Source organism: Aquarana catesbeiana, linkage group LG10 (assembly GCF_042186555.1).
Source record: "Aquarana catesbeiana isolate 2022-GZ linkage group LG10, ASM4218655v1, whole genome shotgun sequence".
Classification (NCBI taxonomy): domain Eukaryota; kingdom Metazoa; phylum Chordata; class Amphibia; order Anura; family Ranidae; genus Aquarana; species Aquarana catesbeiana.
Genome location: NC_133333.1, coordinates 18,396,308 through 18,540,486, shown reverse-complemented (window position 1 = coordinate 18,540,486; position 144,179 = coordinate 18,396,308). Strand labels below are relative to the sequence as shown.

Sequence of the window (144,179 nt, the reverse complement as noted above, 5' to 3'; positions counted from 1 at the left end):
TATGCCATGGGTGCGGAGCGGCCCGAGGAGAAGAAGATAGAAGACGCCGCGGAGGAGATGCTGGACGAGAAGACGAGAACGCCGGAGGAAGAACCAGAAGAACCAGAAGATGAAGGAAGATAGAAGAAAGAAGAAGCATTTAAATAAAGGAATTGTCAAAAACTGTCTCTTGTCATTTTTAACATTTTTGACAGTTTTTTAGTGAAATGGTAGGGGTAAGTACCCCCTTACCATTTCACACGGGGGGGGCGGGATCTGGGGGTCCCCTTGTTAAAGGGGGCTTCCAGATTCCGATAAGCCCCCCGCCTGCAGACCCCCGCAACCACTGGCCAGGGTTGTGGGGATGAGGTCCTTGTCCTCATCAACATGGGGACAAGGTGTTTTGTGGGGCTACCCCAAAGCACCCTCCCAATGTTGAGGGCATGTGGCCTGGTACGGTCCAGGGGGGGGAGGGGCCGCACTCTTGTCCCCCCCTCTTTTTCTGCGGCCTGCCAGGTTGCGTGCTCGGACAAGGGTCTGGTATGGATTTTTGGGGGGACCCCACACCGTTTTTTGTTTTTTTTTTGGCGCGGGGTTCCCCTTAAAATCCATACCAGACCTGAAGGGTCTGGTATGGAATTTAGGGGGACTCCCACGTCATTTTTTTTTTATTTTGATTCGGGGTTCCCCTTTGGGGAATTCCCATGCCGTTTTTATCAATGAACTTCTATGTGTATTGTCGGCAATGCAATAGCCGCGGGTAGTTTTAAATGGGTTTTTTCCTTCAAAATGTAATTTTGCTGTCAGACTGTTCTAAACACAGGAAACATGAGCCCCTTTACAGGCATACTATAGACACCCCCCAGGTACGAAATTTAAAGGGATATTACACTTTTATTGTTTGACTTTAAGCATTATTAAAATCACTGCTCCTGAAAAAAACGGCCGTTTTTAAAACTTTTTTTTGCATTGATCCATGTCCCCTGGGGCAGGACCCAGGTCCCCAAACACTTTTTATGACAATAACTTGCATATAAGCCTTTAAAATTAGCACTTTTGATTTCTCCCTTAGACTTTTAAAGGGTGTTCTGCGGCATTCGAATTTGCCGCGAACACCCCAAATTGTTCGCTATTCGGCGAACTTACGAACAGCCAATGTTCGAGTCGAACATGAGTTCGACTCGAACTCGAAGCTCATCCCTAGTCCTAAGTATTCAGACCCTTTGCTCAGTATTTAGTAGAAGCCCCCTTTTGATCTAATACAGCGATGAGTCTTTTTGGGAAAGATGCAACAAGTTTTTCACACCTGGATTTGGGGATCCTCTGCCAATTCCTCCTTGCAGATCCTCTCCAGTTCTGTCAGGTTGGATGGTAAACGTTGGTGGATAGCCATTTTTAGGTCTCTCCAGAGATGCTCAATTGGGATTAAGTCAGGGCTCTGGCTGGGCCATTCAAGAACAGTCACGGAGTTGTGGTGAAGCCACTCCTTCGTTATTTTAGCTGTGTGCTTAGGGTCATTGTCTTATTGGAAGGTAAACCTTCGGCCCAGTTTGAGGTCCTGAGCACTCTGATGAAGGTTTTTGTCCAGGAGATCCCTGTACTTTGTGCTGCATTCATCTTTCCCTCGATTGCAACCAGTTGTCCTGTCCCTGCAGCTGAAAAACCCCCCCACAGCATGATGCTGCCACCACCATGCTTCACTGTTGGGACTGTATTGGACAGGTGATGAGCAGTGCCTGGTTTTCTCCACACATACCGCTTAGAATTAAGGCCAAAAAGTTCTATCTTGGTCTCATCAGACCAAAGAATCTTATTTCTCACCATCTTGGAGTCCTTCAGGTGTTTTTTAGCAAACTCCATGCAAGCTTTCTTGTATCTTGCACTGAGGAGTGGCTTCCGTCGGGCCACTTTGCCATAAAGCCCCGACTGGTGTAGGGCTGCAGTGATGGTTGACTTTCTACAACTTTCTCCCATCCCCCGACTGCATCTCTGGAGCTCAGCCACAGTGATCTTTGGGTTCTTCTTTACCTCTCTCACCAAGGCTCTTCTCCCCCGATAGCTCAGTTTGGCCAAATGGCCAGCTCTAGGAAGGGTTCTGGTCGTCCCAAACATCTTCCATTTAAGGATTATGGAGGCCACTGTGCTCTTAGGAACCTTACCCTTAGGAACCTTAACCTTGGCCAGATCTGTGCCTTGCCACAATTCTGTCTCTGAGCTCTTCAGGCAGTTCCTTTGACCTCATGATTCTCATTTGCTCTGACATGCACTGTGAGCTGTAAGGTCTTATATAGACAGGTGTGTGGCTTTCCTAATCAAGTCCAATCAGTATAATCAAACACAGCTGGACTTAAATGTATAGAACCATCTCAAGGATGATCAGAAGAAATGGACAGCACCTGAGTTAAATATATGAGTGTCACAGCAAAGGGTCTGAATACTTAGGACCATGTGATATTTCAGGTTTTCTTTTGTAATAAATCTGCAAAAATGTCAACAATTATGTGTTTTTCTGTCAATATGGGGTGCTGTGTGTACATTAATGAGGAAAAAAATGAACTTAAATGATTTTAGCAAATGGCTGCAATATAACAAAGAGTGAAAAATTTAAGGGGGTTTGAATACTTTCCGTCCCCACTGTATATACAGACAGTCTAGTATATATATATATATATATATATATATATATATATATATATATATACATACTAGACTATATATATATATAATTATTATTATTATACAGGATTTATATAGCGCCAACAGTTTGTGCAGCGCTTTACAACATGAGGGCAGACAGAACACTTACAATACAAATCAATACAGGAGGGATCAGAGGGCCCTGCTCGTTAGAGCTTTCAATCCAGAATATAAACTCTGCAGCATCCAGTGTAGCTTATATCTACGGTGCTTTCCGTGGTGTATAGTTTCTACTACTTTTCTGGTGGTGTACACAGTACACAATACAGTGCAGCAGTAGTGCAGTTGCTACTACTTTTCTGCTGGTGTACACAGTACACAATACAGTGAAGCCGTTGTGCAGTTGCTACTATTTTTCTGGTGGTGTACACATTACACAATACAGTACAGCCGTAGTGCAGTTGCTACTACACTTCTGGTGGTGTACACAGTACACAATACAGTGCAGCCCTAGTGCAGTTGCTACTACTTTTCTGGTGGTGTACACATTACACAATACAGTGAAGCCGTTGTGCAGTTGCTACTACTTTTCTGGTGGTGTACACATTACACAATACAGTACAGCCGTAGTGCAGTTGCTACTACACTTCTGGTGGTGTACACAGTACATAATACAGTGCAGCCGTAGTGCAGTTGCTACTACTTTTTTGGTGATGTACACAGTACACAATACAGTGCAGCCGTAGTGCAGTTGCTACTACACTTCTGGTGGTGTACACATTACACAATACAGTGCAGCCGTACTGCAGTTGCTACTACTTTTCTGGTGGTGTACACAGTACACAATACAGTGCAACCGTAGTGCAGTTGCTACTACTTTTCTGGTGGTGTATACATTACACAAAACAGTGCAACCATAGTGCAGTTGCTACTACTTTTCTGGTGGTGTACACAGTACACAATACAGTACAGCAGTAGTGCAGTTGCTACTACTTTTCTGGTGGTGTGCACAGTACACAATACAGTGCAGCAGTAGTGCAGTTGCTACTACTTTTCTGCTGGTGTACACAGTACACAATACAGTGCAGCCATAGTGCAGTTGCTACTACTTTTCTGGTGGTGTACACATTACACAATACAGTGAAGCTATTGTGCAGTTGCTACTATTTTTCTGGTGGTGTACACATTACACAATACAGTACAGCCGTAGTGCAGTTGCTACTACACTTCTGGTGGTGTACACAGTACACAATACAGTGCAGCCCTAGTGAAGTTGCTACTACTTTTGTGGTGGTGTACACATTACACAATACAGTGAAGCCGTAGTGCAGTTGCTACTACACTTCTGGTGGTGTACACAGTACACAATACAGTGCAGCCATAGTGCAGTTGCTACTACTTTTCTGGTGGTGTACACAGTACACAATACAGTGCAGCCGTAGTGCAGTTGCTACTACACTTCTGGTGGTGTACACAGTACACAATACAGTGCAGCCATAGTGCAGTTGCTACTACTTTTCTGGTGGTGTACACATTACACAATACAGTACAGCCGTAGTGCAGTTGCTACTACACTTCTGGTGGTGTACGCAGTATACAATACAGTGCAGCCGTAGTGCAGTTGCTACTACTTTTCTGGTGGTGTACACAGTACACAATACAGTGCAGCAGTAGTGCAGTTGCTACTACTTTTCTGCTGGTGTACACAGTACACAATACAGTGCAGCCCTAGTGCAGTTGCTACTACTTTTCTGGTGGTGTACACATTACACAATACAGTGAAGCTATTGTGCAGTTGCTACTATTTTTCTGGTGGTGTACACATTACACAATACAGTGCAGCCCTAGTGCAGTTGCTACTACTTTTCTGGTGGTGTACACATTACACAATACAGTGAAGCCGTTGTGCAGTTGCTACTACTTTTTCTGGTGGTGTACACATTACACAATACAGTGCAGCCATAGTGCAGTTGCTACTACACTTCTGGTGGTGTACACAGTACACAATACAGTGCAGCCCTAGTGCAGTTGCTACTACTTTTCTGGTGGTGTACACATTACACAATACAGTGAAGCCGTTGTGCAGTTGCTACTACTTTTCTGGTGGTGTACACATTACACAATACAGTGCAGCCATAGTGCAGTTGCTACTACACTTCTGGTGGTGTACACATTACACAATACAGTGCAGCCTAAGTGCAGTTGCTACTACACTTTTGGTGGTGTACACAGTACACAATACAGTGCAGCTGTAGTGCAGTTGCTACTACACTTCTGGTGGTGTACACAGTACTGTTAGGTACCTGGTAGTTGAGCCCGACTGATGAAAGGAGACCTCTCTTAAGCACTGGTTCAGAAGCCACTGGAGTGGGGACAGCAGTCTACTGAGCACAGTGGGTAGGAGTGCCTGATGCGGTTTCTTGCGATGACCAGCGCAGGAGCTGATGAGACTTCCTTCAGGGAGGCTGTATAGCGGATGCGGGTAGGCAGAAGCGGATCCGTTAGCAGGCAGGAGAAGGATGTTGCAGCAGCAGAACCTGGAGCTGGAAGAGCAGGTGGTGAGCAGCGTCACAGGACACAAGCAAAGCAGAGTCAAACAGTCCGTATCAGCAGGAGATCAGGCAGGTATATGGCAGAAGGGATGATCACAGAATAGTCAGGCAGGCAGGTAATCGGCAACAGGTAACAGGATACAGCAAGGTCAGGCAGGCCGGGTCGGGTAGGAGATAGCAGGATAGTCAGACGGAGCCGGGTCAATTCACAATAGTAACAACAGACAGATTACAGAACTCAGGTGCAGAGCTGCAGACGAACAGCACCTGATAGAAGTAACTGACATCTATTTAAAGGGACTTTGGCGCCAAACAGCGCTAGCGCGAACGGGGGAACGGGCGCGCGCGGAAGCGCGCCAGCGCCCCCCCAGTGGGAAATTTGGCTGAATTGCTCTGGGAAAGCCTTTGTGTACCTGCGTGCACGTATGTTAGCCCGATGACCACCAACACGTCCCTGACATTGCCCCCTCCCAACGGGCAGCCTCCGGATGCCCAGATAACTCCTCTTCTCAGGATGAGCAGAGAAATAGGCCTGGATCAAATGTTCAGCGTGAATATTGTTATTGGGTTCCCATGAATTGTTCTCCGGACCATACCCCATTCCACTTGATCAAGAACTGTACCTGCCCCAATCTTTTTCTGTAATCGAGGATAGCCTCCACCTCATATTCCTCGTTTCCGTCCACCAAGACAGGTTCGAGGACCCTGGTGCCCCTATTAGGGAAGGGATCGGTTACAGCAGACTTCAATAATGACACATGGAACACAGGATGGATTTTAAGTGAGTCAGGTAAACACAGTTCGTAAGACACCTCATTAACCTTCTTTTTCACCGGAAAAGGTCCAATAAACTTAGGAGCAAGCTTCTTGGAAGGACAAGCTAGTTTAATATTATTGGTAGACAGTCATACCTTATCGCCAATCTGCAGGTCTAGATCTCCTCTTCTCTTTTGATCGAAGAACCTCTTACTGTCTGCTTGTGCCTTGGATATCGCTTCCTGTAGCATCCGGTTGTTGTGACTGAGAAACTGTACTGTGTCCTGGACCGCTGGAACTGGGGATTCTGGAAGAAAATCTGGTAAGAAAGACACATGAAAACCATAATTGGCAAAAAACGGGGACTGACCCGTGGCAGAGTGGCTAGCATTATTGTAAGCGAATTCCGCTAGAGGTAGCAGGGACACCCAGTCATCCTGTACAAATGAGGTAAAGCATCTAATGTACTGCTCTAGCGTTTGATTTGTCCGTTCAGTTTGCCCATTTGTTTGGGGGTGATACGCTGAAGACAGGGCCAATTCAATTTTCAGTATCTCACATAGGGCTTTCCAGAAGCGTGACGTAAACTGCACCCCCCTATCAGATACTATATTTGCAGTGACTCCATGCAGCCTGACGATCTCCTTGATGAATACACGGGCAGTCTCTACAGCAGAAGGTGTCCCCTTTAGGGGCAAAAAGTGGGCCATCTTGGACAGACGATCGACGACTACGAAGATCGCCGAACATCCTTCAGAGCATGGTAATTCGACAATAAAGTCCATTGCTATCATCCTCCGGGGCCTATCTGGTATGGGTAACGGCCTCAACAGTCCCCAAGCTCGATTCCTAGAGGTTTTATTTTGAATGCAAACAGGACAGGAGCTAACGTACTTGTTGCAGAATTCTTTCATGTTAGGCCACCAGAACGTGCGTTGCACGAGTTCAAGGGTCTTACGGACCCCAAAATGTCCTGCAAGTGGATGATCATGCAACAAGCTCAGCACTTTGACTCGGATGTCTTCTGGCACAAATATCTGACTTCCTTTCCATAATAACCCATCTCGAGGTACTACAGCAAGTCCTTGAAGGCTTGAAGGTTCTGGTGATGCTTGTCTGATCAAGGACAGGATGTCCGTCTGGAGAAGTAGGAAATTATTTGCTGGCAGGATGGTGTCAGGTACAGAAGGTTCCTTGGAATGGTCAAACATGCGCGACAGCGCGTCTGGTTTCACGTTCTTGGTTCCTGGCCGATAGGTAATATGAAAACAGAAACGTGTGAAAAATAAGGCCCACCAGGCTTGTCGAGGTTTCAGTCTTTTAGCAGATCTTAAATATTCGAGGTTCTTGTGATCCCTATATATATTAGAACCGGATGGACCGCACCCTCCAACAGATACCTCCATTCTTCTAGAGCTGCCTTAATGGCCAGTAACTCTCGATCACCCACATCATAATTTCGCTCAGCCGGCGAGAGTTTCCTGGAGAAAAAACCCACCGGGTGCATCAGATCCTTGTTCCCCTGTCGCTGAGAGATGACTGCGCCCACGGCCACTTCAGAAGCATCTACCTCCAGAATAAAAGGTAGGGATGGGTCAGGATGGCTGAGAATTGGAGCTGAGGTGAACCGTCTTTTTAATTCTTCAAAGGCCTCCTGAGCCTCAGAGCTCCAGTGAAAACGACAGTTCTGCTTGGTTAGCTTCGTAATAGGTGAAATGATGGCAGAGAAACCTTTAATAAATTTTCTGTAAAAATTTGCGAATCCGACAAAGCGCTGTACGCCCTTCTTGTCCAGAGGGGCTGGCCAATCTAGCACAGCGGACACTTTTTGAGGATCCATTTTAATGCCGGTAGGAGAGATCACTAGCCCCAAAAACTGAATGTCCCTTTGTTCAAATTCGCATTTTTCTGCTTTGGCATACAGTCCGTGTACACGAAGACGGCTCAAGACCTTGCGAACATGTTCTCGATGTTGGTTAAGGGAATTGGAGAAGATCAAAATATCATCCAAGTAAACTATCATAAAGATGTCCAGGAAATCTCTGAATATATCGTTGACCAGATGCTGGAATGTGGCAGGGGCATTGCATAGGCCGAAGGGCATGACCAAGTACTCGTAGTGTCCGAAACGGGTCCGGAAAGCCGTCTTCCATTCATCCCCGGCCCGAATGCGGACCAGGTTGTAGGCCCCTCTTAAATCCAACTTGGTGAAGATAACAGCAGACCTCAACTTCTGAAATAGTTCAGGTATCAGGGGCAACGGGTAGCGGTTTTTGACTGTGATCTTATTTAAGTCCCGATAGTCCACACATGGACGAAGAGTCTGGTCTTTTTTGGCAACAAAGAATATACCCGCTCCAGCTGGAGAGGTAGAAGGTCGAATAAAGCCCTTTTCGAGGTTTTCATTAATGTATAGCTTAAGAGCCTCTTGTTCCTTCTCAGATAATGGGAAGATGCGCCCGAAGGGAATCTCAGCCCCCGGAAGCAACTCTATTGGGCAATCATAGGGGCGATGGGGTGGCAGGGAGTCCGCTCCCTTCTTGCTGAAAACATCTGCAAATTCGTGATAAACTTCTGGTATGGCTTGGAGGTGATCTGGATCTTCATCCATGCAGAGTAAAGTGGCAGCTGGTTTGGAGGGTTCAGGTAAACAATATCTCTGACAGTAGGGAGATAGAAACTTGATTTCACCGGTAGACCAATTAACGTGGGGATTATGGGCCTGAAGCCAAGGCATGCCCAAAATGATCGGAAACAGAGGAGAGGAGATAACGTCCAGAATCAGGAACTCTTTATGCTGAGCTGAACAGGTGACAAGCAGTGGAAGGGTTTCCTGAGAGACTTGTCCTGATTTTATGTGGGACCCATCGGCCAGAAAAACGGAAAGTCTGTGTGTTTTGTCTTTCAGAGGAAGATTCTGTTGAGCAGCAAAGGCAGAGTCAATAAAGCAGCTGCAAGCCCCAGAATCAATGATGGCGTTGATCCGGATTGTTCTTCCCTGGAGCTGTAACGAGAGAGGGAGAGCAAGTTGGGTGGTATTGGCGGTTAATGCTGAAAGACTGGCCGGGGTAGAGGAAACACACTTACTGGTCTTGATCGGACAGTTGTTCACATAGTGGCCGGTCCCACCACAGTAGAGGCAGAGGTTCTACGTGCCCGCTCTTCTGGAGATAGGGTAGAACGCAGTAGTCCTAACTGCATTGGTTCCGAAACATCAGGTGTTGGAGTGGCCGGGTTGGAGCAGGTGGAAGGGGTAGAAGGTAGGTATCGGGAAGCAGGCATTGGAACCTTTGCAGTCATCCACATGGGGCGCGTTTGCTGGGAGGAGCGTTCAGATCGGCGTTCACGAAGGCGCCGATCGATCTGGATGGTTAAAGCAATAAATTCCTCAAGGGTATCCGGCATTCCTACCCGTGCGAGCTCATCCTTGAGGCTCTCTGACAACCCCATACGGAATTGATGGCGTAATGCCGCATTATTCCATTGTGTGTCCGCGCTCCAGCGTCGAAAGTCTGTGACATAGTCCTCGGCCGGTCTGCGGCCTTGCTGGAGCGCGAACAAAGCTGACTCAGCGGTGGCAGTACGCTGCGGGTCATCATACAATTGGGCCATAGCCTCAAAGAAAGAGATCAAGGACTGGGTCTGTGCTGAGTTATTTTCTAGCAGGCGGTGAGCCCAGGTTTGCGGCTCTCCTTGCAGGAGGGATATCACAAATCCTACTTTGGTAGCCTCCAAAGAGAAAGTCCGTGGCTGTAAGGCAAAATATAACTGACAGGCACTGCGGAAGGCCAGGAACTTCGTGCGGTCCCCAGAGAACCTCTCAGGGATGGGAACCCTTGGTTCGGGTGGAAGCATAACCACAGAGGGAGGTACAGTGGCTTGAGCTGGAGCTGCTGCTGGAGCAGGAGATGCGCCTCCTGGGCTACTGAGGTTCAGAACTTGACCTTCCAACCTGGTATAACTGTCTTGCAAGGTCTGTATGGCTTGCGTGAGTGCTGCTAAGTGCGTACAGATTTCCTTGATAGGAGAGGTTTCTCCTGCGGGCTCAGACATGGCTGTTCGTACTGTTAGGTACCTGGTAGTTGAGCCTGACTGATGAAAGGAGACCTCTCTTAAGCACTGGTTCAGAAGCCACCGGAGTGGGGACAGCAGTCTACTGAGCACAGTGGGTAGGAGTGCCTGATGCGGTTTCTTGCGATGACCAGCGCAGGAGCTGATGAGACTTCCTTCAGGGAGGCTGTATAGCGGATGCGGGTAGGCAGAAGCGGATCCATTAGCAGGCAGGAGAAGGATGTTGCAGCAGCAGAACCTGGAGCTGGAAGAGCAGGTGGTGAGCAGCGTCACAGGACACAAGCAAAGCAGAGTCAAACAGTCCGTATCAGCAGGAGATCAGGCAGGTATATGGCAGAAGGGATGATCACAGAATAGTCAGGCAGGTAATCGGCAACAGGTAACAGGATACAGCAAGGTCAGGCAGGCCGGGTCGGGTAGGAGATAGCAGGATAGTCAGACGGAGCCGGGTCAATTCACAATAGTAACAACAGACAGATTACAGAACTCAGGTGCAGAGCTGCAGACGAACAGCACCTGATAGAAGTAACTGACATCTATTTAAAGGGACTTTGGCGCCAAACAGCGCTAGCGCGAACGGGCACGCGTGTGCACGGGCGCGCGCGGAAGCGCGCCAGCGCCCCCCCAGTGGGAAATTTGGCTGAATTGCTCTGGGAAAGCCTCTCGTGCACCTGCGTGCACGTATGTTAGCCCGATGACCACCAACACGTCCCTGACAGTACACAATACAGTGCAGCCGTAGTGCAGTTGCTACTACTTTTCTGGTGGTGTACACAGTACACAGTACAGTGTAACCGTAGTGCAGTTGCTACTACTTTTCTGGTGGTGTACACATTACACAAAACAGTGCAACCATAGTGCAGTTGCTACTACTTTTCTGGTGGTGTACACAGTACACAATACAGTGCAACCATAGTGCAGTTGCTACTACTTTTCTGATGGTGTACACAGTACACAATACAGTGAAGCCGTAGCACAGTTGCTACTACTTTTCTGGTGGTGTACACAGTACACAATATGGTGCAGCCGTAGCGCAGTTGCTACTACTTTTCTGTTGGTGTACACAGTACACAATACAGTGCAACCATAGTGCAGTTGCTACTACTTTTCTGGTGGTGTACACAGTACACAATACAGTGCAGTGTGGTGTTGCAAAACAAAATATACATCATGTCTGGAAGGCCACCAAGGAGAGGCAGATGCTCACAGGCCACTAAAAGAGGGCAAGCAGGCTGTGTCTACAGTCAACAAAGCTGGTCGTGGACATGGCGCATCCTCTGCAGGTGGCCATAGGGCACGCTTGTCCTTTTTTCTGCTGCTGGCTGTGTTATTGAGCAGAACATGCAGAAGATTTGGTGGAGTGGATAACAAAGCCGTCCTCATCCTCCTCATCCTCTGTGACCCAGGCTCAGAGTAGTTTGCCTTCCAATGCAGCTGCCAAAGCGGCCTATTCCACCGGCTCCTTGTCCACAGTCACTCCTTCTGTAGCCCTACCATCATGCATGAAGGAGTCCCCCGAACTATTTGACCACAGTGTTGGGTACACGCTGCTGGAGGATGTGCAGCAATTAGAAGGCTCTGATGTTGGTTCCCAGGTTGAGGAAGGGAGTAACGTGAGCCTAGAGAGAGGGGGTGCCCAAGAAGGACAAGAAACTGGCAGTCATGTTCCCCCAGCTGCAGCATACTGCCAAGTTTGCTCCAGTGATGAGGAGGAAGGGGATGATGAGGTCACTGACTCTACTTGGGTGCCTGATAGAAGAAAGTAGGTGGAGGCACAACTCCAACGAGGCAGGATGAACGCTGGGGGGAAGCTTAAGGGCAGCCACTCTACTGCATCACACTGCAGAGCTCCGCAGGTGCAGGGTGCTGCTGACTCCCCGCTTATTTTGAAAAGTTCCTTGGTGTGGGCCTTTTTTGACACGTGTGCAGCAGATCACACAGTTGCTGTTTGCAACCTATGTCTGAAGCAGATCAAATTTGGCCAGAACAGCAGCCACTTCAGCACCACATGCTTGACCAGACATATGACGACCTCCCATGCAGTCCGATGGCAACAGCACTTGAAAGACCCACATCAAAAGAAAAAGGCAGACTTCTCTTTGCTCCTCATCTGGGATCTCCAACCCCACTATACCTCCAGTCCTCTCAAAAACCTGCACTGAGAGGAATGAAGGTATAGCAATAGGTGTTCCAAGTACTTGCAGACAATCTGCTATCAGTACACCTCCATCTGATTGTAGCAGGCAAATTTCCCTACCGCAGTTGCTAAACCGGTAAAAGAAATTCGGTCCCAGCCATCCACATGCTTAGCATCTGAATGCTAGCTTGGCCAAATTGCTAGCATTCCAACTGCTGCCTTTTCAGCTGGTAGACTCTGCCCCCTTTTGTGAATTTGTGGAATGTGCTGTACCTCAGTGGCAGGTTCCAAAAGCCATTTCTTTTCATGGAAGGCCATTCCAGCTCTCTACCGGCATGTGGAAGGCAATGTTTTGGCCTTGTTGGACAAGGCGGTCAGCAGTAAGGTGCATATTACCGCTGACTCATGGTCTAGCAGGCATGGGCAGGGATGTTACCTTTCCTCCATGATGCACTGGATAACTCTGCTGGCAGCTGGGAAGGATGCAGGACAGGGTTCAGTATTGTTGGAGCTTGTTCTGCCACCACGCCTCCAAAATGCTAGTGGTGATTCTGCCACAGCTCTCTCCTCCACCCCTCCTCTTCTTCTTCTTCTATGGCCTCTTCTGCAGATTTGTCCTCTGAACCAGCGGTGCTCCATAAGCGTTCAAGGGGCTACGCAAGCAATTAGGCAAAAAGATGCCATGCAGTGCTTGAGTTGGTCTGCTTAAGGCACAGGAGCCACACTGGGGCAGAGATTTTGTCAGCTCTGCAGGGGCAGGCTCAGAGGTAGTTGACGCCACACCAGCTTCAGCCAAGAATGGTTGTATGCAACAATGGCACCAACCTTCTCTCTGCCCTCCGACAGAGAAACTTGACCCGTGTCCCATGTTTGGCACACGTCTTGAATTTGGTGGTGCAGCGGTTCTTGAGCAGGTACCCAGGCTTACAGAATCTCCTGAGGCAGGCCAGAAAAGTCTGTGGTCATTTCTGCCAGTCATACAATGCCAGTGCTCGGCTGGCTGACATTCAAAGAGAATGCAACCTGCCCACCAACCGCCTCATTTGGTACATGCCCACCAGGTGGAACGCAATGTTGGCATTGTGCCATCAGTACCTGTGTGAGTATGGCACCAGGACAGGGTCAGGGGAGCTTTGATTTTTTTCTCCACGCCAGTGGCTACTGATCAAGGATGCATGCACTGTCCTGACACCATTTGAGGAGGCCACGAGGATGGTGAGCAGCGACAATGCATGCATCAGTGATACTGTCCCTCTTATCTTCCTGTTGGAGCACACGCTTCATGGAATAATGGACAGGGCACTTGAGGCAGAAAAGCAGGAGGAAGAGGAGGACTTCCTTACCTCTCAAGGCCCCCTTTATCCAGATAGCATTCCTGCGGGCCCGCCAAACACACAGGAAGAAGAGGAGGAGGAGAAGGAGGATTGTGTCAGCATGGACGTGGAGGATAACACTCAGCAGCAGTCTTCAAGGGATGGTTTTCAGTCCCCAGAAACCCAAGGAGTTGTACGTGGCTAGGAGGAGGTTGTTACGGATCATGTGATCCTTAGTGACCCAGAGGACTCAGAATCGAATGCCTCTGCAAACTTACGCTGCATGGCCTCCCTGATTCTGCAAAGCCTGCGAAAGGATCCTAGGATTCGTGGTATCATTACTGGCTGGCAACCCTTCTTGATCCACATTACAAGGGTAAGGTTGCAGAACTCATCCTGCCTTCACAGAGGGAGCAGAGGATGAAACATCTTCAGGAGGCCTTGAAGAAAGGTTTGTGCAATGTGTTTCCAGACCCTGGGAGGTTACAATTTCCTGGTGCTGGAAATGTGTTGCTCAGGCTTCGTTCAGTCAGAGGAGGAGCCGTGGAGAAGGTGGCTGATCGATGCCTTTAGACAATTTTTCAGTCCTCAGCGCCAAGGTCTGATCGGTTCAAGCAACCATCGCCAGCGTCTGCATTACATGGTGCAGGAATATCTACGGGAAACAGCAGACTTGGAGACCTTTCCAACAGACCATCCACTGGGTTACTGGGTCTTGATGATGGACCACTGGCCAGAACTTGCTCAATATGCAATTGAGCTACTGGCCTTTCCTGCATTCAGCATTCTTTCTGAATGCATATTCAGTGCTGCTGGGAGGTTTATAACAGATCATAGAGTGTGCCTGTCCACAGACTCTGTTGACAGGTTTACATTAATAAAAATGAATCAGTCTTGGATCAGCAGCTATCAAGCACCTGATGCAGGGCCGGATCCAGGGGGGGGCAACGGGGCAATTGCCCCCTTTCGAGAATGCGGGTGAGTGAGAGAGCCAGCGGGTAGATCCACGGGTGAGAGAGCCTGCAGGTGGCATCACAGGTGAGAGAGAGGCGGGTGGCTCCACGGATGAGAGAGCCACCGGGCGGCTCCGTAGGTGAGAGAGGCGGAGGGCGGCTCCGCAGGAGAGAGACAGCGGGCGGGCCCGGTGGCTCCGTTGGTGAGCGGGAAGGTGAAAGAGCGGATGAGCAGCTGTGTGGCTCGATGTGCTTGCGGGCTTCTGGCCAATCAGGGAGACGGTGGGCGGGGGAGCAGAGAGATGACATCATCTCTCACAGCCTGGCGCCCGCCCTGCATCCCTGCAGTTTCCCCCTCACCGTGCAGGCAGCCGCGGCAGCACAGAGATCACATCATCTCTCTGCTGCCTGACTGGTAATCTGCTGCCTGACTCTGGGACACAAGAGACCACCTTAGCAGGAAAGTGTCACAGCAAGTGACTGTCAATCCGCAACGTGTGGCAGGTGACGTGGCAAGTGACAATCCGCATTTGGTGGCAGGCGACGTGGCAAGTGACAATCTGCATCTGGTGACAGGCGACATGGCAAGTGATGTGGCAAGTGACATACTGCATCTGGTGACAGGTGACGTGGCAAGTGACAATCTGCATCTGGTGACAGGCGACGTGGCAAGTGACAATCCGCAACGTGTGGCAGGCGACATGGCAGGTGACAATCTGCATCTGGTGACAGGTGACATGGCAAGTGACGTGGCAAGTGACAATCCGCATTTGATGGCAGGCGACGTGGCAAGTGACAATCTGCATCTGGTGACAGGCGACATGGCAAGTGATGTGGCAAGTGACAATCTGCATCTGGTGACAGGTGACGTGGCAAGTGACAATCTGCATCTGGTGACAGGCGACGTGGCAAGTGACAATCCGCAACGTGTGGCAGGCGACATGGCAGGTGATAATCTGCATCTGGTGACAGGTGACGACGCAAGTGACATGGCAAGTGACAATCCACATTTGGTGGCAGGCAATGTGGCAAGTGACATGGCAAGTGACAATCTGCATCTGGTGACAGGTGACGTGGCAAGTGACACACTCAGGGCTCCCACTGATTCTGGATTATGGTGAGTTAAACTATTTAATTTTTTATAACAATGTAATAATAGTAATAATGCGCTTCAATCATCTTGACACCATAACAACCATGGTGCCGTGATGATTGAAGCCCCAACACCAGCCATTTCCCCGATAGATGTACCCCAAAAAAATATATTTTCTGCCAGTGCCCCTCCCGAGACTAGACTCTGGATCCGCCCCTGACCTGATGCTGATGTAACTGATTGATTTTTTCTATGGATGTGGGATCCCTTGAAGACTGCCTATGCTAAGTGACTATCCTATTCCTCCCCAATCTTGATGATGCTAGCTTCCAACAATATTTTTGGTTTAGGACACCACCACTGTCTAAGGCCCAATTTTTCTGTCCCTGTTTAACAGGGACATGTAATTACAATTTTTAATCTAATATTTCACAGCAGGACCCGTTCCTGCGCCCAACAAGAGTATCTATGAGGGGTTAAAGTGTTGTGGCACCACCACCAAAGGACCAATTTTTCCGCCCCTGTTTAACAGGGGCATGGAATTACAATTTTTGATCTAATATTTCACAGCAAGGCCCATTCCTGCGCCCAACAAGAGTATCTGTGAGGGGTTACAGTGTTGTGGCACCGGCACCACCACCACCACCAAAGGCCCAATTTTTCTGCCCCTGTTTAGCAGGGGCATGTAATTGCAATTTTTGATCTAATATTTCACAGCAAGGCCCATTCCTGCGCCCAACAAGAGTATCTGTGAGGGTTTACAGTGTTGTGGCACCACCACCAAAGGCCCAATTTTTCTGCCCCTGTTTAACAGGGGAATGTAATTATAATTTTTGATCTAATATTTCACAGCAGGGCCCATTCCTGCGCCCAACAAGAGTATCTGTGAGGGATTACAGTGTTGTGGCACCACCACCACCAAAGGCCCAACTTTTCTGCCTCTGTTTAACAGGGGCATGTAATTACAATTTTTGATCTAATATTTCACAGCAGGGTCTGTTCCTGCGCCCAACAAGAGTATCTGTGAGGGGTTACAGTGTTGTGGCACCACCACCACCACCAAAGGCCCAATTTTTCTGCCCCTGTTTAACAGGGGCATGTAATTACAATTTTCAATATAGTATTTCACAGCAGGGCATGTTCCTGCGCTCACCAAGAGTAACTGTGAGGGCTTACAGTGTTCTGGTACCACCAACACCTAAGGCCCAATTTTCTGTAAAGTATATAGGGCAGGCCGTATAGTATATATACTTCTGTTCAGAGTATATAGTGCCCGAGGGCCCCCACACCATTTTTTTAAATTTGGGTGCGGGGTTCCCCTTAATATCCACAACAGACCAAAAGGGCCTGGTAATGGGCTGGGGGGGACCCATGCCGTTTTTCTCAATGATTTTCATGTATATTGCCGGGACCCAACAATACATTACAGCCGCAAACACTTTTAAATGACTTTTTTTCCTTTAGAAAGGTCATTTTGCTGTGGTATTGTTGTAAACACGGGAAAACTGTGCCACTTTACAGGCATACTATAGACACCCCCAGGCACGATATTTAAAGGAATATTTCATTTTTATTGTTTCACTTTAAGCATTATTAAAATCACTGCTCCCGAAAAAACTTCAGTTTTTAAAACTTTTTTTTGCATTGATACATGTCCCCTGGGGCAGGACCCGGTCCCCAAACACTTTTTATGGCAATAACTTGCATATAAGCCTTTAAAATTAGCACTTTTGATTTTTCACGTTCGTGTCCCATAGACTTTAACGGTGTTCGCATGTTCTAACTAACTTTTTGCATGTTCGGATGTTCTGCTGCGAACCGAAACGGGGGGGGGGGGGGTTCGGCTCATCCCTATTTACAATCTTTTTAAAGAATAACATGGCACCGTTGGTCGCTCTATGTAGTTCATTGAGCTTCCTGTCAGAATGTAACTGCCTGTCCATAGTGGAGGTACAGGCAGACAGCTACACAGCCAGTCTGCAGGACCGTGGCATTACACCCACCGTCTACTGATTTTGGGTACAATGCTTTACAGGTCCCTAACAAAAATAAATAATAAATGCATATTTTTTTTACCTGCAAAAAAATGTGCATTTGTTTTTTTGTTAAAAGTGAACCTTTGATAAAACTATAGCATCCACCACATTTCAGGACTAGTAGCTGGAATTTATTACATATTTGTTCTTGGATTTAGATACAATAAATAATACAAATTAAATAAATAATACAATAAATACAATTAAAGGAAGGTTGAAATACCATTGGTTGTGAGGCCACATGGCATACCTTATATATACTTTAAGAAGACTTCAGTAATATTACAGGTTGATAAATCAGGGTCTATTAGAGTTGCCACCTCATCCCTTTAAACCCGAACACCTTTGAATTACACAGGTTCTGAGGCTAATTAAATGCAGATAAGGCACCAAGTGAGTTTAATTACCACCTTAATCAGCCACAGAACCTGTGTAATTAATATGTGTTCGGGTTTAAAGAGATGAGGTGACAACCATAGGGTCTATGCCTTTAAAGCATTATTTAAAAAAATTAAGCATGTGCCTTTTTTTTTTTTTTTTTTTACTCAAAAAAAACATTCTCATTCATACCAAATAGAACTCAAAGTTCTTGTCTTCTAACTTGTTTTGCTGCATATTTTCAAATTATGGTAATCTATGACATTGATTGAAAGGATGACATTTTAGTTTCCTCATACCATTGGTAATATTCGCGCCCTCCAGGTTTCACATATAATGGAGGGCCTGAAGAAATGTTTGTGCAATGCGTTTCCATACCCTGGGAGGTTACAATTTCCTGGTGCTGAACAACATGTTGCTGAGGCTTCGTTCAGTCAGAGGAAGAGCGGTGGAGAAGGTGGCCGGCTCCTTTAGACAATTTTTCAGTCCTCAGCGCCAAGGTCTGATCGGTTCAAGCAACCATCGCCAGTGTCTGCATTACATGGTGCAGGAATATCTACGGGAAACAGCAGACTTGGAGACCTTTCCAACAGACCATCCACTGGGTTACTGGGTCTTGAGGATGGACCACTGGCCAGAACTTGCTCAATATGCAATTGAGCTACTGGCCTTTCCTGCATTCAGCATTCTTTCTGAATGCATATTCAGTGCTGCTGGGAGGTTTATAACAGATCATAGAGTGTGCCTGTCCACAGACTCTGTTGACAGGTTTACATTAATAAAAATGAATCAGTCTTGGATCAGCAGCTATCAAGCACCTGATGCAGGGGCGGATCCAGGGGGGGGGCAACGGGGCAATTGCCCCCTCCGAGAAGGCGGGTGAGTGAGAGAGCCAGCGGGTTGATCCGCGGGTGAGAGAGCCTGCAGGCGGCACCACAGGTGAGAGAGAGGCGGGTGGCTCCGCGGATGAGAGAGCCACTGGGCGGCTCCGTAGGTGAGAGAGGCGGAGGGCGGCTCCGCAGGAGAGAGACAGCGGGCGGGCCCGGTGACTCCGTTGGTGAGCGGGAAGGTGAAAGAGCGGATGAGCAGCTGTGTGGCTCGATGTGCTTGCGGGCTTCTGGCCAATCAGGGAGACGGTGGGCGGGGGAGCAGAGAGATGACATCATCTCTCACCGCCTGGCGCCCGCCCTGCATCCCTGCAGTTTCCCCCTCACCGTGCAGGCAGCCGCGGCAGCACAGAGATCACATCATCTCTCTGCTGCCTGACTGGTAATCTGTTGCCTGACTCTGGGACACAAGAGACCACCCACCTTAGCAGGAAAGTGTCACAGCAAGTGACTGTCAATCCGCAACGTGTGGCAGGTGACGTGGCAAGTGACAATCCGCATTTGGTGGCAGGCGACATGGCAAGTGACAATCTGCATCTGGTGACAGGCGACATGGCAAGTGATGTGGCAAGTGACAATCTGCATCTGGTGACAGGTGACGTGGCAAGTGACAATCTGCATCTGGTGACAGGCGACGTGGCAAGTGACAATCCGCAACGTGTGGCAGGCGACATGGCAGGTGACAATCTGCATCTGGTGACAGGTGACGTGGCAAGTGACGTGGCAAGTGACAATCCGCATTTGATGGCAGGCGACGTGGCAAGTGACAATCTGCATCTGGTGACAGGCGACATGGCAAGTGATGTGGCAAGTGACAATCTGCATCTGGTGACAGGTGATGTGGCAAGTGACAATCTGCATCTGGTGACAGGCGACGTGGCAAGTGACAATCCGCAACGTGTGGCAGGCGACATGGCAGGTGATAATCTGCATCTGGTGACAGGTGACGACGCAAGTGACATGGCAAGTGACAATCCACATTTGGTGGCAGGCGATGTGGCAAGTGACATGGCAAGTGACAATCTGCATCTGGTGACAGGTGACGTGGCAAGTGACACACTCAGGGCTCCCACTGATTCTGCATTATGGTGAGTTAAACTATTTAATTTTTTATAACAATGTAATAATAGTAATAATGCGCTTCAATCATCTTGACACCATAACAACCATGGTGCCGTGATGATTGAAGCCCCAACACCAGCCATTTCCCCGATAGATGTACCCCAAAAAAATATATTTTCTGCCAGTGCCCCTCCCGAGACTAGACTCTGGATCTGCCCCTGACCTGATGCTGATGTAACTGATTGATTTTTTTCTATGGATGTGGGATCCCTTGAAGACTGCCTATGCTAAGTGACTATCCTATTCCTCCCCAATCTTGATGATGCTAGCTTCCAACAATATTTTTGGTTTAGGGCACCACCACTGCCTAAGGCCCAATTTTTCTGTCCCTGTTTAACAGGGACATGTAATTACAATTTTTGATCTAATATTTCACAGCAGGACCCGTTCCTGCGCCCAACAAGAGTATCTATGAGGGGTTAAAGTGTTGTGGCACCACCACCAAAGGACCAATTTTTCTGCCCCTGTTTAACAGGGGCATGGAATTACAATTTTTGATCTAATATTTCACAGCAAGGCCCATTCCTGCGCCCAACAAGAGTATCTGTGAGGGGTTACAGTGTTGTGGCACCGGCACCACCACCACCACCAAAGGCCCAATTTTTCTGCCCCTGTTTAGCAGGGGCATGTAATTGCAATTTTTGATCTAATATTTCACAGCAAGGCCCATTCCTGCGCCCAACAAGAGTATCTGTGAGGGTTTACAGTGTTGTGGCACCACCACCAAAGGCCCAATTTTTCTGCCTCTGTTTAACAGGGGCATGTAATTACAATTTTCAATATAGTATTTCACAGCAGGGCACGTTCCTGCGCTCACCAAGAGTAACTGTGAGGGCTTACAGTGTTCTGGTACCACCAACACCTAAGGCCCAATTTTCTGTAAAGTATATAGGGCAGTGTAACAAGGGGTTAAATTCTGTGTTACATTTATTCATAGATTCATTTATATATTTACCCTTTTAGATATGTGGTCAGTAAATGCAATGATTAAAACACACAAAACAAAGAATGTAAATAAAAAGATTTACTTAGCTTTGATTAAAGATGTATTACAGATGTTACAATACAGGATAAACTCAGCATTCAATCCAGGGAACCCCTCAACTTCTGAATTTTCAGATAGTTCTGGAGGCCGACAGTCTGTTCAAGATCCAGGACCTCTTACGTCCCTTAACGAGGTTCGCTGCCCTGCTCCATTGTCTCACCTTATAAAGGGTAAATATAAGGCGCGAAAAGCCGGTTTTGTCTGGTACTAACAAAGCCTAACCCGAGACAATGTGACCCTCTGTGAATGACCATCTGTTAGCTCAGAAACATACATTTTACATATATAGAAATATATATATATATATATATATATATATATATATAAGTAATCACCTTAAAACTATTACTAAGTTTCTTGTAATTCAATAACTAAAGTTACACCCATACTACAGGCAGGCCGTATAGTATATATACTTCTGTTCAGAGTATATAGTGCCCGAGGGCCCCCACACCATTTTTTTTAATTTGGGTGCGGGGTTCCCCTTAATATCCACAACAGACCCAAAGGGCCTGGTAATGGGCTGGGGGGGACCCATGCCGTTTTTCTCAATGATTTTCATGTATATTGCCGGGACCCAACAATACATTACATCCGCAAACACTTTTAAATGACTTTTTTTTCCTTTAGAAATGTCATTTTGCTGTGGTATTGTTGTAAACACGGGAAAACTGTGCCACTTTACAGGCATACTATAGACACCCCCAGGCACGATATTTAAAGGAATATTTCATTTTTATTGTTTCACTTTAAGCATTATTAAAATCACTGCTCCCGAAAAAACTTCCGTTTTTAAAACTTTTTTTGCATTGATACATGTCCCCTGGGGCAGGACCCGGTCCCCAAACACTTTTTATGGCAATAACTTGCATATAAGCCTTTAAAATTAGCACTTTTGTTTTTTCACGTTCGTGTCCCATAGACTTTAACGGTGTTCGCATGTTCTAACTAACTTTTTGCATGTTCGGATGTTCTGCTGCGAACCGAAACGGGGGGGGGGGGGGGGGGGTTCGGCTCATCCCTATTTACAATCTTTTTAAAGAATAACATGGCACCGTTGGTCGCTCTATGTAGTTCATTGAGCTTCCTGTCAGAATGTAACTGCCTGTCCATAGTGGAGGTACAGGCAGACAGCTACACAGCCAGTCTGCAGGACCTTGGCATTACACCCACCGTCTACTGATTTTGGGTGCAATGCTTTACAGGTCCCTAACAAAAATAAATAATAAATGCATATTTTTTTTACCTGCAAAAAAATGTGCATTTGTTTTTTTTGTTAAAAGTGAACCTTTGAGAAAACTATAGCATCCACCACATTTCAGGACTAGTAGCTGGAATTTATTACATATTTGTTCTTGGATTTAGATACAATAAATAATACAAATTAAATAAATAATACAATAAATACAATTAAAGGAAGGTTGAAATACCATTGGTTGTGAGGCCACATGGCATACCTTATATAGACTTTAAGAAGACTTCAGTAATATTACAGGTTGATAAATGAGGGTCTATTAGAGTTGCCACCTCATCCCTTTAAACCCGAACACCTTTGAATTACACAGGTTCTGAGGCTATTTAAATGCAGATAAGGCACCAAGTGAGTTTAATTACCACCAATCAGCCACAGAACCTGTGTAATTAATATGTGTTCGGGTTTAAAGAGATGAGGTGACAACCATAGGGTCTATGCCTCTAAAGCATTATTTAAAAAATTAAGCATGTGCCTTTTTTTTTTTTTCTTTTGTTACTCAAAAAAAACATTCTCATTCATACCAAATAGAACTCAAAGTTCTTGTCTTCTAACTTGTTTTGCTGCATATTTTCAAATTATGGTAATCTATGACATTGATTGAAAGGATGACATTTTAGTTTCCTCATACCATTGGTAATATTCGCGCCCTCCAGGTTTCACATATAATGGAGGGCCTGAAGAAATGTTTGTGCAATGCGTTTCCAGACCCTGGGAGGTTACAATTTCCTGGTGCTGAACAACATGTTGCTAAGGCTTCGTTCAGTCAGAGGAAGAGCGGTGGAGAAGGTGGCCGGCTCCTTTAGACAATTTTTCAGTCCTCAGGGCCAAGGTCTGATCGGTTCAAGCAACCAGCGTCTGCATTACATGGTGCAGGAATATCTAGAGGCAAGAGCAGACTTGGAGACCTTTCCACTGGGTTACTGGGTCTTGAGGATGGCCCACTGGCCAGAACTTGCTCAATATGCAATTGAGCTACTGGCCTGTCCTGAATCCAGCGTTCTTTCTGAGCGCACATTCAGTGCTGCTGGAGGGTTTGTAACGGATCATAGAGTGCGCCTGTCACAGACTCTTTTGATAGGCTTGCATTCATAAAAATGAATCAGTCTTGGATCAGCAGCTATCAAGCACCTGATGCTGATGTAACCGATTGATTTTTCTATGGATGTGGGATCCCTTGAAGACTGCCTATGCTAAGTGACTATCCTATTCCTCCGCAATCTTGATGATGCTAGATTCCAACAATATTTTTGGTTTAGGGCACCACCACCACTGCCTAAGGTTAAATTTTTCTGTCCCTGTTTAACAGGGGCATGTAATTACAATTTTTGATCTAATATTTAACAGCAGGGCCCATTCCTGCGCCCACCAAGAGTAACTGTGAGGGCTTACAGTGCTGTGGCACCACCACCACCAAAGGCCCAATTTTTCTGCCTCTGTTTAACAGGGGCATGTAATTACAATTTTTGATATAGTATTTCACAGCAGGGCACGTTCCTGCGCTCACCAAGAGTAACTGTGAGGGCTTACGGTGTTCTGGTACCACCAACAGCTAAGGCCTATTTTTCTGCAGAGTATATAGGGCAGGCCGTATAGTATATATACTTCTGTTCAGAGTATATAGTGCCCGAGGCCCCCCCCACACCATTTTTTTAAATTTGGGTGCGGGGTGCCCCTTAATATCCATAACAGACCCAAAGGGCCTGGTAATGGGCTGGGGGGGGACCCATGCCATTTGTCTCAATGATTTTCATGTATATTGCCGGGACCCGACAATACATTACAGCCACAAGCAGTTTTCAATGACTTTTTTTCCTTTAGAAATGTCATTTTGCTGTGGTATTGTTCTAAACACGGGAAAACTGCGCCGCTTTACAGGCATACTATAGACACCCCCAGGCACGATATTTAAAGGAATATTTCATTTTTATTGTTTTACTTTAAGCATTATTAAAATCACTGCTCCCGAAAAAACGTCCGTTTTTAAAACTTTTTTTGCATTGATACATGTCCCCTGGGGCAGGACCCAGGTCCCCAAACACTTTTTTATGGCAATAACTTGCATATAAGCCTTTAAAATTAGCACTTTTGTTTTTTCACATTCGTATCCCATAGACTTTAACGGTGTTCGCGTGTTCTAACTAACTTTTTGCATGTTCGTATGTTCTGCTGCTTACCGAACTGGGGGGGTGTTCGGCTAATCCCTATTTACAATCTTTTTAAAGAATAACATGGCACCGTTGGTCGCTCTATGTAGTTCATTGAGCTTCCTGTCAAAATGTAACTGCCTGTCCATAGTGGAGGTACAGGCAGACAGCTACACAGCCAGTCTGCAGGACCTTGGCATTACACCCACCGTCTACTGATTTTGGGTACAATGCTTTACAGGTCCCTAACAAAAATAAATAATAAATGCATATTTTTTTACCTGCAAAAAATGTGCATTTATTTTTTTTGTAAAAGTGAACCTTTAAAAAAACTATAGCATCCACCACATTTCAGGACTAGTAGCTGGAATTTATTACATATTTGTTCTTGGATTTAGATACAATAAATAATACAAATTAAATAAATAATGCAATAAATACAATTAAAGGAAGGTTAAAATACCATTGGTTGTTAGGCCACATGGCATACCTTATGTATACTTTAAGAAGACCTTGGTAATATTACAGGTTGATAAATCAGAGTCTATTAGAATTTCCACCTCATCCCTTTAAACCCGAACACCTTTGCATTACACAGGTTCTGAGGCTAATTAAATGCAGATAAGGCACCAAGTGAGTTTAATTACCACCTTAATCAGCCACAGAACCTGTGTAATTAATATGTGTTCGGGTTTAAAGAGATGAGGTGACAACCATAGGGTCTATGCCTCTAAAGCATTATTAAAAAAATTAAGCATGTCCCTTTTTTTTTTGTTACTCAAAAAAAAATTCTCATTCATACCAAATAGAACTCAAAGTTCTTGTCTTCTAACTTGTTTTGCTGCATATTTTCAAATTATGGTAATCTACGACATTGATTGAAAGGAAGACATTTTAGTTTCCTCATACCATTGGTAATATTCGCGCCCTCCAGGTTTCACATAAAATGGAGGGCCTGAAGAAAGGTTTGTGCAATGCATTTCCATACCCTGGGAGGTTACAATTTCTTGGTGCTGAACAACGTGTTGCTGAGGCTTCGTTCAGTCAGAGGAAGAGCGGTGGAGAAGGTGGCCGGCTCCTTAAGAGCCGGTTCACACGGGGGCGACTTGTCAGGCGACCTAGCCGCCTGACAAGTCGCCTCCCGTTCTGTACAATGGAACCGTTCTAATCGGAGCGACGCAAGTCGCTCCGACTTAGAAGAAAGGTTCCTGTACTACTTTGGGGGCGACTTGCATAGACTTCTATACAGAAGTCATTTTGCAAGTCGCCGTGGCAGTCGTGTGCAGGTCGCCTCGGTGAGGCGACCTGCAAGTCGTGCTGCTTCTAGTGTGAACCGAGCCTTAGACAATTTTTCAGTCCTCAGCGCCAAGGTCTGATCGGTTCAAGCAACCATCGCCAGCATCCGCATTACATGGTGCAGGAATATCTAGAGGCAAGAGCAGACCTTTCCAACAGACCATCCACTGGGTTACTGGGTCTTGAGGATGGACCACTGGCCAGAACTTGCTCAATATGCAATTGAGCTACTGGCCTGTCATGAATCCAGCGTTCTTTCTGAACACACATTCAGTGCTGCTGGAGGGTTTGTAACGGATCATAGAGTGCGCCTATCACAGACTCCGTTGATAGGCTCACATTCATAAAAATGAAGCAGTCTTGGATCAGCAGCTATCAAGAACCTGATGCTGATGTAACTGATTGATTTTTCTATGGATGTGGGATCCCTTGAAGACTGCCTATGCTAAGTGACTATTCTATTCCTCCGCAATCTTGATGATGCTAGCTGCCAACAATATTTTTGGTTTAGGGCACCACCACCAATGCCTGAGGTTCAATTTTTCTGTCCTTGTTTAACTGGGGGATGTAATTACAATTTTTGATTTAATATTTCACAGCAGGGCCCGTTCCTGCACCCAACTAGAGTATCTGTGAGGGGTTACAGTGTTGTGGCACCACTACCACCGCCAAAGGCCCAATTTTTCTGCCTCTGTTTAACAGGGGCATGCAATTACAATTTTTGTTCTAATATTTCACAGCAGGGCCTGTTCCTGTGCCCACCAAGAGTAACTGTGAGGGCTTACATTGTTGTGGCACCACCAGCAAAGGCCCAATTTTTCTGCCTCTGTTTAACAGGGGCATGTAATTATAATTTTTGATGTAATATTTCACAGCAGGGCCCGTTTCTGTGCCCAACAAGAGTATCTGTGAGGGCTTACAGTGTTGTGGCACCACCACCACCAAAGGCCCAACTTTTCTGTCTCTGTTTAACAGGGGCATGTGATGACAATTTTGGATCTAATATTTCACAGCAGGGCCTGTTCCTGCGCCCAACAAGAGTATCTGTGAGGGGTTACAGTGTTGTGGCACCACCACCACCACCAAAGGCCCAATTTTTCTGCCCCTGTTTAACAGGGGCATGTAATTACAATTTTTGATATAGTATTTCACAGCAGGGCACGTTCCTGCGCTCACAAAGAGTAACTGTGAGGGCTTACAGTGTTCTGGTACCACCAACTACTAAGGCCCAATTTTCTGCAGAGTATATAGGGCAGGCCGTATAGTATATGTATATAAAAAGAAAAAAAGCCCAAAGGCTAATGCTGCGCTTAGAAAATAAAACAAAAACAGAATAACCAACAATGATAAATCAAAGCTGCCAGCACCTAAGAGTCTAGTATCAAGCTCTAAAGTTACAATATAAAACAAAGAAGGTGCAGCGCTAAACTTGTGTAGAAAAATCAGGACTGAGAAAACTAAGGCAGAGTCCCATAAGCTAATCAGCATGTGATGACTGATAAAAAATCAATATGAAAAATAGTCAAGTGAACAATAACATGAAAACTAAGGCAGAGTCCCATAAACAAATCAACATGTGAAAAATGATGAAAAAACCATATAAGGCATAATATAAAACATATAGGAAAAAAGCATATAAATTTCAAAAGAAAAAGTCCCATAAAAGTGTTAGTCCATGAATTAACAAATAAGAACACCCATCTGTGAGAATGCAGGAAGCCAGAAAAGGAATGAATCGTCCGTGTGATTATGCACCCTAGGTGAGTAATAGATTCTGCTTACCAGATTGCAATGACTGCTATTACGGCAGTCTCGCCCAGCTCAGGGAAATCGGTCTCCCAAAAACCAAAAGCACAGTACCGGAACAGCAGCTTAGCGGTGGATGATTCTCAGAAATATAAAACAGAAGGCTCCAAGTGATTATAAGTCTTTTAATGAGTGGAATACTCCTTTGGGAGCCTTATGTTCTGTTACTCTAGCTGACTAAAGAGCAAAACCAGTAATTTGTCAAAACTTGTTATTGACATACATACTGAAGAACTTGTCCTCATGTGCACACAGAACCCAGAACTTTCCTCTATCTTCCCTATTGGCGATGATGGGATGGATCCAGTACCTACGCCTTATCCTCTTCCACTTCTTCCATTAACACTGTTACAGAAGTGATGACAACTGCATATTCTGCTCCGTGCAGAATATGCAGTTGTCATCACTTCTGTAGCAGTGTTAATGGTTAATGTTTTTTTCATCATTTTTCACATGTTGATTTGTTTATGGGACTCTGTCTTAGTTTTCATGTTATTGTTCACTTGACTATGTTTCATATTGATTTTTTATCAGTCATCACATGCTGATTAGCTTAAGGGACTCTGCCTTAGTTTTCTCAGTCCTGATTTTTCTACAAAAGTTTAGCGCTGCACCTTCTTTGTTTTATATCGTATAGTATATATACTTCTGTTCAGAGTATATAGTGCCCGAGGGCCCCCCACACTATTGTTTTTCATTTGGGTGCGGGGTTTCCCTAATATCCATAACAGACCCAAAGGGCCTGGTAATGGGGGGGGGGACACCCATGCCGTTTTTCACAATGATTTTCATGTATATTGCCGGGACCCGACAATACATTACAGCCGCAAGCACTTTTACATGACTTTTTTCCTTTAGAAATTTCATTTTGCTGTGGAATTGTTCTAAACACGGGAAAACTGCGCCACTTTACAGGCATACTATAGACACCCCCCAGGCACGATATTTAAAGGAATATTTCATTTTTATTGTTTCACTGTAAGCATAAATAAAATCAATGCCCCCGAAAAAACAACAGTTTTTAAAACTTTTTTTTGCATTGATACATGTCCCCTGGGGCAGGACCCGGGTCCCCAAACACTTTTTATGGCAATAACTTGCATATAAGCCTTTAAAATTAGCACTTTTGTTTTTTCACGTTCATGTCCCATAGACTTTAACGGTGTTCGCGTGTTCAAACTAACTTTTTGCATGTTCTGCTGCGAACCGGGGGTGTTCGGCTCATCTCTATTTACAATCTTTTTAAAGAATAACACGGCACTGTTGGTCGCTCTATGTAGTTCATTGAGCTTCCTGTCAGAATGTAACTGCCTGTCCATAGTGGAGGTACAGGCAGACAGCTACACAGCCAGTCTGCAGGACCGTGGCATTACACCCACCGTCTACTGATTTTGGGTGCAATGCTTTACAGGTCCCTAACAAAAATAAATAATAAATGCATATTTTTTTACCTGCAAAAAATGTGCATTTTTTTTTTTGTAAAAGTGAACTTATCCTTTAAGAAAACTATAGCATCCACCACATTTCAGGACTAGTAGCTGGAATCTATTACATATTTGTTCTTGGATTTAGTTACAGTAAATAATACAAATTAAATAAATAATACAATAAGTACAATTAAAGGAAGGTTAAAATACCATTGGCTGTGAGGCCACATGGCATACCTTATGTATACTTTGAGAAGACTTTGGTAATATTACAGGTTGGTAAATCAGGGTCTATTAGAGCTGCCACCCTTTAAACCCGAACACCTTTGAATTACACAGGTTCTGAGGCTAATTAATCAACCACAGAATCTGTGTAATTAATATGTGTTCGGGTTTAAAGAGATGAGGTGGCAACCATAGGGTCTATGCCTCTAAAGCATTATTAAAAAAATAAAACATGTGCCTTTTTTTTTTTTTGTTGCTCAAAAAAACATTCTCATTCATACCAAATAGAACTCAAAGTTCTTGTCTTCTAACTTGTTTTGCTGCATATTTTCAAAATACGGTAATCTATGAAATTGAGTGAAAGGATGAAATTTTAGTTTCCTCATACCATTAGTAATATTCACGCCCTCCAGGTTTCACATAAAATAGGCTCAGCGTTGACCCCCAGCAGTAGTGACAGAGGTGACACCAGGACAGCACACGTTGGGTGGAGGATGGACGGTCTGCTGAGTTTTCTCTGCCTGTTTTGTGTCCTCATAACACCAGGTATGTCTGATCCCAGCAGGGGATAGATTTTGAACTACATTTATGCTATCTCTGTGGATTGAGAAGGTCCACTTCCCGTCATAGTCGATGAGATAGTTAGACATGTGCATTCGTTTTTCGTCCGAATGCATTTTCGTTATCGTTTTAACAAACGATAACGAACGTGCAGAATCCGAAAAACGAAAGATCCGACAAATGCTTTATTTTCATTTTCGTTGCGACAACAGTTCGATATAGATAGGAAATTCGACATGATGCTGACAATAGTGATCTGTGTCCATCGAACCTGTGGTCGAATGTGCCTAACCTTAGCTCTATTAGTCCAAGATTGTTCTACATAGAGAGAAAAGATTTGACATAGAGAGAAAATATATTCGACATTATAGAGACAATAGCAAAAAAGGCCGAATGTGCCTAATCTAACTCTATTAGTCCAAGGAAAGATTCGACATGAAGATTCGACGAAGCAGACGCCGCGAGCGGACATTTATGGTCAGATGCTGCGCCCATAGGCTATAGAAGAATTCTAATGTTGGTTGACTAGTAATAATAATTAATAAATATAATTATTACTAGTGTCATACAACATTAGAATTCTAATGTTGGTTGACTAGTAATAATAATTAATAAATATAATTATTACTAGTGTCATACAACATTAGAATTCTACTATAGCTTGTAGGCAGAACATTCGACCGGAAATGTACGATTGCGGCGTCGTACAGTTTAGCTGTTCCGTGGAATCTTCTTAGAACATTCGACAGACACCATAAGCCTTCAATGACAGATTCAACCTTAAAATGCATTTTTTAACGAAACAAAATAAATAAAAGCGAATTTCGGGAGTAACTAAATACATTTATTTAAAACGAAATTCCGAAACAAAATATTTCAGTGTGCACATGTCTAATAGTTAGGTGTGTTGCTGGTTGGATCACCAGGCAATATATTGCATCTTTATTCTTGGGTTTAGTGGTTGGCACTTCTGTCTTGCAGCCCTGGGGTTATGGGGTTGAATCCTAGCCAGGATTACATGGAGTTTACATGTTCTCCCTTTGCTTGCATACTCCATAGACATGCTGGTAGGCCAATTGCCTCCTGTGTAAATTATCCCTAGTATGTGAGCGAGAGAAACCTTAGATTGTAAGATATTTGAGGGCATGGACTGGTGAATGTACAATATTTAAAATGCTGTGTGAATTAATGGCGCCATTTAAATACCTGTAATAAATACAATTTTACAATAAATGGAAGCTAGTGCTAATGCAAGGGGTTCTGTCTGTCAATCAATATTCACTCTTATATTCTAATATATTTTTCAGGTCATTCTCTTTCATGCATCAAATGTGTGGGACTATATTCCTGCACGGGATCTTCTGAGACATGTATGCCTAATTACAGTTGCGGCATGGCCTATTTATTGACCACTATGGGTAAGCCTTGCAAAGTATTTCTGGAGTACAATCAATTTTTATTTTCATTATTTAATGAGGACAGAGGAATGCAACCAAAGCAAATAATTCTAAGTAGAGCGAGTGAAAGTTATTTTCTCTGATGGGTTTGTGAGGTTTCCCTGATCCTTGAAGTCTGTATTGTCTTGGCCAAGATTGTCTTGTTGTGGTTATAGGTTCTTTAGTATTCATAGTCTTGTATATATGATTCTTAAGGCTGTATTGTCTCCACCATGTTTGTCTTGTGGTGGATTCAGGGCTTCTAATATGTCTACTCTAATACTTTATGTGTGATATTTCAAGGCTGTATTGTCTTGGCCATGTTTGTTTTATGGTGTCTTAAAGCATAGTTCCACCCAAAAGTGGAACCTCTGCTTATCTTCTTCCTCTCCCCCTCCGGTGCCACAATTGGCACCTTTCAAGGGGAAGGGGGGGGAATGGGTACACTTCCTGGAGACAGCGCCATGGCGCCATCCCTCGGAGGTTCGGTCCCCTCCTCCTTCCTCCGCCGCCTGTCCAGTTAGAAAGCGTAACACGCTTTGCGCATGCGCAGTATGGAACAGGCTGTAAAGCTGAAAGGCTTCACTATCAGTTTCCCTTATGATGAATGACGGCACCGGCACCCGACAGCCGATCCGAAAATCGGCTGTTGTGCCGACATTACGGGCTCCCTGGACAGGTAAGTGCCCATATATTAAAAATCAGCAGCTACAGAACACCTCTTTAAGTTCTCTAGTATGTCTAGTCCACTGTGTAAAAAAATGATCATGTCTTAAAGGGTCAGTCCACCCAAAACAGATTTTAGTTTTTGCTTGATGCTTGAGAATTCCACCCGCTAACAAGATAGGGGCACACAATGGGTCAGTTGTGTTGTCAATAAAGTCCGGCATTGGGGCTTGGTGCTCTTAAGATAATCATGTCCCCCAAGCAGAAGACCCTGAGCTTGTGTTCTTGGTGTGAAGGCTTAGCAGAATAATCAGAAATTGCAGCATCCATGTTTATGTCATGACAGGTTTCTGTTATAGAGCCCCTGTTACTGACCTAAAATGTTGCAGGTAAAAACACATAAAAATAAGGTATTTTGAATGATTACTTAGTGTTTTTCCTTTCCATTAATTATTTTTTGATCACTTGCCATATGCCTCAGAACTTCATAGAGAATGTAACCACTCCAGGAAGAGTCAGTTCCCCAGCACAGCCCCCTCTCTCTTTGCACATCATAGCCATTCCTCTTCTGGGAGTGTCTAATTATTATCTTTGCTGGCCTAGCTCCTTTGCCCCTCCCCCTCACCTTTATGTAGCTATAGCCTATAGTATCACTTGAGTAGCTGCTCTCAGTCTGTTGGGGTTGCTGAGAGCACATGCAAGATGATGGCACCCAACAGCAGTCTCAGGCCTTGTGGATATCTAAGCAATGGAGGCTTTTACAGGTAAATAACAGAAGATTTTAAAACATTTTTTTTCTTTTTTTGTGTGTTTTGCCTTTTTATTCTTACATTTTTATGTTCAATTTCATATTATTTTCATTTATACTTTATTTTTTATTTCATTTAATCTATTCTATCTTATTTTATTTATCTTATTTTTGTTTTACTGGCATTAATTGCAATATTTTTTTTATATTTTTTATTTCTTTTCTTTTTTGTTTTCTCTCCTTTTCCTTTCTTATTCTTTCATTGTTTCCTCTTTTTTCTCGTTTTTTATTTTTGGAATCCAGTTATTCCTTCATTGCAGCCAGCCTCTGGCCACTCTACCAGTGGCGGCTGGTGATTTTTATTTATTGGGGGGGCAGCAAACAACCACTTCTCCAGTCAGCCAGTGGCAAACAACCCACCCCCCCGGTTGGCCGACAGCCCCCCTCCTTCCCACCACCCGCTGTCGGTCGGGTCACCCGCACAACCACAATACCCCCGCACGCGGTCTCGCAGTTGGTTCCGTCGTCCAGGCACTTAGCTTATCTAGGTGTGACAGGCGACCAGCGGCGGCTCCTCCTCCTCTGCATCACGGTGGCTTACGCCGTGCATCTCCTCCCTCCTCCTCCTGGGCGGCCAAAAGGATCGCCTGTCCTTCAGCCAATCGGGTGAAGGGTCTCAGGACCCACTTCTTGATTGGCTGGGAGGAGGATCCGTGTGACAATAGCGAATATTCATTTGCTATTATCACACAACTGGGTGGGCTCAAAACGCAGTGCTCTGTGCCCCAAGCCCACCCTTTTTTAAAGCCTATTAGAGCCTCTGGCTCTAATCACGTGCTTAAAAAAAAACCACCCCACTCTCCCATTGGAATCCATTCATCCGGGGGCCCTGCATGTAGATTTGGGGGGCAGGATGCATGGATAGGAAGGGCAGTGCCCTGCACCCCTAGTAGACGGGCCGCCACTGATCTCTACCTTATTAACTCCCATGTCAGTATATCATGTGTATATCATTGGGCCCCATTTACAGAAACTGATGTACTGTCCAATACAATTTACATTTTTGTTCATTATATCTTTTATAAAATGCTGAACAAATTTAAGCTTATTTGCATACTGACATGGTTTCTCCATAGATGTACACATAAACCAACTTCGGCTGTCTCCTGATGAAGTGGGCGATGTCCCATGAAATGCATAGAGATTACCGCTTCTGCAAATGAACAATGATTTACTAACCACATTGGCATTTAGAATGCACTTTGGTGAAACAGTGTTTTTATTTCTACACAAAAATGTGGATATGTGTATGTTTTTTATGTAAATTGAAATCATTTTTATATATTTTTTAATTTGTTGTACCATTTTACTTAGCACCACTCCTAAAAGTCCCATGGGCATATTGTCTTTTTGTATGTACTGGTATATTGGGGACTGAGTGCTGCTAAGGTCTGAGCACGGGGGGGGGGGGGCTGTTTTTGTTTCTAGATTAATAAATTGCAGCTATATAATGCTACTGTGATAATTATTGTGCAGGGGGAACCATCACTACAGGCTATCAAAGGTCATGTGTGTCGAATAGCAAGTGTAATAAAGTGGGCAGCATCAGCTTTACCGGCGGCACAAAAAAGATGGGGATTTCATGCTGCGACACCGATAACTGCACCCCACCTCTACCCCAATGTAAGTTCCTTTATTTTATTATTAATATTTTTATTTTCTCATACACAAAATATTAACATATTCACAATATTAATACTTTTATGGTCACATATTTACCAGTGTTAATTTCGTTGACTAAAACATTTTAGTCGACTAAATGAATACTATTTTAGCCAACTAAAATACGACTAAAACTAAAACAATTGAGATGACTAAAATAAGACTAAAATGGCATTTTAGTCAAAAGACTAGAATGGGACTAAAACTAAAATGCTATTTTAGTCAAAAGACTAATGCCGTGTACACACGAGCTGAATTTCCGTCAGAAAAATCTTGGATCAAAGAAAAAAGGGAATATTTGGGACTTTAAAACGAAACGCAACGGGGAATATTGCGCCTCCATCCCTGGTTGCTTTTGCAAAAAAGAGGGGGGGAGGGGGGGACTTCGGATAAGGTGTGTGGGGTAAAGAAAGACAAAACCATATACATATCTAAAAAATTTTATTCTCTATTAGACTAAAGATAGGGCATGGATCAAGCCATATAAACGCACAATAGCACATTGGCATATAAAATACAAAGTATCAACATACATATTCAGGACAGTCACCAACATGACACAGAAAGTAAATAATATACATCACAGTCCCCCAAATGGAGTAGGCATAACATATCAGGGTGGTAGAGCAATATAAACCATCCAGAATCATGAATATGAAATGGATGCTTAAAAATAAGCTCTACGACGTTTAGTGGACTTCCATCCACTCATCAGGAGCAAGTGCATCCATATACTAAAAAGGGATAAAAAAAAAATCACCATTATAGTTTGATATAACCACAGACTGGAGGGGTAGAGGGATTAAAGATGATGATGAACAAATAAGCGGCCATAACTGAAAGTACTCACATGCGAGCTGATACTAGGCCATGCGATACCACCTGCCGGGGGTCAGCCAGATAATTATGTCCAGCACGGGAGCTGAGGAAAGGACCCAAGCATGGACCAGGAGAACACACGCAGTCCCCGAAAAAAGTGTGTATGGAAAAATCTTGATGTAACTGTGGATGGGATTCCTGTATTGTATACAATAAAGTAAGTGGTTTGTTACCATATTGGTATAAATAAAAAGAAATATGTCATATAGAGTAGACCCATCACCACAGTATAGAAGTATATTGTGGAGCATATCAACAAGGTGAAGAGAATGAAAAAAAATAGGGTATAAGTGAAGTTGAAAAAAATCGCGCTTAGGACAAGTATATAGGCCAAGTGTTTACAGGTTGCTGCCTCCCTTAAACAGAGACACTCCCCAGGTCACTGAAGAGGAACTGCAGTGTGAGCCCCTGGTCCAGGGAGAGACAGCACAGCAGCAGCCGGACCTACTTATCATGTGTCAGCCAAGCTGAAATAGCACACGCCTGCGTGAAGGGACGCCCACTGGGCATCGCACGCATGGAGTGGAAAGTGTGGCGCCAATGCACGGTGATATCGCCCGCCCAATCCCCCATCCCCATAATGTGTGGGAAGGAGGGGAGAGGGAAGGCATGCAGCGTGCATCGCAGCTCCCGTGCAAACAAAACACCGGCCAACCTGTCGGCTGCAGAACACACTGAACCAATTCAGCTCAAAGGAGTAGAGACAATTACAGCAGCAGTGTGTCCATCAAAATCAGCTGTGTTCAATGTGGTATATGGTAACTTAACCACTAGAGGTCAGATACAAGGAAGCGAAGGCTCTTGAACTACACACACCTCCATCCCTAATCAGTATCAAAGAAAAAAGGGAATATTTGGGACTTTAAATGAGACGCAACGGGGAATATTGCGCCTCCATCCCTGGTTGATTTTGCAAAAAAAAGGGGGGGGGGAACTTTAGATGAGGTGTGTGGGGTAGAGCCAGACAAAACCATATACATATGTAAAAAATTGTACTCTCTATTAGACCAAAGATAGGGCATGGATCAACCCATATAAACGCATAATAGCACATTGGCATATAAAATACAAAGTATTTTGGATGGTTTTTCCGATGGAATTCCACTCAAGCTTGGCCTTGCATACACACGGTCTCACAAAAGTTCTCTGAACTTTCGTCCATCAAGAACGCGGTGACGTACAACACTACGATGAGCCGAGAAAATTAAGTTCAATGCTTCCGAGCATGCGTCGAATTGTTTCCGAGCATGCGTGTTTTTTTGCGCATCGGAATTGCATACAGACGAACGCATTTTCGGATAGGAACTTTTTCCGACCGAAAAGTAGAGAACCTGCTTTCAATCTTTTGCTGGCTGGAATTCCGCGAGCAAAAGTCCGATGGAGCATACACACGATCGGAATATCTTACCAAAAGCTCACATCGGACTTTTGCTGGCAGAATTTCCGCTAGTGTGTACAGGGCATGAGACTAAAACTAAATTGAAATTTGACTTCAATATTAACACTGGTCTGTAGTGCATGTTCATACCTCAATACCATAAATAATAACATATTAGATTTTTCACTCCAACAGTATATAATAAGTTTGGAAATTATAGAGAAATGTTAACTAATGCATTACAATTTAATTACACCCATTAGATTTTAGATGACTAAAATGGGTTTTAGTCGACTAAAATGTACTGGAGATTTAGTCGACTAAATACGACTAAAACTAAAACAATTGCAGAAGACTAAAATGGGACTAAAACTAAAATGCCATTTTAGTCCTAAAAAGATTAAGACTAAAACTAAATCGAAATTTGCTGCCAAAATTAACACTGATATTTACATTTCCCTAAATACAAACCCCAATATATCCCCAATGTGAAATCAATTTCACCTCTATACATAAAAGTGTATCAATTCTTCAAAATTAAGTAATTTAAATATTTCATATACATTTCATTTCAATAATAGTATAAAAAAATCTAAATGATTGGGTGCAGTCTATTCCCAAGTTTCCAGGTATCTGTAAATACTTTAATTGTTCTTGTTGTTGTTCAGTTATTTAGTTGTGTCCGACTCTTCGTGACCTCATGGACCATAGCGTGCCAGGCTTCTCTGTCCTCCACTGACTCCCAGAGTTTGCTTAAAGTGTTTGTTAACCCCAAAAAAATTGGATCCTGCTCCTTTAAAGCATGTTATATGACACAGTGCTTGTCCTGTGTCATTTGGCCCCCTGTAACACCTAAAACACCTGGCTGATCCTGCCAGTTTCTCCCCACCTCTCTGTAAACTGACCACGGTGTATCCTGGCTGCTGAGCTCTAACACTGTGGTCAGTTTCATCAGCAGCCTGCTATCTACTCCCCTCTCTGCTCCTGTGTCCTCCTCCCCTCTCTGTCTGTGTGTGAGCCACCCCTCCCCCCCTCCCTTCTTATAACATTAACCTGTATACACCATCAGCACTGCCTCCTATTGCAGTGTCCCCCTCTGTGAATGATTTATAAATAGAAATGCTGTAAATACCTAATTTAAGAGCTGAGATTGCGATCACATGACCAGCCAGCTCTCTCCTCCCCTCCTCCTCCCCTCCAGACTGACATCAGCAGGGGAATCTCAGCCCCGCTCACTGCATCTCTCAGAGGAGGAAAGGAGAAAGCTGGCCGGTCATGTGATCTCAATCTTGGCAGTGAAATTAGGTATTTGCAGCATTTATTTTTATAAATCACACACAGAGGGGGATACTACAATAGGAGGCAGTGCTGATGGTGTATACAGGTTAGAGGGGCCTAACAACCACTTTAAAGCGGAGTTCTGCCTGAAAAAAAGTCAGCAGCTACAAATAGTGTAGCTGCTGACTTTTAACCACTTGCCGGCTGCCTCACTCAGATATACTGCGGCAGAATGGCACGGACAGGCAGAGTAACGTATGGGTACGTTACTCCCCTCCCACGGTTGGGGGGCGCATCACGCCCCCCCCGGTGCCCCAGGTGTTCGGCATCGTTCCAGGAGCGATCTGTGCTGAGGGGGAGGCCACAGATTCATGGCCACCCCCTCACGATCGCTCCTGACGAATGAGAAGCTTCCTCTGCTTCTGTAATGTACACAGAAGCAGAGGAAGTGATGTCATCTCTCCTTGTGGAGCCTTTTTGTTCCAGCTTCCCGAGGAGAGAAGACATCTACAGTGAGTCTGGACCAACACTACACTGACACTAGCACACATAGGCACATAACCCCCCCCCAATCACCCCGCGAGCACCCCCCCCATAGTTGCCAACAGTTCAATCCCGATTTTGGGACCCTCGTCCCGATTGGAGGCTGTCCCGAATCTGGATTTCCATCAGGAAAATCAGGAATGTTGTTTTTTTTAATTTTTGGCCGACGGCGCCGCCGCTCGATCTTCCCCCTAGTGTTCAGTGGAAAGAGGAAGGGGGCTCGATCCGTGCAGCCAATGAATCGGCTTCTTTAGCTGCTGATCGGCCCCTCCCCTCTCCACTGAACACACAGCGCCGGTGTCTTGCCGAAAAGTTCCCCAGCTCGGCTATTTCCGCCGGCTCGTACTGCACAAGCGCTGCGCCTGCGCAGTACAGGGGGGTCCTTACTTGCCGAGGGGAACTTTCTCGGCAGAACACCGGACGCTCCTGGACGTGTGGTGGGGGGCGTTATGGGAGGGGAGGGTCTGCACTGAGGGGGGTCTGCACTAATGGGAGGTCTGCACTAATAGAGGGGGGTCTGCACTAATAGAGGGAGGTCTGCACTAATAGAGGGGGGTCTGCACTAATAGAGGGGGGCTGCACTGAGGGGGGGCTGCACTAATTGAGGGGGGTCTGCACTAATTGAGGGGGGTCTGCAATGAGGGGGTCTGCACTGATGGAGGGGGATCTGCACTGAGGGGGTCTATACTGACTCTGCTGGGGGCACTTGATGCGAGGACAGACTCTGCTGGGGGCACCTGATGCAAGGAGGGACTCTCCCGGGGGCACCTGATACGAAGACAGACTCTGCTGAGGACACCGGATGCAAGGACAGACTCTGCTGGGGACACCTGATGCAGGGACGGACTCTGCTAGGGACATCTGATGCAAGGAAGGACTCGTGGTGGCAGGCGATGTGGCAGGTGACACGCTCAGGGATCCCACCGATTCGGCATTATGGTGAGTTGAATGATTTAATTTTATATTACAATGTAATAATAGAAATAATGCGCTTCAATCATCCTGACACCATAACAATCATGGTGCCGGGATGATTGAAGCGTTAACACCAGGTGTTTGGAGTATCTTTATCTGCGGATTGTAAAACTTTCTAGAATACACCTATTTCTATTGTGTAGGATCTGGGGCTGCTGTCCCGTCATTCCCCACTCCCCCTTTCCCTCTTTCCCTCTCCATTCCTCATTCATCTCAGACTCTAACCACACCCTCTTGAGCCACGCCCATTCAAGTCACACCCACTATTTCACATAAACCACGCCCATTTTTCGGCGCGCCGCGCTTTGCGCGCCGCACTTGTACTTTTTGCTGATAAGCCACGCCCACAAATGAATGCCCCACCCCCTAATTATTGTACGGCTCTGCCTACAGCCAACAAAGTGTCTCACATATTTTTTTTGCAATGTTGGCAACTATGCCCCCCTGCACCCCCTGTCACAGTGACACCAGTAGCAGTTTTTATTTTTTTACTGATTACTGCATTGGTGTCATTTGTGACTCTTATAAGTGTTAGGGCAGTTAGTGGTAGGCCCCTTTAGGTCTAGGGTACCCCCTACCCCCCCCCCATAAAGGTTTAAGCCCTTGATCACCCCCCCCCCCCCGTCGACAGTGTCATTAAGCGATCATTTTTCTGATCGCTGTATTAGTGTCACAGGTGTGTAGGTTTTTAGGTTTACCGTCAGCTTTTTATAGCGTCAGGTACCCCCATATACTACCTAATAAAGGTTTTAACCCCCTGATTGCCCCCTAGTTACCTTTTCACCAGTGATCACCATATAAGTGTAACAGGAAAGACTGGTTAGTTAGTTTGTTTTTTATACCCGCCCTTCAGTGGCGGCTGGTGATAAAAAATTTGGGGGGGGGGCGCAAACCCCTCCAGGTCCTTACCTGTCCATCCTCCACTGTCACGGCTCCCAATATCCAAACACACTATACACAGAGCACACAGTACATACAGAGCACACAATGCATACAGAGAACACACAATTCATACACAGTACATACACACAGTACATACACAGAACACACAGTACATACACAGAACACACAGAACACACACAGAACACACAGTACATACACAGAACTCACAATGCACAGAACACACAGTACATACACAGAGCACACAGTACATACAGAGCACACAATGCATACAGAGAACACACAATTCATACACAGTACATACACACAGTACATACACAGAACACACAGTACATACACAGAACACACAGAACACACACAGAACACACAGTACATACACAGAACTCACAATGCACAGAACACACAGTACATACACAGAACACACAGTACATACAGAACACTTAGTACATACACAGAACACACAGTACATACACAGAACACACAGAACACACAGTACATACAGAACACTCAGTACATACACAGTACATACAGAACACACAGTACATATACAGAACACACAGTACATACACAGAACACACAGTACATACACACAGTACATACAGTACATACAGAACACACAATACATACACAGAACACACAGATCCTCGTCTTTTTGTAGCCCGCCGGAAGTGACTTTGTTCTCACACTGAGAACAAAGCACCCGGCCGGGCGGATGCTGGTCGCGCCGCAAAGCAGCTCCAAACAGCGCCAATGAAGCGCCATGTCTGCAATCTTGAGATTGCACTGACACGGTGCTTCCCATAGTGCACTGTGTCCGGCGCCCAAACTTTTTTTTCTTAAAGGGACCGTTTAAAAATGGATAGGCCGCCACTGCCGCAGTTTATTACCCAATAAAATTTTAACCCCCTGATCGCCCGGCAGGTGATATCAGTTAGGTTTTAGGGTCAGTTAGGGTCTGCGTCACCCCAGGCAGCGTCAGGTTAGTGCCAGTACCGCTAACACCCAAGCATGCCACATACACCTCCCTTAGTGGTATAGTATCTGAACGGATCAATATCTGATCAGATCTATACTAGCGTCCCCAGCAGTTTAGGGTTCCCAAAAAAAGTGTTAGTGGGATCAGCCCAGATACCTGCTAGCACCTGTGTTTTGCCCCTCCGCCCAGCTCAGCCCACCCAAGTGCAGTATCGATCGATCACTGTCACTTACAAAACACTAAACACACATAACTGCAGTGTTCACAGAGTCAGGCCTGATCCCTGCGATCGCTAACAGTTTTTTTGGTAGATTGGTAGATTTGATACAGTTGCTGAAAGCCTAGGAGCTTTTTTTTTTTTTTTTTATTGCAAGTTTCGGTACAAACAACACACATACAACTTAAGTGCCTACAGTACACACAGAAAATAAAAGAGGTTATACATGAATTTTCCCAGATTGAGTTGCATATCAGAGAATGGAACCAAAGTTCAGAACGCTACTCCCTATCCAATACATGACCTTGATAAAAATTACAGATATCTTCTGTCAATGAGACTAAGGATATTACTTAACTTAATCTTAGACTTGAAAATCCAACCTAGCCCAGGGTAAAATGAATCCTATCCCATGTTATCTGCATATAAACCCGTATTCATTGGGCCGTAACAGGTTCGGCCAACCATGTACGCCAAACTTGGTCAAATTTCAGCAGGCAACCTCTATTCGCGTACGTATCCTTATAAAAAGGAAGGCTGTCGTTAACCAAATGCTTCCAATGTATCAAGGATGGGGGAGTGGGCTTTTTCCACTGCATTGCAATATTCTTCCGGGCATAAAAGAGTAGTAACCCAACCATTGTGCGATTTGCTATTGTTGGGACAAAAGTTTCTATCAAACCTAGTAGACAAACCTCCATCACCTGTGACAGAGTGGTCAATGCAACTCTGTTTGTCAAGTTGAGTACCTCACTCCAATATTGTTGTACTTTAGGGCAATGCCAGAAAATATGGGAGAAGTCTCCTGGTGAGGCGCCACATCTCCAGCACTCCGAGGAGTGTTCAGAGTTCATCATATGAAGTCTGTGTGGAGTGAAGTAAGCTCTATGTACAATTTTGAATTGTACCAGTCTGTCACGTATTGAAACTAATGATCTAAAAGGAAAATCCCAGACATCATCCCAGTCATCATTATCCAATGCGGGACTATCTCGTTGCCAATGAGACCAAAGTTTATCAAGAGGTGGCAAAGACACAAAGATCAAATGCGCGTACAAGTGTGAGGTAGGTTTCTCAGCACAGCTTGACCTGAGCGTCTTCTCCAACTCCGACTGGGCCAAGATGCAGGAGGAGTGCGGGAATTGTGCCGCAAATTCATGTGACAATTGGAAATAACGAAACTGGTAGTGCTTTGGTAAATTGTACATAGAGGAAAGGTGGGAGAAGAAAAGTAAATAAGCTTGTGATACTATGTGAGACATGAGTTTTATACCATGTTTGGTCCATGCGTAAGGTTCCAAAAGTTTGTAAATGTGGGGTAGATTGAGATTTAACCATAATGGGGTATTAGGAGAAATCTCGGACTGTTTACATTTTCCTATGTATAGGCCCATTCACCAAGCCCACAGGGTAGTAAGCATAGAGGGGGTCAGGGGGTATGGGGCACAGGGGCCCCTGTAAATTAGAAATTGAAGTGCTTCCAAAGAGCGAACTATCGTGGCCTCCAGCATTGTAGATGTGTTAGTTCTGTCGGGGTGTAACCACTAGGCCACAGTCACCAGCTGTGCGGCCAGGAAATACTTATGACAGTCTGGAAATGCCATGCCGCCCTGTGTTGTCTGCCTCATGAAGGTTGACAACCAGTATCTGGGTGGTGTAGGGCCCCATAAAAAGGAAGAAAACAATTGGTTAAGCTTTTTAAAAAAGGATTTGGGAACCCACTGCGGAGAATGGCGAAACAGGTAAGTGAATTTGGGGATAATTTTCATTTTGAGGAGATTGACTCTTCCCCAAATGGATAAAGGCAAGTTGCTCCATGACTTAATTTTTGTTTAAGTATCAAGAAGTACTGGGTTTAGATTCAATGTAATGAAGTCTGAAGCTTGAGTAGAGACATGAACACCCAAGTATTTAAAGGTGTTGACCCATTGTAGGGCATTATCTGGGGGGATGTAGCCCTAGCAGCCTGATCAATCGGGAATAGAATGGACTTGGACCAATTAACCTTAAGTCCGGTCAACACAGTAAAAGCATTTAGGACCGTCAATGCCCCTTGCAGTGATGGGCCGGCGTCATTGAGAAAAAGAATGATATCATCTGCGTACAGGGCTACCCTCTCCTCCAGCAAGCCAATACGAAGACCTTTGATGTGGTGAAGTACGCAAAGCTTCTGCCACCGGTTCAATAGCTAGGGCAAACAAGGCCGAAGAGAGAGGGCAGCCCTGTCTAGTTCCCCTGGAGAGTCGAAAGGGGACGGACAGTCCACCCCCCAGACGTATCGAGGAAGTGGGACATTTATATATTATCTGGAGCCATTTGATAAACAGTAAAGGGAATCCCATGGAAGGGCCATTCAACTGTATCAAACGCCTTTTCTATATCTAGTGAGGTTATTGCTCTTGTGGTGCTGGGTATGTATGTTGGTAAACAGTCTCCTAAGGTTAACATCCGTGGACCTATGGGGCATAAAGCCGGTTTGGTCTGGATCTATCACCGAAGGCAACAGGGGGTATAATTGGAGAGCCAAAACTTTGGTTAATATTTTGAGATCATTATTCAGTAATGCAATTGGTCTATAAGAGGCACAGGATGCGGGGTCCTTAGGGGATTTATGTATTAGGGTTAAATATGCGTGATACATGGAATCAGGTAAACCACCATCTGTTAAGCAGGCGGTGTATAATTGGGCCAATATAGGCGCTAATAGGTCTCCATGTGCTTTATAAAAATCAATCGAGACCGTCTGGCCCCGGCGTCGTCCCGGAGGGAAAGGATCGGATAGCATTTATGACTTCCAAGGCCGTGAATGGTTGGACTAGCGTCTCTCGCTCTGAATCCGAGAGCCAGCTGAGCGCCAATGGATCCAAAAGATCTTGTAATGTCTCAGGCTGGAAGTCAGAGGGGAGAGCAGAGGTATAAAGCGTTTCATAGAAGGTATTAAACGTTTGCAGTATTCATGAGGGGGAGGTCACTGTCTTCCCACCGGGAGTCCGCAAAGTAGAGATAAGTGTGAGTGGTTGGTCGTGTTGTGTCAGCATGGCTATAAACCGGCCATTCTTATCTCCTTGCTAAAAAAAAAATAGGATTTTTTAAAACAGCTTACCTGTAAAATCCTTTTCTTTCGAAGGACATCACGGGACACAGAGCCACAGTAATTACTGATGGGTTATATAGGTATCACTGGTGATTGGACACTGGCACACCCTATCAGGAAGTTCAACCCCCTATATAATCCCTCCCCCTTGCAGGGATACCTCAGTTTTGTAGCCAAGCAATATAGTGTATTAGAAGAGGGGCGGGACCTCTGTGTCCCGTGATGTCCTTCAAAAGAAAAGGATTTTACAGGTAAGCTGTTTTAAAAAATCCTATTTTCTTTCTCAAACATCACGGGACCCTGTACCGCTGCCTGCAGCACACTACGCCCAAAGGCAATATCCTCATGCCTTCTCACATCCACCTGATAGAATCTGGTGAATGTATGAACTGAAGACCAGGTTGCGGCCTTGCAGATTTGAGCCATAGAGACCCGGTGATGCACTGCCCAAGAAGCACCAATAGCCCTTGTGGAATGTGCCCTGATCTGAAACGGAGGAATCTTCTGTTTCAAACCGTAAGCTTGAATGATCAACTGTCGAATCCATTTAGAAATGGTAGCTTTTGACGCTGCCTGTCCTCTATTGGGACCCTCTGGCAGCACAAACAAAACATCCGTCTTGCAGATCTGAGCAGTTGTCCCTAGATAGGCCTTAACTGCTCTTACTATATCCAACAAATGTAGAGATCTCTCTTCCGGAGAACAGGGATCTGGAAAAAAGGAAGGTAGAACAATGTCTTGGTTTAAATGAAAATCTGAAACCACCTTCGGTAAAAAACTAGGATGAGGGCGCAGTACCACTCTATCCTTGTGTATAATCAAATAAGGCTCCTTACAGGAAAGAGCTGTTAATTCTGATACTCTTCTAGCAGAAGAGATGGCCACCAGAAAAATGAACTTCCTTGTCAACAAGACCAAAGGAATCTGACTTATTGGTTCAAAAGGCTGTTTCTGTAACACAGCCAGGACCAAGTTCAAGTCCCAGGGGTTTAGGGGCGCTTTAACCGGAGGATTAAGACGCATCACTCCCTGCATAAAATTTCGGACCAAAGAATGCGAAGCAAGTGGCCGCTGAAATAATACTGATAAAGCAGAGACCTGGCCCTTGATGGTACTCAAGGCCAGCTTCATCTCTAATCCTAATTGTAGAAAGTCAAGGATTCTACCTATGACATATTTCCTGGGATGCCAACCTCTGGATTCACACCAGGTTATATAAGCTTTCCAGACTCTATGATAAATCATCCTGGAAGCTGGCTTCCTTGCATTAATCAAGGTAGATATGACAGGACCTGAGAGCCCACGACTTCAGAACGTGGGTCTCAATAGCCAAACCGTCAAATTTAGCGTTTGTAAGGCAGGATGGAACACTGGACCTTGAGATAACAGGTCTGGGCGTACCGGTAGGGTCCACGGGGAACCTACTGTCATCCTTACTATTTCTGCATACCAAGTCCTTCTGGGCCAAGCGGGGGCCACCAGAAGTACCGACTTCCTTTCCTGCCTGATCCTGCGAAGGAATCGTGGTAATAGCAGAATAGGCGGGAATGCGTAAATCAGTGAGAACCGATGCCACGGAATCACCAACGCATCCGTCCCGCATGCAAGAGGATCTTTTGTCCTTGCCACAAATCTGTCTATCTTTTTGTTGAATCGGGATGCAAAGAGATCTACATCTGGAACCCCCCATCTTTGGCATATGGCCCAAAAGACGTCGGGATGCAGAGACCATTCCCCTGGAAGTAACTGCTGGCGACTTAGATAGTCCGCCTGCCAATTCTCTATTCCCGGGATGAAAACTGCCGATATGCATGGCACATGCATCTCTGCCCAGACTAAGATCTGGTTCACCTCCTTTTGAGCAGCTCGGCTCCGGGTGCCTCCCTGATGATTGACATAAGCCACTGCTGTGGCATTGTCGGACTGGATCCTGACCGGACAACCCTGTAGCCTGATAGTCCAGGCTTTTAGAGCTAGATGTATCGCCCGGATCTCCAGAATGTTGATGGGTAAGGTCCTCTCTGTCTTGGACCATACCCCTTGGACCGCAGCCTGTTCCAGAACTGCTCCCCAACCTGACAGGCTGGCATCTGTTGTTACCACCGTCCAGGTAACCGGTTGAAAGGATTTCCCCTTCTGCAGGTTTTCGGGTATGAGCCACCATTTGAGGCTCTGACGCACCGCATGCGACAGGTGCATCGGAAAGTCTAATGCTTGAACTTTCTTGTTCCAGGTTGACAGAATACTGTGTTGCAGCATTCTTGAGTGAAACTGAGCATAGGGAACTGCTTCGAATGAAGACACCATCTTCCCTAGTAGCCTCATACAAAGGCGGACTGAGGGACCCTTCTTGGTCCTTACTGCCAGAATCAGCTCTCTTAAAGCAGCGATTTTTGCCTGGGGTAGAAATATTTTCTCCTGGCTTGTATCTATAATCAGACCTAAATACTCCAGTCTTCTTACTGGTTTTAGGAAAGACTTTTCTAAGTTGAGGATCCAACCCAGGTGTTCTAGATACCTGACTGTGGTCCTCAAGTTTCCATTCAAAGAGGCTACCGACCGGTCTATCAAGAGCAGGTCGTCTAGGTATGCTATGACAGCTATACCCTGAGCCCTTAATCTGGCCAGAGGAGGAGCCAAGATCTTTGTGAACACTCGAGGTGCAGTGGCTATCCCGAAAGGCAGAGCCACAAACTGGAAATGGCGCCCTCCTACCTCGAAGCGCAGAAACTTCTGATGAGCAGGAAAAATGGGCACATGCAGATATGCATCTCTGATGTCTATTGATGCCAGAAATTCTCCTCCCTGCAGGGTGGGAACTACTGTTCGAATTGATTCCATGCGGAAGGATTGAATCCTTAGGAATCGGTTCAGATCCCTTAAGTCCAGAATGGGCCTGACATCCCCATTTGGCTTTTGGACCGTAAAAAGGTTGGAATAGAAACCCAATCCCTGGTCCTTTGCGGGAACTATCATAATGACCTCCTGCGACAAAAGTCGCTCTAACGCTAGAAGGAGCGACTGCTTCTTCTCTGGGTCTCTGGGAACACTTGATCTGAGGAACCGAGGAGAAGGGAATTCCTGAAACTCCAGCTTGTACCCTAAGGTTACCGTGGAGATTACCCATCTGTCCTGGAAGTCCTCCTGCCAGAGCTCTGGGAACTGTCGCAGTCTTCCCCCCACTCGAGTGAGCGGGGGCGCCCCCTCATGCAGAGGTCTTAGTGTTTTGCCTAGTAGGCTTCTTTCCCCAGGACTTCTTTTGTCTCTGGGGTTGACTCTTGTCTCTGGACCCCGATGGAGGCGGCCGTCGAGACTGCCTGGAGGCTGAAGCCCCCGGCGCTGGGGAAAGAGTCAGTTTGAAAGAGGGACGCTTACTCTTCTTCTTGACAGGTAAGAGAGTGCTTTTCCCACAAGAGATTCTCTTGATATAGTTATCCAAGTCCTCTCCAAACAACCTTGCACCATGAAATGGAAACCCAGCCAGTAGCTTCTTACATGGTGCTTCGGCTGACCAACTTTTCAACCATAGAATTCTACGTATATGCACCAACCCCAGTGAAAGACGGGAGGTTTGCACGATAGACTCTCTAATGGCGTCAACCACAAAGCATAAGGCCGCTGGAAGGTTAGCAAAACCCTGGGCCTGCTGTTCAGGTAATACTTTGATGACCTGCTTAACATGGTCTCTTAAGTATTGACAGACTCCAATCGCTGCTACTGCAGGTTGGGCCACTGATCCTGCTAAGGAGAAAACATCCTTCAATAGGGATTCCATCCTTTTATCTACAGGATCCCTGAGCATCTGAGCATTGTCTACAGGACAAGTCAGGCTATTATTTACGGAGGAAATGGCGGCATCAATAGCCGGTATTCCCCACATTTTGATAAACTTTTCTTCCATCGGATAAAGTGTTGAAAACTTTCTCGGCGGAAAAAAACGTTTGTCTGGGTGATCCCACTCAGAATAAATGAGCTTTTCAAGTAAAGTATGAACAGGAAAAGCATGTGCTGCTTGGAAAGGTTTCAGTGACCCCAAAGCAGAAGAGGATTCTTTAGCAGTTTCAGGTATGGGCAACTTAAATGTGGAGCGGACCAATCCAGTAAGGATCTGCACTAAGACTTTCTCCTCTTGGGAAGTCGCAGAGGGTCCCTCTCCACCTGATTCCTCCGAAGAGGAATCATCCGTCCCATCCCGATCCTCTGAAAGGGATTCATCTCCTTTATCCCAGAGCTCCTCTGTCTGAGGGTCTTGGGGAACAGAGGAAAGCCTAGTGTGTTTTCTTCCACTGAGTGAAGACGTAATCACGGCCATTAATCTTTCCTCTAGACCATTAATGGTTGAGGAAAAAACCTCTTGTGTAATATATACAGGGGCTGAAGTGCCAGAAGCAGGTGTAGCCCCTGACCCCAATGGCTCTCCCCGGCTAGCCGTCCCTGGCCCATCTTTAGGGGGGGAGGATGCTGCCGACAGGGGGCCCTCAGAACCTGAACGAGATCCCCTAGTGTCTCTGGTTCCTGGGGTGCTTGAACCTCTTCTACCCATAGTGCAAAGCAACAAGGTGTGAGGTATACAAATGAACACTGCCCGCTGAGCGATGTAGTCTGGCTAAAAGCCTTGCTACCCAATGCTCAGTCTGGTGTTACTTCAGTAAATGCTGCCTAGGAGAATGCCTGTGTCCCACCTTACATGCGACCGTCAGCTCTGTGTCTCTCAGAAGGCTGAGTGCACCTGTACAGAGTGCCTTTAATAGCCTGCAGCTGGCCTGAGTGGGAGTCTAAGCACCTGTGCTGACGTCCCGCCCCCCCTCTACCGCCCCCCCCCCCCCCTCGAGTTTTGAAAAAAACGAGCGCTTCCCGTGCTGCCGACTCTCCTGTCATGCTTCTGTGGAAAGGCTGGGGATGGGGGGAGGGGAGGGAGGAAGGCTGGTAACAAGATCTGCCTGAACAACTATCTTCAGAGATGGTGGCCATTAGGCCGCAGAGCCCGGGTGGTATAACCACTTTCTAGACCCCTGTGGCCCCTCTCTAGCCTGGGGGGAAATTCAAACATGAGAAATCCCCCTTTCCACCTTACCTGTTTGCAGCCTGCTTGAGACGCTGGGACATAATCAGCGATGCAAAACACCTGAGACAGACAGTCAGCATGTGAAGGTTTGTGCTCTTGGCAGCCCCCGGTGGTCACAATAGGCATAGCATGCATTTACCTTAAAGGAGAAAAGCCACTAGAACTCAAAAATTCTGTGGAATCTCCTCTTACCTTATCCAGCCGCAGGGTGCTGTTTACACAGACCCAATCTTCACCTCTCACGGTGGGCTCCGTTTGAAAAAACCGTCAGAGACTGGGGCCCCCATCAGTAGGGGGATCCAACAGTTCTGGGACCGTAAAGCACCTCGCCAGAAATTAGGAAGTTTAAAGCCATTTTCTGACCTGCGGGGTCCAGCTCTCTAAAAAGAGAAGCATTACGGGTAAAACCTCGTTTCTTAGGACACGAGGCCCGGGTACCATTCAATTCGGCCATGAAAAGACACTTTGAATGGATCCGGTTCGCCTGGCTTGCCCCAGTATAGGATCTTAGGATATTCCCTTTGGAGCTCAGCACAGGACATCTTTACACGTCCATCACCTAAGACACTGGCGTAAAAACTGAGGTATCCCTGCAAGGGGGAGGGATTATATAGGGGGTTGAACTTCCTGATAGGGTGTGCCAGTGTCCAATCACCAGTGATACCTATATAACCCATCAGTAATTACTGTGGCTCTGTGTCCCGTGATGTTCGAGAAAGAAATGCTGTTTACCTTTTAAAAGTGTCTAGCCGTGTGACCTCTGTTAAGTGTAAGTTCAGTGTTCTCTGAGCTGCGATTAGCAGATCAAAGTGAGCAGGTGTGGGGTCTCTACTATATGTAGAGGCATGATCCGTCACTGACTGCTGCAACAGTTGAATTTCCTTCAGCTGCTGCTTCTTGATGCTGGCAATAGAAGAAATGTACTGCCCTCTAGTATAGGCCTTGAACACATCCCAAATCACTCCCGGAGAGTAGGACCCGGTGTTCAATTCCCAAAACTCTGCCAACCTGGGCGGCAATGTATCCGCCAAATCCGGAGCTGAGACCTAATGTGCCCCCAACCTCCAAAGAGCAGCGTTGCGAGATGCAGGAGAACGGAGCACCACCGCCAACGGGCTATGATCTGACAGCCCACTCAGCAAGTAGGACGCCTCCAGAACATCTGCCAACAGCGTGGGATTAAAAAAAGCCAGGTCTATTCACGATGCAGCCTTGTGAGAGGCTGAAAAACACGAATAGGCTCTGGTAGTAGAGCGTTTTCACCTCCAGATCTCCTCCAGACCCACCGCCTGAGCCCAGACAGATAGATCAACACAGTGATTCTTAGGTGGGGTAGGCCTATCTAATTCCGGGGATATGATGGCATTAAAATCTCCCATTACCAGTATTTTCCTTGGGCAGAAAGGTGCAACTTGTCTCTCCAAGACAGCATAAAGTATAGCAGGTGAAAAAGGTGGGGAGATATATAGGTTGATTACAATGTACCTTTGAGACCAGTGTGTAAACACCACGATCGCATACTTGCCCTGGGGGTCCGTACACACCTCCTCAACCACACATGGAAAATTCTTATGTGTTAAGAGCGAGACTCCCCTGGTATACGTGGAGTATGTAGCATGAATGACCCTCTGAATCCATGTTTTTTTTAATGTCAGGACCTTGCTGCCCGTAAGGTGAGTCTCTTGAAGGAGAATGAGTTGGAGGGAATGAGATTTCAGTCATTGGAACAGGAGAGCACGTTTAAATTTGGAATTAAGACCTCTGACATTCCATGAGAGGACAGTGAAGGAATCAGTTAGTGGACTTGCCATTTAGAATTAATTAACCATATCCAGATAGAATAATAGGGAGGGCGTGTGCGAGAGCAACTCATAGGCCATAAAATCACTGACATATCACACCATGTAACGACAGCACTTAAACACTTTAAAAACCTTGAACAAACTAAAACGATGACAAACATAAAACTAAAATGTGAACAACCCAAGCACGAAGTGCTTTTCCTACTATGTCCCATCCCCCCTTCAAAACCGAGGAGGGGGGCCTGGGAATAGTTTTACCCCTAAACCAAACTTAGAAACAGTAGATATACCCCTGTCTTAGGGGCACTACACTTTTCACAAGTCCACACACCAGGCAGCTGGTCAAAAATGACTCTTTGTAACTGGTGATATGAGAAACAGCTACCATCTACTGACCAGTCAATAGAAAATCGAGGGGTGTGAAACAATGGGGGGGGGGGATCGGCAGTTCTGGACTGTGGCCCTATCTCTCGGGTTGATTGGGCACTCCTTCGACCGAGTGTTGAGCGGTCCAGCTCCAAATACAGTGCTCATCTTGCTCCACATGGGATAAGGGGACGTAATTGCTAAAAGAATAGGGGTCCAATATGTAAGCAACCATAAGTCCCGGATCAGCGCCCCTTGGGTGCATAGCCTGATATGCAGACCTGAGGTCTCCCAGAAGGAGAGATAGCCAGCCTTAGCATGGAAAAAAGGGAAAAATAAAAGAAAATAAAAGACAAAATGGACTGCCAGGATTGGCTGTATCAAACAGAGGTACTGGTCATGCGAAAACGGTGTCACTTACGGCCGTCCAGCCAGGATATAGCAGCCTCCAGGTCCATAAAGAAGTGTGCACGATCGCCGTCAATCACACATAACTTGCTGGGGTAGAGCGGGCTGAACTTGAGGCCTTTGTCTCTGAGGCGTCTTGATACCTCCGTGAAGGATAGACGACGCTGCTGTACCTCTGGAGAATAATCAGGGAACAGCATGATTTTGGCATTGTTGAAACGCAGATCTTGTTCCCCTCTGGCTGCCGCCAGTATCCTGTCTCTGTCCCTATAATTCAATAGCTTGAGCAGGAATGGCCGCGGTGGGTTACCAGGAATTGGAGGGGTTGGAGGGACTCTGTGTGCCCTTTCCACCACAAAGGTGGGGGGCATGGCAGGTAAATCCAGCAATGAGATAAGGAAAGTTTCTGCAAATTCAGCAGGTCTGGAACCCTCGGCTCATTCAGTAAGGCCTAGTATACGAATGTTATTTCTTCGCAACCGATTTTCGGTGTCTATGGACTTCTCTTGCAGGGCTTTTACTTGCAGCTGCAGCGCACAAAGGTCCCGGGAGTCAGACCTGGTATCATCTTCCAATTGTGAAATGCGGCCTTCAGCCTCAGCAAACCAGGACCTAAATTTATCCATGTCATGCCGTATTAGGCTGACATCCGTGGCTAGGTGGTCAATTTTGACCATCACCAAGTCATTGCCTGCTTTAATAGCCGCCAACAGTTCAGCATGCGAGGCGGCATGTGAGGTAGCAGGCTCAGAGGGATTTTGAGTGCTGACTGACATCTTTGCAGTAGGGGGCCTCCTGGGCAAGATGGCGGCCACGGATCGAGCACTGCTCGTGGAAGAGGACCGGAGCTTACCCGGGGACAGCGGCGGAACCCGAGTGCCCTGTGTCCTCCTAGACCCCAGGGTGCCTGAATTGAGGCGATTGTCGGCAAGTTTAGCGTGGTAGTGACTGAGGGGATAAATGTCGGAGTGGAGCTCAGTCTCAAGGTCCTCTCCGTCTTACATCTGACCACGCCCCCCTAGGAGCTTTTTTACCTGTGAGTCTCACTACTGTACTAGTAAATGTAGAGCCCAAAATGGCAAATCGAAGGTACAGTAGTGAAGAGGCCTACACGTTTCTGAGCATGACAGATAGTGAAGAGGAAGTCACTCATCTGTCAGATTCAGGCTTAGAATACGATCCTGTAGACGACATTAGCTCCATGCCAGATAGCTCTGACAACGACGGAGTTGTGGTCCCTGCCAAGGTCAGGCATACCAGACTCCAATCTTCTTCTGCCATTGTTGAGGTGCAAGAACCGCAGGGCCTTTTGTATGAAGCAGAGAAGTACTAGTGCTGCTCATCCTTCTGGTGAACTGGCAAGCACCAGCAGCCTAGTACACCCTGGTCGTAGTCAAACCAGCACTGCAGTAACACGTGGTGACAAGGCGAGTCCCATAAGTGCAGTTCAAGCTGGTGAGGTGGCAAGCAGTAGTTTCCCGCTGCCACCAAGAAGACGACAAACACAGGACCGTCGTGTCCATCCTGCTGCATTCGCCAGTCCTAATTGGGAACCCACCACTTCTGCAGCACCCATACTTCCCCCATTCACTGGCCAACCCGTCATTCAGGTGGAAACTGCTGATTTTACGTCACTTGATTTTTATTCGCTGTTTTTCACCAAAGATCTCTATAGATCTAATGCTGGTCAATACATCGCCACTAATCCCCTGTCCTCCCTTGCCAGAGATTGGAAACCAATTACGGTTTCCAAATTTAAGACCTTTCTGGGCCTATCCCTCCTCATGGGCATAACTAAAAAGAGTGAGTTGCAGTCATATTGGTCCACTGACCCAATTCACCATATGCCCATGTTCTCTGACTCCACGGCCAGGCAACGATACGAGCAGATCTTGCGGTTCATGCATTTCAACAACAATGAACTCTGTCGTTTTCTGGCCGCTTGTCATTCAAACAGTATCTTCCCAGCAAGCGTGCCAGATACGGGGTCAAGATGTATAAGCTCTGTGACAGGGCCACAGGCTATACATGTAGTTTTATGGTTTACGAGGGAAAAGATAGTCACGTAGAGCCTCCGAACTGCCCAGGTTACATAGGGAGCGCTGGCAAGATTGTGTGGGACTTGGTGTCACCCTTATTTGGAAAGGGGTACCACTTGTACGTGGATAATTATTACACCAGCATGTCACTTTTTAGTCACTTGTTTGATTATCAGATTGGAGCATGTGGCACCATGCGACCTAATCGCCAGGGCTTACCCCAGAGGCTTGTAGATTCCCATCTTAGGCTGGCGGAGAGAGCCTGCTTGAAGTGTAATAATTTGCTCGCTGTGAAGTGGAGGGATAATAAGAATGTTTTCATTCTTACCTCCCTTCATGCAGACACGACGGTCCAAATTCCTACAGCGACTGGTGTTGTGGAGAAACCTCTTTCTGGTACAAGAAAGTGTATGTTTATTTATTTCAATTGGCTTTGCTGAACGCTCATGTGCTATACAGAGCTTCAGGACTGACTGAATCCTTCCTTAAATTCCAGGAAGAGATCGTCAGAGCCCTTCTGTTTCCAGACGGTGCTCCACCTCACCTTCCCAATCCAAATGCAGTAAGCCGGCTGCATGAGAGGCATTTTCCTTATGTCCTCTCGAGTACCCTTACCCAACGAACCCCCCAAAGAAGATGTCGTGTCTCCAGCAAGCGCGGATATAGGCGTGACACCCGCTATTATTGTCCCTCCTATCCTGACAATCCTGGTCTTTGCATTGGTGAATGTTTTGAATGCTACCATACACTAGTTGAGTATTAGCGTAGGGTACAGCACTGCACAGACTAGGACACACTTTCACAGATGCCATCGCATTTTGAGAGACCCGAACTTGGAACCGTTACAGTTACAACAGTTACAGTTACAAAAAAAAGTTAAAATATAACTTTAAATATAACGAAAAAAAAGAAAGCTGCAACCGTTCCGCCTCCATGGGAGGCTCCCACCAACTGACGCTTCTTCTCTGTGACAGTTCTTATATAGCTGATGGCGGGGCCACCTGGTAATGTAAGCGGGTGACCCTGCCCCCTCTGATGCCACGGGGAAGCCACGTGGTATGGATTTTGGGGGGACCCCTACGCCATTTTTTTTATTTGGCGCAGGGTTCCCCTTAATTTTCATATCAGACCTGAAGTGCCTGGTATGCATTTTAGGGGGACCCCCACGTTATTTTTTTTTAATTTTGGTTCGGGGTTCCCCTTAATATTCATACCAGACCCAAAGGGCCTGATGATGGACTGGGGGGAACTAATGTTCTTTTTTTCAATGAGTTTTATCTATATTGCTGAGAGCCAACAATTCATTACAGCCGCGATCTGTTTTAAATTACTTTTTTCCTTTAGAAATGTCATTTTGCTGTGGTACTATTCTAAACACGGGAAAAATGCACCACTTTGCAGGCATACTATAGGCACCGCGCTAAACATATGAAAAATATATAAAGTAAAAGTGATCTCATGCACCAATCAGATGGCAAAAAGAGGTCATATGACTGGATTTGTATGACCCTATAGTGAACAACAAAAGTATAGAAATCATAAATTACCAAACACCTAAACAGTTTGTGTATTAAAGGTGTAAAAAAATGTCCAAAAAATATCAGAATTACTGGGCCAGATAAAGTAGTGTCCAAAAGGCCCACACAGTGATAACACCTGTGAACTAGAACAATGATTGTTGTCCATCCATAAATAGTATGTTCTTCACAGTTGAATACAGGACTAGTGCAGAAATCCACCACCAGAATATAAGGGGTTATTGCTTACAGGAAGCCCGTGATCTCCCGTTACAGAGGATCAAGGGAAGCCTGTATATAATAAGCCCTCCAGAATGTATCAGGTACACCAACTGTCCTCGATGTACTGGAGGTGATAGTAGGACCTTCAGAACCGCCCAACGACCCTCATAACATTCCAACACTCCTCATTTCATTTCAAACTCATGAGTGGATGTGCATGGCATGGAAAGATAAAAAGTGCTCCATAGTGTAAAACCTTCAAGTTTATTAAGTATTAAAAGCAGTATTGCACTTACATAAGCAAGAAGATAAAATGCCTTGGTGTCTGGTGCGCCAGCCGGTAGCACACAGACCAACTTGTCCTTCTGGAACCGTCAACAGGAACACGAGGGGATGTCAGCGCATCGCTCCGCCCTACGCGTTTCGTAATAGGTTACGTCGTCCAGGGGCACGGGCGGTGTGGTGCGTCACCTCCCTTTTATATCATAGCAACACCACCAAGCCTCGTTCTGGGTCCTAGTCCATCTATGGCATGCGCAATAGCATTATGGAAGCTGGTAACATCCGTAAACCACATAGGACACGTCAGGTTCGGGGTCAATGGTTAATCACATAGGTTATAATTGAAAAGAATAATATATGTTTAAGTGGCATGAGGATCGAATTAATAAACTCCTAAACATTCGCTCGCTAGCCGAACCGAAGAGACAGGGACACAGGGAGAAACTTAAGTATGACAATAAACATTATAAAAATGCCAAATACCTAGTATCACCCGGCTTAAGCGGAAGCGAGTTGCATGTTCACACCGGTGTCATCACAGTAACTACGCCGTGCGGCACCTGGTTGTCAAAAATAAGTATCACACTAAAATATAACTAAAAAATAACTAAGAAAATGGAACCAGTATTAAATGGCAAGAGTCTAGGTCGTTCAAAGACTCAATCCCACAATCTAATTGGGTCTGAAAATTTAGAATCTAGGTCATTCCAAGACTCAATCCCACAAACTAATTAAGTCTAAAAAATGTAAGTCCAACTTCTATTCAGAGGAGGGACCCAAACTCTAATGATATAGGTTCCAAAAACATTTATATCCCCCGGATATAAATCAAAGAGCCAGAAATACAGCCCAAATATACACGTGGGTCACTCTACTGCAACGTAAGCGACATCCACTGATTACTAAGAGGATTGCAGGCTCTCAATAAGCCAATGGTCTAAAGGGCAAATTAAAACAATGATAAATAAACATAAATAGGGAAAAATTTGTAAAATCTTCTGGTGTCACATATATGTAATTGGGGAATCCATATGGACAAAAACCCAGAACTCAGAGGCATGGTTAGATCTAATCCATACCTATTTAAACCCTAGTACAAATACTATACAGCATCAGTACTAAATAAATCTATCTGTGTCACAAATATACATATACAAGAAAAATCCGCAAAATCCCATTGTAAGACAAGTAGATCAAGAATTAAAATTTAAAATGAAATAAAATAGTTGGATAGAATCAAGCATTAAATACTCAACACAGTATGGGCCCCTCATCAGGAATTATTGAAGAAGGTGTTCACATCTATGTCGACGTTAAGGCCCAAGGGAATATAAGTCCTGAGTCTATGGATCCAAGCCATTTCTTGCTTTGAAATTTCTCAGACTAATAGACTGCCCCTCCAATGGGGTCTATATTTGTCGAGCTCTATAAACAGGGTATTTGATTGATCTCTGTCATGTACTTGATCATAATGCCTTGACATCGGATGTTTATCAAAACCTCTCCTAATGTTATTAATGTGTTCATTTAATCGGACACAAAGTGCCCTTTGGTCCTCCCTACATACTGTAGTCTGCAAGGGCACTGTATGAGGTAGACCACACCCTCAGATGCACATGTGATGAAAGGTTCCACCTTATAAGTTCGTGAAGTGCTGGTGGACGTTAATTGGCAGATTTTTCTCTCTTTACACCTATTAAGAGAGCAAACCTGGCAATTCCTGCATCTATAATACCCAGTAAGGTCCTGAAAAAAACACCTGTTATTCCTTGGGGGATCTTCAACACTTGGGGCAATCTTACTGCCTAGAGAGGATGCCCCCTTAAAAACAATCCGAGGTTTATCGGGTAAAATAGTACCAAGAACTTGATCACTGGTCAAGACATGCCAGTGCTTTTGGATTCATTTCTTGATACTGTAATGTTGCACCGAAAAAGTGGTAATGAACGGTGCAACATTAGGGTTGACATCACAATTGGGGTGTCTATCTGACAGGAGTGATGACCTATCCTTAACGCGTGCTATTTTCACAGCCTGGGACAAAAACCTTGGTCATAGCCTTTCTCCACGAACCTGCTAGAGAGAGCTACCGCCTGCTCTTCAAAAGTGCCAATCTCAGTACAGTTATGTCTAAGATGTGTAAATTGACCTAGAGGGACCGCTCTCAACCAAGGTTCATAATGACAACTATCCAACGCAATATAAGAATTTCTGTCATTTGCTTTAAAAAAATGTGGATGTCACAAATCTATCCCCAGAAATCTTGATTTTCAAGTCAAGAAAGTTGATTTCTTCTAGGCTGGCTTCAAAGTTGAATCTGATCCCTCTGTCATTGTTGTTGAGACCAGACATAAAGTCACTCACTGCCATCCCATAGGAGGAGGACGTTGTCGATATATCTAGCCCACAGGACCACTTCTGGTCTCCTGGGGGCATCAACGACGCCCTCCTCCCATTAGGCCATAAAAAGATTGGCCAGGCTGGGGGCATATTTAGCCCTCATAGCCACTCCCCTATCCTGTCGGTAGAACTGATGTTAAAACCAGAAATAATTGTGGCTGGCAGCATACTGTAATAATTCCATGATGAAATCAATCTGGGGTAGAGCCAGACCAGAATCCCTAGTCAAAAACAACTTAACTGCCTCAAGGCCCAAACGATGGGGAATAATAGTGTAAAGCGAGGTTACGTCAGCAGTAACCATCCAAAGTCCTCTCTTAGGTGTAATGTTGGACAACAGGTTAATCACCTGTTTGGTATCTTTGATATAAGATGGTATATTTCAGACCAAAGGTTGTAAATTGTAATTATTGTACTTGCCCACCCGGGACGTGACAGAGTCAATGCCACTCACTATAGGACATCCCGGGGGGGCAAGTCTGACTCTTATGTATTTTGGGAAGATAGTAGATGACCGGTGTGCGAGGAGCACTAGGTACCAAAAATAATCTCTCCTTGTCATTCAAGATACCTTTGCGGAAACCTCTATCAACAATGGTTTCAAGTTCTTTTTTGTATTTCACAACTTTGCTTAAAATGGTATAGGTCTTACTGTCATCCACAATGCGATGCATCTCATTGATCCAAAATGACGACCCTCCGCCTTTATCAGCTGGTCTAATCACTATGGACTTATTGTTACAAAGAGATTCTAAACCAACCTCCAAATCCCTCTGCATCTTGACCTCCAAATCCCTCTGCTGTTGACGGTTCCAGAAGGACGGGTTGGTCTGTGTGCTACCGGCCGGCGCACCAGACACCAAGGCATTTTATCTTCTGGCTTATGTAAGTGCAATACTGCTTTTAATACTTAATAAACTTGAAGGTTTTACACTATAGAGCACTTTTTATCTTTCCATGCCATGCACATCCACTCATGAGTTTGAAATGAAATGAGGAGTTTTGGAATGTTATGAGGGTCGTTGGGCGGTTCTGGAGATCCTACTATCACCCCAATACATCAAGGACAGTTGGTGTACCTGATACGTTTTGGATGGCTTATTATATACAGGCTTCCCTTGATCCTCTGTAACGGGAGATCACGGGCTTCCGGTAAGCAATAACCCCTTATATTCTGGTGGTGGATTTCTGCACTAGTCCTTCATTCAACTGTGAAGAACATACTATTTATGGATGGACACCAATCATTGTTCTAGTTCACGGGTGTTATCTCTGTGTGGGCCTTTTGGACACTACTTATTCTGGCCCATTAATTCTGATATTTTTTGGACATTTTTTTACACCTTTAATACACAAACTGTTTAGGTGTTTGGTAATTTATGATTCGTATACTTTTGTTGTTCACTATAAGGTCATACAAATCCAGTCATATGACCTCTTTTTGCCATCTGATTGGTGCATGAGAGCACTTTCAATTTATATATTTTTCATATGTTTAGCGCGATTCTATGTTTTCCAATTTGATTACAGATTACTGTATTTATGTTGTGCAGGAGAATTGCTGCTGGTATTGTATACACGGTATTTCACTTAACCATTAGGATTTGGTACATAATTTTTTTTACATTTTTTGACCTTAGCGCAGTTTGTTTTTTCCTTTTTTCATACTATAGACACCCCCAAGGCACCATATTTAAAGGAATATTTCATTTTTATTGTTTCACTTTAAGTATTAAAAAAAATTACTGCTCCCGAAAAAACAGCCATTTTTTTTTTAAATTTTGCTTTGATACATGTCCCCTGGGGCATGTATCAAATGAAGAAAAATAAAAGCTAAAGGAAAAAAGTAATGATGGTGTTAATAAAAAAGCAATTGGGGTTAAAAAGGGTTTTTAACTTTTATTCATGTATTTGTAATAGGTTTACAATTTACAATGAATAATTTATGAAGAATGGCTACAACTTTAGACTTCACAAATAAAACTATTGAAGAGATAAAGAGTAGGTCTGAGCTTTCGGTGTTTGCAATATAGCCAGGCCTGCGGTTAGAAATCACGGGGCCCCGTACAGCCTACCTAATCATTATTAGCAGACACAAACATAACAGAAAATTTGTGTGAATTAGCCCTTTAATTGTTTTTTACATTTAAAAAAAAAAATTATATATATTTTTTTAAATGTAAAAACTTGTTTTAAATTATTTTATTTTACAATTTACTAAAATTATTAATTACAATGTTTAATCATAATTTTTTTGTACAATTTGTTATTTTTTTACAGGACAGGGAAGCCTGCAGTGCCGCAGGACCAGGGGGGGGGGGGGGGCACAGTGACGAGGGGGACACACGATGGGTGGGGTTCAGAAGCAGGCAGAGCAGGGAGGGGTATCAGTACTGGGGAAGCAATTACAGGGATGATATGCTGTATCTGTGTCTCTCCCTGCAGCAGGTGAAAGCTGGCTGGAGGGGGTGAAAATGGCTTTCAGCTGCTGCAGAGAGCCACACAGGGCATCCTTCTGTAATTGCTCCTCTGCCTGACCGCACAAGTCCCCCTGCTATTTGGGCCCCCCTGTGTGCCCAAGCCCCCTATAGAAGAACTGGTGGTCCCCCCTATCAGCACTGTAGGCTCCATCAGGAGATCTGCTCCCCCAATGCAATCACTGGAAGAGCTTATCTCCCAGTGAAAACAATAAGCAGGGCTGATCTGTGTTCTGATGGATCAGGTTTGCATAGCCTAGGTGACAGCCAGAGAGCAGAGGCAGGAGCAGGGCCGGTGCTAGAATATCTAAATGGAAAAAGGTCCCCCGAGCGGGGTTTTTAGGCAGCTAACCATAGATATGAACAAGGCATTAAATAAAATATTCAAGTGCTTTATTGAAGGGTAATGAATGAATGTAACAACATATAAATATAAATTGGGAGCTCCAGTGGGAAAATACCCATACCAAATACATATAATAGCAAACATAGGTTATACACAGCATATGATAAGGCTATTGCATAACAAACCTGACGCGTTTCGACCCATGAATTTTGGGGTCTCTTCAGAGGATGAGTTTGCTACAGAAAAAAGAAAAATTTATAACAGTATATCCAGCTTATTTAAAAGAATTACAGCATAGGCAAGTTTGTTTAGCAACACTTTGCACATAATTACCACTGAGTTTGGATGTACCCCTCGATCAGAGCCTCCCCACACAGCAGCCAGACCATCCAGTGTGCCCGCACGTAGCAGCACCCCAGGAAGAAGGGGGAACAGGAATCCACTTGATATGGCTTGCAAGGAGTCACACGTGTAATTGCCCCCCCACCAACACACCACTGGGGGTGGGGCCGGAACCTACGAAAATTGTCAGAGCGTTAGCTCCTGAATATACCCATATAGGTTAGTAGTTAGATTTAACTGTTGGGCGGTCAGAAAGGGTTGTAATAATCTATTGCAACTTGAATTGATCATGTGAAGGATAATAAAATGAGTAAAGTGACTATACTAATATAGAATATGTCAGGGATGACCTTGTCCTTAAATGCTGGCAATGGCAGTGATAGGAAGAGAAGTGAAGGATGTGCACAGTGAATGTGATGTGTGAATTTGAGGAAAAAGTGCATGATATTGCCAAGTATCTAAGTCTACGGCATCCAGAGCTGGTGTGCACATAAATCAAAATTAAATATAAGTAAAATATTATTCTATGGGGTCTGACAAAGCATTGATAATCAGATGTATCATAAGTTCTTACTCACTCCTACTGTTGAGGAAAAGAGTCTGGCCGTCCAAGGAGGGAGTGGAAGGATCACACCCAAATCCACCCTCATTAAATAGTGTCCTTAATTAGTACTGAAATTAACAACAGGTATCGTTTCTTCCGCCCCTTAACCCCGGAGTGTAGAGGGAGACTATGGCCGCCATTGGCAGGCCTCATGTGGCTCCCTCGGCATCCATCAAGGCGAAGCCCCGACATCTGTCGTCACCTTCGCCGTAAAATACGTGACATCATGAGGCCGCACGCACATGCGACCCGCACATGCGCGCACACCGCACGCAATGTCCGAAGGTGATGAGGGATGCCGCCGGCAGGGTAATCACACCCGTGGGCGGCCGACCCGGGAATCCGGCCATCCAGACTATCTTGCACCCCCAGGCAAGACTAGCTACTTGCACTCCCCCATCCCCAAAAAAACAAAATAAAAACTTCTGAGCTTGTTCAAATGCATCCAAAATTCATATATGTATATTTTTAAATATTTATAAATTATCTTTGTATAAATATATGAATCAGGATCCACTTATAAGGCTCCAATAGTCCAATTTTTTTCTCGACATGTGAGAGTGAGCGCTGAGCCCAACACAATCTGAACCCCCAACCTTGTCATTCCTGATAGGGAACAAATATAAAACAATGCAATAAGTGGAATGACAAAGAACGTTAATAAAAAGCTTAGGCTAAAACGTTGTTATAAAAAATTGTTATACAAAAGACATTAAACTGCTAAATGTCCATATGAGCTATAATAATGTCCATTGTAATCATGTATGAAAAGGCAACTGTAGAAGGCAGCCCCGTTTGAAGGGAAGAAGCAGTCTTCTGGGTCCTGGAGAGAAGAAACAGAGGCGCCACTCTAAGTGCAATAATTGGCAAAAGGTTTAATAAAATCTTTAAAATTAGTACTCACAAATGTACAGTGTAAACAGGCATGTAGACTGTGTCTCTGCCGGATGTCCCGGAAGATGTATCTGATCCGGGTGCTGGATGGCTGGTGGTCTCCGTAGGACAAGCTGCACCAATGAATGCCGACACTTCCTGCTGTTGGAGCGCACAGTGTCAACCAGTAGGATGAGATCACTTCCGGAGCCGGGAACGAATAGGCTAATCGGATTCCGGGATGTTGGACAGTCTGTTTTTAACACAGACTGTTGGACAGGTTATTTGGTTGGCCAGCAGACTGGTTGGTTTTCTTTTATCTTATACTATATGGCCTGCGTATGTGAACCACCCTCCACATAGAGTTAAGGTGTTTACAGTGAAGTGTACAATTAATGCTACAACCTATAAAGACATTTTTGACAAATGTGTGCTTCCAATATTGTGGCCAAGGCCCATTTCTGTTCCAGCATGACAGTATCCCTGGGCACAAAGCCAGCTCCATAGAGATATGGTTTGACGAGTTTGGTTTTTGAGAAACTCAAGTGTCCTGAACAGAGCCCTGACCTCAATCCTACTGAACACCTTTACGATGAATTGAAATGCCCATAGCAAGTCAGGTCTTCCTTTCCAAGTACCTGGCCATCCTCTTTTGGCTGAATGGGTACAAATTCGCACAGACACACTCAAAAAATATTGTGGAAAGTCGTCCCAGAAGACTGGAGGCCACAAAATGTGAAACTCCATATTAACAGCCATGGTTTTGGACTGAAATGTCCTACAAACTCATATAGGTGTGACAGTCAGGTGTTCACCATTGACCGTTTACTCACCTGGTAATAACTTTTTCTGCTGGTTAATACTTTGCACTGGGACTCTGCTAAAAATGCAAGTGTGATTCCAAACAGAAATGGGAATAAACAACATTCTTTTCGATCTGTAGTCCTATCTTGTACATTTTATGTCTGTGTGAAGAACTTTGGAGGATAGTAAGAAACTCAGATTTAGGACCCATCTCTGGTATATTGTCTGGTGACTAAGATAATACAAGAGAATGTCTGATACTGTCAGTAAAACCTTTTCCTACATGTTTTAGCTAGTAGTAGTTAGTTATATTCCGTGGAGCTGTTCTATAGGATTGACACATAACATGACACCATGGCCATGGAATTGCCTCGTTAGCCCTGGCATAATGATCACATGACTTTGTTTGTAAATAAAAGGTTGGGGTTACTGTTATGGTTCATTATTATCTACTCTCATGTTCCCAGCTAACAAGGGTCCTTTTGAATGGGACTTCTCTAACCCTCATGAGCCATTTAAAGCCATTACACCCTCAAAAACCACCCACATTTGTACTCTAATGCATTTTGGCAACATTTCAACAATACAAAAACTGATGTTTAAGGGTTAACCTAACCCAAAACCTGCTGAGCTTACATAGAGCCATAAAATAGTGTTCTGCTAATTAATAACACTTCAAAATTGTCTTTGAAAAATACTTTTGTATCATACTTATGTTTTTTTTTTAAATTAACACTATCATGTTCTAACAGGGCCAGCTACCAGTTCCCAGGTCAATGGACTTGTTTGCCCATCATGTGTATCAAAGTCCTGGTGTGAACAACAGACGAATATACAATGTACTGGCAGTGAGCAAACTTGCATTTCTCAACCTTCCACATCAGGTATTTCAACATTATTTTATGTTTGTATGTAATTATTTACTTTAATTAAAAAGCATTTGACATGAAAATAAATTCCCAACCACATCAAAATTAGTCTTTAACCCTATCGGTGCTTTGCAGTGATAGAGATGCACGAGGCTGCCATCTTTATTTTGGAAAAGCTTCTGTCCTTCAGCTGTATGACCATCGGATCAGTCTGCCTCCATAGACAAATGTATACTAAACACCGGATGCTACTCATTATAGGCACCCAATTCTCTGACGCAATCAAGTAGCATTTCATATACTGTGTGTATATGTTGGTGACACAGGCATCCAGTTCTCTAATGCCGCGTACACACGGTCAGAATTTCCGACAACAAATGTTTGAGAGCTGTTTCTCAAATTTTCCGACAAAAAAGTTTGTTGTCGGAAATTCCGATCGTGTGTACACAATTCCGATGCACAAAGTTCCATGCATGCTCCGAATCAAGCAGAAGAGCCGCACTGGCTATTGATCTTCATTTTTCTCGGCTCGTTGTACGTCTTGTAGGTCACCGCGCGGAATTTCCGACAACATTTGTGTGACTGTGTGTATGCAAGACAAGTTTGAGCCAACATCCGTCGGAAAAAAATCCACGGTTTTGTTGTTGGAATGTCCGATCGTGTGTACGTGGCATAACAGTGTATTGATCGACACTTCCTGCTGACACCTCCGATTGTGGAAGGGAGTTCCATATCTTTACCGCTCTGGCTGTTATAAAAGCCCCTACACAGTCTAAGGTTAAACCACTTCTCATCCAACTTCACTGAGAGGCCACGTGTCTTCTTAAGCGACCGGATACTGAACATTTTTTTCCCTATGCTAGGATCTTCATTTAAGTATTTGTATATTGCGATCATGTCACCTCTTAAGCATCTCTTCTCCAGGGAAAATACATTTAGTATGTGTAGCCATTCCTCATAACTAAGATCCTCCATCCCCTTTTTTTGCTTTATTGCCCTTCTTTGCATTCTCTCCCGTTCCAACACATCCTTCCTAAGGACCGGTGACCAGAACTGGATGGCATACTCAAGATGTGGCCGGACCAGAGTTTTATAGAGTGGTAGAAATATAGTTTTATCTCTTGCGTATATCCCTTTTTAATGTATTTGCTAGTTGTCTGTTGGCTTTGCTTGCTGCAGCATGGCATTAAATGCTATTGATGAGTCTGTTACCTGTTAGGACCCCCTTTTCCATCCGCGACCCCCCCCCCCCAGCTTGGACCAATGTAACTATGCATATACCATCCCTATGGGAGCTGGAAATCACTGTAGTACCACTTCCTCCACTAGCTTCTGAGTCCAATGCCGAGTGGCTGCCCTGCATAGTCTTCTCTGATTTGATGGAGTGCAGAGTTGGGATGGTGATGGCATGAGCTCCACCTCGTCCATTCTGAAAACAGTTTGCATTCATTGAGAAAAGCAAACACATGGCAGGGGCACTAGGGTCACACACTGAATGATGGTTTATGAGTAGATCCACAACAGGCAGCTCACTACTCATATAAATGTGCATGAGGAATCCACAAAACAAAGTCATTCAGGAGCACGACATGTTACCACCAAGGTCACAAGAACATCAGGCATAGCGGTAAAAAACAGTTTATTTATCCAAATGGTATAGTCAATATATTGCACATAAAAGGTTAAAAAGTATTGCCAGCTTGCCAAATCGTAACAAAGCAATCACATACCCTCATACAGCGCAGTCAGGGGTTTATCCAGACCTGGACTCATGGTATGGGGAACTAATCCTGAATCTCACCTCTGTGACTGCTGATGAGCAGAGGGAACTTCGGAGTCTGCTAGGGCTCAGACTACAGATAACCAGGGACCCAGGGTGACCTGGATATGAGGTCATAAGCTGGCGGAAACACTCCAAGAGAAAACTGGTAGAAAACAGCTGCTCAGCCTGTTTACCTGAGTGATGGGCTGAAAAGAGCCACAGCTGTTAACATGTATCTGCACATCCAGTGGTCCCCATGTTTAAGCTCCGGGGGACAAAGCAAAACACATTGGGGTGTGGCCTGGCAGGAACCCGGGCTAAAGTAGTCTCTCCCATCACTACTACATTACCATAGGACTCTGTGAATGTGCGGCACCAGGGTTTTTTTTTCTCTCTTCCCTTCATTGGCTACAGGAGCTGGAATGAGCTTCATCCCTCACCGGCACTCCTGCAGCACGTTCGGTATCCTGTACAATAACCCCCACATCGATTAAGCCTGAGCGACACACTAACAAACCATGGGTCACAGTGGTTACCTGCTGTTAGGGACAAATTTCTGAACCTGGATGCAGAGAGGTTTTGTCCAAAGGGCAAAAATGTATCCCTACCTGCAGGTCACCACTGGATGTGCAGATATAGGTGGATACATGTTTACAACAGCAGACAGCCTTGGCTCTTTTCAGCCCATCACTCAGGTGCACAGGCTGAGCAGATATTGGAACATCTGAGATCCCGGGTGCAGGTATTTGCAGTATACTTGCTGCACCATGGTCATGTAGGATGTTTGAATGAGACCCAAGACTGGACTTTAGCTAACCTTACTGTGCAAGTTGAGCAGGTGCAAGGGGCAACATATTGTGGTGGGCAGTAAATTCAGTGATTTATTTAAACCTTAAAAAACTTTGTCCTAAGAAATTTTATGAAATGTTTTCAGAGAATATAAAAAATATATATATTGTCCACTGCCTACCACAGGATGGTGCCCTTTGCACCTGGTCAAAATGGTTGGCTTTTATTCAGTCTTATACTGTAGTAAACCCAGCTTTTGAACTTGTACCTACAAGTAAGCCTATAATAACGCTTATGCCGCGTACACACGAGCGGACTTTACGGCAGACTTTGCCTGGCGGACTGGATTTCGTCAGACAATTCGATCGTATGTGGGCTCCAGCGGACTTTGTTTTCTCAAAAGTTGGATGGACTTAGATTTGAAACATGTTTTAAATCAATCCGTCTAAATCGAGTCCAGTCAAAAAGTCCGCTCGTCTGTATGCTAGTTCGATGGACAAAAAGCCACGCTAGTGCAGCTATTGGCTACTGGCTATGAACTTCCTTGTTTTAGTCCGGTCGTACGTCATCACCCAGGATTCACCCAGATGCCTGGACCAGCAGCTCGCTCAGCCTCTCAGTGAGCCACTGAGACCCTGGGCCAGCTGCTCCTGCCCCCTCCACAGCCTGGCATTTCAGTGAGCTTGGGGGGGGGGCAGAACCAGGGACTGACAGTCACCACTCTTTGCTCACTGAAGGCTGAGAACTGAGTGATCAGTGGTCTTTGAAGCAGCTGGGGACAGATGCAACATTGGATTGATGCTCCATTCACCTAGGTAAATATAATTAAAAAAAAAAATAATCCCCCTCTCTCTCCTAAGAACCCTCCCTCCCCAAGCAAAGATTCCCACTGAAAAATATCTCCCTCCCTCAAATATCCCTCCAAAAATACCCCCCCCCCCGGTCTCTAAACTGACCCCCCCGACCCCCCAAAGCAAAAATATCTCCCTCGGTCAACACCATCTCCCCCAGCAAAGATTCCTAATTATGAAGAAGATCTCCCTTCATCCAATCAAACTCCCTCCCAGAAGCAAAATCCTTGTCATTTACCGCCCCCTGTAAACTTCTCTACAACAAACTCCCCCCTTCTCCAAAAGCAAACCAACCCCCCCCCCCCCCCTTTCCTTAACCCCCTACCAAAGGAAACTCCCCCAGGCTGGAATTCTCACTTCCTCCTTCCCAAAATAGACAATTGATGCCTCCCCACTTACCAGACCTCAGATTCAGCACGGCACAGAAGCAGGAAAACTTCTGCATCCCCAGTCTCCCTTTGGCTGTGTCATATGATACCTCAAGAAGGAGTCTAGGAGTTCCCACAACCGTGTACTGTCAATTGCCGGCATCTGAGCCCTCGCAGTAATTTCATGCTTTTCAGGGGGACCCCTTATTAAACTGAGAGGATGGGGCACAATAGAAGGTGGGCTTGCTGCTGCACTCCGAAACTCTGATTGCTTCTACTGTGCTAAAGCTGAGGCTAAACAGCAGGGACAATGTCTGGGCATTTTGCCAGGATGCTCTGGGGGGGTTTGACCACCCCTGACTCCCCCCTTATCTACGCCTGAAGACAACTGGCTTTTCATATGACTTCATCTAATTGTGATTGATTGCGTCCAAACCGTCCAGCGATTTGCCCTTCCAGCGGTTTTCTCTTGGAGTGTTTCTGGCAGCCTGTGACGTCACATCCGGGTCATCACCTGCGTCACCTCTGGTCCCTGGTTATCTGCAGTCTGAGCCCTGACAGACACCAGAATTCCCTCTGTTCATCAGCAGTCACAAAGGTGACCTCCAGGATTAGTTCCCATCAGTAGTGGCTGGTGCTCAAAATTTTTTGGAGGGGCGCAAACAAACTGAAAAATTCTGAAAAAAACATCAATTGCAGCCTCACTGTGCCCATCAATTGCAGCCACTGTGCCCATCAAACGCAGCCACTGTGCCCATCAAACGCAGCCACTGTGCCCCATCAAATAGTGCCACTGTGCTCCATCAAATGCCGCCACTGTGCCCCATCAAAAGTTGCCACTGTGACTCCCCCGTCCGCTCGCTGTCTGCCCAGGACTTACCCTGTCTTGGTGGCGGGTCAGGCAGCGGGTGACGGCGGCGAGGTGTGGGACCTTGCAGAAGGTCAGGCACAGTGAGCTGTGTCCTCCATGCATCTCCTCCCCTCCTCCTGATAGACATCCAATCGCAGCACCTATCCTTTCAGCCAACCTGGTGACAGGTAACAGACGCTTTTCTAACACACCTCCGAGTTCATCTTTTTTGAAGCCTATTAGAGCCTATGGCAAAACCTTTACACAGAGCAGGTAAGTATAACATGTTTGTTATTTTAAAAAAATAACAAAAAACAAACCTTTTACAACCCCTTGAACTACTTGCCGCCCGCCATATAGCAATATGACGGCGGCAAACTGGTTCTCTTATCCTGACCGGACGTCATATGACGTGATCAGCATAACAAGCCGGCGTGCGCTCGTGGGGGCATGCAGCGCGGCGATCGGAGGTGCGGTGTGTCACTCTGACACACCGCATCTCCGATCGTGGTAAGGAGCCTTTGACGGAGGCTTCTTACCACATGATCAGCTGTAACCAATCACAGCTGATCATCGTGTGAACCAGGAACTGCCTGCCAGGAAGGGTCTGCGCTGATAATCAGTTTAGCCCTCATCAGAGGTGCCCATCACCTGCCAATCTCTGCCTATCAGCTGCCAGCCTGTGCCCAATAAAGAATGCCTGTCAATGTCCATCAAAGTTCCAATCAGTGCCCATAAATGTGCCAATCAGTGCCCCTTCAGTAATGCCTGTGAGTAGCTCTTCATCAGTGCCGCCTATCAGTGCCGTCTATTAGTGGCCATCAATTCTGCCTATCAGTGCCCATCAGTTTTTTTTTTTTAAAAACTTTCAGTCTTTTTTAGTTTAGCAAAAAAAAAAAAACCCAGTGTAGATCAAATACCACCAAAAGAAAGTTCTATTTGTGGGAAAAAAATGATAAAAATTTCACGTGGTTACAGTGTTGTATGACCGCGTAATTGTCATTCAAAGTGTGACAGCTCTGAAAGCTGAAAATTGTCCTGGGCAGGAAGGGGGCAAAGTGCCCGGTAATGAAGTGGTTAATGTGCAATATATTGACTATACCATTTGGATAAATAAATGTTGTTTTTTATGGCTATGCCTGGCATTCCTCTGACCCTGGAGATAACATGAGTCAAACATGTGTTTGACTCATTGAGAAAATGCAAAGTGTTCTCTGATTGGTGCCCATGCCGAGGGAGTCGCCTCCTGCTTTCAGAATGCAGCAGGGCAGCCAATCAGCCCGGGACCTGGAAGTTAGTGGAGATCACTGGAGTAGAGCGGTGTACTACAGTGATTTCAGCTTCTAGCAGGATCCTACAGGTATAGTATATACATAGCTGCATTGCTCCAAGCTGGACCAATGTAATTAATAAATATGTGCAGTTCGTTTCATTCCGAATTCGTTTTTTAAACGAATTTCGACAAATATAACCCGAATTAACGAAAACCCATTTGACAAACTTTTCCGAATATTCGTAAATTCGAATATTCAAAAATTCGTAAATTTGAATAAAATTAGGGAATTCTAAAAAAAAGAAAAATCGGTAATTCAAATAAAACGGAAATTACTATATTCTAAAAAATTTGTAAGTTTGGAAATTCGAGAAAAAATTGGAAATTTAAAAAAAAAAAAAAAAAATCGGAAATTCAGAAATTCGAAAAAAATCGGAAATTTGAAAAAAAATGGAAATTCGGAAAAAAAATCGGAAATGCGAAATTCGAAAAAAAAAAAGAAAGAGGAAATTCGGAAGTTCGAAACCCCCGACAATTCGAAAATCTGGAATAATTACAGTTACTACCTATTAAATTATAGGTATTGGAATTTCCTTTCAAATTTGGCTGTTAGTGAACATAACGAATACGAATTATCCGAAATAACGAATGCCGCATCTAAACGAATGGAACATAACAAATTAATAATAATAAATTACAATAATAATAAAAAAAAGTTTTATTATTATTAATTTGTTCAGTTCCATTTGTTCAGATGTGGCATTTGTTATTTCGGATAATTCGTAACTTCGGATAAATTTGTCTTCATTACGTTCACTAACAGACAAATTTAAAAGGAAATTCCAATACCTATAATTGAATAGTTAGTAATAGTTAAGTTATTATTAGTTAGTTATTATTTTAGATGTTCGAATTTTCGGGTTTTCGAATTTCTGAAATCTCCGATTTTTATCGAATTTCTGAATTTCAGATTTTTTTTTTTCAAATTTTTTTTCGAATTCACGATTTTTTTTTTTCATTTAAGAGCTACGATCATAACTAATGACTCAAAAAACGAAAAAACAAAAAGATGAATGAAATGAAAACAAACACATTTTTCGGCAGTGCACGTGTCTAGTAATTATACAAATATATCCATACCTGGAATTCTTCATTAACGGTGATTTTACGTGTTACCTGAAAAGTGTTTCTAAATTTCTGAGATTTGTTTGTTTTCTTCAGGAAGTGTGATGGGCTGCGCAACTTCAACCCTCTGTGATCTGGCAGATTATTCCTATATGACTCAAACTAACGTTGAAACAATATTTTTTTATTGTTTCCCTGCAACCAGCAGCACTGCAACAGGTAAGAAAAAGACTATTCCGTTGTGCCTATGAAGGTTCCGATGTGCGGAGGTCATGGTATATCTAGTAGTAGTTGGTTGCATTCAACTGGACCTGAGTAACATTATAGACATTTTGCAAATCATTCAGGCAGCCCCTTCAGGACATACCCCAGCCTCAGTCACCTTCATAGGTGTGAGCAGAGGGTGTGCCAGGTGTGCCTGGGCACACCCTAATCATTAAGTGCAGTCAGTGGTGGTCCGTCCATAAGGGGTGCAGGAGCACGGCTCCCCCCCCCCCAATCCATGTGCCCAGCCCCTAATCTACATGGACTCATGGATTACAATACGTTGGGGTTTTTTTTTGAAGCACGTGATTAGAGCCAGAGGATCTAATTGGCTTCAGAAAGGGTGGGCTCGGGGACGCAGGGCACTGCGCCCTGAGCCCACCCAGTTGTGTGACAATAGCGATTGAACACACTGATCCTCCTCTTAGGCAATCAGGAAGCAGGTCTTGTGACCCCTCACCCGATTGGCTGAAACAACAGGTGACCCTATTGGATGCCTAGGAGGAGAGAGGAGCCGCACAGCAGAAGCGGCCTTGATGGAAAAGAGGAGGAGAGGACACAGGAGACACTGCCCACCGTGTGTAGGAGCGAGCAACCTGCCCATAGGAGCCCATACCTCCCAACATTTTGAGATGGGAATGAGGGACATCTATTAACAAATGTATGTAAGCATAAGACACGCCCCCTGCCACACCCCCTTAAAAAAATTAAAATGAACCAAAAAAAAAAAAGAAGGTTAATTAAATCCACAAGGAATTTTTTTTACCACTGTTATTCCTTTGTATTGGCTTTTAAAATGTACAAATGCTGCAATTTAGAATTTGGATGAAAGGTTTAGCGCTGGGAAACACTTTTTGACAGATAAAAAGTGGCTTTTATATATAACTATATAGATCAGACCAAAATGAGGGACAAATGAGGTGGAATGAGGGACAGAGGGACATTGCTCCAAATCAGGGACAGTTGGGAGCTATATAGGAGCCCGCAACCCGCCCATAGGAGCCCGCAATCTATCCGCTGCCTGCCGCCGGTAGGAGCCCGCAAGCTAGTTGGGGTAAGTGCCAGGGATGGTTGTTTGCACTGCACCCGGAGCCCACCCACTTGTGTGACAATAGCAAATTAATATTCACTATTGTCTTCCTGATTCTCCTCCCGGACTAATCAGGAATCGGGTCCTGAGACCTGATTGGCTGAGAGGAGAAGCACGGGCTTCCATTCTCTTTCCTCCCACGTCATCCAGCCATTCCTGACACTTTGGCTCGGCTCCCCTGGTCTCCGGTCCCAATTCCCACCTCCCACAGGGGTAAGTGCAGGGCTGGTGGGGCAGACGGAAAAGCGAGCGATAGGGGGGACCGACTGACCAGGAGGGGGGTGGCTATTGGTTTGTTTGCCTAAGAATCCCCCCAAAATACATAGATGACACGTAGGCCAGGTTCACAGTTGTGTGGCTGCGGTTTCCAGCCTGGGGTCCGGTGCGTTTCTGTTCACCGGTTCAGGTGCGATTCAGATCAAAAATTTTGCCTGAATTTGTACCTGAACCGGACCCAAAACACGCACAGGACCCTTTTGTAATTCACATCGCGGCCGCCCCGGTCATGTGTGAACCGGCTCCATTGAGAGTCATGCGAATTGGACGCGATAAAAAAAAAAAAAATCAAATTCACACATACACTATATTACCAAAAGTATTGGGACACACTTCTGGAAGAATGGTCAAACATTCCCATAGACACACTCCTAAACCTTGTGGACGGCCTTCCCAGAAGAGTTGAAGCTGTTATAGCTGTAAAGGGCGGGCCAACTCAATATTGAACCCTACGGACTAAGACTGGGATGCCATTAAAGTTCATGTGTCCCAATACTTTTGGTAATATAGTGTGTGTAGGTGAACCCGGCCCAAAGGTCTCATATGTATCTTGGAGGATCCCAGAGCTCCACATGTTGTTAATAAAAAAAAAAAAAAAAAAAGAGAGAAAAAAGCCGGCAGGGAAATATCAACAACCACAATCTAAATGACTTTTTCTTCTAAATACCTTGGTACCCCAAACATATTATTAAATCATTAAAGTGTTACTAAACCCACAACAGTACAATCAGTCTGTATATGCAGTAAATCATGCTCATTATACTCACTGTGGAACCTAAGGGGTTAATCCTCTGCATTGTGTAAAAAGGCTGTTTGATCCTGTCTTCTCTGATCCTCACCTTCTTCCACTGTCCCCAATCCATCTGCTGATAGAACAGAGTAGTGGTGGCTGGTGATATATTTTTTGGCATCCCGTACTTACCCCATCTAGGTCGCAGGCTTCCTCTGGGCAGCGGGCCTCTGCATCTCCTCCTTCCTTGGCTTCACGCCGGCGTGGCTTCCCCTGCATCTCCTCCCTCCCCCTCCTCCTCCTCCTCGGCGGCCAATAGGATCACTTCTCCTCTCAGCCAATCTCAGGACCTGAACCTGGAGAGAGGCAGGAGAGAGAAGGGTGGAGACTTCAGTCACAGACAGGGATGGATGGTGAGCTCACTCACCCCTTGGCAGTCAGCACCTCTCATCTAGATGTATCTGGAAGCCATAATCTGGTCTGAATAATGTGCCGGGTTTCGGGCAGTCTGATATCGCAGTCTGGTGAATCCCGGACAGGTGGCAACCCCGCCGCTTTAACAGAGCCTTGGGGGACATGCTCAGTTTGGTGTGAATTGCTAGAGTTTTTCTTTTTCTTGGGAGAGTGCATGTTATCAGCACAGGGCCAACCAGCACTGTCCAGACAGAGGGTCAGGGGTCCTGCAGCCTCACAGAACAGTCAGAGGAGAATGAAAACTCCTCCTACAAGCTTTAACCAGACACTGATAGAAGTCACAAGACTGATATATACTGCTGATAGGAAAAAGTATTTAGCAGTTTATATTTTCTAAAATAGTTGCATTTCCATGTTCTGTGTATTGCGGGAGACCAGATATAGTGAATGCAGAGTCCTACTTTTTATTGTGTTTTTTTTTTTCAAATAAAAGCAGTGTAAGCACTTGAATTGTACTGGTTATCAGCCTTATACTGGGGGAGGGAGAATAAATAAGGAGCCAATCAAATGGACAGTGCAAAGGACATGCTGAAAGGAGGAGAGAGCAGAGTGACAGAGAGCTGAGCTTATCAGTTTTCAGTTTTGAAGTTCATCTTTAATGTGATTGTTTTATATTTTAGGCACTTCATGTGTCCACTGCTCATCCGAGAGTCCAACATGTACCTCCTCATTAAGTGTAATCCCTGCAAATTCCAAATGTGCGTCCGCTTACCAGATATCCACCAAAAGTAAGAGACATTTTTATATTCTTTTGGTTCGCTCTCATCTGTAAACTTTCTTCCTTCTGTACAAACATCTAAAAATCAGGAGGGGCTAAATATAAATCTCAGAATATTATTTTGTCAGCTGCATAATAATAGCTCTAATGTTTGTTTTCAAATAAAAAAAAAAAAGTCTTTCTTGGTTTTTATTGTATGTTTTATACATTTATCACACAATAACAAATAACTTATCACAACCTAAAAAATAAAAAGCAGTAAACACTTTATTGGGGGTTATTATCTAAAGCTCCGTTCACACTTTTCCGGTGTCCGGTGCCTTAAAGTGTCACTGAACCCACAACAGTGAAATCAGTCTGTATATGCAGTAAATCATGCTTGTTATACTCACTATGGAACCTAAGGGGCTAATCCTCTGCAGTGTGCAAAAAGATTGTTTGATCCTGTCTTCTCTGAACCTCCCCTTCTTCCACACTCCCCAATCCATCTCCTGATAGTACAGAGTTTGTTTGTTTTTTGCACTGTCCAGACAGAGGGTCAGGGATTATGCAGCCTCATAGGACAGTCAGAGTAGATTGAAAACTCCTCCTACAGGCTTTAACCAGACACTGATAGAAGTCACAAGACTGCTATATACTGCTGATGAGAAAAGGTATTTAGCAGTTTATATTTACTAAAATAATTGCATGTCCATGTTCTGTGTACTATGGGAGCAGTGGCGGCCTGTAATGCAGGGCACAGGGGCGCCGCCCCCCTATCCATGCGTCCAGCCCCCTAATCTACATGCAGGGTGCCGGGCGCATTTATACCAATGGGGTCTTTTTTTTATTTTTGAAGCATGTGCCTGAGGCTCTAAAAGGCTTGAAAAAAGTGTGGGCTCTGTGCCCCGAGCACACCCATTTGTGTAACAATAGCAAATGAATATTCACTATTGTCTTCCTGATTCCCCTCCTGGCCAATCAGGAAGAGGGTCCTGAGACCCGTCACCTGAGTAGCTGAATGGAGAGGCAATCTGATTGGCTGCCTAGGAGGAGGAGGGAAGAGATGCTCGGCGTGATGCACGGGAGGAGGAAGCCATCGCCCGACGCCCAGAGGAGCGATGCCTGCGACCTAGATGGGGTAAGTGTAGGATGACCACCAGCCGCCACTGTGTGGGAGACCAGATATAATAAATGCAGGGTCCTGGGTTTAGTTACATTTTAATGTGCATTGCGGGAACTGCCAACACACCAGCAGGGGCAGGCACTGATTGGCTGAAATGGCTGTCCAGTGGCGGTGGGAGTCCAGGATGTAGATGTTGGCCCTGGATGATGCCTGCAATAAAGACAGTGCCATCCTTATTTAGAGAAAAGTTGATGAAAGCATTGTTGGGGGGGGGGGTAGACTGTGATCTCTGTATCTGGAAATGTTACACCTACACATTATTAGGCATGCATGCACTTACCATAAAACATACAGTACAGTGCTTTGCAAAAGTATTCACCCCCTTGGCATTATTCGTGTTTTGTTGCCTCACAACCTGGAATTAACATGGTTTGTTTGAGGATTTGCATCATTTAATTTACAGAACATGCCCACAACTTTGAAGATGCTTTTTTTGTTTCAAAAAACAAATAGGACAAAATAACAGGAAAAGTCAATGTGCATAACTATTCACCCTCCTAAAGTCAATACTTTGTAGAGCCACCTTTTGCGGCTATCACAGCTCCAAGTCCCTTTGGATAAGTCTCTATGAGCTTGTCACATCTTACCACTGGGATTTTTGCCCATTCCTCCTTGCAAAACTGCTCCAGCTCCTTCAAGTTGGATGGTTTGTACTTGTGAACAGCAATCTTTAAGTCTGACCACAGATTTTCTATTGGATTGAGGTCTGGGCTTTCACTAGGCCATTCCAACACATTTACATGTTTCCCCTTAAACCACTCAAGTGTTGCTTTAGCAGTGTGTTTGGGGTCATTGTCTTCCTGGAAGGTGAACCTCCGTCCTAGCCTCAAATCACACACAGAGTGGTACAGGTTTTGCTCGAGAATATCCCTGTATTTAGCACCATCCATCTTTCCCTCAACTCTGACCAGCTTTACCAGATAGATTTGATGGTGATCCTAGGGATCATCAAAGATTTGGATATTTTTTTATAACCCAACCCTGACTTGTTCTTCTCAACAACATTGTCCCTTACTTGTTTGGAGAGTTCCTTGGTCTTGATGGCAGTGTTTGGTTAGTGGTGCCTCTTGCTTAGATGTTGCAGCCTCTGGGGCCTTTCAAAAAGGTGTGTGTATGTAATGACAGATCATGTGACACTTAGATTGCACACAGGTGGACATCATTTCACTAATTATGTGACTTGACTTCTGAAGGTAATTGGTTGCACCAGAACTTTTTATGGGCTTCATAACAAAGGGGGTGAATACATACGCACATGCCAAATATCAGTTTTTAATTTGTGAAAAATAGTTTTATGTATATATTTTTTGAATTTTACTTCACCGACTTAGACTATTGTGATCTGATCCATCACATATTCATATCACATAACATTCAGATTAAAAAAACATTGAACTAAATGCTGTAATGTAACAAAATAGGTAAAAAGCCAAGGGGGTGAATACTTTTGCAAGGCACTGTATATCTGATACTAGGTCCACTATAGGGCCCACTTCAAAGTGATTGTAAAGGCTGAAGGTTTTTTACCTTTATGCATTCATGCAAAAAAAAAACAAAAAAACGGTGCAGCAGCCCCTCTATTACTTACGTGAATCCCCTCTTGATTCCAGCAATGTGCACGAGAGCCTCGGCTGTCCCGGGACTTCCTCTCCTCATTGGCTGAGACAGCAATGGCAGCCATTGGCTGCCACTGCTGTCAATCACAGCCAGTGAGCCAATGAGGAGAGAGTGGGTAGCGGGGCTGAGAGCCTCGGCTCTACGGGTCTTATGGACGCAGAGAGCAGGGCACGAGAGTGATCACCCAGCAGTACCCCTGTAACAAGCGGCTTGCTACTCCGGGCACTGGTTAAGGGGAAAAAATAAGAAGTTTGGGACTTTGAGTGAGGCCATAGACATGGTGGAGATAGATAAAATAAAAGTACACATTTATTGTCATAAGAGTCATAAAACATGTCAATAACAGGGACCACATGGGTGAGACAACATTATAAAAAATGTAATTTCATGTTTGTTCACACACACTATTAAAAGTGTGCGTGCAATACAGGCAACTAGGGTACATCTGGGTCTGGTAGCCAAGTGCCCCGCAGTGGTCTGGATTGATCAGTCAATGCATTCTAATGAGTTCATAGTGGTACATAAATATATAACAACACTTGCAAAAGAGACAATGAGACCACAGTAAAATACAAAATCAAGTTGAAAAAGAAAAAAGTAGATTGATCGAGGTGTAAGGAAACATCCCAGAATGCCCAGAATGGATGATTGAGTAGGGGCTAGTATGTGCATCCCAAACAATGCCCGACGCGTTTCGTGTATATTACACTCATCAGGGGCGGGTGCTAGTGGTATATCTACAAAATATGATAGAATAAAATTAGTAGGATGTATTTGAACCTATTGAAAAGAAAGTGGGTAAGTATAATCAAAAATGCTTACAAGAACTCACTGTAGTGAGGTATAATAGGTATGGAACCAAGGTCAACCAATCTTTGCCGGGAGCTGAGGTAATGGAGCAGCATGCTGACGGGGCGTACATCCGGAGGCTCCCCAAGACGCAGGACACAAGTTGGAAGTGTATGGTAAAACTGGATATTACACCATTGGTGGCTACCAGGGAAAGTCTGAAAAGATTTAATGTCATGGTATGAGAATGTCAATTCATCCAAAGTTGGAAAGTGATGCATGGTTTACAAGATAGACCATAGTAAGGGGTGACTTACTGGTGTCTCAGCGTGGAATGAAGTGGTGGGATGGACTGCAGCATCAAGTGTTGGATGACAATAGGGAACTGCGCCCAGGGAAGCCAGATATAGCAGCCCTGCACACGTGCACGCTGACTCCCACCAGCGTCACGCTAGCACGGCAAGAACAGGGAGGAGCTCCGACGCCGGCGGTCTAGTCCGCCCACGACAGACGCTCATTTCCCCAGCTGTGTCGGCTCAGATGGCAAAGTCACATGCTCGACGTGATGGCGTCAGGCGGTGACGGCACACGAGAAGCAGGATGCGTGGCGCCAATGCGCTGTGATACCTCCCTCCCTCCCACACCTATCCCCCACCGCACGGAGGGGCGGGGAGGAGGGTGAGGGGGCGGGGGGCACGCAGAGCGCATCGCAGCTCCCGGCAGTAAACAGAAAAAGCCCTGGACACCAACCTCAGTGTGGGTACTCAAAATTGAAATGTCTGTGCTGAAAATTCTCACAGACAACAAAGAAATCTCTGTCTCTAAAACACAAGCCCGGACATGGTGGATCAATGTCAGGGGCTTGATCATATCACACCCGGATGACATGAAAAAAGAGGGGCTGTCAATCCAGTCTGTGGACCTCCATCCCTAATGCGAGAACAATAGGAAGGGTTGCGGGACCCTTCCTATTGTTCTGGTCAAGGGGGAGGAGCCAGGAGCTCCAGCGGGGGACTTGAGAAGAAAAGGAGGATCCGGGCTGCTCTGTGCAAAACCACTGCACAGAGCAGGTAAGTCTAACATGTTTGTTTTTTAAAGCCAAACCTTTAATACTACTTTAAGCAACATTGGAAGACCATAAGGCTTGTGTTGTTTCTGTCAATGTTTTAGAGAACTTTAATTCATTTTTCAGATGGAGTGAAGTCATACGTAGTCGTCCGATCTTGGGCTCCTGTAAGCAAATGTAACATCGCTGGTTCCATGACTGTGGCTGGCACCAAGTACTTGATGGGTATAAGTTGCTGTGATGGAGATGGCTGTACCCCATCAATACCAGATAGTAAGTAAATCTACCCTTCCTACTCCATTGTCATGGTACAGAACAAGGATTTTTTCCATTGGATATTGCCCTATCAATCACTTGAGTTCTGGGTACTGACTGAATCCACAATGACATCTTGTAGATCCCCATGAAGAAAAAAAATGTGTGTGTGTGTATATATATATATATATATATATATATATATATATATATATATATATATTATACACTATATTGTCAAAAGTATTGGGCTTTACACGCACATGAACTTTAATGACATCCCAGTCTTAGTCCGTAGGGTTCAATATTGAGTTGGCCCACCCTTTGCAGCTAAAACAGCTTAATCTCTTCTGGGAAGGCTGTCCACAAGAGTTAGGAGTGTGTCTATGGGAATGTTTGACCATTCTTCCAGAAGCACATTTGTGAGGTCAGGCACTGATGTGGATGAAAAGGCCTGGCTCACAGTCTCCACTCTAATTCATCCCAGGTGTTCTATTGGGTTGAGGTCAAGTTTCTCCACCCCAAACTCACTTACCCATGTCTTTATGGACCTTGGTTTGTGCACTGGTCCAAATCATTTGGTGGAGGGGGGGAATTATGGTGTGGGGTTGTTTTTCAGGGGTTGGGCTTGGCCCCCTAGTTTCAGTGAAGGGAACTCTTAAGGCGTCAGCATACCAAGACATTATCATAATATATATCATGCTCCCAACGTTGTGGGAACAGTTTGGGGATGGCCTCTTCCTGTTCATACATTACTGCGCACCAGTGCACAAATTCAGGTCTATAAAGACACGGATGAGCGAGTTTGGGGTGGAGGAACTTGACTGGCCTCCAACATCAGTGCCTGACCTCACAAATGCTCTTCTGGAAGAATGGTCAAACATTCCCATAGACACACTCCTAAACCTTGTGGATGGCCTTTCCAGAAGAGTTGAAGCTGTTATAGCTGCAAAGGGTGGGTCAACTCAATATTGATCCCTACAGACTAAGACTGGGAGGCCATTAAATTTCATTTGCGTGTAAAGTTAGGAGTCCCAATACTAAATCTGAACTCTCCTATTTTATAAACAGCACCTGTGTAATGCAGTGACAGCTGGTGTTTTTTTTTGGGGGGGCAAACAACCACACCGGCACTTACCCCATCTACGTTGTGAGCTCCTACAGGCGGCAGGCAGCAGCCGGGTTACGGGCTCCTATGGGCAGGTTGTGGGCTCCTATGGGCAGCAGGCCCCTATGGGCAGGTTTGCGGGCTCCTACAGGCTTTGGGCAGTAGCTCCTGTGTCCTCTCCTCCTCTTTTGCATCACGGCTGTGGCTCTTCCCTCCTCCTCCCAGGCGTCCAATGGGATTGCGTGTCCTTTTAGCCAATCGGGTGACGGGTCTCAAGACCCGCTTCCTGATTGGCCGAGAGGAGGATCAGTGTGGTGATAGTGAATATTTATTTGCTATTGTCACACAACGGGGTGGGGGGGCGCAGTGCTCTGCGCCCGAGCCCACCCTTTTTTGAAGCCTCTGGCTCTAATCACAGATTCAAAAAAACACACCCCCGCCATTGGAATCCATGCATCCGGTGCCCTGTATGTAGATCAGGGGGCCGGGCGGGGGGTGGTGCACGTGCAACCCCAATGGACAGGCCATCGCTGATGTAATGTGAATTGTGCTGTCTGCAGAGCAACTAGTTCCTTCTTTGATCTGTCACAGATCTATTAGTGCTGCTGCTATCGAACAATAATGTGTCCATCACTGTGCACTGTGTTTCACGCTGACGGCCCTACGTTGACTTAGTGAAAAAGGGGCCATGTAGAGACATAGGGGCTTGCGGGAAACACTGCACGCACTGAAAGACATGCTATTTTTATTATTATATAGGAATCAGGATTTCTATAGCGCCAACATTTAGCACATTACAAAAAAAAAGGTAGATAGTACCGTTACAAACTACAACTACCATACAACAAGTTAATAGTACCTTTCTATCTTAAAGATGTACTCCCTATTAGGGATGAGCTCGTTGTTCGGGTTGAACATCGGGTGTTCGCCTATTCGCCGAAGAACGAACATTATCGGGCGTTCGTCGGAAATTCGAGCGCCCGCGGAATGCCCCATAATGAACTGCGAGATCACAGTGCATTGCTGTATGATGATTGGCCAAAGCATGCACCTGACCTGCATACTTTGGCCAATCCCAGCGCCCTCTGCTAAGAAAGCCATAATTGGCCAAAGGCAGGGTGCCTTTGGCCAATCATTGCTCGGGGGGACTAAGTCCACGCCCCACACTATATAAGGCTGCCTACACGGTGGCCCTGTGTAGTGTTGTTGGTGTGGACGGAGAGATAGTGTGATTTAGATTAAGCAGGCAGTTTATTCAGTCAGTGGCAGTGTATTTGATATATACAGTATATACAGTCAGTCTAATATATATATGAAGATAGACGGTGAAATTCTGGACAGCCGCACACCGATAGAATTTTCTTATGCCTTTATTTGTGAACCAGGATCACAAAGTATACATGACACCAAAGCAGAGTGGTACAGAAAGACAGCTGACGCATTTCATACTCATACCAAGTGCTTACTCATAGCTGACAAATATGAGAATGCAAACCACATATATACTCTATGTAATAAAACATATGACCATATAATTATATAGGAACTCAGAACAGCTGGGAACCGTCCACCAGAGATCTCCACACATGTTGCTGAGTAATAAGTTGTGAATTGAGGGAATTCTCATAATGATATGGTGTATAAGCAACAGAATATCGTAAAATGAAAAGTGAAAAGAAAAAAAAAAGTAAATGAAATGAAATAAAAAAAATAAAGACAACCTAGTGAAGACTATACATACATGAAATTGAATAAAATAAATACAAATAAACGGAACGTAAATAAATCAATGAAAAAAGAAAAAAAAAAAAATTATATATATATATATATATAAAACAAGACTAGGTAGACTAAAATTTTAGTGCAAAGGAGGATCATCACTGTATATGTAGTAACTACAGTTTCAAAAAACTGTTATGCCCCATACACACGGTCAGATTTTCCGACGGAAAATGTGTGATAGGACCTTGTTGTCGGAAATTCCGACCGTGTGTGGGCTCCATCACACATTTTCCATCGGATTTTCCGACACACAAAGTTTGAGAACAGGATATAAAATTTTCCGACAACAAAATCCATTGTCGGAAATTCCGATCGTGTGTACACAAATCCGACGGACAGAGTGCCACGCATGCTCAGAATAAATAAAGAGATGAAAGCTATTGGCCACTGCCCCGTTTATAGTCCCGACGTACGTGTTTTACGTCACCGCGTTTAGAACGATCGGATTTTCCGACAACTTTGTGTGACCGTGTGTATGCAAGACAAGTTTCATCCGTCGACATCCGTCGGAAAAAATCCTAGGATTTTGTTGTCGGAATGTCCGAACAAAGTCCGACCGTGTGTACGGGGCATTAGAGTAAATACTGTAGAAAGGTTGATTTGGTGATACTTGTGATAGTGAATGGAGAGTAAAATAAATGCCCTAAAGCCCAAAAAAAAAACTGGGGGAAGGGGAATAAAAAGATTACTACAAAATTGGGAAAAGAACATAAAAAATGCAAACTATGATAAAGGTGAAAATAGATGTGTACTATGAATAAATTATCAATAATGTTACATTGTTCTGTGTGAATGTACGTATTAAATATGGACACAAAGCTAAAGTGACCAAAAAAATGGAACAATCTATCCCATAAATAAATTGTTCATACTAAGACATTGTCCCGCGGAAATATGTGTACTGCATGAGCATTAGAATAAAAGACAGAGGAAGACAATATCAGTTAATATATATATATAAATAAATAAATCACCTAAATAGATGATTTTAGTGTATAATGCTAAGTACTCGTTCACAATGTTCTAGTCCCTAATCAAAAAACGTAAAAAGGCCAATGTGTCAGATAATCCTATATTCAATACAGGGCACTCATAACCCAATTAGTATACAAATAAACGAAAAAACGAATTAAAGTGGGGGTTCCACCCAAAAAAAAAAAAAAAAAAAAAAATACATGAAAAATCCTAAAAAAACAAAAAAAGGTTTGGATATTTTTTTTTTAACTCACCTCTAAATGCCTGTTGCTAGGGGGTCCCTTGTAGTCTGCCTCTTCCAGTGCCTGGGCTGGTGACATCACTTCCCCCTCGGCACAGGAAGGGCTCCGCTCTGCTTGCTCCCTCCCTCCTGTCAATCATCTGGGACCCATTACAGGTCCCAGGTGACTGAGCGGCCAATCACGGCGCGCGGTGCCGCTCGCGCATGCGCAGTGGGTGCCAGGCCTGGCGCCCACAGTTGCAATGCTGGAGCCGCTGAACGGAGGGGGGGACGAGCGGGGCTTCGATCCCCCGCATCGCTGGACCCTGGGACAGGTAAGTGTCCGATTAAAAGTCAGCAGCTGCAAATTTTTTTTTTTTTTTTGACTGGACCTCCTCTTTAAAGTATAAATTTCAACCAATAAGAACATTTTGCACAAAGATAAGACATAAAACTGTGCTTATAGAATGGTTACAGATTAGGAGTCCCAAAATACTCCTATGAATATTTGTTTAAATATTGTATCAAAAAGTCAGAACATCAAAAGTTCAATGAATAAAAGGGATACCTATTCAAAAACCAAAAATAAAAAGGAATGGATGTCCGGAGAGAATGCACAATAGCCATACTCGAACGGGCTCCATGAAATAGAACTCCTGTAGGTTGCTCTAAGATGTTAACTAAAAGACGTCTCCCACATGTACTCATGACTGTAAAAAGCTGTATGACTAGCTTATGTTTAAATATTTGTGTATGTGGATGACAGACGATCAACAGACAACCTAATGGGCAACGTCTAAACATAAGGCTAGATAAGAGACCGAAGCGGGGGGAAAGAAACAGGGATAGAAAGTATATATATATATATATATATATATATATATATATATATATATATATATATATATATATATATATATATTTATTCTGCATCCAGTCAGTGTAGCCTAGATCTGCATTCTACAGTGCATTCCGTGGTGTACTATTTCCGGCAGTGTATTTGAGTATTTGATATGTGTAAGGCTGACCGCAGGTCAGCCTGTATTTGTAGGAGGAGTCAGGCTGCATAAAGCCTGCCCTCCTTTGCCTCCTCCCTTGTGGTCATAGGCTCTCGTGTGCGTCATTTGCTGGCGACTCTGACGTAATTTCCGGTTTGCCGATCGGTTGAGGGAGACATGCGGCGGATTTGTTTCTCCCTGCTCAGTGGCAGGTTTCAGCCAGCGTTTCCTCACCACGTGTTGTCGGAGGGCTTAGTGCACGGCGGGCGCAGGTAAGGGGGGACGTGCTTCGGTCTGTTTTCACTGTGATCTGGGGGAGGCTGGCACTTACCATTAGACTGGAAGTGGTGGGGAATGTTACCCTGCTTTTACATGCAGCGTTCAGGGTTGGTCGGGGGGGGGGGGGTCCACGGAGCAGGTGGCCACCTCCACCTGGACTGTCTCAGGCATCTACTGGCTGGAAGCTCCCCGCTGTCCGCCTGTGGATGGCGGTCTCAGCCCCTCTCTGGGGGCGGTGCAACTATTTCCGGCTCAATGGTGGGATGGGGAGGCTCCCTCTCCTGATCACTGGGGCTTAGGGCTCCTGTACATCCCGATCCAGTTGCCACTATTCTCCCCATTTCAGGGTCCGGTCGGGATCTGAGCATCTCCCAATCCTACTCCTTAGTGGCAACCAGTACAAAAGCTCCATCACATGTCATCAGCGTCCTCGCCTGTCAATGGGCACAGTGCATCCACATGCTGTAAGGCTGCGGATGGGGGTGTCCATGGTAGTACAGTTTGCAGACAGGGCAGCCTGCGGGTGCTGCCATTTCACCTGCATGGGGCCACGCTGCTAGCGCCCGGTTACCTCGTTACCACGCTTGCACGATAAGTACGGGTTTCAGGGGTTAATTCAGGCTGTGGGGTTGTCATGACACTTGCTCATCGCCTGTCATCTCATTATATTCTGTGGGGGTCCTTTGGGGGCATACAATTTATGGTTTCTCGTTCATTTTACGGTTTCTCATGCATTTTACGGTTTTTCATGCAATTTACGGTTTCTCATGCATTTTGTGGTTTTCATACAATTTACGGTTTCTCATGCATTTTACGATCTATCATGCATTTTTACGGTTTCTCATGCTTTGTTATGGTTTTTTTCATGAATTTTACGGTCTCTCATGCAATTTACGGTTTCTCATGCAATTATGGTTTCTCATGCAATTTGTCACTCCTCATGTTTCTCATGTTTTCCCATGCTTCTTACGTTTTCCCATGTTTTTGCTCTCTTACGTTTTCCCATGCTTTTACTTTCTTAGGTCTTCCCATGCTTTTGCTTTCTTAGTTCTTCCCATGCTTTCTCACGTTTCATGTCATATGCCTTTTTCTATGTCATGGCCTTTCGTTTGCTGCATTTCCGTTAGCTAGTGCTCACATCCGGGGTCTCGCACGTCTACAGATCCATAGGGGCTGAGGTTTCGTTCTAATTGATTGTTGTCCCACAATCTTCCCGCCTGTTTTCCATACGTCATACGTGCACGTTCACCATTACTGCTACCCACCACGGTCTGTACCTTAGCCCTGAGTGTTCGTTTTAATTTCCTGTCCTGGCGCTGCAGGTTGCTCTGGCTCGCTTACTGCATACAGTAGGGTGGAGTCGTCATTAGGTTCACATTCTTGCTCTTTTGGTCTTGTCATTTCTGCACCCACATCATCATACTTGTCAGGTACCAGGGGTGTTATGTCATGGGCTGGTTGTATGTTATCTGGTTGCTTTCACACAGCTGGGTTGTCCATGTTCTGCCACTGCAGGTTACCCATCACGTCTATGGGTTTAACAGATTGAGGTGATCGTTTTTAATTGGCTTGTTCGGTGGCAAGTCTCCTCATCTGTTCTTACGCTGCTTATGTATTTCGTACAAACTCGCGTATCTCATGCAATTTACATTTCTCATGCAATTTTTATTTCTCATGCAATTCATTGTTTCTATGCCAACTCACGTTTTCATGTTTCTCTCGTTTTCTTAGGTTTCTCATGTTTTCCCATATTACTCTCGTCTCTCATGTTTCTCACGTTGTTCATCAATTCACGTTCTCGTGCTACCGGCATTTCTTATGTAGTTTGTGTTTTCTTGCAGCCTCAGATCGCATGCTGCTCACGCTTGCGCTATGCATGTTTCTCGTTCCTTAATGCGGCTTACATTCCTGTCACAGGTTTCTCAGTCTGCTCACGTTTCTCTCGCAGTTTATGTTGCGGACCCAGTTGTGTGTCATTTCCACTCAGTTCATGGGTTCTATTTTTTCATCATTTTGCTGGGTACCGTTCATAGGATTTGTCTTCACAGTTGAGTTGGTCAGTTTTTAATTGGCGTGGGCAGCAGCAAGTCTTCTCATCCAGGTTACATTCTTTATATCTCGGTTTCTGTTTCATAAATTTACATCTTACCATTCACTTCAGCACTCGGACACGTTTTTAGGTTGCAAGTTCCGGTTATGCAGGTCATGTCTCAAGCAGCAGATTTTGGTGAATTTGCTTCTATCCCTCCTTTCTTCAGCTGGGGGGGTCGCAGCACGGTAGCTCACCCTCTCTTAGAACCTGGTCCGTCCCAAGCCTTCCTTTTTAAACATAGCTAGCACTCTTTGACCTGACGGCAGTATTTCAACACAGGGGATTGCTTTCCCGGCTTCAGCTCGGTAAACCCAGCTATTTAGGTTACTGTTTCCTTGCACGTCGAACGTGAGTGCGGAGCAGGTTACCCGTCGGACTGTGGTTTTTCCCTGTCCCAAATCCACACTACCTTTAATTCCCAGCTACGTCTGGCCAGGAGTGGCTATTGTATGGAACTATTGGTAAGTCAGCCTATTGCAGCTTCTACTGGCTCAGGGGATTTAGTGGATTCCGGAACCCTCTCGATGCCTAGGCTGGTACCAGTAGGCCCAGGTCTAGAATGCAGATGCTGGCATCATGCCTTCTCTTTGATTTCCAGAATTTGTGATGGATTGGATTTCTATTTGGCGGATGCAGCAGGCTTGATCGTAAGTCTTTATTTTGAATACCAGGAAGGCTCATGACACTGCTTGGGATGTTTTCCAGGCTTTCCGGTCAAGGTTTCCTAGTCCTGATGGTTAATATCCAGTTCCTATTTGCTTTTCTGTTTTTTGCCTCTTTCAACTCATATCAGCCCACAGCACTATCGGGGTATATCTGGCTGAGACTCAGAATTTCATGTTGTTGGAAGACCCGACAGGCCTTTCTTATTTTCTGCGCACTCTATTAAGCCATCCTCAGGGATCCTGAAGAGTAGCCCTCCTGCTGTGCTCAGCAGACTTCCTATCGTAGGTCATATTTTTTCTTGTAGTATCTGTCATGCTCTCAAGGTCTCCTTTTGCATTGGTTACCAGCTTGGTGCTCAAGGCAGCCCTATAGCTGGCCTTTTTGTGGTTCCTGAGGCCAGGGGAGTTGCTCTTCTGGCCCAGGGTCTCGTTTATTGTTGGCCAATCAACTGGTTTTGCACCCCGGCCTTTTCTGTTTACATCTGCATTTTATTTATTTATTTTTTATTTTTTTTTGCCACTTCAGTCGACCTTTTCGAGGGGATTTAATCAACTTTGTAGATCATATTGTACAATCACCCTCTCGGTGTCTCATCATCGTAGCCTTTGCCATAACAAAAACAAATAATATATAAAATATTACATCTCCCAAGAAACAAGAGCTAACCCAAGACACGTATCATGTCTCCTCTCTTCATTTTCCCAACCCCCCCACCCCCTCCTCCCCAACCCTTCCCCTTTCCCCTCTCTCCAAGGTCAATTTCTCTTTAACTCCTCCGGTGCTAATCTAAGGCGTTCGATTCTTTAACATATCTCCAGGTTTTTTTACATTTTTTCCAACCTTCCCAGGCCTCCAAATTCCCACTACCTACTTCTTCTGTAGTATTCGCCAGTATCTCGTTATTATATGTTTCCTCTTCTGCATCAAACCACTCCCATATCTCTGGGTCTTCCTTCCTCTGCCATCCCTTCGGTATTAATCTCTTTGCAGCGTTTAAGAGAAACGGTACCAATGTCTGCTTATATTTATTTGTATCTCCTTCCCCCCCATGGAACAACACCACCCACGGATCTTCTACCACCTCTATATCAGTGATTGTCTTTATTAAAGCAAGAGTCTTCTTCCAGAAAGTTTTTTTTTTAGGGCAGTTCCACCAGATGTGACCCATTGTTCCTACATCTTGGCAGCCTCGCCAACAAAGTGCCGAAGTACCATTCTGATATTTACTTAATATCTCGGGGGTTATATAGCTTCTACTTATACATTTATAATTCATTTCTGCTGAGCGTGTATCTAATGTTAAATTAAAAGTCCTATTTAATATTTTACTAATTGTGTTTTTGTCTTTCTTCGTGCCCAAGTCACACTCCCATTTCTCGATGAATGGCGGTATCTCCAACTTTTCTGTCCTCATCAGGATTTTATATAACTTCAGATTATATTTCTCGGGTCTTTTAGGTCACATAACTTTTCCATCTCTGTCAGGTCTTCCCCAGACCTAATGGGTTGTGGCAGCTTGCTCACGCAATGTTTCAGTTGTAGGTATCGCCATTCATCCATCCCACGTGTCTCCCTATCTTGTCTAAGCTGTTGAAGTGTTATTTTACCATCTTTAATTATTTCTCTTACCTGTGTTATCTCCCAAAAAACCTCTTTTCCTCCTACATTTTCCGTACCTGGTGCAAAATATTCGTTATCTTTAAGTGTCAATAATGGTGAATTATATTTCCCTATCACTTTCTTGTATACCCCATCCCAAACTTTAAAAACATTTTGTGTAATTACGTGAATATTTTTATCTAAAGTTCTACAGTGTGGAGGGTTCCAAATGATATTTCCTAAATGTGCTTTACTAAGTGTATTTTCTATTTTTACCCACCTTTTTTCATTATCTCTTTTGACCCATTCTACTAATCTTGACAGGACTATGGCTTTGTAATAATTCCGGATGTCTGGCACGGCCAGTCCACCATTTACTTTACTTTGTTTTAATGTCTGGAAGGAGACTCTTGACCTTCTATTTTTCCAAACAAAGTTCATTATTATCTTTTTTAATTTTGTTAGGTAGAACTGGGGGAGTGGGACAGGGATCATCTGGAATTGGTATGTTATTTTAGGGAGGAGGATCATCTTCATGACATTTATACGGCCTATCCATGAGAGTGGTTTGCTGGCGAGTCTCTTACATTCTAGTCTGATATCGTCAAGTAGGGGAATATAGTTTATGTTATACATCTTTTCTATTTAATTTGTTAATTTGATTCCCAGGTACCTTAGTTGCTTGGTCCACCCGAATCCAGATACCCTCTTCACGTTCTTTACCTCTGCCTTGTTTAGGTTAATATTTAATATTTCGGATTTTGCTGAGTTTATTTGGAAGTTGGACAGTTCTCCATATTTTCTCATAACTTCCACTAATTTAGGTAGGGAGGCCGTTGGTTCCGTTATATATAACAACACATCATCAGCAAATGCTGCGATTTTGTGTTCGTCTTCCCCCACCTTTATGCCTCTTATGTCAGAGTCTCTACGTATTGTTGCCAGGAGTGGCTCAAGGGTCAGGACAAAGAGCAACGGGGACAGGGGGCAACCCTGCCTCGTGCCGTTTCTCATCTCGAAGGGCTGGGACACCAACCCGTTGACTTTTATCGAGGCCATGGGATGATGGTACAGCGTTTTATCCGCTGGATCATCTTGGGTCCTATTCCCATAGTCTCCAGAGTCTGAAACATGAACCCCCAGTCTACTCTGTAAAAAGCCTTTTCGGCATCAATTGACAGCAGTAGCCCTGGGGGTCCACTCTCCTTCAACTTTTGCAGCAAGAGAAGCGTCTTAACCCCGTTGTCCCTCCCTTCTCTTTTGGGGACAAACCCCACCTGATCCGGATTGACCAAGAAGTTCATAAGCTCCTTTAACCTCTCTGCCAAGACCTTCGCATACAGTTTTGTGTCGGTGTTGAGTAGAGAGATTGGCCTATAGCTTGAACAAAGTGTTTTATCCTTTCCTTCCTTCAGAATAATTGCGATAGTTGCCTGAAGGGCATCTCTGCTCATCTCGTAGCTATCTCCTAGCCCATTCATATAACGGCAAAGCCTTGGGACTAGTATCTCTTTAAATTTTTTATAATAAAACAATGTGAATCCGTCTGGGCCAGGACTTTTCCCGGAGGCCCCACCTGTTAGCGCCTTTCTAATTTCATCTTCCGAAATTGGCGCCTCCAAGAGTTCCCTGGCTGAGTCTGGGATTATGGGTAGCCTAGCTTTCTTCAAATAGTTATTATTTTTCTCTCTCCTATTTTTAGATTGGGCGTTGTGTATGTTAACTGAGTACAAGCCTTGATAGTAGTCCTTAAAAATTTCAGCTATCTTTCTAGATAAATATTCCAAGTGACCATTTTTAGTCTGAATCTTCTCAATGAAATTTCTAGCTTTCTTTTTTTGTACCATTTTTGCGAGTAATTTACTTGGTTTATTTCCCCAGCAGTAACTGTCCCTTACAAACCTACTGTATGCTATTCTTGATTCCAACTCCAGTGCCTTTTTCAACTCTGTCCTTTTGGTTATCAGCTGTTGGTATACCTCACAGGATAACAATCTACCTCCCCTGTTAAATTTAGGATTCCCTCGCGTTTCTCTCTTTTCTTCCTGGCCCCCATCTTAATTAGGACCCCTCTAATATAGGCTTTATGTGCCTCCCATAGTGTGGACCCTGATACTTCCCCATTGTCATTCACTGAAAAATAATTCTCCAGTTCCTTTCTAACTAAGGCGTATCCCTCCTCCTCCCGTATCAATTCCTCGTTAAGACACCATTGACCCCGAGTCCCCACGTCACCACCTATTGTCATTTCCATGACCATAGGGGCATGATCTGAAAAGGTTACATTACCTATCTTGGTGTCCACCACCTCATCTATTTCCTTATGTTCTATAAGACCAACATCTATGCGAGAGTAAGAACCGTGCACAGGAGAATAGAACGTATAGTCACGCCTACTAGGGTGTTGAACCCTCCATATATCCACCAACTGATGCATAGATAGTTTTTGTTTCACCAGCTTTAATTGACCATTGTTCATCTCCTGCGCACAGGCCGAACTGTCCATTCTTGGGTCCATACAGAAGTTAAGGTCCCCCATCAAAATCAGATGCCCTTTCCTAAACTCCATTATTTTCCCCAGGATGTGCACAAAATATTTCATTGAGTTTTTATTAGGTGCATAAATATTAGCCAGGGTGTATTCCCTTTCGTTTAATCTGCCTCTAAGAAAAAGGAATCTACCCTCCGGATCCACCAGTCTATCCTCCAGCACAAATCTTGTTCTTTTTGCAAACCCAATGGCCACCCCTCGAGTTCTACTCGAGATGGTGTCGCCTTGATACCAGAGCGGGAAATCACTTGAATACAGTCTTAACTTAGATTGTTGTGAGATATGCATCTCCTGGAGGAAAACCACGTCAGGGCCTATTATTTTAAGCTCATTAAAAATATTTCTTCGTTTTTTTATCATATTTAGGCCTCTGACATTGTACGTTATAAATTTTAATGTGGACCTAGCTATCATTCAGCTCTAATGAATAACACCACTTTCTTTTGACCTTGGAGAGATTCCCCATCTTGATTTTATAGCTAGGATGACCCCTTTTCCCACCCCTTTCCCCCCATATCCCCACACCGCTATTTACCCCCTCTCCACCCCCCCCTCTCCCCCTATAGTCCCTATTGGACGCTTAGACCTTTGAGGAACTCGCATAGCGTGATCCTCTCTCGGTCTCCACCTCTAAGGGTGAAGCTCTCGGTGTGCTACCCAGCGAGTCACCGTTGGCCCGGTGACCCGGTGGGCTGACCAGCTCCCAGCAGCTCTTTTACTTTAGCAGATTTCATCTCTCCTTATTTCCCCCCCTCCCATCACCACCCAGCACCACCCCCATCCCTGAGGTATTTTACATATAGCCCAATCCTAAATCTACCCACTGTTCGTTGACCCAGTCCGGCAGCAAAGGGACCTGGATACCCAGCTTTCCGCAAAATTCCTCCGGTTCACCTGGGAATCTGAGTCTTGCTGTTCTGCCATCTTTGCTTCCTAGCAAGCAGGCCGGGAACCCCCATGTGTATTTAATATTCTGCTTTATCATTTGATCCAAGAGGGGCTTAAGGTGACGTCTTCTTACCAGAGAATCTTTAGCTAGGTCAGCAAATACTAGTATCCTAGCTTCCTCGTATTGAAGCGGGGTTCTTCCTCTCAGTTTTACCCATAGGTTTTCTTTATCTTCGTAAAATCTGAACCTCACTATTATGTCCCGGCTTCTTTCCGTACGACTAGTATCACGCCTTCCTATCCGGTGAACCCGCTCAATTTTTGGGAATTCTCCTCCTCCCAATTCCAGGATAGGGCTGAAGATATCTACAATGATCTTTCTCAAATCTTCACCCCTCATCTCGGGAACCCCTCGGATTCTGAGATTTTGTCTACGATTTCTATTTTCCTGGTCTTCTAATCTGTAGCAGATTTTTATTTGATTTTGATGTATAATTTGGAGTTGCTCTTTTAAATCAGTGAGGTCCCGCTCTTGTTTGTCTATTGTGTCTTTTGTTTTCTCAACTCTGGCTAGTATGTTCCCCAGGTCTGTCCTCAGCCCATTTATTTCCAATTTAATTGCGGTTTCAAGCGATTTGAACATTTCTAAGATTTCATTCTTCGAGGGGAATTGTGTGTCCTGTTTAGTTTCTTCCAATCTAGTTGTTTCTACAGTGTTTTCAGCTGAAGACTCATCTCTGGAATGATCGGGTGTCTGTACTCCTTTTCCATTCCCCCCCATCTTTTTATCTGCCGTGGTTGACTTTTGGGTCTCGGAGTGAATATTTCCCGGGCTGCCTCCCCGGGTCATATATTGCTTAATTGTACTCCCAGTGGAGGTGCTCCCTGTAGTGTTGTCTTTTGGGGTCTTGGGTGCCCCCCCCTCCCGGTCTTAGTCGCAGCTTTACTCATATTGTTTTCCATACCCTGATATTAATTAATATTCCTATACACTGGTTTAGGAAGCTGGTAGTCTATAGGTTCTCTGGGGTGCTCTAAAGTTTTCCAGTGCTCCTAGAGCGGGAAATTTTAACCCAAAGTGAGTACCTTCTAAACTATTAACACTTTATTTGTCGATAATTGCCACCATAAGATCCTGCCAGAGTAGATGGTGCCGTCAGTATTACAGTTGTTATCAATATAGAGACAGCAAGGTATAAACAGTTGCGGCTATAACATCAGAGATATACCAAGAGCAGTGTTCAGCAAGGTATTTTTCTCTATTTTCCAAAGGAACACATTAGTATATTCATACCTTCAGTCGCTCTTCATCCCTTTTTTCAGAGGGACCTCTGTTCCACTCTTACCTTTTTAGGCTAAGATCATAGAGCAGCTCTTAGCCTCGGTCCTGAGCTGATAGAAATTTCGTCTGTCAGATCTCCGTTCCGGGTAGGCACTGAGTGTATATATACCGCTGTCTTCGCTTAGTATCATCCACGGGTGAATGCTTGTTCAAAGGTACGTTTATTACTCTGCCTGAGACCAGGGTGGAGAGCGGGGGGGGGGGGGGGGGGCGAGGGTCGGGGGGGAACAGGACGGACGATCAGGACCGTCACTCCGCTAGTATCACGGCACTATACCCGAGTCTGCATGAAGCTGTCAGGTGCTCCAGGGTGTCCGTCCAGGCCCATGGTCTCGCGAAACGGCGCCCAGGGCTCCCTCCTCTCCCTGCTATCTGCCGTCCCGCTGGTCTGTTTGGACACGAGACCGCTCCACACTGGCCAGCCAGCACACCTCCATCTCCTCCCCTCCCGTCAGACGTCCTACGTCATGACCACTCCCCCAGGTATCACCGGATCTACATCTGCATTTTAAACCAGCTCGTCAGTGCTTCATCTGACAAACCCAGGGTTGGTCCTCTGTTGCCTTTTCCTAACGCTCCCCTCTCCGCAGCTCTATGCATACTTCATTGCCGCCCCTTTTTTGGCCAGTCAGGGTCTGGACCCTTTAGCATACTTTGGCGTTCATTCAGGATAGGAGCAGCTTCTGTGTCTTTGCGCTAGGGGGCCCCGTCCCTTATTATTTGGTATTTGGGTAGGTGGAGGGTGGCTTGTTTCTCTGGGAATGTCCCAGAGCCTCTTTTAAGGTGCCACAAGCATTTTGTTAATATGGCAGATTGCACAGTAATTCTGTGTGTAATAAATCTGGTTGTTTAGCTTTCATCCTATTGTGTTTATTTTTGCCGCCTTTTAGGCATACTGACCACGGCACACTTCAGGTCTATGTTCTCTGTTGCTCTTTGTTCCTTGCCTTCACTATCCATGGATTGACTCCAAGTACAAGTGTAAGGCTGACTGCAGGTCAGCCTGTATTTGTAGGAAGAGTCAGGCTGCATAAAGCCTGCCCTCCTTTGCCTCCTCCCTTGTTGTCGTAGGCTCTCGTGTACCACCCTCCCATTCCCCTTTTTCTTTTCATTTCATTTCATTTCATTTCATACTTGGGTATGCCCCCTTTTAGGCATACTGACCACGTGACCACGGCACACTTCAGGTCTATATTCTCTGTTGCTCTTTGTTCCTTGCCTTCACTATCCACAGATTGACTCCGAGTACAAATATATACAGTCAGTTTAGCAGTGGCGGCTGGTGCTCAAAATTTTTTGAGGGGTGCAAACAAACTGAAAAATTATGAAAAAAAACCCCATCAATTGCAGCCTCAATGTACCATCAATTGCCGCCACTGTGCCCATCAATTGCTGCCACTGTGCCATCAAACGCAGCCACTGTGCCCATCAATTGCTGCCACTGTGCCCATCAATTGCTGCCACTGTGCCCATCAATTGCTGCCACTGTGCCCATCAATTGCCGCCACTGTGCCCATCAATTGCCGCCACTGCGCCCATCAATTGCCGCCACTGTGCCATCAAACGCAGCCACTGTGCCATCAAACGCAGCCACTGTGCCATCAAACGCAGCCACTGTGCCATCAAACGCAGCCACTGTGTCCATCAATCCAATTCCTGTCCCTTCACCCCTCAGATCAGTCCCAATTCCTGCCCCATCAGACCTCAATTCCTGGTATATAGCATTTCACACAAAGCCTGGTATATAGCATTTCTCACAAATCCTGCAGAACTACCCCCTCCCTAGTCTGCATAATTACCCCCCACACCCCAGTTTGCACAATCCCCCTTCCTCCAGTCTGCACAATTAACCCCCCCAGTCTGCACTATTACCCCCCGTCTGCACAATTACCACTCCCCCCGTCTGCACAATTACCACTCCCCCCATCTGCACAATTACCACTCCCCCCATCTGCACAATTACCACTCCCCCCGTCTGCACAATTACCACTCCCCCCGTCTGCACAATTACCACTCCCCCCGTCTGCACAATTACCACTCCCCCCGTCTGCACAATTACCACACCCCCAGTCTGCACAATTACCACTCCCCCCGTCTGCACAATTACCACTCCCCCCGTCTGCACAATTACCACACCCCCAGTCTGCACAATTAGCACACCCCCAGTCTGCACAATTACCACACCCCCAGTCTGCACAATTACCACACCCCCAGTCTGCACAATTACACCCCCAGTCTGCACAATTACACCCCCAGTCTGCACAATTACCACCCCCCATCTGCACAATTACCCCCCCTAATCTCCACAATTACCCCCCAGTCTGCACAATTACCACCCCCTAATCTCCACAATTACCCCCTCCCCCGTCTGCACAATTACCACCCCCCATCTACACACAATTACCACCCCCCCATCTGCACAATTACCACCCCCCCCAGTCTGCACAATTACCACCCCCCCAGTCTGCACAATTACCACCCCCCCAGTCTGCACAATTACCACCCCCCCAGTCTGCACAATTACCACCCCCCCGGTCTGCACAATTACCACCCCCCTGGTCTGCACAATTACCTCCCATCTGCACAATTACCACCCCCATCTGCACAATTACCCCCCTGTACAATTACCTGAGGGGTAATTGTGCAAACGGGGGTGGTAATTGTGCAGATAGGAGGAGGGTAATTGTGCAGATGGGGTGGTAATTGTGCAGACGGGGTGGTAATTGTGCAGACGGGAAGGGGGTAATTGTGCAGACGGGAAGGGGGTAATTGTGCAGACCCCCCCCGTCTGCACAATTACCAACCCCCGTCTGCACAATTACCAACCCCCGTCTGCACAATTACCAACCCCCAAAGTCTACACCACCCCCATTATCAGCACAGATCCCCCATTCACTCACTGAGTGAGTGGAGACTGGAGAGAATGAGAGAGGGGCAAAGCATTGCAAAGAAACGCAGGGAAGGGAACAAACTAACGAAGGGTCCAGTCAGGCCTCCAGGGTTTAGTGTGACTGTGTGCGGAGCAGAGGGGAAGCTCACGTGCCGCGGTCACATACAGACTCAGCGACTGAGTCAAAAAGAGAGAGACACAACGAACCTGACACTACATACCTTACCAGAAGACGGACCAGCAGGAGTCCGAGTCAGTCAGGCCTGCTTATTCTACACACCACACGCCATCTCAGTCCACTCCTCCACTCACGCCAAATACAGTGAGCCAAGAGACCGGAAGTGACGCAATGCCGTGTAAAGCACCGCCCGCCGTCCTCCGGTCTCGGCCATTAAAAACAAAGAACAGGAGCTGCTGCAGGCAAATCACTGGAGCTTGGAGAATGGGGGAGTGTTTGCGGGTGCATCTCTTGCGCCCCAGACACTCCCTAAACGTGGGCAAATCGGCTTCCCAGCCTGAAATCAGCTGATTGCAGGCTGCAAAGCTTCCCATAGACTGCCACATGTCCGGCGCCTGATCACATTTTTTTTTTTTTACAGATTGGGGGGGGGGGGGGGGCGCCCGAGTGCCCCCTATGGATGGGCCGCCACTGCAGTCTAGTATATATTATATATATATATATATATATATATATAGTCAGTCAGTGTAGCCTAGATCTGCATTCTACTGTGCATTCCGTGGTGTACTATTTCTAATCTACTTCAGGCGGTGTATTTGATATATATATATATATATATATATATATATATATATATATATATATATATATATATTTTTTTATTATATATTATATATATAGTCAGGTCCATAAATATTGGGACATCGACACAATTCTAATCTTTTTGACTCTATACACCACCACAATCGATTTGAAATGAAACAAACAAGATGTGCTTTAACTGCAGACTTTCAACTTTAATTTAAGGGTATTTACATCCAAATCAGATGAATGGTGTAGGAATTACAACAGTTTATATAAGTGCCTCCCACTTTTTAAGGGACCAAAAGTAATGGGACAATAGGCTGCTCAGCTGTTCCATGGCCAGGTGTGTGTTATTCCCTCATTATCCCATTTACAAGGAGCAGATAAAAGGTCCAGAGTTCATTTCAAGTGTGCTATTTGCATTTGGAATCTGTTGCTGTCAACTCTCAATATGAGATCCAAAGAGCTGTCACTATCAGTGAAGCAAGCCATCATTAGGCTAAAAAAACAAAACAAACCCATCAGAGAGATAGCAAAAACATTAGGTGTGGCCAAATCAACTGTTTGGAACATTCTAAAAATGAAAGAACGCACCGGTAAGCTCAGCAACACCAAAAGACTCGGAAGACCATGGAAAACAACTGTGGTGGATGACCGAAGAATTCTTTCCCTGGTGAAGAAAACACCCTTCACAACAGTTGGTCAGATCAAGAACACTCTCCAGGAGGTAGGTGTATGTGTGTCAAAGTCAACAATCAAGAGAAGACTTCACCAGTGAATACAGAGGGTTCACCACAAGATGTAAACCCTTGGTGAGCCTCAAAAACAGGAAGGCCAGATTGGAGTTTGCCAAAAAACATCTAAAAAAGCCTTCCCAGTTCTGATACAACATCCTATGGACAGATGAGACCAAGATCAACTTGTACCAGAGTGATGGGAAGAGAAGAGTATGGAGAAGGAAAGGAACTGCTCATGATCCAAAGCATACCACCTCAATATTGAAGCATGGTGGTGGTAGTGTCATGGCGTGGGCATGTATGGCTGCCAATGGAACTGGTTGGTTCTCTTGTATTTATTGATGATGTGACTGCTGACAAAAACAGCAGGATGAATTCTGAAGTGTTTTGGGCAATATTATCTGCTCATATTCAGCAAAATGCTTCAGAACTCATTGGACAGCGCTTCACAGTGCAGATGGACAATGACCCGAAGCATACTGTGAAAGCAACCAAAGAGTTTTTTTCGGGAAAGAAGTGGAATGTTATGCAATGGCCAAGTAAATCACCTGACCTGAATCCGATTGAGCATGCATTTCACTTGCTAAAGACAAAACTGAAGGGAAAATGCCCCAAGAACAAGCAGGAACTGAAGACAGTTGCAGTAGAGGCCTGGCAGAGCATCACCAGGGATGAAACCCAGCCTCTGGTGATGTCTATGCGTTCCAGACTTCAGGCTGTAATTGACTGCAAAGGATTTGCAACCAAGTATTAAAAAGTGAAAGTTTGATGGATGATTGTTAATCTGTCCCATTACTTTTGGTTCCTTAAAAAGTGGGAGGCACATATATAAACTATACACACATACACACACACACACACACACATACAGTCTAGTACATATATATATATATATATATATATATATATATATATATATACTTTGCAGCATCCAGTGTAGCCTATATCTACAGTGCATTCCGTGGTGTACTGTTTCTACAACTTTTGGTGGCGTACACATTACACAATACAGTGCAGCTGTAGTGCAGTTGCTACTACTTTTCTGGTGGTGTACACAGCACACAATACAGTGCAACCGTAGTGCAGTTGCTACTACTTTTCTGGTGGTGTACAGTACACAATACAGTGCAGCCGTAGCGCAGTTGCTACTACTTTTCTGGTGGTGTACACAGTACACAATACAGTGCAGCCCTAGTGCAGTTGCTACTACTTTTCTGGTGGTGTACACAGTACACAATATAGTGCAACCATAGTGCAGTTGCTACTACTTTTCTGGTGGTGTACACAGTACACAATACAGTGCAGTGTGGTGTTGCACTATTCGACCACATGCTGCTGGAGGATGCGCAGCAATTAGAAGGCTGAGATGTTGGTTCCCAGGTTGAGGAAGGGAGTAACGTGAGCCTAGAGAGAGGGGGTGCCCAAGAAGGACAAGAAACTGGCAGTCATGTTCCCCCAGCCACAGCATACTGCCAAGTTTGCTCCAGTGATGAGGAGGGAGGGGATGATGAGGTCACTGACTCTACTTGGGTGCCTGATAGAAGAGAGGAGGAGGAGGCACAACTCTAACGAGGCAGGATGTCCTCTGGGGGGCAGCTTAAGGGCAGCCACCCTACTGCATCACACCGCAGAGCTCCGCAGGTGCAGGGTGCTGCTGACTCCCCACTGATTTTGAAAAGTTCCTTGGCGTGTGCCTTTTTTGACACGTGTGCAGCAGATTGCACCGCTGCTGTTTGCAACCTATGTCTGCAGACAAGCGTGGCCAGAACAGCAGCCACTTGACCTGACATATGACAACCTCCCATGCAGTCCATTGGCAACAGCACTTAAAAGACCCACATCAAAGAAAAGGGTGGACTTCTCCTTGCTCCTCATCTGGGATCTCCAACCCCATTATACCTCCAGTCCTCTCAAAAACCTGCACTGAGAGGAATGAAGTTATAGCAATAGGTGTCCCAAGTACTTGCAGCCAATCTGCTATCAGTACACCTCCATCTGATTTTAGCAGGCAAATTTCCCTATACCATTTGCTAAACTGTACAAAGAAATTCGTTTGCAGCCATCCACGTGCTCAGCGTGTCTGTATGCTAGCTTGGCCAAATTGCTAGCACTGCAACTGCTACCTTTTCAGCTGGTAGATTCTGCCCCCTTTTGTGAATTTGTGGAATGTGCTGTACCAAGGTTCCAAAACGCCATTTCTTTTTGGCTCTCTACCGGCATGTGGAATTCAATGTTTTGGCCTCATTGGACAGGGCGGTCAGCAGTAAGGTGCATATTACTGCTGACTCATGGTCTAGCAGGCATGGGCAGGGACTTTACCTTTCCTTCACAGCACACTGCATAACTCTGCCGGCAGCTGGGAAAAATGCAGAACAGGGCTCAGTATTGTTGGAGTTTGTTCCTCCACCACTCCTCCAAAATGCTAGTGGTGATTCTGCCACAGCTCTCTCCTCCACCCCCTCCTCTTCTTCTTCTTCTTCCTTTATGGCCTCTTCTGCAACTTTGTCCTCGGAACCAGCGGTGCTCCGTAAGCGTTCAAGGGCCTACGTGAGCACTCAGGCAAAAAGATACCATGCGGTGCTTGAGTTGGTCTGCTTAGGGGACCGGAGCCCCACTGGGGCAGAGATTCTGTCAGCTCTGCAGGGGCAGGCTGAGGTGGTTGACGCCATGCCAGCTTCAGCCAGGAATGGTTGTATGCGACAATGGCACCAACCATCTCTCTGCCCTCTGACAGGGACACTTGACCCATGTCCCATGTTTGGGACACGTCCTGAATGTGGTGGTACAGCGGTTCTTGAGCAGGTACCCAGGCTTACAGAATCTCCTGAGGCAGGCCAGAAAAGTCTGTGGTTATTTCCGCCGGTCATATAATGCCAGTGCTCGGCTTGCTGACATTCAAAGGGAATGCAACCTGCCCACCAACCGCCTCATTTGTGACATGCCCACCAGATGGAACTCAATGTTGGCAATGCTGCAGCAGCTGCACATGCAGCAGAGGGCCATCAATGAGTACCTGTGTAAGTATGGCACCAGGACAGGGTCAGGGGAGCTTGGCTTTTTTTCTCCATGCCAGTGGCTACTGATCAAGGATGCATGCACTGTCCAGTCACCATTTGAGGAGGCCATGAGGATGGTGAGCAGTGACAATGCATGCATCAGTGATACTGTCCCTCTTGTCTTCCTGTTGGAGCACACGCTTCATGGAATAATGGACAGGGCACTTGAGGCAGAACAGCGGGAGGAATAGGAGGACTTCCTTACCTCTCAAGGCCCCCTTTATCCAGATAGTATTCCTGCAGGCCCTGTTCTGTCTCTGGGACAGCTAGTTAAACCTCCTTATCCCAATAACTGTAGATACCATATTTCTTTGATCTCAGTTTTATTAGAACAAGCCAGGTGAAACTACAAAATAACAGAAATAGACCTCAATAAGTATAATATTGCATACATTGCATAAAAAACGATATACAGTACAAGATGAGATAATAAAAACTTACTTTTTAAGTTCTCTAAGGGGTGATGACGATAGATAGAGAAATACATGTGTTGTTTCCTGAATGTTTTCTCACAGAATGGTGGCTGTTTCACTTCCTGTTAAGATTCTACCCAGAATTCCCTGCTTGCTGACAACTTCCTATTTACACATACAACAATTAACAGAACTGCAGCAATACCAAAAAGGAATGCTAGATGGAGCCTGCACACCACATATGATTGTCTTAAGTAAATTACACATTTTGCATATAAATTTGACAATACAAGTACAAATAAGGTACAAATAATCAGCAAGACATCTGATGGACAGAACACTCCCCGCCTGACATCAAGTGATGTCACTAACAGAGTTCTCCGTAGAAAGCAACAGAATAAGTGCGATCACTGGTCTCAAGAATACTTTAACCTCATTCTGTTGAAAGATCTTGACCTCGACCTTACGGACTCGATTATCCTTGCTTGGTAGTACTTTGGTGATCAAACCTAAAGGCCACATATTCCTTAGTGCCTGGCAATCTTTCATAAGCACAACATCACCAGGTTTAAGATTAGGCTTTTCAGTGTGCCACTTTTTCCTTACTTGTAGAGTAGATATATATATTGTTCCCTCCACCGGTTCCAGAAGGTATTGGCAAGGGTTTGTACTTGTCTCCATTGACGTTTGTAAAGGTCCTTCTCACAAAACTCTCCAGCTGGAGCACCGGCAAGACTAGTCTTTTGCGTGAGTAACATGGCAGGTGTGAGGACCACTGGATCCTCAGAGTCACTTGCAATGGATGTCAAAGGTCTGGCGTTAATGATAGCTGTAACCTCTGCCATAAATGTCACTAAACATTCGTGAGTAAGCCTTGCAGTTCCTATTTGTAGGAAGATAGAGTCAAGAGTTCTGCAGGCTATGCCTATCATTCTCTCCCAAACACCTCCCATGTGAGAAGAGTGAGGCGGGTTAAAGATCCAGGTGCAGTTTTGCTTTTCCAGCCTGGGTATGGTGTGTTCAGGAAGTGGTGCAAGTTTTGCTTTCCCCATTACAAACCCTATGTGACATTGTCCTTTAGTGCCTATGGTTTTCAGGTAAGCTACAGCAGCAATTGCTTTAACAGAAGCATCTGAAAACACAGTCTTTACATCTGAACATTAGCAGATGACAGAGGAGCATAAGGTCGTGGAATTTTAAGGTTGGATAGAGCTGTTAGTGAGTCCTTCCACTCTAGCCATAGGTTCTTCTTGTCGTGGGGAGAGGGTGGTCCCAATCTAGCGACTCACAAGTTAAGTCTCTCAGTAGTGCTTGATTGTACCCTGGATTGTGACAGGTGCTGCAAAGCCTAAGGGATCATACAGGCTGTTTATGGTAGACAGGACACCTCTACGGGTAAAAGGTTTTTCTTCTGTGATTACTTTTAAAGTAAACGTGTCAGATCTTAAGTCCCAAAGCAAACCAAGGCTGGGTTGCATGGGAAGTGAGTCTGTGCCTAGATCTAAGTCCTTTAACTCGTTAGAACGATCTTGGACAGGAAAGGCTTCTAAAACTTCTCTACTGTTGGAAGCAATCTTGTGGAGTCTTAAGTTGGAACACGCAAGCATTGCCTGAGTTCTTTTGAGGAGACTGATTGCGGCTTCATTTTTGGGTAGTGATTTCAAGCAATCGTCTACATAGAAATCCTTGTCCACGAACTGTCTGACATCTGACCCATACTCTGGCTCTCCCACTCTAGCAGAGTGTCTGAGGCCATATATAGCAACTGCACGGGAAGGACTGTTGCCAAATATGTGTACCCTCATGCGGTATTCTGTTATGTCTCCAGAGGGGTTGTTGTCCCTGAACCAGAGAAACCTCAGAAAGTTTCGGTGTTCTTCTTTAACAAGAAAGCAATAGAACATTTGCTGTATGTCTGCCATGAATGCGACTGAATCCTTGCGAAAGCGAAGAAGTACTCCTAATAGTCTGTTGTTAAGGTCAGGGCCAGAGAGGAGGACATCATTTAGAGAGACACTTTCATGTTTGGCGCTGGAACACCACTCTAATCTGTCCTGGCTTCTTAGGGTGATAGACCCCAAATATAGGTAAGTACCAGCATTCCTCCGAGTCTTTGAGGTTAGGGGCTATCTCAGCATGACCATTCTGGAATATTTTCTCCATGAAGGAAAAGAAATGTTCTTTCCTCTCTGGTTTCCTTTGAAGATTGTGTCTTGGGGAAGTGAGACATTTATATGCTATTTCTCTGTTGTTAGGCAAACGTCGTCTTTGTGGTCTAAAGGGAAGAGGTGCAACCCAGCTATTAGTCCGGTCTTTCTCCATACTCCTTTCCATAACTTCTAAGAAGAGCCTATCCTCAATGGACATTGCTACCTAGTTGTCTTGCTTTGTTCTCCTGAACACTGTGCTTCCTAAGTCGATTTGGTCTTCGTCATAGGTATTGCTGTCACAGAGGGAAATTAGGAAGGGAAAAGGTACAGGGTTGTTGGGTGGTAGCTTCTTTATGAGGACGTGATTCTGACAGGGTTGGAAAAGAGGACAACCATTCTCGAGGGTACTAGTGAGCAGGTTATTAACAGATGCAGGTTTGTGTGCACCTCCCAGGCAAACATCACCTATAGTGACCCACCCGAGATCCAGTTTTTGGGCATATGGGGCATTTTTAGGACCATTGATCAGTTTTCTTACTTTGTGGACTTGCAAGATATCCCTCCCTAGGAGTAAGATTATCTGAGCCTGATCATCTAGTTCTGGTATGAGATGTGCTATGTGATTCAAGTGAGTCTGATGAGCTGCTGCGTCTGGTGTGGGAATCTCTGATCTGTTGTCTGGCATCTGGTTGCACTCTATTATGGTCGGTAAGGGTAGGCATGTCTTAAAATCCATAGATTCAATTTGTAGGCCGTCAGCTCTTCTCCCCGCCGTTTCCACTGTACCTGCATAAGTCCTAAGGGAGTAAGGGCTGCTGGGGCCTTTAAGGTTTAGAATGTCAAAAAACATAGATCTAGCTAGTGACTTGTTACTCTGATCATCCAAGATAACATAGAGCTTGACTGCTTTGTCTCTGCGTCCTTTTGTATAAACTCTCACAAGACAGATTTTAAAGCAGGATCTGCCACCTGTACTTCCTTTGCAAACTTCAGTAAACTGTGAAGTGATTGCTATTGGGTCTGTACTAGAGTCTTTGGTCTCCCCGCCTTTATCCTTGTCCCTATGAACAGGTGGGAAAGTTCTTGGAGTAGGCCTTGGGTGTAGAGCTGTGTTGTGCTCTGTGCTGTCACGTTCTGTACATTTGACACTGACCTTAGGCCCCTTTCACACTGAGGCGTTTTCAGGTATTTTAGCGCTAAAATTACCGCCTAAATACTGCAAGAAAATTGCCCCCCATGTATCTCAGTGTAACCTTTCACACTGAGGCGTTGTGCTGGCTGTGCGTTGGAAAAAATCCTACAAACAGCTTTTTTGGAGCATCTTTGGGGCGCATAAAATAGCGCTGTAAAAACGTCTATCCCAATTGAAATGAATAGGAAACGCTGTAAAACCGCGGTAATACCGCTTTAAAACCGCCCAGAAACTGTGGGGAAGATCACATGACCGCATGGTCACATGGTCACATGGTCAGGTTTGCTGAAGCTAACGCTTAAAAAACGCTATAAAAACGCGATTAAAACGCATGGGCGTTAGCGCAATTTTTACCGATAACGCGGTAAAAACGCGGCAAAAATGCGGTAATAATGCTCATCGTTTTTACCGCGGTTTTGCAACGCCCCAGTGTGAAAGTAGCCTAACAGTCCTTGGTGAAATGTGTGGACGAAGAGCAGCACTTGTAACAGATGTTGTTCTCTTTGAGGAAAGCTTTACGATCCTTGATGGTCTTTGTCCTGAAGGCTCTGCATTTCAGAAGAGGATGTGGCATCTTATGTAGAGGGCAGAACTTAGTAGTGTCGCTGTCTTGATCCTCTGGCTGAGACTCTACAAATCTATGGAAAGAAATGTTAGTTTTGTGCACTGCTACTGGAGCTCTGAGTTGTTTAGGGCCAGAAGAAGTGGTATAAGACATTGGAAAAATGAAGCTTTTTCCAATTCCTGCTTGTCTGTCTACAAAGTCCACAAACTCACTAAAGGGTGGAAAAGGCACATTGTGTTTTCGTTTGTAGTTACAGCCATGAGTAATCCATCTTTCGTGTAACTCATAAGGAAGTTTTTGTGCTAAGGAGTTTATACCTCTAGCAGAATCAAGATAAGAAAGGCCAGGTAAGTCTCCTTCTGCTTTAGCAACTTGTAACTCCATACAAAGGTCACTGAATTCTCTGAGTCTTTGGTAACCTCTGTTAGGTATTTTTGGGAAGTCTTCTATTCTTTTAAACAGTGTACTCTCTATAGCCTCTGGTGAGCCATAACATCTATCCAGTCTGTTCAAGATGTTTGCAAGGCCTATCTCAGGGTGGTTTATGTTAATGTCTCTGATCCTTTTGGCATGTTCAGCAGAATCATTGCCAAGCCACTTTATGCGGAGTTCTATCTGTTCCCCGCAGGATAGATCTAGACCTTAAATGACACTCTGGAAAGCGGATTGCCAGGCCCTGCAGTGTTGAGGGCGATCACTAAATTTGACAAGTCCTTGGGTAACTAACTCTCTTTTGGCCAGGAACTTGGCAAAGTCTACAGTAGCCTGATTGGCATTGGGGTAGGCTGCTGATGTATTGTGTTGCAGTGTAAAGGCATACCTGGTCTCTTCTTTCGGCGCACTTGCATAAGGTTAGCAGTTCGTACCTGTTCGTTGCATACACTTTTGGAGTGAAGACTGGTGTTTAATGCTTGTATGAAGGCTGGGTACCTTGTGGAGTAGAAGGTTTGGTTGGAACTGGAATGTCTGGAACTTTGTCAGATTTTTCTTGCTTGTAGCACTGGGTTCCCAGGTCATCTTGTTGCTGCTTTATTTGATGTGACTCACTGACGTTATGTTTGATTTCTTGTTGTGGGATGCTGCTTGGGTCCCAGTGCTGGTAGACATAATCTGATGTGCATTGCGAAGAATCTTGTTGGTCTTCCTCTAGACCCGGTATGCTGCTGCCTACTCTTGGCTCATCATAGATGGCTGCTTCTAAAGCTTCTGCTTCTGCAATGGCAGCGGCAGTGTCTCGTTCCACTGCTAGCTTCTCCATGTTAGCTTCTAAGATGGCTTGCTGCAATTTCAGAGATGCTTCCTGCTGGGCTAGCTCTTCCTCCAGGCGTACTCTTTCCCTCTCTCTCTCTTGCTCCAGGTGTACTCTTTCTTTCTCTCTCTCTTGCTCCAGGCGCACTCTTTCTGCATCAAGGTGGGCCTTTTCTTTTTTCATCTGCAACTCTTAGTCTGCGAAAGTGGCCCTGGCTCTTGCTGCTTCAGCTTTTAAACGGGCGATAGCTGCTGCATTTGCGACAGATGACCTAGATGAGCTTGCTCGTGAACGTGTTTTGTAAGAAGATGTCCCACTGTGAGACATGGTTGTGGGGAAGAAGCTGTCTTGCTGTATAGAGACCATTCTAGTATTGATACTGTTTGACAGAGCACGTCTCTGTGTAGCGTGGCTGCTTGCTTCACCTGCCGCAGGCCTGTAACTTTAAGGCTTCTGACTGTATGGATACTGCGTAGCCCCGGGCTGTACAGACTTCCGAAGTCGGTTTATCTTCCCTTCAGAGGTCAGCTTAAAAATGTCACTGTTCTGTCTCTGGGACAGCTAGTTAAACCTTCTTATCCCAATAACTGTAGATACCATATTTCTTTGATCCCAGTTTTATTAGAACAAGCCAGGTGAAACTACAAAAAAACAGAAATAGACCTCAATAAGTATAATATTGCATACAATACAGCATACATTGCATAAACAACGATATACAGCACAAGATGAGATAATAAGAACTTTTTAAGTTCTCTAAGGGGTGATGACGATAGATAGAGAAATACATGTGTTGTTTCCTGAATGTCTTCTCATGGAATGGTGGCTGTTTCACTTCCTGTTAAGATTCTACCCAGAATTCCCTGCTTGCTGACAACTTCCTATTTACACATACAACAATTAACAGAACTGCAGCAATACCAAAAAGGAATGCTAGATGGAGCCTGTACACCACATATGATTGTCTTAAGTAAATTACACATTTTGCATGTAAATTTAACAACACAGGTACAAATAAGGTACAAATAATCAGCAAGACATCTGATGGACAGAACAGGCCCGCCAAACACACAGGAAGAAGAGGAAGAGGAGGATTGTGTCAGCATGGGCGTGGAGGATAACACTCAGCAGCAGTCTTCAAGGGATGGTTTTCATTCCACAGAAACCCAAGGAGTTGTACGTGGCTGGGAGGAGGTTGTTACGGATGATGTGATCCTTAGTGACCCAGGGGACTCAGAATCAAATGCTTCTGCAAACTTACGCTGCATGGCCTCCCTGATTCTGCAAAAGCCTGCAAAAGGATCCTAGGACTCATGGTATCAAGGAGAGGGATCATTACTGGCTGGCAACTCTTCTTGATCCACGTTACAAGGGTAAGGTTGCAGAACTCATCCTGCCTTCGCAGAGGATGAAACATCTTCAGGAGGCCATGAAGAAAGGTTTGTGCAATGCATTTCCAGACCCTAGGAGATTACCATTTCCTGGTGCTGGATAACGTGTTGCTGATGCTTCATTCACTCAGAGGAAGAGCGGTGGAGAAGGTGGTCAGCTGACCGATGCCTTTGGACAATTTTTCAGTCCTCAGCGCCAAGGTCTGATTGGTTCAAGCAACCATCGCCAGCATCTGCATTACATGGTGCAGGCATATCTAGGGGCAAGAGCAGACTTTGAGACCTTTCCAACAGACCATCTGCTGGGTTACTGGGTCTTGAGGATGGACCACTGGCCAGAACTTGCTCAATATGCAATTGAGCTACTGGCCTGTCCTGCATCCAGCGTTCTTTCTGAACACACATTCAGTGCTGGTAGGGGGTTTGTAACGGATCATAGAGTGCACCTGTCCACAGACTCCATTGATAGGCTCACATTCATAAAAATGAATCAGTCTTGGATCAGCAGCAGCTATCAAGTCCCTGATGCTGATGTAACTGATTGATTTGTATATGGATGTGGGATCCCTTGAAGACTGCCTATGCTAAGTGACTATCTTATTCCTCCTCAATCTTGATGATGCCAGCTTCCAACAATATTTTTGGTTTAGGGCACCACCACCACTGCCTAAAGCCCAATTTTTAAGCCCCTGTTTAACAAGGGCATGTAATTACAATTTTTGATCAAATATTTCACAGCAGGGCCCGTTCCTGTGCCCAACCAGAGTATCTGTGACGGGTTACAGTGTTGTGGCACCACCACCACCAAAGGCCCAATTTTTCTGTCCCTGTTTAACAGTGGCATGTGTAACACCGCCCCGAGTACGAAAGGGGTTAAAGTCGTTTAGGACATTCCATACCCAAACACAAAGGCAGCTACCGAACACTTCAATCAGCTGAACAAGGAACCCATACAAATAATTTTCCCCCAAGTACGAGACAAGGATCTGTCTTGAGGTTCAAGCAGAAAAAACAGACTCTTTATTTTAGCACATGTTATACAGATCCCACTTCAAAACACTTCCCCCCACCCTTGGAAAACAGGGCGGGTTAAACTGTCCAATGACAATGGACACACAGGTCAGGTGTGTTTAACTTCTCATCAGTAAACAGTCTTAGCAGGGGGGCTGCTGGAAGAATCCCCCCTCCCTCTTTCCTCACAGCAAGACACTTAGACATCCCATAATAGTTGAGGCAGACAGCCACAATAGACAATAGAATACAGTCACACCCCAACCCATCACATCAAATATAACACAACATAATGAGAAAGCACACATTATATATACATATATACAGCATTGAGTCTGACAAGCACAGATCATAGTGGGGTTCTCATTCACCCTGTGCCCCTATTAGTGACTCCCATCACAATGGCATATCCAGGATCCCCAGAGTCTGTGTGTCTTGGGGGACTTGGACCTAAATCTAATGTAACGCCACCTCAAGGGTCCCCAGGCATACAGCTCACAACGAGCACTGTTCCCCCAAATGCCAGGGCCCATAATCGCACGGGGACTTCCCTGTGGCATGTCCCGTGACGTCAGAGGGGGCGGGGTCACCCACCCTCCGTTATTTAAGAACTGTCAGAAGAGGAGAAGCGTCACACAGCGGGAGCCTCCCATCCAATTGTGGATGCGGATCGGCCCGAGGAAAGAAGATGAAGTGAAGACGGCGCCGCTGAGGAAGATGCCGGAGGAGAAGACCGGATGAAGAACCAGAAGAACAAGAAGAACCAGAAGAACAAGAACCAGAAGAAGAAGAAGATGGAGGAAGAAACTGAAGGAAGATAGTAAATAGAAGAAAGAAGATAGATGAAAGAAGATAGAAAATAGAAGAAAGAAGAAGCATTTAAAAAAAGGAATTGTCAAAAACTGTCTCTTGTCATTTTTAACATCTTTGACATTTTTTTGTGAAATGGTAGGGGTACTTTTGTACCCCCTTACCATTTCACACAGGGGGGAGGGCCGGGATCTGGGGGTCCCCTTGTTAAAGGGGGCTTCAAGATTCCGATAAGCCCCCTGCCTGCAGACCCCCACAACCACCGGGCAAGGGTTGTGGGGATGAGGCCCTTGTCCCCATCAACATGGGGACAAGGTGTTTTGGGGGGCTACCCCCAAAGCACCCTCCCAATGTTGAGGGCATGTGGTCTGGTACGGTTCAGGAGGGGGGCGCTCTCTCGTCCCCTCCTCTTTTCCTGCGGCCTGCCAGGTTGCGTGCTCGGATAAGGGTCTGGTATGGATTTTTGGGGGTACCATTTTTTTTTTTTTTTGACGCGGGGTTCCCCTTAAAATCCATACCAGACCTGAAGGGTCTGGTATAGATTTTGAGGGGGACCCCATGCCAATTTTTTTTTTAATTTTGTGCGGGGTTCCCCTTAATATCCATACCAGACCTGAAGGGCCTGGTATGGAATTTAGGGGGACCCCCCACGTAATTTTTTTTTAAAAATTTTGGTACGGGGTTCCCCTGTGGGGAATTCCCATGCCGTTTTTATCAATGAACTTTTATGTGTATTGTCGGGCCGGCAATTCAGTATAGCCGCGAGTAGTTTTTAAATGACTTTTTTTCCTTTGAAATGTCATTTTGCTATCAGACTGTTCTAAACACGGGAAACATGCGCCACTTTACAGGCATACTATAGACACCCCCGGATACGAAATTTAAAGGGATATTACACTTTTATTGTTTGACTTTAAGCATTATTAAAATCACTAAAAACCCATTTACGGGGTTCCCTGTGGTTGGTACCGGACCAGGCAAGCTACTCTACCTGCAGTGTTGTTGTTTGAGTGAAGTGGTTGTAAATATCCAGCAGATGACAAGTGCATGTGACCTCATAAGTTTAAGGAGTCAATTTTTTTTGGTAAGCAAATGGTATGTGCTTTGTTTTGGTGATGGTACACTGAAGTCCGAGCAAATAGTTTGCAGTAGATCTGCACAAGTTTATCACAGCACAGTTTTGTTGGATTTTTTTTTTGTGTGACATGTATGTTTTATGCTTATTATTTATTGTACCAGCACTTTGGAATGTACATATATTAACTATTCTTGATATCTATCACACTATAGTATTTTATTGTGGTACACACTTATATGATGGATGTTCTTTTCCTTTTCTTTCATTTCCCCAGTGACAGCCTGCCAGAATAGCTAGGATCTGTGAGAGCAGCTCCGTATTATACTGTACCCTTCTGCCCCCCGTACTGTCCACTTACCCCACTATACTGTACCCTCCTGCCCCTGTACTGTGTCCACTTACCCTCCCCCTGTACTGTGCCCTCCTGCTCCCCCCTGTATCGTACTCTCCTGCCCCCTGTACTATGTCCACTTACAATCCCCCTGTACTGTGCCCTCCTGCTCCCCCTGTACTGTACCATCCTGCCCCCTGTACTATGTCCACTTACAATCCCCCTGTACTGTGCCCTCCTGCTCCCCCCCTGTACTGTACTCTCCTGCCCCTGTACTATGTCCACTTAACCTCCCCCTGTACTGTCCCTCCTACTCCCCCCTGTACTGTACCATACTGCCCCCTGTACTATGTCCACTTACCCTCCCCCCTGTACTATGTTCACTTACCCTCCCCCTGTACTGTGCTCTCCTGCTTCCCCCTGTACTGTACCCTTCTGCCCCCTGTACTGTGTCCACTTACCTTCCCCCTGTACTGTGCCCTCCTGCCCCCTATACTCTGTCCACTTACCCTCCCCTTGACTGTGCCCTCCTGCTCCCCCCCTGTACTGTACTCTCCTGCCCTTGTACTACCCTGTTTCCCCAAAAATAAGCCCTAGCGTGATTGTCGGTGATGGCTGCAATATAAGCCCTACCCCCTAAATAAGCCCTAGTTAAAGTCCTTGTAGGTCTTATTTTCAGGGTAGGGCTTATTTTCTGAGAAACATGGTAGTGCTTATTTGGGGGGTAGGGCTTATATTGCAGCCATCACTGACAATCATGCTAGGTCTTATTTTCGGGGAAACAGGGTATGGCCACTTACCCTCCCCCTGTACTGTGCCCTCCTGCTTCCCCCTGTACTGTACTCTCCTGCCCCCTGTACTATGTCCACTTACCCTCCCCTTGTACTGTGCCCTCCTGCTTCCCCCTGTACTGTACTCTCCTGCCCCCTGTACTATGTCCACTTACCCTCCCCTTGTACTGTGCCCTCCTGCTTCCCCCTGTACTGTACTCTCCTGCCCCCTGTACTGTGTCCACTTACCCTCCCCCTGTACTGTGCCCCCCTTTCCCCTGTACTGTGCCTATTTACCCTCCCCCTGTACCCTCCTTATACAGTTCATTTTTATCGCTTGAATTATTTTTCCTATTATGGGCGTTAGTGGGGCCTCATGTCTAAGTTTTGCCTAAGGCCTCACAAAGCCTAGAGCCACCTCTGGATCCAGTTGCTACAGTATCTGAGCAGAGCCACTTTTAGAAATCATGGGGACCCGTAAGCCTACCTGACAGCCCCCCTCCCCCCATGAAAATATTAAAATGATATCTTCACTAATAATACATTAAAATCATTATTAGTGGACACAAACATTCCGTCATACATAAAAAACATAAATTCTGTCTGGAATCCAAAATTCTCCCCAAACAATATTGCACATATTCCCCCAACTCTCAGTTCAAATCCCCCCTCCCAGCACGAATCTTTGCCCCCAACCCCAGCTCAAATCCCATCCCAATTCCCTTCTTAGCACAAATTCCGCACCCCCAAAAAAAAAAAAAAAATCGACCCATTAGCACATATCTTCTTTCTTCCCAAACTTTCTATCCTAGCACAAATCTTCTCCTCCAAATCCCTCATGTCAGCACAAATCCCTCCTATTAGCCCCTAATCCCTCACCCCCTCCTGGCACAAAATCCCCCCCACCTCCTCTCCAATTTTCTTTCTCCAATCCCCCTCCTAGGACAAATTCCCACAAATCCTCCCTCCTAGCATATCCCTCTCTTCCTTCCTCCCACCCAAATCCCCCACCCCCTCCTACCCTGTTTCCCCAAAAATATGACCTAGTGTGATTGTCGGTGGTGGCTGCAATATAAGCCCTACCCTCCAAATAAGCCCTAGTTAAAGTCCTTGTAGGTCTTATTTTCAGGGTAGGGCTTATTTTCGGGGAAACAGGGTAGGGCTTATTTGGGGGGTAGGGCTTATATTGCAGCCATCACTGACAATCACACTAGGTCTTATTTTCGGGGAAACAGGGTAGCACAAACGTTCCTCCCTTCTGACTTAAACCCCCCTGCCAACCCTCCTCCTAGCACAAACACCCCCCTCATTCTTCCTTCTAGCACATATCCCCCTTCCTCAAATCTCCATTACACTTCCCAGCACAGATATTCACCCATCCCCCTCCCCCAACTTACATGGGGGAGCCAGTGCAAAGTCAGGAGGAGATGCGCTGTGTTGTGCCCTTGCCTCATGTCAGTAGAGTGCTCATCTATACATTACATGAGACAGGATCGCTCTTAGATAGCATTGGACTACACACACACACCGCCCCTATCTCATCCAAAGGCTGCTCATCTCCCAGCAGCAGAAAATAAGGATAGGGGGAGGTGTGTGTCTGTGTACAGCATACCTTTCAACCATCCCGGATTCGCCGAGACCGTCCCGGGATTTGATGTAAGTCCCGGCATTCCAGCGAATCAAAGCAATGTCCCAGAGTGGAGCCCAATGCCTGGACAAGTCACGGCACTTGGCTCCTTTGACTTCTCTGACAGGGGTGCACTGGCACTGGCACCAGCAGGGATTTTCTTCAGCCGGCACTGCTCACTTTTTCCTGCCAAAGGCGGCACCTTCATAAGCCAGGTGTGGGCAGGACAACCACACCCGGCTCAAGGTTGGTGCGGGCAAGGTGAGCAGCGAGGGCGGCAGGGTATGAATGGCCCTGGAGGGAGAAGAGCTCTGAGGACCTCCCAGGACCGGAGAACAGGCTGACCGGAGCCGGGGGAAGGAGTGGGAGATGTAGGCAGCCAGGGACAGCTGTATCTCACAGCAAACAGATCCTCTGGAAGGAGCAGAGCACCTCCGTAACCTCCTGTCCTCACCCAGCTACAAGAAAGGGTCCTGCCCACTGCTAGCATGGAAGGTACTGTACCAGGCATCACACATCTTCCCACAGACAGGTTTTGTTTAACCACTCCACTTACGCCCCTCACACTGGCAAGAGTTTGGCCACACACATTTTGCCGATACGCGTGCCACAAGTCGTCCCTTACCTCAAGTGTCTCTTATTCAAAAGTTCAAAAGTTGGGAGGTATGGTACAGTCCAATGCAATCTAAGAGTGATCCTGTCTCATGTACTGTATAGATGAGCGCTCTTCTGATACGAGGCGACAACACAACACAGCACATCTCCTCCTGGCTGTTTATTCTCTGCCTCTTCTTCTCTCAGTGCTCCAGCCTCCCGTCTCCTTGTCCCGGTCCTAAGTGCAGGCTGGGGTGGTCGGGGGAAGGCGCTCAGTGGGCGTCGGCCAGACACAACATCCAAGGGAGGCCTGGGGGGGAGAACTAAAATCTGGCAAAGCCCACCCCAGCACCCCCCTAAATTCGGCCATGTGTGTCTCTCACCCATCAGCTGAAAGCCGACGGGAGGGAGAGGCGGAGAAACCATCTTTCAGGTGCTGCAGAGAGCAACCACGGGTATTGTTCTGTCATTGTTTGATTCTCTGCTCCACCGATCCTCCTGCTGTCCGGGCCCCCCCTGTGTACCCGGGCCCCCTACAGGAGGTACCCCCCTATCAGCGGCCCTATATATGAGGACTACATATGAGGACTACAAAACATCTCCCTCTATGTCAAGGAGAAGAGGAGATATAGAGGTGTTCTGTAGTCCCATTCTAGAATGACAACAGTGCTCCTCCAGCACATCTTACTTTTATTAATCTGTGTATGTTTGTATTATATTTCAACAGCAACATCTACGAGCGAAGTATCAAATGGTGTGCAATGCAAAACATGTGAATCTTCAAGCTCCAGCACCTGTGAGGCTTACACCACCATGACCTGCACCGGACAAGAGGCCCAGTGTGTGAGCTATGCATGGACATTCACATATGGTAATTTCATACACGTTTGATAACACGTTACATATTGCAGTTTCATGATGCAAATGTGTCTTGTCCTAGTATATTGACCTCAGACATCACTCAGCCCCTACTTTCCCATGTGACAGTGTTGGTGCTTGGTGATTGGCCCAGTGCTGTCACATAGAGGTGGGCAGAGAGTCCTGAACCTTGTGTAAGCTCCAACCAGAATTAACTTCAAGCTTACACAGGACCACAGGAGGACTTGGCCGTTGAGCGTTTCCTAGCCAGAACAAATGATATACACTATGGGGTTGATTTACTAAAGGCAAATAGGCTGTGCACTTTGTAAAGTGCAGTTGCCCTCAGCAAGTGCAGTTGCTCCAGAACTTAGTAAATGAGGTAAAGATTCCCTTTGCAAAGAGTACCCAATCATATGCAAGGAAAATTTAAAAAAATGCATTTTTGCTTGCACTTGATTGGATGATGAAAGTCAGCAGAACTTCTGCTCATTTAAAAAGCTCTGGAGCGTTTGCTCCTGCAGAGTGCATCTGCCCTTTGCAAAGTGCACAGTCTATTTGCCTTTAGTAAATTAACCCCAGTATTACCAAAAGTATTGGGACGCCTGCCTTTACACGCACATGAATTTAAATGGCATCCCAGTCTTAGTCCGTAGGGTTCAATATTGAGTTGGCCCACCCTTTGCAGCTATAACAGCTTCAACTCTTCTGGGAAGGCCGTCCACAAGGTTCAGGAGTGTGTCTATGGGAATGTTTGGTCAGGTGCTGATGTTAGATGAGAAGGCCTGGCTCGCAGTCTCCGCTCTAATTCATCCCAAAGGTGTTCTATCGGGTTGAGGTCAGGACTCTGTGCAGGTTGGGTAAGTTCCTCCACCCCAAACTTGCTCATCCATGTCTTCATGGACCTTGCTTTGTGCACTGGTCCAAATCATTTGGTGGAGGTGGGATTATGGTGTGTGGTTGCTCTTCAGGAGTGGGGCTTGGCCCCTTAGTTCCAGTGAAAGGAACTCTTAAGGCATCAGCATACCAAGATATTTTGGACAATTTTTGGGGACAGCCCCTTCCTGTTTCAACACCAGTGCACAAAGTAAGGTCCATAAAGACATGGATAAGTGAGTTTGGGGTGGAGGAACTTGACTGGCCTGCACAGAGTCCTTACCTCAACCCAATAGAACACCTTTGAGATGAATAGAGCGGAGACTGTGAGCCAGGCCTTCTCGTCTAACATCAGTGCCTGACCTCACAAATTTGCTTCTGGAAGAATGGTCAAACCTTCTCATAGACACACTCCTAAACCTTGTGGACAGCCTTCCCAGAAGAATTGAAGCTGATATAGCGGCAAAGGGTGGGCCAACTCAATATTGAACCCTACGAATAAAAACTAGAATGCCATTAAAGTTCATGTGCATGTAAAGGCAGGCGTCCCAATACTTTTGACAATATAGTGTGTATTCGGCTCGTCTCTAGCTGTTACAGCCTCCACTCCTTCTAGGAAGATTTTCCACATAATTTTGGAGTGTGTGACAGTGGTATTTTTGTGCCCATTCAGACAAAAGAGCATTTGTGAGGTCAGGTACAGATGTTGGATGGGAAGACCTGGCTCGCTATCAATGTTCCAACTCATCCCAAAGCTGTTCAATAGTGATGAGGTCAGGACTCTGTGCAGGACACACCAAACCCATCAAATCATGTCTTTATGGAGCTGGGTGCAGTGGTGTATTTTGGTTTTGTGCTGCCCTAGGCAAAACTAAATTTGTGTGTCCCCCATCTGAATTTGTCTAACCCCAGCTGCAGTATACCGTTCTTGCCTCAGGGTCTGATGTAGAAGCTGCAGCCATTCACAAAGAACAGCTGTGGCCTCCTCATCAGACTCTGAGATGTGGTTCGTCCAAGTGCCACATATGTAGTCAATGGAGCAGAGTCAGAGAATGAGGCAGCACTGATATGCGGCACTGATAGGCTACACTGGGGAAATGATTGTTGAGTAGCTGTGATTGGACACAGCTGATCACGTGGTAAAGAGCCACTGTGATTGGCTGTTTTTCCCTGACATGTGATCTGCTGTGTCCAAAGCAGCGGACGGGCACGGTTCTGTGAGGGCATCAATGGACGCCAGTGGGGGCCGCCCCCCTAATCCAAGCGCCTGAGCCCTAATCTCCATGCAGGGTGCCGGACGCATGGATTTCAATGGGGTTTTCTTAAGCACATGATTAGAGCCTGAGGCTTTAATTGGCTTCCAAAAGGGTGGGTTCGGGCCTAAGGGCACTGTACCCTGAGCCCACCCACTTGTGTGACATTGGCGAATTAATATCCACGAATGTCTTACTGCTTCTTCTCCCATCCGGGAGTCCTAAGACCCAATTGGCCGGGAGGGGGAGCGACCGCCGGGACTCAGGAGGAGATGCAGGGGGGAAGCCGTCTAAGCCGCGACCTGGTAAGTGTGGGGCTGGTGGTTGATGGGTGAGTGAAGCGGCGATCGAACGGGCGATCAACCGATCAAGAGAAGGAGGGTGGGGGGATTGATGGGTAAGGTTTGTTTGCCGCACCCCCCCCAAAGAAATTGAGCATCAGCTGCCACTGTTGGATGCCCTCCAGAACTGGATAACTGTACTGTGGCTGTCATTTGGCTATAGTGTGGTCACCTGGGGGGGTGGCGCCGCCCCCCTAAAGAAATGCCGCCCGAGGCAAGCGCTGTGTTTGCCTAACGGCAGATAAGCCCCTGGCTGGGTGTATAGACATACTATAGGCATGGTCCACTGCTGTCACCACCAACAAACCCACCCTGAGAAATGCCATGCAGCCATCGTTGGAGTGTATATAGATGGGAAGCGGTTGCAGGAGATCAGCAACACAGATATCACAAATGTTCAAATAATGAAGTAAAAAACATTTTATTTTAATTAAAGTCAATTGTATAGGATACGCTTCAACAAAACTGATGTCATTCATCTTAGAGTTACATGTATTTTAATGAAAGTCAGGAGTTAAATGTCACTTGTGTTAAAATTCTCTTCCTGCAGGAAGCACCCCTTCTACTTCAATGATTCGAGGATGTGGTACTAAATCCCTGTGTGATGCTCAAATCATTTCCTCTACTATGCATTATATGACTCTTGTGAATACCTTTACTTGTGAATACACCATCAATCCCAGCGCTACTACTCTGAGCACTACTACTCTGAGCACCACTACTCCACGCACTACTACTCCGCGCAATGGAGGAAACAGCATTACTGCTCCGAGCAACGGGGGAGTCATTTTCCTGCTCTTTTCCACACTCCCCCCCATCCTTATCCTCCACCAGTTTAATTAGGATCCCTAAACATCTCGGGACGCCTGCTTGTGAAGACAAGAACGCCCATTGGAGGATGAATTCAGGGGAACAATAAATGTATATTGCTAGGACTAAAAGTTCAAAGTCAAACTCGCATTAAATATCTTGTTCATGTATGACGTGTTCTGTATGGATTTAACAATGCATAACATTGATTTTTCTCTCCGGAAGGATGCGCCATCGTTGTTCAGGAATGTTTAACTTTAAGCAGAAATTTTGACCTTACTTACATATTCACATGCTTGTGCTTTCCTATAGTTGTTATTACAATAAATATTAAGATTTACAGACTAGTCACTAGAGGGAACTCTGTATTCAATCTGGCCTAGACCAGGCCTTTTCTGGAACTTTTTGTTCACAAGTTTAAATTTGTATTTTTTGCTAGAAAATTACTTAGAACCTACAAACATTAAATATATATATATATATAATTTTTTATTTTTTATTTTTTTTTGTCCGAGATCCTAGAGAATAAAATGGCTATCATTGCAATGTTTTATGTCACATCCACGCAGAGGTCTTTCAAATGCAATTTTTTGGGAAATAATACACTTTTTGAATTTAAAGTGGGGGTCCACCCACACCGCCAAAAAAAATAAATATTAAAAGCCAGCAGCTACAAATACTGCAGCTGCTGACTTTTAATACATGGCCACTTACCTGTCCCAGGGTCCAGCGATGTCGGCAGGGGACGCCGAGAACCCGCTCGGTTCTCGGCAGCTGCCGCCGCCATCCTAGGTGAGGGAATCAGGAAGTGAAGCGGCTTCACTTCCCGGTTCCCTACTGCACATGCGTGAGTCGTGAGCGCGTGAGTCGCGCTACGCGTCCCAAGTGGTCCCCGCTCTCTCCTGGGACCTGTGTGTTCCCAGCAGACAGCGCAGTGGGGACGGGAAGAGGCGTAGACTCCCATGGGAGTCTATGCCGGAAGTGGGTGCAAATACCTGTCTTAGACAGGTATCTGCACCCCCCTCCCCCCTGAAAGGTGCCAAATGTGACACCGGAGGGGGGGAGGGTTCCGAAAAGCGGAAGTTCCATTTTTGTGTGGAACTCCGCTTTAAAATAAACAAATCAGTAATGTTAGCCCGATTTTTTTGTATAATGTGAAAGATGATGATATGCCGAATTAATAGAGACCTAACATGTCATGCTTTAAAATTGTGCACGCTTGTGGAATGGCGACAACCTACAGTACTTGTTATATAGAAAAGAACTTGTGCACTGCTATGCAAATATACCTTATACTGTCAGATATTAATAAAGTGAACAAAGAACAGCTGCTACCATTCAATAAGTGATCTCACACTCATAAATAATAAATATACAAAATATTGGTGAGCTTATTCAATGTAAAACTGTAAAGCATTAATACTTGGTACTTAAAAATCTCTATAGGCGACACTTTCACATTTTTTACAGGTTACCAGTTTAGAGTTACAGAAAAGGTCGAGTACTAGAATTATTGCTCTTGCTCTAACGATCGTGGCGATGCATCACATGTGTGGTTTGAACGGCGTTTACATATGTGGACACGATTTACTTCTGCGTTCACTTCTGTGCACAAGAATGGAGAGGTGGGGCGCTTTACATTTTTTTCTTATTTATTTTACTTATTATTCTTTATTTTTACACTGTCCCTTTAATTTAATTTAATTTTTTATCACATTTATTTCTATTTTAAGGACTGTAAACATCCCTTGTAATACAAATAAGTATGACAGGTCCTCTTTATTGAGAGATCTATGGTCGGTCCTTTTCTGGAACTTTTTGTTCAAATTAGTATTTTTTGCTAGGAAATTATTTAGAGCCCCCAAACATTATATATATATGAGGTCAGGTGTGAATCCATTAACAAATGTCCAGAAAATTAAAAAAAAAAAAAAAATATATAAAAAATATAATAATCAAAAATAATGTATTCAAATCATGATCCATGTACAATAAACCTAATTTTAATGATCTAATGATCTAAAAATAAATGCAGGTCAAAGTCCGAGTTTAAACCTTTAGGTTGTAAAGAATTAATTTTAAAAAAATTGGAAGTACAATGGAAAAATAGATTGGATACTTTACAACCTAGTTTAGACAACTTAGTTTAAACTCGCACTTTGACATGCATTTATTTTTATAGATCATTAAAATTAGGTTTATTGTATATGGATCATGATTTGAATGCATTATTTTTGATTATTATATTTTTTATATATTTTTTTTAATTTTATTTTTTTCTGGACATTTCTTAATGGATTTGTATGTTTTAATACTAGGATAAATGGAACTTTTTCTGTGTGATTGGAGTGTGATTACATCTCGTTGAGCCGTCTCTCTGGAGTTTAGGATGAAAATAATTCTGATAATTTGTATTGATTAATTGATGCCTAATGGATTTCTGGTGTGAAATGTAACAATATAAAATGAAGTGAGAATAATGTCAGTATACATCTTGTTCCCATCTGAAGAAGAGCGTAAGCTTTGTAGCCCGAAACTGTTATTTGGAACGACATGAAAAGTATGTCATTTATTACATGTGAAATTAATACATTTTAAGTGCAGCAATCCCTGGACTTTTTCTTTTATTTATATATATATATATATATATATATATATATATATATATATATATATATATATATATATATACACTTTAGCAGAGACCCTAGAGAAAAAAATGGCGATTGGTGCAATGTTTTACGTCACACACTATTTGCTCAGTGGTCTTTCAAATGCAATTTTTTGGGATAACATTTTGAATAAAAAAAAAAAAAATCAGTAAAGTTAGCCCAAAGTTTTTATATAATGTGAAAGATGATGTTACACCGAGTAAATAGATACATGTAAACATAACATGTCATGCTTTAAAATTGCGCACACTCGTGGAATGGCGACAAACGACGGTACTTAAAAATCTCTATAGGTGACGCTTACATTTGTTTTTAATAGGTTACCTGTTTAGAGTTATGCCGTGTACATACGGGCGGACTTTTCGGCATCAAAGGTCCGGCGGTCTTTCCAACAGACTTTCGACGGAGTTACGACGGACTTTCTAACAAACGGACTTGCCTACACACGATCACACCAAAGTCCGACGGATTCGAGCGTAATGACGTACGACCGGACTAAAATAAGGAAGTTTATGGCCAGTAGCCAATAGCTGCCAAAGTTGCTTTCAAGTCACACCCATCCAAAGTTGCATCAAAGTCCCAATGGAAATTGCACAACTGGGTTCACACTAGAGAATGCAGCGGCTCACAGCAGGAGTCTGGTGCGCCTCCATTCACTGTTTCAGGTCCGATTTCAGCCTGAATTTTTGGACCCGGTTGCCCTTCTCTGCATTTCTCCAGTTCATCCTTTTTGAGATATTCCAGTCTTACTAATGATTTGTACAGGGGGGCAAAATGATATCTCTCTCTCTGGAGTCCATACCTCTCTTAATACAAGAAAGGACTTTGCTCGCTTTGGAAACCGCAGCTTGACAGTGCATGTGTCACGTACCTGAAGGGAGACTGAAATTACTATGTCGGCCTCTCTTGTATCTACAGTCCAGGTCCCGCTGAGAATGGAACAGAAGGAGCCAAGGAACAGGAGGCACATGTGCGCCTGCAGATGGTGACCTGGAATCCTGTAGCAGGAAGTCGCAGCTGGCCGCAGGACTGTGGTTGCAGAGCAGGAAGTCGCATCTGGTCGCAGGACTGTAGTTGCAAGCACTCGGTTAGTTGTGCTGGGCCGAGCTGGGCACCAGGGCAGGGTCACAGGAATAGCCGGGTTCGTCAACAGGCGGGCAGCAGGTTACCGGAACATCAGGTAGAAGCAGATCAGATGGGGAGCCGGGTTCATCAACAGGCGGGCAGCAAGGTACCGGAACATCAGGCAGAGACAGGTCAGATGGGAAGCCGGGATCAGGAACCAGAGATCAGGTTAAGCAGAGTTCAGAGCCAGGTAAACAGGAGCCAAGGTCAGCAACGGAATCAGGCAGAATAACACAGGTTTCAGAGTAACAGGACACAGCTGAAGACCAGTCAGCACCGATCAGTTGCTGGGGCCTCCTTTAAATAGGCTGACTGGCACCAACTGGCGCTAAGGCACGCTCCTGCACGTGCATTTCGGGCGCCGCGCATGCGCACAAGCGCGAACGGGCATCTGTGGTCTCCCGGTGCACGCGCATGGGCACCAGCGCGTGCCAGGCGATTTCTGCTGGTTCCTTTATATGGTCTCTCGTGCACGCGCATGCACACCAGCGCGCGCCAGACGATTTCTGCTGGTTTCCTTACAGCATGCTATTATTAAGATTATGATCTACCAGAACACCCAGATCCTTCTCCACCATGGATTCCCCCGTTGTACTCCCCCTAGTATGTATGATGCATATTCTTAGCCCCCAAGTGCATAACTTTACTATTATCAACATTAAACCTCATTTTCCACATAGTTGCCCAATGAAACAGAGCATTGAGGTCGGCTTGTAAGTTGGAGACATCCTGTAAGGACGTTATTCCACTATGCACTGAAATTGTGATTTTAATCCCAGACCCTATATCATTTATAAGGTTATTAAAAAGTAAGGGTCCCAACACTGAACCTTGGGGTACACCACTGATAAACTTTCAGAGTGACATGGACATTCATTGTACTGTTCATTTAAGCACAAGAGAATCCATTTTGTTCTCTCTGTTCAAATGTGTTCTGTAACCTTCACCTAACACACAGACACTTCTCCTACTAAACGCTCTCTACTCCCCCCTCCCTTTCCAAGGTTTTACTTTTGCAATTGTTCTATTCGCTAGTTTTTAATAATATATTTCTATTTGTTAGCTTATAATAACATCTCACACCACCCCTTTCTTATCTATGTATAAAATAACATGTAATAAACTTTTTCACCGAACGGACATTTTAAACACAGTGATTGAGTCCTGTGAATCTGTTCCTGCAGCTGCAGTATTAACTTTGTTTTAGAGTCCCAATCAGAAATCAGTCATATCAAGAGTAAGAATCATTAACCACTACTCTCTGAATTCTGTCTTTTATCCAGTTTTCTATCCATTTACAAACTGATCTTTCCAAGCCTGTAGACTTTACCTTACACATGAGCAATGTGTGGGGAACTGTGTCAAATGCTTTGGCAAAATCCAAGTATACCACGTCCACAGCCACCCCTCTGTCCAAGGTTTTACTTACCTCTTCATAAAAAGAAATCAGGTTTGTCTGACAACTTCTGACTTTCATAAACCCATGCTATCTGTTGCTTAAAATATGTTTTTCCATCAAGAACTCATCTATGTGGTCTTTTATTAAAGTGGAAGTCCACCCTAACATCTAAATTCTCCCCTGCAATCATTAATATGAGCTCAGTTCAGTCTTACACCTCAAAATTAAAAAAATCCTACCTTATATATAATACCTTTATTTTGCAGCATCCAGTGCCGTCAAATGACTTCAATTCTACTTCCTGAGCCTAAAAGCATCCAGTGGGTGTGGTTACTGAAAGCTAGTGACATCACTTCCAGGGAGGGGCACTGTTCCTGTGTAGCCAGTGGGAGTATACAGAATGGGAGGAGCTGATCATAGGTCCCGCCCAGTGTTCTCTCATTGTACATCCTAATTCATGACAAAATGAACAAATAAAAAGTCCCATCTACGCCCCATCCACACGGGGGGAGGTGCAGTGCACATATACAGTATAGCTGTGCACAGGAGAAGGGAGCTGGACACAGAGTGGAACTGTCAGTGAAGCTGGAAGTGCTCTGGGGTCTCAGCTCACAGTCTACAATGATCATAGTACAGGCAACCACACTAGGGCTCCGTTTCCACTAGTGCAACTTGTTATGCGACTTTGGACACATAAAGCCACAGCCCATTGATTTCAATGACACCCATTCCCATCTTTGCAACTTTAAAAATCAGCGACTTTGAAAAGCTACCTACACTACTTTGATGCGACTTGTGATGAGACTTTGATCCAGAGTGTGTGAAGTTGCATCAAAGTCGCACTCTAGCCTTGGGCTACGTTTCCATTGGTGCAACTCCAAAGCTGTGCGACTTTGAGTGCAGCTTTGATCCAATTTTACACTCTGGATCAAAATTGCATCAAAAGGTTGCATCAAAGTAGTGCAAGCCCCTTCTAAAAGTCGCTGATTTTCAAAGGTGCAAAGATGGGAACGTGTGCCATTGAAATCAATGGGCTGTGACTTGTGATGCGACTTTATGTGTCCAAAGTCACATGACAAGTCGCACTAGTGGAAACTGAGTCTTAAACTCATTACTCAGATGTAGCTCCCTCAGCTGGGCATGTGCCACACCATGCACACAGTGCCCATCACAGTGCCATGCAGAAACAACCACATGGTTGTACACTGTAGAAAATCTGCAGCATGTTGCATTGTAATCTATCTTACAGTTTCTAACAAACAGAATATACTTCCAATGCCTGCCCTCCCCCTCTCTCAGGAGAAACTGCTGGCCAAAACAAGGCTATGAAGACAGGAGGAGATCTGTGAAGCATTGGAGGGATGTGGGCGGATCTGGGCAGGTCTAGGCATGTCTGTCTAAAAAGGAGAGGCGAGATGGGGGCGAGGCAGGGCTAGGCAAGACAGGGGCTGTTAGAATGAACAGTAGGAATGCCTGTGTAGGAGAGAAGGACAACGTTTTCAGGAAGTGAGAGGCCCCCATGCAGAATTCAGAAATAAGGAAGTAAGGTTGTCCATGAAGAACAGGAAATAGCTGATTGTCTGGCTTTGATTAGACTTTCTAAGCTTGGTAATCAGCTATACAGAAAATGAATAATGTCAAAGATAAAGATATTTTACATAGAATTAACAGAAAATTTTTCATTTTTTGACTGGACTTCCACTTTAAACTCTCCAGTATCTTCCCGACTATCGAAGTTAAACTAACAGGTCTATAGTTACTTGGTAAAGACTTTGATCCCTTTTTAAATATGGGCACCACATTGGCCCTACACCAATCCAGTGGTACTATTCCAGTCATTAACGAGTCCCTAAAAATTTTAATAATATGGCTTTGAAATGACAGAGCTCAATTATTTTAGAATCCGTGGTTGGATGCCACCTGGTCCTGGTGCTTTATCCACCTTGATTCTGTCTAAATATTTCTGGATCATATCACTTTTCAGCCATTGTGGATCATTTGGGGATGTGTCAATACCAGTAATCACCTTTAGTACCATAGAGGGATATTCTATTAAATTAAATCCATGTTTATTTGTCAGCACACGTCATCTCCTCAGTGGCATCGTGTATTTTGTATGTAGCATTTTAGATGTCACTTCCTCTTTAAAGCCTGTCTGCTGACGTCACACGGCATCCTCCAATCCCAGAAGCCGCCATTTTGGGGGGAAACGTGTCGGCTGGAGAACACGTGTGACGTCATCACAGCTGGTGGGATGGGTGACACATCGGCCAGTTCGTTTGCTCTGCTTGTGTCTTTGCATCTCATTGTAAGTGTATTTTTGTTTATTCTAATAAAACATTTTAGCCGATTCACACTATGAGGCTTCTCCCTGTTCATATTCCACATATGCTCCTGTGTTGAGCGGCGCTCATCAATAGAATGGGTTACTGTGAAGATACATTCATGTGGAGTCTTTTTGAATGTGGATCACTTTCGTGGAGTTTGATTACATGCTGTGTTTGATCTCTGTAATGGGAATCTCACATCTGGTAAGACGCCATCTGATCACATTTGATGAGCTCCTTTGTCAGCACTGAAGCACCTTTAAAGTGATTTTGATTGTGAAGCACTGAGCACTTTATCACAGTAATTTTTGTGATGGACTATTTTCAGTTTATTAAGATTTATTTGTATGGGGGGCAGGAGGCGGAGCCTAGCGGAGCAGACATGCATTGTTAGAGCTCCACACCGCTGAGGAGAGAAGAGAAGGACAAAGCGGAGCCTGCAGGCTCAAAAGGTATCCATTTGAACCTTTTTGCCCCAGGGAACAAACTGTGAAAGTTTGGGCAGGAAATATGGTACTGGGAGGAAACCGTGGCAGAAATAAAAATCACCTCACAAAGAGCTCACAGGCACTCACTGCAGCTGAAGCAGCTCCAGTCACCTCACAATATACAGCATCAGGGCGCTCTCACAGACAGAAAATGTCACAGCAAGACTCTCCATTTGAGTCAGATACAGAACAAATCCTCTCACAAACTTCTCCACAAGCCTCCTCAGCATCCTCAGTAATATTATTACAATTTGAAAAGATGCTTCATAAGGCTTTAAAACAAACCTCAGACCAAATAACAAAAAGCCAAACCAAAGAAATAAGAGAGCTGGGAAACCGTACCGCAGCCTTAAAAATAAAAATGGATGAAATTGAAATTACAACCCAAGAAAATATAACAGAATTGGAACAATAAAAAAAAGAGAATTTAATACTTCAAACTAAGCTTGAAGATTACGAAAATAGAGCCAGACGTTCAAACTTGCGCATAAGGGGAATACCTGAAACTGTGACAGACCTGCAATCTACTATTACTGCTCTATTACAAGAACTAAAGCCAGATATCCCTATTGAACGTTTAGAACTGGACAGAGTACAAAGAGCCCTCACAGCCAAAAAGAAAGATGGACCCCCACGTGATATAATCACAAAATTTCATTATTACAGAACGAAAGAACAAATACTAATTGCTGCAAGAGAAAAAAAGGAACTTAATTTTCAAGGACACAATTATCAAATTTTTGCTGACCTATCCCAACTTACTATTACTAAAAGACGATCCATGAAACCCCAACTAATGGAACTGCAACGCCACAACATTATGTATCAATGGGGCTTCCCCTTTTCAGTCAGATTTAACTACCAAGGTACAATTTACAGAAGCAGATCAGCAGATGAACTACAACAAACCCTTTTAAAATTAAATCTGACAGAACCCACAAGCAGCAACACTCCCACACGCAGAAGAATGGCATCATCTTCACCTTCAGGCAGCACCCAGAAAATTTCAGAACAAAATGGGAATCATCATTCTCACAAAAGAGGCCGTTATGCCACACCATCCATGGACCAAGAAGATTCAATGGACTGACATCCTAATTCCTGATATCTCTTCATTTATTATACTAAGAGATGGTTCTCTATAAAAAACCTATATTTATAACTGAATGTAACTGCATTCTGATAGTCACACACTGTGTGGGATCATGTTACATTCCAGTTATATTTCTTATTACTTCTGATTCATATAGCCTTAGAATATATAAGTGAAATAAGGAAATTCTTGTTCAGTTATATATTATCAGGTAATAACAATAGATTTATTACTTTTTAGGACAAATATGTTCAATAATCCAGAAGTAATGGAAGCTTTTTCTTTCTTTTCTTAAAACAAATATATTATTACCTAACTAGTTCCTAGAATTATGTTTTTGTTTATTCTAATCTGAAGCAATACAACCTCAATTTTATGAGTTAACATATCTAAACAGTTACATATGAATAAAATATGTAATTGTTTACTCTAAAAGGGTTAAAATCCCAAAATAATTCAAACTATCTTCATCAATACCAAAGTTATTAACAGTACCTTTCTAACTGAATTATTTAGCCTAGGGCAAGACTAACCATATACAACCACCCTGGAATAAATAATTTCAACAAAAACTATATTCTGCACTCCAATTAATGAAACATCATTTTGATGTCTTTTGACATAGCACTTCTCTCCTGTAAGCGGAAGATCCGTGTACCCCCATTAGCCCTCCTCATTCTCCCAACCATATTATGTGGGAGTGTGACGAAGGCACTTATTCCCCTGAGAGAGATATTTATTCTCTTTCACGGGTAAATTGTGATTACTTGCAAAAAATAATTTATACAATGTATCATCTAATCTCATATGTTTTTTGTTTACTCTTTACTCCAGAATTCACTGGTTTCTTTTCTATCTATTCATCTCTTCAGTCCACACAGGTTGATCTGCGCAGTCAGCTCTGCATAACAAAAAGTAAGTCAAAACTATTTAATCTATTGCCATGGCACCACTGAATATACTTTCCCTGAATGTTCAGGGAATAAATGTCCCTCAAAAAAGGACCAAAGCCTTCCGTACTTTCCATAACAAGAAGGCTCACATAGTATGCCTCCAAGAAACACACTTCACCAAAGATTCTACTCCAAAATATATTTCTCCTTTTTATCAACAAATTTACACGGCTTCTACCTGTACCAAGCAAAGGGGAACTCTAATTGCATTTCACCGATCCACACCATTCACCTTATCATCAGAAATTAAAGACCCAGAAGGTAGATACCTGATACTCATGGGTTATATAATGGATACAGCAATCACGGTGATTTCCTACTACGCTCCTAACAAACAACCTACACCATTCCTCTCACATATATTACAAGTGATTAATACACACAAAATAGGAACAGTGAGGGATTCGAACCAGGTCCTCCTCCCATTTCTAGATAAATCACCTTTTACACCATCCAAAATAACCTCTAGATTACCTTTTTCTCAACTTCTTTCCAAATACAATCTGGTAGATTCGTGGAGAGAAAGTAACCCAATGAAAAAGAAATTCACTTATTTCTCGCACCCTCATCAAACCTTCACCAGAATAGATCATATTTTTCTAACAATAGGAATGATACCAGAAATTATTGCATCAGATATAATTCCGATTCCGTGGTCTGACCATAATGCAGTATACACTACTATAGCCTCAGCCATACCAAAAGCGCATGACCCAACGTGGTACTTACCGGACATAATGCTCAAACACCCACTACATCAGATGGCCATTGAACAAGCTTTAAAGGAATACATATCAATTAATAATACAACAGACATCTCCCCAATAACACTGTGGGAAGCTCATAAGCCTGTCTTGCGTGGTACAATACAAAGACAAATGGCACTATTTAAACGGGAACGCAAAAATCTATCAAAAAAACTAGAACTCAATTTTAATGCAGCCTACATATCATTTCAAGATAAACCATCTCAGAGTACAAAATCTCATCTGGAAAAATCTAGATTGGAATACGATCTATTTCTCACTGAGTCAGTTGATAAATCCCTCAAACGCTCCAAACACAATTTCTACATGAATACAAACAAACCAGGTACATATTTGGCTCGGGCATTAAATTCAACTAACAAATCTTTCAAACCAATACGCTTGAAATTATCAAAAAATTTTTACACTTGTAATCCAGTTAAAATAGTCCATAAATTTCACTCACATCTCGCAACTTTATACAAGACAAACAATGAATTTAATCCTACAGAGGCTGAATCCTTCTTCTCAAAAATAACCTTACCTGAGTTATCTCAGAATCAAAAAAGCAGTTTGGATGAGCCTATAACTATAGATGAAGTTACTAACGCCATAAAAGACCTAAAACTAAACAAAAGACCAGGCCCAGATGGCTACTCGGCTTTATACTATAAAACATTCTCAGAAATACTCTCTCCCATTCTCACTGAAACTTTTAACAAGCTTCTAGATGGACATTCTTTTCGGCAAGAAACACTAATGGCAATTGTTTGTATGATCCCAAAACCCCTTTCTGATGATACTTCCTGTGTGAATTATCGGCCTATCTCTCTGTTAAACTTCGATATTAAATTATTAGCAAAAATAATAGCAAAACGCCTCAATAGCATTATAGGAAAATTAATACATAGAGATCAAGTAGGCTTCATGCCAAATAGACAGGCAGGCGATAATATACGCAGGGCAGTGTTATTGGCACATATTGCTAAAAAACGGAAAATCCCTTTATGTTTTCTATCTCTCGATATTAAGAGGGCATTTGACACAGTATCCTGGCAATATATGCAATATTCATTACAAAAATGGGGTTTTGGACCCCACTTTTTAACATGGATCAAAGCATTATATAATAAACCCAAAGCCTATATAAAATATGCTGGATACAAATCTGAAGCCTTTAATATCGAAAGAGGTACCCGACAGGGTTGCCCATTATCTCCCTTATTATTTGCCCTTATACTCGAACCCATGGCCCAATACATCAGAACAAACCAAACTATAACTGGCATTGAAGTAGGAGGTATTACACACAAATTATGTATATTTGCAGACGATATATTACTTTTTCTATCATCACCACAGGTCTCTGGTCCTAACTTAATACCAGCTCTTGATGGATTTGCAGCCCTGTCCGGCCTTATGATTAATCCTAAGAAATGCCTAGTGCTTAATATTTCACTCACAAACATGGAATTGATCCCGGCTAGGGCTGCACTCCCATTCACATGGGCAGAAAAATCAATCCCATATCTTGGAATTCATTTAACAGCATCTCATTCTGACTTATTCTCAACCAATTATCCTCCTGTATTAAGACAGATCACAAATCTAATAAAACAATGGTCGCAACTTCCTTTATCCTGGATAGGGAAGATTAATGCAATCAAAATGACTATTCTACCCAAATTGCTTTATCTATTCAGAGTCCTCCCTATTCCAATTCCTTCCTATTTTTTGAGAATAGTACAAAAAAGAGCAACTTCGTTTATATGGGGCTCTTCTAAACCACGTATACCTATACACACACTACATCTTCCCAAAAATAAAGGAGGGGGGATACCCTAATTTTACTAACTACTACAGAGCAGCACATTTGGCCAGTCTGTCCAAATACCATGCAAAACAGGAAATCCCATTATGGGTATTTATAGAGGCTTCAGAAAATGACCCTCTATTAATATCAAATTTATTATGGCTTGATCCTAAAGACCGCTTTAAAATTCATAATCCCAAAACTAAACACTTCTTATCTCTCTGGGATAAACTAAAAACCAAATATCAGTTACAATCTCCACACAATCCTCTCCTTTCTTTTATCAGAAATCCGGCCTTTTATCCGGCATGGATCTACCCAAACTCTTTTAAAGCTTGGACAACATCAGGCATTCAGACACTAAATGACTTCATAGCATCTAAATCATTCCTTTCATTCCCATCGCTTAGAGAAAAATATGATCTACCAAACTCTGAGATATTTAGATATCTCCAAATCAAAAATTTCTATACACCATTCCTAAAGGGGGATACACCATTATCCCAATTATCCATTTTTGAATCAATCTGTACAAAAGATCCATTTGCTAAAGGTACAATTTCATCACTTTATAATCAATTATATGGAGTAGCAAATCTTAATAGACCCTCTTACGTTCAGAGGTGGGAGGAGGACCTGGGACGAACTTTAGAAGACACGGACTGGTCTAACATATGGCTCACATCTAAGTCATCTTCACCCAACATCTTAGCACTGGAGACAAATTATAAAGTCCTAACTCGCTGGTACCTTGTACCCGCTAGAGTGGCAAAATATTCACCTAATGCCTCAGCTCTTTGTTTTCGAGGATGCCCAGAAATAGGCACATATTTACACATATGGTGGACGTGCCCAGTAATCCAAACCTTCTGGAAGGAAGTCTTCGTGATTGCATCTAAAATATTTTTAAAAAAAATACAACCAGATCCATATTTAACTTTACTTAATCTAAAACCGGAATGGTTAACACTCTCTCAATTCAAACTTATGATCCAACTAATAACGGCTGCAAAAAAAACAGTGGCCAAGGCATGGAAATCTCCTACATTGGTACTAGCAGAAACAATTCACAGAATGAATAATACAATGTCCCATGCTAAGATGGTAGCCATCGATCAAAATCAAATTCCAAAATTTGAAAAACTTTGGCATCCTTGGATAAAACAACAGTTCCTGTCAAACTTCAATGACTCTGTCCTGTTGCCATGGTAACAGATTAAATGACTTACAGAGACACCCATTCTAAGGCTTCAAAGAGAACTAAAAAGAATAATAAACTGACGAGCGGGACAACCTTGTGGACCATACCTCTACCTTTCAACCCTTTTTCTTCTTTCTCTTTCCTTTTCTCCACCTTACGATTAAAGCTCATTATCAGAATTTATTTGACCTATATACACTCTACTTGTAAACAATATGTATAAAAGGTATAAATCATTTAAATACCTACAAAAGTAACTAAGGAAATGATATATATATATCTTTAATTTAGGTTTACGTGAACCCAATGTTTAATATTTGAAATTTCATGATATTTACCTATATAAACCCTACTGTAAAACAATGAGCTTACTTTATAGATCCTTGTAAACTTACTTTATGTATCTTTATAACATTGTATACTCAATAAACTTCTTTTGACAAGGAAGATTTATTTGTATGAATTTTTTATGAGATATACATATTGTTTGTTTGCACTTAGCGCACCAGCACTTTATTTTTTGCATGTTACTATAGTGTGTTCAGTTGATTCATATACTGTCAGGGCCGGACTTACCATTGGGATTGACTGGGCTCAAGCCCATGGGCCCCGCCGGCCCCAGCCGAGTGTACTCAGCTATACTCGGCTAGTTCCGCTCACAGTCACGCCTAGTCCCGCCCTATGATGGACATAACACAGGGACTGGGCGTGACAGTGAGCAAAGCTAGCCGAGTACACTCGGCTATGTATGTCGGCGCTCGGCTCTGCTCACAGTCATGCCCAGTCCCTCCATTGGACCAGTGTTATGTCCATCATAGGGCGGGACTGGGCGGGACTGCGAGAGGAGCCGAGAAAAGCCGGCAGGAGCCGAGATACACAGGACCGGCTCTGTGTATCTCGGAGGTGCCATATTTAAACTGCAGTGACACTGACATGTCACTGCAGTTTAACTGCATCCTGGGCAAGGCTGCAAATGATACGGACAAGGCTACAGATGGACACTGATAAGGCTGCAGATGGAGGCTGCAAGGCTGCAAATGACACTGACAAGGCTGCAAGGCTGCAAATGACACTAACAAGGCTGCAAGGCTGCAAATGACACTGACAAGGCTGCAAGGCTGCAAATGACACTAACAAGGCTGCAAGGCTGCAAATGACACTGACAAGGCTGCAAGGCTGCAAATGACACTAACAAGGCTGCAAGGCTGCAAATGACACTGACAAGGCTGCAATGTCACTGGACAAGCATGCAGATGGACGCTGTGCAAGGCTGCATTGATGAGCATTTAAATGTAAGTTTTTTACCTTAAATCGTTTTTTTCCTTAAAATTCCCTAAACTCTTATCTTGAGGTTTGCTGATTGGTTATTGGCAGTTACATAGTGCCTCGTTTACTGCCGTTGAGAAAACCTGTCTGCATTAGACAGTGATGTAATGGCGGACAAACAGTATCAGAGTGGCACGCTTAAAATAAAACTAAAGGTTTAAAGTAATGTATAGAAGGTAGGGCCCGAAAGTGACTCAAGCCCAGGGGCCCCCACCACCCTAAGTCCTGCCCTGTATACTGTTCATATGGTTTTTATATCATCCACATGATTTAAAAGAACAGCACACCTATCTTGCATTTGAAGGGGGTAGCTATAAGGGTAAGCCAATGAGAAGGGAGTTGCAGTAGTTGAGGTCAGAGATGACCATGGAGTGAACTAGGGGCTTTGTTGTGTCATTGATCAGGAATGGGGCGTATTTTGGAGATGTTGCGGAGGTTGAGGCGGCAAGATTTGGACAGTGATAGGACGTAGGGCCGAAAGGATAGTTCAGAGTCCAGGATTACGCCTAGAACCTTGGCAGCGGGGACGGACTGATAGGGGCATGTGGGGGAGGAAATATTATGAGCTCAGTTTTGGATAGATTGAGTTTGAGGAAGTGGTGTGACATCCAGGTTGATATGTCTGTTAGTAAATTAGTAATATGTGAGGAGACTGAAGGAGTGAGCTGGAGTGGGTGTCGTTGGTATAGAGATGGTATTGGCTGATCCAGGGAGGGGATGTAGATCTACAATAGGAGAGGTCCTAGAACAGAACCTCTTACAGGACCCCAACAGAGAAAGGAAGTGGAGAGGAGGATCGTCTGGTAGCCTTTAAAGTGGACCTCTCCAATTTAAAGTCTAATCTTCACACTAGAAACTTGCAGATTTATGACTAAGCCCTGGATGAGATGATATGTGTTAGGAGATGAACATAGTCTGGCAGAATGCATAAAGTTAGTTGACCAATAAAGCTCCTCCAGTGGTTTTGCAACTTGTGTACATGTTTCCAGTTGGATCTGAGATGCAGATGAACCCCATTGAGATATTCCGTCCACCATCAGTGGTGTATCCATAGTCCACTGGAATAAAACTCCAGAAGATGTAAGTATTAGGCTGGGTTTACGCCGCAGCATGGAGCGGCTCACAGCAGGGGTTCAGTGTGTCTCCATTCACCGTTTCAGGTCCCATTTCAGCCCAAATTTTTGGCTGAGTTCAGACCTGAAACGGACCAAAAGACGCACAGGACTCCTGTGCAATTTGCACCGAAGCCTCTCTGGAGATGTGTGAATCGACTCCATAGAGAGCCAGTCACAATCTCCTGACATGCAATTTGGGTACGGGGAAACCCACATTCAATTCACATTAGTGTCAACCCAGACTAAGACATGTGCAATTGGTTTTGTTATGAATCGAAATTTGGATGAAAGTTTTGTTATTTGGAGATCTGGATGTATCCGAATTTTCAAATCACAATAGTAACGAGTTTCAAAGACTCTGAGATACATTTTAACGAAACAAAATAACATAACGAAAATTTGACAGCAAATTAGAAAAATCTAATTTGAATCTATTCTAACATCTTATTTCACTTTTACACCTTACTGTATTTATTGCAATATGTTTCCATTTCAAATAAATTTTCCAATTTGAATTCAAATTAATTTTCAAATGTGAATGTCAAATTCATTTTCAAATGTGAATGTCAAATTCATCTTCAAATTTGAATGTCAAATTCATTTTCAAATTTGAATTTCAAATTCATTTTCAAATCTAAATTTCAAATTCATTTTCAAATTTGAATTTGAATTAATTTTCAAATACACATTCAAATTCATTTTCAAATTCAAATATGGATTCAAATTTGGCATGAAAACATATTGCAATAAGTGCAGAAAGGTATAAAAGTGAAATAAGATGAGGATAAAAATAGAAAAGAATAGAATAGAACGAATATAGCCATCTTCCGAAGTTTGAATAGAATATATTAACCAAATCCGAGTATACGTATCGAATCCGAATATACGAAACAAATCCAAATATACAAAACGAATTCTGAAAATGAAAAATTTTAACATAACAATTATGACAAAAGAAAATTATTAACTAAGGTAATACTTACCTGAGCCTCCCTTTTGATTCAGCGATGGGCAAGAGAGCCTCACCTGTCCCAGGGCATTTGTTTTGAAAAGAATGGGATATGGAACTATGAAGTCATTGTAAAGAAGAAAAGGATCTTCTCCAAATTTGGAAGAGCATTATTGTCTAAAATGTTTTCCTATACTGCAGCATTAACAGGACCATTCGCTGTAAACTCCTGAACTCAAATATTTGGAGGGGCATATAAAAAGAATTGCCCATTTTATGTATGATAAGGATGATACAATCATATAGTAATGTAATAACGTTCCATATTATTTTATTGGTTACCACTGAATGTCATAATACAAAGCTCTGCATTTTTTTCAGCCTGCCGGCATCCAGTCGACCAGGTATAATGTGATCTGTTTCCTGATTTATCTCCAGGTTATATTAAGGGTGTCACCTGTAGATGTTGCAAAGTTTCTTGCCCTTTATTATTGTATGACTGCAATGTTACCTGAGGCTGCCAAGATCGGTATTTCAGAGATTTTTTTTTTGACACGCACGTATTTCATATTGTTTGCTTCTAGGAAGTGTACTACTCATCCCTGGCTGTCTGCCATATTAATAAAAACAAAACAAATGTGTAACATTTCTATTTCTAGCCAAATCTTTAGGGAACATGGTGTCCTATGTCCTTTATGTTCCACTAGCTGTCCTGGCCAAACGGAGGAAAAGGATGGTGCCCCTATATCAACCTTTTTCAACCACGGTGCCTTCAGCTTTCTTCAGGGGTGTCTTGGCGAAATGCCTAAAAATTGCCCAAAAAAACAGTATGAAGCATGAAACCTGCCTTTTAGTTACACAAAGCCACAGGTTTTCATTGTGCACCATTATAGTATTCTAGCCGCCAGCGTCTCAACAACCAATGACATCATTGATTGATATAGAGGACATCGGATGCCTGCACAGCATCCTTGTTTGCCCCCTCCCCTGCCCCTCTCTTTTAACACTGGGGTCACGTTAGCTGTGTGATGGAGAGAAACTAAGCGAGAAAACGAAACATTGGAATATTAGTCAGTACCAGCGTACAAAAGGTGTGTTTGCTTTGGAAGAATAAATCACCTCTAACTGCTTGCCTATAGCAGTTTTTCTGCTAGAGGGTGGCAGCAGTGTGCCAAATCATGTATACACTATATTACCAAAAGTATTGGGACGCCTGCCTTTACACACACATGAACTTTAATGACATCCCAGTCTTAGTCCGTAGGGTTCAATATTGAGTTGGCCCACCCTTTTGCAGCTATAACAGCTTCAACTCTTCTGGGAAGACTGTCCACAAGGTTTAGGAGTGTGTCTATGGGAATGTTTGACCATTCTTCCAGAAGCACATTTGTGAGGTCAGGCACTGATGTTGGACGAGAAGGCCTGGCTCGAAGTCTCCGCTCGAATTCATCCTAAAGGTGTTCTATCGGGTTGAGGTCAGGACTCCATGCAGGCCAGTCAAGTTCCTCCACCCCAAACTCGCTCATTCATGTCTTTATGGACCTTGCTTTGTGCACTGGTGTGCAGTCATGTTGGAACAGGAAGGGGCCATCCCCAAACTGTTTCCATAAAGTTGGGAGCATGAAATTGTCCAAAATGTCTTGGTATGCTGATGCCTTAAGAGTTCCCTTCACTGGAACTAAGGGGCCAAATCCTACCCCTGAAAAACAACCCAACACCATAATAACCACCAAAATATCGCAGTCCTGTTATAAGTTGCTGGTTGCCACCATTACTGGAACAAAACAAATAAATAAATAGAAAAAAATATCCCATAGGTTGCAGACGCTGTAACTTGTGCAAACCAATCAATATACGCTTATTGTGATTTTTTCTTACCAAAAATATGTAGAAAAATACATATTGGCCTAATCTGATGAAGAAATTATTTTTTTTTACATTTTTTTATTTTTTCAATTGTCAGTCTTTTTTTGTTTATAGCGCAAAAAATAAAAACTGCAGAGGTGATCAAATACCACCAAAAGAAAGCTCTATTTGTGGAAAAAAAGCCGATAAATTTTATTTGGCTACACTGTTGCATGACTAAGCAATTGTCAGTTAAAGTAACGCAGTGCTGTATCGCAATAAATGGCCTGGTCATAAACGGAGGTAAATTTTCCAGAGGTCAGGTAGTTAACGCTGGATGTCCTACATGTGTGAATGTTGCATTGGTGTACAGTGGAACCTCGGATTATGAGCATAATCCGTTCCAGGAGTATGAACGTAATCCAAAGTACTCGCATATCAAAGTGAGTTTTCCCATTGAAGTCACGGGAAGTGAAAATAATTTGTTCCGCATTGACTTCAATGGGATGCAATACCGCATGCGGCCAGAGGTGGGGGAGCTGGAGAGAGTTGGAAACAGCCGAAAAGGCCCGAGGACAGTTTGTCTGACCTCGGCAAACCTCGGAAAGACTCAGTTCCTGAGATTTGCCGAGGTCAGCCATGCTGTACTCAGGCCTTTCCGTGCATTTCCGAACGACACCGATCGGCGACGTTCGGCTATGCTCGGCTCCGGCACCCCCCACCTCAGACAAAAAGTGGTACTGCACAACGCTTTGGCCTGAATCATGCTCGTTTTGCGAGACAGCACTCGCAAACCGAGTTACGATTTTTAAAAATACAGTGCTCGTATTGCGAAACGCTCATTAACCGTGTTACTCGCGATCTGAGATTCCACTGTATTTTTATACTTTTTATAATGGGGTGTCTCAAGATTGTACAAAACTTTAAATGGTACCTTGACTGTACAAAGGTTGAGAAACACTGCTCTATACCATATTGATGTGGGGTACTGTCCAGATACTACAACTTCTGGTATTCCATGGTCTTCCATGGTCCGGTTCTAATATGATCAGGCCATGGTCATTGTCTAAAGCCGGCCATAGATGGATTGAATTCTGACCGGTTCAGCCGAGACTGCCCGAGATTTGATCCATCTATGGGCAGGCTGGTTGTAGTGAGGTCAATCTATCCTTCGACTTCAGTACAATCAGCCAGTTGGATATGTTCATGTGATTATTGCCGGCAGCTATAGCTGGGTTGACAGATGCATAGGAGAGGGGCTAGATAAGAGACCGAAGCGGGGAGAAAGGAACAGGGATAGAAAATATATAATTGTGTCCATAGACATGGCGATCTTTGGATCGAGAGGATGCTGTGTTAACCTAAAGAGCTTAATCTGAAGAGCTGGTTTAGTGAGAATGATGATTGTGACAAATTGTAATATAAGATGTTTTAAGCAGAAAACTAATAGAAGGAAACTAATAATGAAGATGTATAAACCAATGTATGCAGCCAATTCTCCAATGAAAAGCGATGTACCGACATCGCTTCCATATAGACAAGCGGTAGCAAACATATAGAGTATCAGATATTCGATTTTGTATTCATTTGATTTCAAATTAGATAATCAATGTAAATATCTAATGTTACTTCTGACAATTATGACGATATCAAAAACATTCTCATATAGGTAGTGAAGGCATAATGAAAATATGTGAAAAACCAACCGGACCAAGCTGATCGATTAAAGAAACTAGATGGAGAACTAGGTAAGATGTAAATAAAATGAAAAAAAAAAATGCGAAAGAGGTGTATACACCCTGAACACCAGAAAATACACGTCGGACCAAAGTTTAGTCATAATAGTGGGAAACATCCCATTCAAAATTCAAGCCCGCCGGAATTCTGGTGTTCAAAGAAAATATCCAATAAACCTCTCGTTTACATAATAACTGGAAGATGTCTCCTCCTCTAACAGGGGTGACAATCCTCTCGATACCCTGAATAAAAATGCTGGATACGTCTTTATGATGTACAGAATTCCAATGCCTAGCTACGTTGGTTAACCTGTCTTTCTCGATATTGTATAGGTGGTCGTGCAACCGATCCCTAAGACAGCGTGTGGTACGACCTACGTACTGAATTTGACAAACTTCACAGGTGATCACATAGACAAGGAATTGGGTATTGCAATTAATAAAAGAGGAGATTTCAAATGTTCTACCATTGGTACACGATTGAATGAATTTACCTTTTTTGATATGATCACAATAATCACATCCTCTTTTACCATATTTGAAGTTCCCTTTAAAGCTTAACCAGCTTGATCTCGACTGGCCAGTCGGAAACAGGCTGGGAGAGAGAGAGAAACACCTAAAGTGGGTGCTCTACGAGAGACCACCCTGATCCCCCCTGAAAGAATTTCACTATATGCGGGCAGGGCCGTCTTTAGCGCAGGGCAAACGGGGCACTTGCCCTGGGCCCAATCTTTGTTGGGGGGCCCGCGCTAGCCGTGAATTGGGGCCCCGATGACAGCTTTGCAGAGTGCGCAGAGGACACGGGAGGATGTATTCCGTGCTAACCAGCTGAGAGGGGGTGGGGCCGGGAGCTCCACTGACGCTCTGACCCCGCCTACGTGACGGCTTGTAGTGAGAGCCAGTGATCGGAGTGGGAGTGTCATTGGAGTTCCCGGCCCCGCCTCCTCTATACTGGCTGGTGAATACAGAGGTCCGGGGGCGGGGCCGGGAGCTCCAATGACACTCCCACTCCGATCACTGGCTCTCACTACAGATGCGAGTACACAGGCTGCACGTGGGCGGCGTCAGTGGAGCTCCCAGCCCCGCCCCTCTCAACTGACTAGCGCGGGAATACATCCTCCTGTATCCTCTGTGCGCTCTGCAAAGCTGTCATCGGGGCCCCAATTCATAGGTGATGCAGCCCCCAACACAAAGCATCAGTGGAACTGTTGTAGTGAGAGCAGAGAGTGGAAGCCCCGCCCACACACCTGAATGTATGTAGTGAGTTTGGCTGGCCAGGTATGTCTTTACACCCATAAAATGCCTGACTGCTGAAACCCTGAGCTGTGTTATTCAACTGTAAAGCTGTGCATTGCTGAAAGTTCTTTGACCATCTCCTGTATAATGTCTGCAGTCTCTGATTGTCTCCTGCAGTATGTCCGCGATCTCTGATTGTCTCCTGCAGTATGTCCGCGATCTCTGATTGTCTCCTGCAGTATGTCCGCAGTCTCTGATTGTCTCCTGCAGTATGTCCGCAGTCTCTGATTATCTCCTGCAGTATGTCCGCGATCTCTGATTGTCTCCTGCAGTATGTCCGCAGTCTCTGATTGTCTCCTGCAGTATGTCCGCAGTCTCTGGTAATCTCCTGCAGTATGTCCGCAGTCTCTGATTGTCTCCTGCAGTATGTCCACAGTCTCTGGTAATCTCCTGCAGTATGTCCGCAGTCTCTGGTAATCTCCTGCAGTATGTCCGCAGTCTCTGGTAATCTCCTGCAGTATGTCCGCAGTCTCTGGTAATCTCCTGCAGTATGTCCGCAGTCTCTGGTAATCTCCTGCAGTATGTCCGCAGTCTCTGATTGTCTCCTGCAGTATGTCCGCAGTCTCTGATTGTCTCCTGCAGTATGTCCACAGTTTCTGATTGTCTCCTGCAGTATGCCTGCAGTCTTTAATTGTCTCCTGCAGTATGTCCGCAGTCTCTGGTAATCTCCTGCAGTATGTCCGCAGTCTCTGGTAATCTCCTGCAGTATGTCCGCAGTCTCTGGTAATCTCCTGCAGTATGTCCGCAGTCTCTGGTAATCTCCTGCAGTATGTTCGCAGTCTCTGGTAATCTCCTGCAGTATGTTCGCAGTCTCTGATTGTCTCCTGCAGTATGTCCGCAGTCTCTGGTAATCTCCTGCAGTATGTCCACAGTCTCTGATTGTCTCCTGCAGTATGTCCACAGTCTCTGATTGTCTCCTGCAGTATGTCCACAGTCTCTGATTGTCTCCTGCAGTATGTCCACAGTCTCTGATTGTCTCCTGCAGTATGTCCACAGTCTCTGATTGTCTCCTGCAGTATGTCCGCAGTCTCTGGTAATCTCCTGCAGTATGTCCGCAGTCTCTGGTAATCTCCTGCAGTATGTCCGCAGTCTCTGGTAATCTCCTGCAGTATGTTTGCAGTCTCTGGTAATCTCCTGCAGTAAGTCCGCAGTCTCTGATTGTCTCCTTCAGTATGTCCGCATTCTCTGATTGTCTCCTTCAGTATGTCCGCAGTCTCTGATTGTCTCCTGCAGTATGTCCGCAGTCTCTGATTGTCTCCTGCAGTATGTCCGCAGTCTCTGATTGTCTCCTGCAGTATGTCCGCAGTCTCTGATTGTCTCCTGCAGTATGTCCACAGTCTCTGATTGTCTCCTGCAGTATGTCCGCAGTCTCTGGTAATCTCCTGCAGTAAGTCCGCAGTCTCTGGTAATCTCCTGCAGTATGTCCACAGTCTCTGATTGTCTCCTGCAGTATGTCCGCAGTATCTGGTAATCTCCTGCAGTAAGTCCGCAGTCTCTGGTAATCTCCTGCAGTATGTCCGCAGTCTCTGATTGTCTCCTGCAGTATGTCCACAGTCTCTGATTGTCTCCTGCAGTATGTCTGCACTCTCTGACACTCTCCTGTAATATGTGTATTAATGTGCCCCTTTACTTGCTCAATTATTTGGGATTGCTCCACTGCTCAGTGAGAGGTAATGATGTGCATTAACCTCTAGCAACCAATCAGCGAACAGTAGTGATCTGCTTTAATCTCTAGCAACCAATCAGTAAGTGATAATGATGTACTGTAACCCCTAGCAACCAAGTGAGGGCTAATAATGTACATCAACCTCTAGCAACCAATCGGCAAGCAGAAATTATGTGTTGTAACCTCTAGAAACCAGCCAGTGAGCAGTAAGGATAGGCTGTAACCTCTGGCAAACAATTGCAATTGCTGCGTGATCTGCTGCAGTAAACTGATTTTGAGTCTACCTGCTATTTTTTGTATGTCTCAGAATGGAGGGGTGGGGCCCCAAGAAAATGTTTGCCCAGGGCCCAATCAAAATTAAAGACGGCCCTGTATGCGGGGTCGTTAAACAGAATCGGAAGGTATTTAGTGATAATGTCTTTTATTTCAGTAAATTCTGAACTGAATGGTGTGGAAAAGACCGGGCTATTATTCGAAGACATAAAGGCTCTTCGTTTATTTTTATTGTAAGGCTTATCCCTTAAAAGTGAATCTCTGTCAATGGCACTGACAATAGTCAGTGCTCTGTTAAAGAGGAGGGCAACTAAAAAAAAAAAAAAAATTAAAAGTCAGCAGCTACAAATACTGCAGCTGCTGACTTTTAATTGGACACTTACCTGTCCCTGGGTCCAGCGATGCGGGGGATCGAAGCCCCGCTCGTCTCCCCCTCCGTTTGGCGGCGCCGGCATTGCAACTGTGGGCGCCGGGCTGTGGCTTCACAGCCTGGCACCCACTGCGCATGCGCGAACGGCGCCGAGCGCC

At 44.7% G+C, this 144,179-nt stretch overlaps 1 protein-coding gene across 2 annotated transcripts; it reads left to right on the top strand.

Moving 5' to 3' along the window:
* The first annotated feature begins 29,512 nt into the window (after window positions 1-29,512).
* Window positions 29,513-120,955, top strand: LOC141110418 (uncharacterized). 2 transcript variants are annotated; one of them, XM_073601756.1, is made up of 9 exons: window positions 29,513-29,658; window positions 30,981-31,091; window positions 34,060-34,206; window positions 64,785-64,916; window positions 72,016-72,138; window positions 75,374-75,481; window positions 80,235-80,381; window positions 116,218-116,361; window positions 119,369-120,955. In XM_073601756.1, the coding sequence occupies exons 1-9, from the start codon at window positions 29,607-29,609 to the stop codon at window positions 119,659-119,661; spliced, it is 1,257 nt and encodes a 418-aa protein (XP_073457857.1). In that variant the 5' UTR covers window positions 29,513-29,606; the 3' UTR covers window positions 119,662-120,955. The 2 variants fall into 2 exon arrangements, with proteins under 2 accessions (XP_073457857.1, XP_073457859.1); XM_073601758.1 differs by lacking the exons at window positions 29,513-29,658; window positions 30,981-31,091 and adding an exon at window positions 32,456-32,539.
* Window positions 120,956-144,179: the final 23,224 nt, after the last annotated feature.

Excerpts from the sequence above, each read along its gene's own strand:
- LOC141110418 (XM_073601756.1), top strand. The coding sequence starts at position 29,607 with ATGGACGGTCTGCTGAGTTTTCTCTGCCTGTTTTGTGTCCTCATAACA. Across the intron at positions 72,139-75,373 it reads AACCAGCAGCACTGCAACAG|GCACTTCATGTGTCCACTGC; the intron begins GTAAGAAAAAGA and ends TTTATATTTTAG. Across the intron at positions 80,382-116,217 it reads TACCCCATCAATACCAGATA|CAACATCTACGAGCGAAGTA; the intron begins GTAAGTAAATCT and ends ATATTTCAACAG.